Source organism: Mauremys reevesii, linkage group 7, assembly GCF_016161935.1.
Source record: "Mauremys reevesii isolate NIE-2019 linkage group 7, ASM1616193v1, whole genome shotgun sequence".
Taxonomy (NCBI): Eukaryota; Metazoa; Chordata; order Testudines; family Geoemydidae; genus Mauremys; species Mauremys reevesii.
Window position 1 is genome coordinate 75,601,997 of NC_052629.1, and position 143,253 is coordinate 75,745,249.

Here is a 143,253-nt window from a genome sequence, read left to right on the forward strand (position 1 = left end):
CCATCCAATCCCCACTGCTCCCTGTCTCTTGACTGCCCCCGAACCTCCTAGCTTTCTCCAACCCCCTTACCGTGCCACTCAGACCAGCGTGTCTAGTTCCGTGCAGTGCCAGACACGCTGCTGCATACATGCTGCTGTGCTCCCCTGCAGAGCCACAGCTGCCCCCCCCACCCCAGCACCTGCCTTCCAGATTTGAACATCTCAAAATTCAGGAGTGCTCAAGCTCAGTTTGGGCAGCTGTTACTTCATTTCTCCCAAATCAAATATACTGATCCACTGTAACTTGCTGTAGAAAAAGTAGGATAAAATTGAGCAAGAAATGCTTCCCAGTGGTTATTAGGACTGGAATTGCTATTTTCAACAGCCATTGCCTTTTTGTTGTTTGTTTGTTTAAAAGGAAGACAGTGATATTGCATTGGCAAATTCCCCATAGAAAGAAAGAGTAGAACAAAAGAATAATAAAGGAACCTCAACTTTTCCTTATTTATGGAGGACAGTCTTATAATATGCATCCAGATATCCTCCAATCACACAAGCTGAAAATTGTTCCACTTTACTGCAGTTCTGTAACCATATGGGAACCAGTCCTGTCTGTGTTCTGTGCACATCTAAAATTCCTGCTGAATGACCTGCCCTGGGAGCGAGTTAGCAGTGACCCAGGGCTGCGGCGGAAGGAGGGTGCAGGTGGGGACAGGGAAAGCCCAGGGCTGGGGCGGCAGGAGGTGTGTGTTGGGCAATGGTGAGGGGGAAGGGGGGAGCCCAGAGCTGGGCAGGAAGGGGGTGTAGGGGGGGGACAGCCCAGGGCTGGGGCAGCAGGGGGGTGCGGCGAGGAGCCCAGGGCTGGGACAGGGGGCAGCCAAATTTTTTTTTGCTTGGGGTGGCAAAAAACCTAGAGCCGGCCCTAGTGAAAAGTAATCAGAACTCTGGTGGAAGTGGAATGTGTCCCCTTTTAAGACAGTCTCTGAGCTGCTAATAGCTTTGGATCCATTAGCAAGCCAAGAAAGCCTTTGTGTGGATGGAAATTACGTAACTGATGGGGGAAGGAGGAAACTGCCCATAAGTAGCAGCACAAAGAACCTGCAAATAATGAATATATCTGGTCAGCAAACAAGCTACTAGAAGACTCAGATTATGGCCCTCCAGAAAAAGGAGGTGAAAAAACAAGTCAAGCCTGAAAATAAAGGGGACAGGTTAACCCTAAGGGGTGTGTGTGTACAGAGCAGACATCTGAAGTTGTCTCTCAGCTATTAACTGAGAATAAACTTAAAGCTTGGTACAGCACAAAAATTATTGCAAACCTGGTCTGTTGTACAAGAGGGGAATCTGAGGCACACCACCTCATGAATTTAATAAATGACCAGTGAGTGGAGTAATTCACTAGCCTGACTATAGAACAAAATAAGGACAGCCTGGAGGTAATTATTCTGTATTTCCTGCAATTAGCATGGAAATTTGTAAAAGGAATTGGTATTATTATTATTATTATTATTATTATTATTAAACAATAATCTGGTGGGGACCAGGGGGGTGGAAATTGTTTTTTGTTTTTGTTTTTCAGACACTCTACAAGCTGGTGCCAGTGGAAGAATAACCCAGAATACCATGGATCTATGTTTTGTGTTGTTTGTCTGTGATGTTTGTTTTGTTGCTAGCATGATATGGGTGCGGGGTGGCTTCAAAAGGCTGACCGGGGTGTGTGTGTGTGAAGATATGTATGGGAATGCAAAATGCTCAACTACGAGGCCAGCACCTGTGTAATAGCTACCATGGTGCCTGGAAATAGAATGGCAACTAAGGTAGGCCCCACAAGCTCTATGGAAATAATGAGAAAGGGAGGCACTCACTGGGAATCAATGGAGGGGTGTGTAAAATGGTGTAATTCCAGAGAAGATGTTTGGATGTGCCCATCTCCTATGACTATGGAGGAGCAGGATCAATGGCCTATGGCAAGGGGTGGACAATTGGGTGTATTTGTATGAGGTGTTTTGCTGGAAATGTACATATTACTGTGACGAAGTGGGACTGGTCTTACTGGGGGCTGGGTACAGATCCTAAGTATCTAGCAGCAAAAGTCCATGCAGCAAATGCCTGACACTCTGTCTCCTAGCAAGATGGCCCGAGCACCTTTCCTGCAAGGGTGCTGGCTAAAGGTGTTGGAGACAAAGGGGTCAGGTGACCTCTTGGCCCGGGAAAGAAGCTGAGCAGAGAAGAGGGGCCGGAGGGGGTTGGGCAGACTGGAGTTGGCTGGGGAAAAGAGGGGAAGCAGGGAGAGAGGGCTCTGATCCCCGAGGGGGGCTGTGGGGCCCCAAGATGGACCTAACAGGGGGGATCCTGTTATCTGTGCCTGCAAGACCTGTGTTGGACTGTATTCCTGTCGTCTAAATAAACCTTCTGCTTTACTGGCTGGCTGAGAGTCCTGGTGAATCGGCAGGGAGCCTGGGGGTGCAGGGCCTGACTCCCCTACACTCCGTGACAACTGGTGGCAGCGGTGGGATCTACTGCACCCCGTGGATGGCGCTTCCTGCAGTAAGTGACTGGGGCGCAGTAAAACGAAGGGGCGATTAACCCCTGGGAGAGTGTGACCAGAGAGCAGGACTTTACAGTAACAGGGTCCCCCGGGGGATCGCAGCGAGCGGTCCCAGGGGCGGAGGAGTCTGCAGCTCGACCCTGGCAGAGAGGTGGTGACCTCAAGGACTAGCACACTAGGAGTCCCCCTGGAACCTGTGGGGAGCGGCGAGCACCCCGGCCTGCAAGTGGCCAGCAGGAAGATGTATGCCACGCAGCGCAAGTGTGACCTGGTGGGGCTGTGCCAGCGGAGAGGGCTGCACAGTGGGAAGCTCACCAAGGCCCAGCTGATTGCCCAGCTGGAGGACGCAGATCGTGTGAATGAACCGATCCCTGTCTCTGAGGGGAGCAGCCGGGCAGATGCAGCGCAGGCACCAGTGTCTGTCCCCGCTGGGAGTGGTCAGCCGGCCGCTGAGGGCTTCCCGAGACCTCCCACCCCTAGGTCTAGGGGGAGGGGGAGGAGGAGCCCAGCTACCGAGGGCACCGTGACCCCCCCGGCCAGCAGGGGATCGGCCCGGCGAAGCTCACTCCCCAGTCGGGGATCATCCCGGCGACGCTCGGCCTCTGTGGAGCGCAGGTGGCTGGACTTGGAGAGAGAGATAAAACTGAGAGAGCTGGAGGATCGTAAGGAACAGAGGGAACATGAGGAGAGACAAAGCCAGCGTGAGCTGGAGGAGAAGGAGAACCAGCATAAACACGAGGAGAGGGAGAAGGAGAAGCAACGCGAACACGAGGAGAGGGAGAAGGAGAAGCAACGTAAACATGAGCTGGACCTGGCCCAGCTGAACAACAGTAAGGCCCCGGCTACGGTGAGCGAGGGGGGACCCAAGCCTACAAAGAGCTTTGATAAGAGCTTCCTGGCCTGGCGTAAGGAGGGGGAGGACATAGACACCTTCCTGACGGCCTTTGAGAATGCCTGCGAGCTGCACCGGGTTGACCCTGCAGACAGGATCCAGTTTCTCACCCCCTTACTGGACTCCACCGCCGTGGAGGTGTACAGCCGAATGAGAGGGGCGGAGGTGGGGGACTACAACCTGTTCAAAGAGGCCCTGCTCCGCGAGTTTGGGCTGACCCCAGAGATGTACCGGAAGAGGTTCCAGAGTCAACATAAGACCCGGGAGGTCACATACCTCCAACTGGTCAACCGGGCGCAGGGATATGCCTGCAAGTGGACGGCTGGGGCCCAAACTAAAGAGGACCTACTTGACCTATTCATACTGGAGCACCTGTATGAGCAGTGCCCGTCGGACCTGAGGCTGTGGTTGATGGACCAGAAGCCGGAGAACCCGCAGCATGCAGGCCAGCTGGCCGACCAATACATGGACAGTCGGGCAAGGGATAATAGGGAGTCGTCTCGAAGGAGCAGGTCTGCCTCAACGCAGAGAGAGAGTCACCATGGGACCTCCCAGAAGGGGCCGAGGGAGAGCCCCCACCAAAGGGAAACTTCTGGCGCCAGGTCCACCCGTCCCACTCGAGGGGACCCACGAGACATGGGCTGCTATCAATGTGGCCAACAAGGCCACATATGGGCCCAGTGCCCCAAGCTCCGGGACAAACTGAGCAGACCAACCCCACACCAGGTCAACTTGGTAGAGACTCAGCCGGATGAGGGGCAGCGTTCGCAGAAAAGGGGGGCTGGCCGCGTACCACCTGTGAAGGAGGGAGGGGGGCCCCAGGTCGACCCCTCCGAGGGGCTGGATGCTCCCCGCCCTGAGTTTTGGGTTTACAGGGTGGGCACGGGGCTGCCCCTCTGGAGCGAGTGCCTTGTTCCCCTGGAGGTAGACGGGAGGGAGGTCACTGGGTACTGGGACATGGGCGCAGAGGTGACGCTGGCCCGGCCCGAGGTGGTGGACCCAGATCGGATGGTGCCCAACACCTACCTGATCCTGAGGGGTGTGATCGGGACCCCATTCAAGGTGCCTGTGGCGAGGGTACACCTAAAGTGGGGGGCCAAGGAGGGCCCCAAGGACATGGGGGTGCATCCACATTTGCCCACGGAGGTGTTAATGGGGGGGGATCTCGAGGACTGGCCAAGTAACACCCGGGGTGCCCTGGCCGTGAACCATAGTCAGAGTCGATGCAGGGCTCTGTACCCTGACACTGGGGAAGGTACTCTGCCCGAGGCACCGGACCCTGACCCGGTGGGGAGGGAACGCCCAGGGACAGGGCTCAGAGAGGCTGTGGCCTCAGACCCAGCCGGTGAGAGAGAGCAGATCCCCGTCCCTGCCCCAGCGGCTGAGTACCAGGCCGCGGTGCGGGAAGACCCCTCCTTGCGAAGGATAGGGGACCTGGCCAACCTCGGGGGGGGGGGGGGGGACAGACCATGGGACGAGGTGGCCGGAGAAGGTTCCTGTGGGAGAAGGGGTTCCTGTACCGAGAATGGACTCCCCCAGGGAAGATGGAGTCAGGGGGGATCAGGAGGCAGCTGGTGGTACCCCAGGAGTATCGCCACCAGCTGCTGTGCCAGGCCCATGACATTCCCCCCTCAGGGCACCAGGGAGCCTGGCGTACCCAGCAGAAGCTGCTACGGAGCTTTTACTGGCCTGGAGTCTTTGCCCATGTCCGGCAGCACTGCCGCTCCTGTGACTTCTGCCAGAGGGGGAGGAAGGCCCGGGACAGGGGGAAGATGGCTGTAAGACCCTGGCCCCGCCCCGAGGAGCCTGTCCAGAGGGGGGCCAGGGTCAAAAGGGGGGCTCTGAACTGAGAGAGCCCGAATCACAGCCCCCCAGACTGGAACGTGGGGAGAAGGCCCCAGCCCCGTGTGCACCCCAGGGGTACTGGGGTGGGGAAAGGGCACGGGCAGCATAAGGCTTCCCCCTGCAACCTGCAAGTGCCCTCGAGTCCCCCCGACCTACAGGGGGGCAGGAAACTGGAATGACCTGGGGTAACTCTCCCCCCAGAACGGGGGGGACCCTGGGGCCTCTATGGGAATGTAGGTGGGTTCGAACTTCCCCAGGTCACTGGCTGGAGTGACCCCGCTCAGTTCGGTCTCGAAGGGGGGAGAGGTGTGATGAAGTGGGACTGGTCTTACTGGGGGCTGGGTACAGATCCTAAGTATCTAGCAGCAAAAGTCCATGCAGCAAATGCCTGACACTCTGTCTCCTAGCAACTGATGGCCCAAGCACCTTCCCTGCAAAGGTGCTGGCTAAAGGTGTTGGAGACAAAGGGGTCAGGTGACCTCCTGGCCTGGGAAAGAAGCTGAGCAGAGAAGAGGGGCCGGAGGGGGTTGGGCAGACTGGAGTTGGCTGGGGAAAAGAAGGGAAGCAGGGAGAGAGGGCTCTGATCCCCGAGGGGGGCTGTGGGGCCCCAAGATGGACCTAACAGGGGGGATCCTGTTATCTGTGCCTGCAAGACCTGTGTTGGACTGTACTCCTGTCGTCTAAATAAACCTTCTGCTTTACTGGCTGGCTGAGAGTCCTGGTGAATCGGCAGGGAGCCCGGGGGTGCAGGGCCTGACTCCCCTACACTCCGTGACAATTACTAGGGGGCACAATTACACCAGCCCCTAACCAAACTACACACATCTACACACTGCTATCTGGACTTTGGTGCACAAATGGATCTGTAAATCTTATTGCTGTGAATAATCGAACCAGGGCATATTGCCTGATTCCATACAACGTGGTTAAGTTGGTTTGGACAATAACCCATTTCTCTGTGGACATTCAATGGGCTTATGATATGGACAAAAGCACGTAAAACTTGCAAGGGCAGCTTGTTGCAACTGTCAGCAAATGGACACATTAAAATCTCGACCCTGTCAAAGGAGGAGAGGCAGTGTTTTGGTCATGGCTCGGATGTTGGACCATACTGCAGTGGTCAGGACTCGATGTTGCTGTGGATAGTGTATTGTTAACTGTACTTGTGTTACGCTGCATATGGAGATAACCTATAAGTAATGTAGTAAGCCCTCCCCACACCACAGTGTACTAAACAACCCAATCTTCTTGGGCCCACTATAATGGGAAGTCTGGAACACTAATTGGAATAGATGTGGTATACCCGTACGAGAGAAGGTGAAGGGCTCTGTACTACACAAGGGGCAGTGGGACAAATGGAATATCGACACCTTCCACCTTGATGCCTGGCCCTATCAGGAAATGTGTCGCCATATGTCCTATGCTTTTCCAGGGATACCTGGGCAGGAGGATCCCAAACGAAAAAAAACGGGGTGGAGTGTTAGGATATAGATATTCAGGGAAGACTTCGGGTATTGTTGCTCTCTGTTCATGTGAGAAGGACCAGGGAAGTGAGAGGGTGAAGGAATAAGTCCCCTAACAATGCCAAACTCCTGAGGTGGAGTCTGGTCCTCCAGGATGGAGGTGGTCCACGTGAGTGGCAGTGCCAGTGTTATAGCTGATGCTTTGTCATGAAGAGATGGGGGCCGAAGTTCCCCAGGTCACTGGCTAAACTGACCCTGCTCAGTTCAGTCTCAAAGGGGGAAGAGATGTGACAAAGTGGGAGTTTTTTTTCTTAATGTTTTGCATGAATACTGTGTGTGCCACAGTTTCCCCTGTGTTACACCAATACCTAGGCGGTGAGACAAGGATGTGTTATTTTTTTACTGAGACTCTAGTGGGCAGGTGTGGCTGCCACTAGCTGCCTGCACACAGATAATGGTCAGCAGGGCCTGATTAACACAGGGGCTTTAGGGGTTGCAGCCCAGGGCCCTGGCTCAAGGGGGCCCCCAGAAAAATAAATCACAGGTAGCAATCAAAGGGGTGCTCAGGCAGGCTGCCTGCATGCTGTGGCCCCACGCCTCTCCCGGAAACTGCCGGCTGCTGGCACATCTCTGTGGCTTCCAGAGGGGGGGGGGCTCCGCACACTGCCCCCACCCCCAGCACAGTCCCTGCAGCTCCCATTGCACCCCCTGCCCCGCACCCCAATGCCTTGCCCCAGGTCAGAATCCTCTCCTGCACTGAAACTCCCTCCCAGACCCTGCACCCCCTCCTGCACCCCAATCTCCTGCCCCAGCCCCCTCCTGCACCAAACTCCCTCCCAGGAAAAAATACTTGTATACAGGGGCCCCACAAAATCTAATAGCCCCAGGCCCACAGGAGAGTTAATCTGGCCCTGATGGTTAGACACTTTGTAACCTGGGAACTGATGGCCAGGGCCCCTCTACCAGGAGCCAGCTAGCTGCGACAAGTTGGAACAAGGAGTGAGGTGGAGACCAGGTGACCTTTTTGCCCGGAAAAGAGACAAAGGACTAAGGACAAGCTGCTGGAGGCTAGTCAGTCTCCTGGTTTGGGACACAGTGGGACAGCCTCCAAGATGGACTTTGCTGTAACTTCCTGCATTATGTTATAATAATAATAATAATAATTGGAGATATACCAATCTCCTAGAACTGGAAGGGACCTTGAAAGGTCATCTAGTCCAGCCCCCTGCCTTCACTAGCAGGACCAATTTTTGCCCCAGATCCCTAAGTGGCCTCCTCAAGGATTGAACTCACAACCCTGGGTTTAGCAGGCCAATGCTCAAACCACTGAGCTATCCCTCCCCCTACAAGCTCTGCTGTAAGCTGTGTTCTTGTCAACTACTAAACACTTCTATTTCACTATGCTGGCTGAGAGTCACTGCCAACTGTGAAGTGGGATGCAGGGACCCTTTGGGGGCGGGGTGAGGCTTCCCCAGGTGGCCTATCCAGGGGGACTTGCTGGGGGGAGCTCACAGAGGGCTGAATGCTCCAAGGTCAGACACAGGAGACGTTGAAAGTGAGCAGGTTGCCCTGGTGAGAGTGGCCCTGAGCGGAGACATGCCCCAGAGTCTTGCCTGGCTTCAATCAGAGTGGTTCCAGAGCACCCAGCCTGTGACTCCATGACAGCCAGTCTCCTTGAGCCAGGTAGCCAGCTCCTTAGCCAAGAGTCCCCTGTGACTCATCAGGCTATGTCTACACTACAACGGGATCAATGCTCTGAGAAGTGAAGACCTGCCAAATCATCAGCAGATCGCTCTCCAGTGGACCCCTGTACTCTACCCCCAATGAGGGACAGGTCTACACTACTGCGGGGATCGACGCTCTGAGATTGATCTACTGGCAGTTGATTTAGCGGGTCTAATAAAGACTGCAGATCGCTCTCCAGTTGACCCCTATACTCTACCCCTGGTAAGAAGAATAAGGTAAGATTTTCTCCCGTCTACCCCCCGTGGTGTAGACCCCATGGTAATTCGACCAAGGGACATTATTCATGTAGCTGGAATTGCGTAGTGTAGGTCAACTTACTGTGGTAGTTGGATCCAGCAGCTCAGGGCTGCAGGCAACTCTGCTCCCCACCTGTCCCACAATGAACACAGCTATGCTAGGAGGAAAAGCCATTGTCCCACCAAACCTGGCTGAACCCAGACTTGCTCACCAGGTCCCCAGTGCTGCTGGCCATGCCCATTCAGCTCAATCCAGCAGCTGCTGCTAGTTGCTAGTGCCTGTCACCTTCTGGGCTGCCCAGCTCTCCTCAGTGCACTCCAGCCCCACTTTGCTGTGTATTCTTGCTCGATACAGATCAAGTCATGGCACCCTCTGATTTCTATCAAGTCCTTTTATTCTGTTCCCACAGAAATACCTTGTAGGGGCAACGTCTTGGAGGGAGTCACAATACAAGAGGTGGCACACTGAAATACACGTTCTCACAGAGCACAGCAGGACTACACACCATTCACAAGGTCATTGCACTTACAACTGGCAATTTGTTCTTTTGATTGAGCTTTGAACAGCACCCCCTCCCCCCTCCAAAAGCCAATGCAAAGGAAAGCCCCGGGGGATGTGAGCGCGGGAGGGGATGGCAAGAGCAGTCAGCCCAGTGAGCCCACCACAGACGTGCGGCCAGTGTGCTGGGCAGTGAGAGGTGCTCCGTGGCCTCGCTTTGTTTTGTTCTCAGTACCACTGGAAATTCCACATTGTACTACTATTTACATGGCAGGAATGAAGTGGGCTGGTGCAGCCACTTCTGAGCAAACCAGCGGAGCAAAGGAGTCCAGCTAGAGCCCTGGAGAAGCAGCTGCAGACTATGCACTTGTCATTGGGGGAAACATCCTGGCAGGTCCTAGAGCGTTTCTGCTCAGGAACGTCCTACTGCCTGGGGCAAGAACAGCCATGCCTGCCCCCTTCGAAGGCAGGCAGGAGACCAAAAGCGAGGCTCTGTGTTCAGGACTAGCTCACTCTTATACCCAAACCAGTACCCCAAGTGGGCGGGATGTTAAGAGAGTTAGGTCTCTCTGTTCTGCTTCACAAGTGTGGCCAGTGCAAATCAGCAGGCGTAGTGCCCAGCAGCTGTGCTGGGTCCATGACTAGCTGCTTGCCTGCTAACTGCAGTGTGGCCATGTCTGCAGTGACCGCACACTTGTTGGCAGTGCCACGTTGACCAGGCTGACCCTGCCAAGCTCTGACCTGGGGGCTGCTGCTCTGCACTCTCCGACAGCCTGGCCAGGCAAAGGGCTCTGTCACTCCCCCGTCACTCTGTCATACCCAGGCCAGGGGCCTGGTTTTACCTCCTCTCTGAGCTGCAGCACCTAAGCAGGAGGTGGGAGAGGATGTGCTCCTGGCACAGCTGGTGAGGGACTGACTCACAGTCCCCCAGCGACAGTGCCCTGCATGGAAAGAGGAGAACTCAGCCTCCATGGCCACAAAGATGTGGCCTCTGTGATGAGACACCACCCAGGGGCTCAGTCACTGACTATGACGCTGCAATGTAATGGGAGGACAGTGAAACAAACCCTAAGCAGAGTGTGGAGCCCAAGATCCCTGACGAGAGGTGCTTTGGGATCCGAGAAGGAGGGTGTTGGCTGGGCCAATCACTCACCAATCTGGCACAGCCAAGCTGGTGCACACTGCAGGGTGAGTGCTGTGGTGAGCACCCCCGGGTCCTGCCCTGTCCCCACAGGCTCACCATGCCCAAGGGCACAGAGAAGGCTCTGGCCCCATCTCTCACCTGAAAGGGCTTTACAGGCTTCATCTAGCTTGTGCAAAAACAGGGCTCAGCCAGGTGGCTATGGGCAGGGAGGGAAATGTAACTGCAGGGCAGTCTGCTCCGCTTTACTATCACTGGACCATGCTCAGTTCTCTCTCCATGGATTCCTGGGGTAGTTGTTCAGGGCTCTTCAGTCACTGGTAATACTGCACTGGAAGGAGTGGCACTGGGAACTGACACCACTATGAGACCTCTCAGCCTCACAAAGCAGGGCAGCGCAGGGAGGCTTCAGTGCAAAAATTCTAAAACCAATTTCCAGAGCTGCTCCAGCTGCCCTGCCCAGCTGGCTTCTGGTCTCGCCCACCCCACCCCCATTTGCCCGGTTGCCTATTCTGAGATGGACCAGGGCTGGACAAAGGTCTATCTCAGGGAATCCCTGGTGGTGCTGTGTATTGGACCTTGGTAGCCACTGCGGGGCAAGAGGCAGGGAGTTCAGATGCATCAGCTGCAGGATGTTCTGCTTCACATTGGGACTGCACCATCAATAACAAGTGCATAAATCTGCTACTAGCATTCAACATAGAAGATGAACCATGAGAAAAAAATCCTCCAAGCAAAGAACTGCAAGCGTTAAACGTAGATGAGAGCGTGCAGAAAAGTAGCAAGCCATGCTCTACTACAGGACAGTCACAGGCCTTTGGCAAAGTGGCCCTCAATGGGTCAAACATGCCACTAATTGAAATGTTATACACACGGGTGTTTGATATAAAGATCACTATCCAGTATCAATAGCACAGTTGCAATTAAATCCTTATACAGAACATTGAACTTGGTAAATATTAACAGGATATTTTCAATTTTTGTATTTCATTGCATAGAACATTAGACATGAGACTCACTCGCAGTTACCCAAGGTGGATGGAAGCTCCAATAGATCACACCAATGAACTGTTGTTTTGAGCATGCTCAGCATGAACGAGAGACTGGCAGGAAATTGACAACACAAACAAATGAAAACCAGAACATTTGTACACTTGCTGATTTCTTTAAGGTGAAACAAGCTTTCCATTTGGTTTCCTTCTGCTCTCCTGGGTTATGGTCCGAGGAACTTCATCCTGGCAGGTTAAACGTTTTGTTGTGAGTAGCTCCTCCATCTTTCGGAGCATGCCCACCGGCAATGGCTTAAGAAGGACTTGAATTGCACAGTAATAAGAAGGAGAATGGCAGAGGCAGCGCTCTCCTGACCTTGTGCTCTTTATAGCCTTCTGGACTCTATTGCTTCTACAGACAACAGCCTGGGTGCTAACTTAGCACAAAGCAGAAAGGAAAGAGAATTCAGTACAAAGGAAACCAAACCAAAAAGAAACAAGAAACCTCCAGCCCCTGGATGTTGATGAGGTATAGACGTAAATCAAAGTGGAATGATTAAGGCTATTTTGGAAATAAAAATAATACCCAGGCATACATAAAACAACGTGTGATGTTACCAATGGATAGCACTGCCCTTTGAATGCTTTAGAATGGCTTCTGGATGGCTTTGGGGCAGCTGAGAGACATGCCTGGCCAGTATCTACTTTGGGAAAAGTCAGCCAGTTTACGCACTGCCTTTCAGAGTCCTATGGCCTCGTATCTCAGTAAGGAAACAGTGTTAGGTCCTAATTGAAGTTCTCTCAATCCCCGGATTGGGGTGTGGAACACTTTCTGTCGCAGGGATGGTGAGAGTACAGGAACGCTGTGCGTGCAGATGGGCCGATGGGGCAAACTGGAATGTGAAGGATATTGGAGCCTTCAGCTGCCAGCCCTCGACTCGTACATGGCTCAGAGAGAGGGAAAAACCTATGAAGATACTAGAGTTAAGATTCAGTGAGTGAGCAACTCTGTGTATAATCTCAGGAAAGGGCCAGGGTCCCCACATCAGATCCCTGGCCCAAGTTGACTACAGGAAGGAGCAGTCCTGCACAACCTCAGAAGTATCCTCTGAGAGCAGGGCACACCCCACCTCCATGACAGTCACATTGTGGCACGGGCCCATACTTTGTCAATGTTCCTGATGGACACCAAGCCTGCGTGCTGGGCACGTGTTCCCATGGCTTGCTCCAGACAGTGCACAGAGCTGAGAAGAGGTCACTCCCCATGCCCTCCTGCAGTGCTGCCTCAGGCTCTGAAGAAGCTTGCTACAGGTAAAGGCCTGGTTTGCTCAGTGAGACCCAACATCCTGTCTTCGGCCTTCCAGGTCACACTGGGCCCTTCTGGCCTTGCAATTTGTGAAGCAGCCTAGTGGTTTCCATGGTTTCAAAAGCTTGATGGGAGACAGAAAGAGATGGAAAGATCATTGACAACTCTGTGTGTGTGCAGCGCCTGGTGCAATGGGCCCTGGTCCATGACTGAGCTCCAAGCGCTTTCACTATCACTCCTGCCCCCACAGCACGCACAGTCCTCTGGCTTGGGAACAGCTCCCTGCAGGCACAGTGGCCAGCGAGAGGAGTGTGTAGTCTGTTTACAATCAAGGAGATGGCTGACGAACTCCTGACCCAATGAACTGCCCAGCCCCAGGGGACCCTTAGCTTAAATCTGGGCTCAGAGCTGTGCATTTCACCCTCTGCAAATGGGCACTGCAGTCCCTGCCCACACACACCTCCCCAGCAGGCCAGGACAGGCTCCCGCAGCTCTCCTGCCACAACTCTGGTGTTCGGCTACCCATTGCCAGGCAGGGGCTCAGCAGCCCAGCAACACCCAAGCAGTGGGTGATGCTCCAAGCAGGAGGAATGGCCTGGGCAAGCCATGATTCAGCAGCCACAATGTCAACCAGTCCCTCTTGGCAAAGGGCTGGTGGGGAGGGTGCTGGGGCAGCCAAAGAGAGATCAGCTCATCTCTGTGGGCAAACATGGGCCAGCCAGCAAGGAGGCCTTCCCAGTGGGGTCATGACCTCCCTGTGGGTTCGGTACTCCAGTGGCTTGTTGGTCACATGCTCTGGGCAGTCCTGTCTCTCACTCCCAGCTCTCCCAGGCAGGGACTGTTATGTTCCGTGCAGTGCCCACACCACAGGGGCAGACTTCTGCTGTACCCGTGTGAATGGCCACATGGGGCGTGAATGTTGGTGAGAGCAGGGCTGGGGGAGCTGGCCTGGACACTGAGCAGCCTAGGGCAATGGCTGCCATGCTCAGGAGATGGCATGGGGCAGGGTCTGGTTCCCAGGGAAGGGAGTGATAGGCCGAGCCTCTCCCACACTTTATTCTTCCCACTGGGACAAGGGCCTCTCAAATGGCCCATCCACTCCCGGCCTGCGGGGCACTGCCCTGTTCCAGCCACCTTCGCCCTGCCAACCTCATCATATAGCAAACGTACCACACCTCAGGCGTTTTGCTCTCCAACGCACTATGACTGATGGCACATGGAAAATGAGCCTGTCCGTTCTGGTACCAGCAGAAAGCCTGCACACAGCTTTAATGACGGGCACACTTTTTTCAGGAACAGCAGGGGGCTGTGGGTTGGGAGAGGGCACTGGCAGAGCTAGTGGAGTGGGGAGCTGAAATAGCAGAGGGCTGTGGGTTGGGAGAGAGGGGCACCGGCAGAGCTGGGATAGGGGGGATCCCAGGGCTGGGCTAGCAGGGGCTGCGGGTTGAGGTGGGGCTAGCCTGTGGCTGCAAGGCGGGTGTTTGAGAGGCACCGGCAGAGCTGGGGGAGGAAGCTTGCTGTGTGCCTGACCCTGCCCATGGGCATTAATTTCCACATAATCCAATCTGCAAAAGGCAAAAAGCAGCAGTTCCCCTCACAACTGTACCCCGACCCGCACGTGGCTGTACCCAACCCCCATGTGGCTGTATCCTCAGACCCCCATGTGGCTGTATCCCTAGCAGTCCCCCTTGTGGATGTAGCCCACGAGCAGACCCCCTTGCAGCTGTAACCCAACAGACACCCGCTTCACTTTGCAGTGACACTCACTGTTATACCCAGAGTCCAACGTTGCCTGCTGAATTCACTGGTTTCTTCATAGGTTTTTTCCACTGCAAAGACTAGATTGCCACCTGCTTTCCCAGCCTCCTGTTGGGGGAAGAGGGTGGGTTGGGGCAGAGAGGGGGCCGGCAGCTAATGAAAGGCACCCCAGGCAATTCCCGCCTCAGCAGGGTAGTGCAGTCAGCAAATAACAGGTGGGCCACTGGGCAGGAGAGAGGATGGGAGGTCAGTGCGGTCTGCAGGGGCTGGTGAATGGGCACACGGTGAGTGACTGCCGGTGGGGTATGGAGAAAGTGAGTGGCTGGAGGGACAGTGACTTGGGTGAGTGGTGGGGGATAATGGGGGCCAGGGAGTGGGGGAATGGGTCGGTGGCACATGGAGGGGGGCTGGATGGGTTGATTTTCATTTCCCTAGCGTGACATTGCAGACATTGCTTGGGACGCTCTCACCCATTCCCAGCATCCAGCAGACACTATAAAGCCCACACACCTAGTCCGGAGCATCAGGCAAGGCCAATACAGCAGGGCAGTAGTAGGGTAGCGAAGGCTGGGGAATCATGGTGGATTTGTGGAACCGAGGGCTAGTTCGTCGGGGCAGTTGTTGGGTGGTGAGGGCTGGTGCTTCGGGGTGGCCGTGAGGACGTGAAGGCTGGTGCTTCGAGGTAGCTGTGGGAATACGAGGGCTGGTGCGTCAGGGTGTCTTTGGTGAGGCAAGAGCTGGTGGCTCCGAGTGGTTGTGGGGAGGGGATGGTTGGTGCGTGGGGTAAGCAAGGGCTGGAGGGTCAGGGCGGCTGTGGGGAGGTGAGGGATGGAACATCAGGACAGCTGTGGGGAGGCGAGGGCTGGAGCGTCAGGGCGGTTGTGGGGAGGTGAGGGCTGGCACGTAAGGGTGAATGTGGGGGGACGAGGGCTGGAGTGTTGGGGCAGTTGTGGGGAGGTGATGGCTGGCACGTCAGGGAGGCTGCGGGGAGGTGAGGGGGCACGTATCAGGATCGCTGTGAGGAGGCGAGAGGTCGGATGTCAGGACGGCTGTGAGGTGGCAAGGGCTGATGTGCTGGGACTGTTGTGGGAAGGTGAGGGCTGGTGTGTCAGGGCGGTCATAGAGAGATGAGGGCTGGTTGTTCAGAGCAGTTGTGGGGAGTCGAGGGCTGACACATCTGGGCGGCTGTGGGGAGCCGAGGACTGGTGCATTGGGACAGTTGTGGGGAGTCGAGGTTTGGCACATCAGGGAGCCATGGGGTGACTACAGATGGCAAATCAGGGTGTCTGTAGGGTGGCGAGGGCTGATGCTTCTGGGCAGCTGTGAGCAGGAGAGGGCTGGTGCTTTGGGGCGGTTGTCAGGATGCAAGGGCTGGTGCTTCGGGGCGACTATGAAAAAGCCAAGGTTGGAGCTTTGGGGCAGCTGTGGGAAGACGAGGGTTGGTGTGTGAGGGCAGCTGTGGGGAGACGAGAGATGGTGGTTCTGAGTGGTTGTGAGGATAGGATGGCTGGTGTGTCAGGGTGGCTGTGGGGAAGCGACGTGTGACATTATTGACACGAACTGTGACCGTACAGACCATTGTTGCAACCAAGGTCCTTTAGTGGCACCAAATCTTGTACAAAGAAGGTCAAGTAAGGTGTCTATGAGGAGGTTATGATTTACTAGTTATGATTATGCTATCTGTATGCATGTATCATTTTTGTATTTAAAGTTGTAAGTATTGGCTCTATACTGTCTGTATTTCAAACCTGTGCTATGCTTCTGGATGACACTCCAGACAATTTGGCATCAGCACTGCCTAGCCTGCTTGACGGCCAATTAAGGACCATCAGCTATACAACTGACCCATTGAGAGAAGGCAGATACGCCTTGTGACTCAGCAAGGCATGCAGGGACATGCCTATGGACAGAACTCTAAGGTTTTTTCTATGCCAGGTGCTGGATAGCTTATCTTTGGGACAAAGAAAGAAGGGCCACATGGCAAGAGACTATAAAAGGCTGCTGCATCTCCTCCATCTTGTCTTCAATCCTGCGTCTGACCTCTGGAAGAACCTTGCTGCAAACTGAAGCTCTGAACAAAGGGACCGAATGACCCATCCCTGTGGATGTACTCCAGAGATTTGATTTGAACCTGCAGTTTATTCCATCTGTGACGGAGCAGGGCGGATTTGACCTGGGAATGTTGCAGGGAGGTTACATTGGGAATGAGAAGAAATCTACCTGTGCTGTAACCTGAGCCAGGAGAGGGGTTAAGGGAAGCCACACCAGCTGCCTAGGGAGACTGAACAAAGGGAGGAGGGGCAGAGGGGAGGAGGAAGAGAGGGGCTGGAGGGATTTTTAGTTTCAGTTTGGGCTGGGTGATACTAAGCTCCCTGAACCCCCAGAAGGACTTGATTGAGGGGTCCTGGTTGTGCCTAAAAGCTCTGCTGAAGACTGCGTTCCTATTGTCTAATAAACCTTCCATCTTACTGGCTGGCTGAGAGTCACTGTGAATCCCAGGAAGAGGGGTGCAGGGCCCCGACTCCCCCACACTCCGTGACACCATCACTGCTACAAGCCTGAACCAAGAACTTTGCCATTACTGTATGTAATTGATTCCATTTAATCAATTTTAGCTCTCATCTATATTTCTTTCTTTTTCTGAATAAACCTTTAGATTTTAGATTCTAAAGTAGGCCTGCACAACATATGGCCCACGGGCCGCATGTGGCCCGCAGAGCCTCACTGTGCGGCCCGCCGGGGGGATTCTAAATCCCCACCCCACGGCACTCTGCGGGCAGCCCAGAGCCCTTTGAATCCCAGCTGCGGCAGGGAATCAAAGGGCTCTGGGCTGCCTGAAGGAGCAGGGAGCCCAGAGCCTTTTAAATCCCAGCCGCGGCCAGGAATCAGAGGGCTCTGTGCTGCCTGCAGCCACGGGGAGCCCAGAGCCCTTTAAATCCCAGCCGCGGCCGGGAATCAGAGGGCTCTGGGCTGCCTGCAGCCGCGGGGAGCCCAGAGCCCTTTAAATCCCAGCCGCGGCCGGGAATCAGAGGGCTCTGGGCTGCCCGCAGGGGCAGGGAGCCCAGAGCCCTTTAAATCTCAGCCAGGGCCGGGATTCAAAGGGCTCTGTGCTGCCCGCAGCCGCGGGGAGCCCAGAGCCCTTTAAATCCCAGCCGCGGCCAGGAATCAGAGGGCTCTGGGCTGCCCGAAGGGGCAGGGAGCCCAGAGCCCTTTGAATCTCAGCCCCTGGCCGCTGATTGCCCCCTCCCCAGACCTCTGCCCCAACTGCCCCCCAGGACACCCACCCCCTATCTAAGCACCACTGGTCCTTGTCCCCCGATTACCCCCTCCCGAGACCCCTGCCCCTAATTGCCCCTTGGGACCCCAGCCCCTATCTAACCCTCCCTTCTCCTTGTCCCCAACTGCCCCCTCCTGAGACCCCCCCAACTTCCCTCCAGGACCCCACCCCCTACCTGTCCCCTGATAAACCTCCTGGACTCCCATGCCTATCCAATTGCTGCCTGTCCCGACTGCCCCACCGAACCGCTGCCCCATCCAACCCCGCCCCTGCTCCCTGTCCCTTGACTGCCCCCCAGAACCCCCTACCCCTTCTCCAACCCCCAAACCACTTACTGTGCCACTCAGACCAGCGTGTCTGGCTCCGTGCAGCTCCAGACACTTGCTGCCATGCTCCCCCATGGAGCCCACAGCCCTCTCCCACCCCCAGCACCTGCCTTCCAGATTTGAACACCTCAAAATTCAGGAGTGCTCAAGCTCGGTTTGGGCAGCTTTTACTTCATTTATCCCAAATCAAATATACTGATCCACTGTAACTTGCTGTAGAAAAAGCAGGATAAAATTGAGCAAGAAATGCTTATTAGGACTGGAATTGCTATTTTCAACAGCCATTGCCTTTTTGTTTGTTTGAAAGGAAGACAGTGATATTGCATTGGCAAATTCCCCATAGAAAGAAAGAGTGAAACAAAAGAATAATAAAGGCACCTCAACTTTTCCTCATTTATGGAGGACAGTCTTATAATATGCATCCAGATATCCTCCAATCACACAAGCTGAAAATTGTTCCACTTTACTGCAGCTCTGTAACCATATGGGAACCAATCCTGTCTGTGTTCTGTGCACATCCAAAATTCCGGCTGAATGACCCGCCCTGGGAGCGAGTTACCAGTGACCCAGGGCTGGGGCGGCAGGAGGTGGGGGGGGCACTGGTGGGGGGGAGCCAGGGCTGGGGCAGCAGCAGGGTGGAGGGAGGGCACTGGTGGGGAGGAAAGGGGGAAGCCCAGTGCTGGGGTGGCAGGGGGTGTGGGTGGGTGGGGGGAGAGCCCAGGACTGGGGCAGCAGGAGGGTACAGGGGGAGCCCAGGGGGACAGCCAAATTTTTTTTTGCTTGGGGCAGCAAAAAACCTAGAGCCGGCCCTGCCAGGTTCCCCCAGCCGCCAGAGCCCCGGGCCCTTTAATTTGACCCTGAGGGCTCCCAGCCACCTCTTTAGCTGGGAGCCCCTGGTTGATTTAAAATAAAGTATCACCTCCCCACCCCCAACCTTCCTTTTTGGCACACAGCTGTTTTGGGGGGCGGCGCTGGGGAAGGAGGGTTTGTTTCCGCAGGGCTGGGCAGCCCTGGGGCGGGGTGTTTCCTCGGGCTGGGAGGTTTTGGCCCTCAGCTGTTTTCTTTGGAGGAATGTGGCCCTCGCCGCTTTACGAGTTGTGCAGGCCTGTTCTAAAGGATTGTCAACAGCGTGATTTGTGGGTAAGATCTAACTGGTATATTGACCTGGGTCTGGTGCTTGGTCCTTTGGGATCAGGAGAACCCTTTTTCTTTTACTGGGGTATTGGTTTTCATAACCATTCATCCCCATAAGGAATGGTGCTGGTGGTGATACTGGGAAACTGGAGTATCTGAGGGAATTGCTTGTATGACTTCTGGTTAGCCAGTGAGGTAAAACCGAAGTCCTCTCTGTTTGTCTGGTTTGATGTGCCTTAGTAGTGAAGGATCCCCAGCCTTAGGCGGTGACTGCCCTATTCTAAGCAATGTGTCCTGAATTGATACTCTCAGTAGTGTCCTGCCAAAGGCCGCTTTGTTACGCGAGCCGTTGTCGTTCCAGGTACCTGTGGGGAAGAGAGGGCTGGTGCTTCAGGGTGGCTATTAGGTGGTGTGAGCTGGCATACTATGTGTGGTGTTGGCTGGCATGTTGTGTGACCGTGGGCTGGTGCATCAGGGTGGCTGTGTGGAGTCCAGGGCTGGCGAATCAGAAGAGTTATGGCGAGGCAATGGCTGGCGCATCAGGTTGGCTGTGGGGAGGCAAGGACTGGCATGTCAGCAGAGTTATGGGAGGGGAGGGCTGGCATGTTTGGGCAGATTGGGGAAGTGAGGGCTGGCACATTAGGGTGGCTGTGGGGAGAGAAGGGCTAGAGCATCTGTGTGGAAGGGAGGGCTGGTGCGTCAGGGCAGTTACGGGCAGGCAAGGGCTGGTGCATCAAGAGAGCTGTGGGAAATGAGGGCTGGCGCATTGGGATGGTTATGGGGAGGGGATGCTGGTGCTTTGGGGCAGCCATGGGGAGGCGAGGGCTGGCATGTCAGGGCGTCTGTGGGGAGGCGATAGCTGGGTGTCAGGGCAGTTATGGGGAGGCAAGGGCTGGCATGTCAGTGCAGCAGTTGGGAGGCGAGGGCTGGCATGTCAGGGTGGCTGTGGGTATTTGAGGGCTGGTGCATTGGGGCCATTGTGGGGATGTGAAGGCAGGTGTATCAGCGCCAGTGTGCGGAGGGGAGCACTAGTGAATCAGGGTGGCAACGGCGAGGGAAGGGTTCGTGGTTGAGGGCGGTAGTGGGGAGGTGAGGAGTGGTGGTTTGGGGCAGCTGTAGGGAGGAGAGGGCTGGTGCATCAGGGTGTCTGTGGGGAGGTGAGGGCTGGTGCTTTGGGATGACAATGGTGTGGCGAGGGTTGGCACACTGGGGGGTGGTTTTGGCTAGGACATTGGGTGGCTGTAGGATTTATGCATCAGGGCAGTTGTGGGGAGGCGAGGGCTGGCGCATTGAGGTGGCTCTGGGGAGGTGAGGGCTGGTGCATCAGGGTAGCTGTGGGGAGACAAAGGTTCATACATCAGGATGGCCATGGGGTGGGGCATTGGGGCAGTTGAGTGTGACTCACCTTGCGGCATTCGCTCACCAGAATGATGTGAATTTCTTTCCGAACGCCGACACAGCTGTGATGGGCAAAGAAAAGAGGAGGTGAGGCATGCAATGGCACTGTGCAGTATCAGCATTGTCTGGGGTCAGGGCATGGCCTGCAGGGGAGTGACAGGGCAGCTCCCGGTGACCCCATTGCAGCTTTGGGCCCTGACAGCAAAGCTGCTCTCCCTGAATCCAGCCTGTGCTGGCACTAGCTCTTTCTCCTGTAACCAGAGGTGAAAGTAAGCCGGTCTGGTCCAGTATGGCGTACTGGCAAGAGCCAGTATGCCATGCTGGACCGGACCGGCTTCCCCAGCTGTGATTTAAAGGGCCCGGGGCTCCAGCCGCTGCGGGGAGCCCCGGGCCCTTTAAATCACCGCCGGAGCTCTGGCAGCCGGGCTTAGGCGGGGATTTAAAAAGGCCGGAACTCCGGCTGCTGTGGGGAGCCCCGGGCCCTTTAAAGCACCACTGGAGGTCTGGCAGCAGGGCTCCAGTGGCGCTTTAAAGGGCCCGGGGCTCCTTGCAGCGGCTGGAGCTCTGGGCCCTTTAAAACCCCACCCGAGCCCTGCCGCCTCGGAGTAGCAGTGGCAGGACTCCTGCAGTGAGTTAAAGGGCCCAGAGCTCCACAGCAGCCGGAGCCCCAGGCCCTTTAATTCGCCCTTGAACCTCTGCAGCTGGTAGCTCCAGGGTGATTTAAAGGCCCTGGGGCTCCCAGCCACAGCTGGAGCCCCAGGGCCTTTAAATATTGAAAGGCCTCACCTCTTCCAGTTGAGGCCACGCCTCTTCTGGTTGAGGCCACGCCCCCACTCAGGACGCTGGCGTACCAGTAAGTCCTTTAAGTTACTTTCACCCCTGGTTGTAAGCCCTGGCTCCACAGTGACAGCCAGGTTGGCTCTGCAATCACTTGATTGTTTCTAAAACAACAACACCATCTACAACATAAGAACAAAACAGGGAGAAATTCTGAGCCTGCCCTACCTCCCCCTCCTCCCATTACCCCTCCCAGATATATGGGGCAAGGCCCAGGGGACTGGAGATATGCTAATGTTGTGCCACCACCTGGAAAAGGCAAACAGGGTTGGGCAAATGGTTGGGCAAAGCCATTGAATGGCTGACACAAGTAGCAAAGAATAAATGTGCCTGATTAATGCCAGTCACCATAGTTCTCTGTAAAATAGGGCAACCGGAGAGGGTCCCAGAGCCTAGCCGCCAGTCCAAGACCAGATGTCTACACTGCAGTTTTCCAGCCCAGGCTTCGTGAGCATGCATGAGCTGACATAGACCAGCCACAGGACTCATTGCAATGTAGCCACATCCCACACAATGGTTGGCAACCCTAATCTAGGGAGTGAACTTTCTAATTGCACAAAACTGAACACCGCTGCCCTGCCCCTTCCCCAAGGTCCCACCCCTGCCCCTCCCCTTCCCAGAGGCCCCACCCCTGCTCACTCCATCCCCCCTCCCTCCATTGATCGCTCTCCCCCACCCTCACTCACTTTCACTGGGCTGAAGCAGGAGGGTTAGGGCTCTGGCTGGGGGTGCGGGCTCTAGGGCGAGGCCAGGGATGTGGGGTTCGGGTTGCAGAGAGGGCTCCAGGCTGGGACAAGGAGTTGGGGTATGTGGGGGTGAGAGCTATGGCTGGGGGTGTGGGCCCTGGGGTGGGGCTGGGGATGAGGGTTTGAGGTGCAGGAGAGGGCTCTGGTCTTGGACAAGGAGTTGGGGTATGGAGGGGTGAGGGCTCTGGCTGGGGGTATGGGCTCTGGGGTGGGGCCAGGGATGAGAGGTTTTGGGTGCAGAAGCAGGCTTAGGGCTGGGGCAGGGGGTTGGGGTGTGAAGGGGTTGCGGGGTGCAGGCCCTGGGAGGGAGTTTGAGTGTGGGAGGGGGTGCGGGGTCCTGGCGACACTTACAGCTCCTAGATGCAGGTGTGGCCAGTGAAGTTCTGTGCGCTGCCCTCTTGTCTGCAGGCACCACCCCTGCAGCTCCCATTGGTTGCAGTTCCCAGCCAATGGGAGCTGCTTAGCTGGCACTCGGGGCACGGGCAGAGCCTCCCTGGCCACCCATGAGCCTAGGGGCCACTGGAACCCGGAGGCTGCTTCCGGGAGCTGCATGGAGCTAGGGTAGGTAGGGAGCTTGCCTTAGACTTGGATCCCTGCTGTGCCTCTGACCAGACTTTTAACATCCAGGTTGATGGTGCCAACCGGAGCTCCTAGGGTCCCTTTCCAACCGGGCGTTCCAGTCGAAAACCCGATGCCTGGCAACACTACTCTAGAGCCTCATTCACAGGAATTGCACTGGAGTTTATTTATATAGATTCCTGCTTTGAAGGCCAGAAGGGTCCCTGTGATCAGCTCGGTTGAGCCCATTTGGCCCAGGTGAGAAAGCGGCCCCACAACACTTCCTAGAGCAGAGCCAGTCATGAGTTAGAAATTGATAGTGCCAGAGAATCCACCAGGACCCCAGTAAATGGCTCCAATGGTTAATTCTTCCAGCTGTTGCAAATGTACACCTGATTTCCAGACTGACTTTGTTCAGCTTCAATGTCCAGCCATTGGAGGGTGTTAGCGCTTTCTCTGCCAGCCTGATGAGCCGAGGCTGAAATATTTGTTTGCTGTGAAGCTCCTCCTCCAGGTGCAGCCTGGGCAGCTAACTGGCCTGCCTGGACACCTTAACCCCTTCCAGTCCTGTGTGGGGTGAACACCCATCACAGCTTGTCAACAGGAAATTATCAGCCAGTGTGTGTGTGTGTGTGGGGGGGGTTCTTTTGGGTCTTGTGTGGATCTGTTCTCAGCCCACTGCTGTTCCAGATCTTTACCAAAGATTTGGAAGAAAATGTACAGTCCTTGTGGGTAACATGTGCTGGTGACATGCAGCTGGGGGTGTTGGCAGATAAAGGATGGGTTAGTTACTCATTCATAGAATCTTAGGCCTGGTCTACACTGGGGGGGCAGGGGTCGAACTAAGGTACGCAAGTTCAGCTACGCAAATAGCGTAGCTGAACTCGAACTACCTTAGTTCGAAATACTCACCCATCCAGACGCCGTGGGATCGAAGTCCGCGGCTCCCCTGTCGACTCCGCCACCGCCGTTCACGGTGGTGGAGTTCCAGAGTCGACGGGAGCGCGTTCGGAGTTCGATATATCGCGTCTAGATGAGACGCGATATATCGAACTCCGAGAAGTCGAACGCTACCCGCCGACCCGGGCGGGTAGTATAGACGTAGCCATAGAAGATTAGGGTTGGAAGAGACCTCAGAAGGTCATTTAGTCCAACCCTCTGCTCAAAGCTGGACCAACCCCAAATAAACCATCTTAGCCAGGGCTTTGTCAAAACCAGGCCTTAAAAACCTCTATGGATGGAGATTCCACCAGTTCCCTAAGTAACCCATTCCAGCGCTTCACCACTCTCCTAGTGAAATAGTTTTTCCTAATATTCAACCTAGACCTCCCACCACTGCAACTTGAGACCACTGCTCCTTGTTCTGACATCTGCCATGACTTTGAACAGCCTAGCTCCATCCTCTTTAGAACCCCCCTTCAGGTAGTTGAAGGCTGCTATCAAATCCCCCCTCACTCTTCTCTTCTGCAGATGAAATAAGCCCAGTTCCCTCAGCCTCTCCTCATAAATCATGTGCTCCAGCCCCCTAATAATTTTTGTTGCCCTCCACTGGACTCTCTCATAGAATCATAGAATTCAAGATCAGAAGGGACCATTATGATCATCTAGTCTGACCTCCTGCAAGATGCAGGCCACATAAGCCGATCCACCCACTCCTGAACTAATTCTCTCCCTTGACTCTGCTGTTGAATGCTCCAAATCATGATTTAAAGACTTCAAGTAGCAGATAATCCACCAGCAAGCGACCCCTGCCCCATGCTTCAGAGGAAGGTGAAAAACCTCCAGGGCCACTGCCAATCTACCCTGGAGGAAAATTCCTTCCCGACCCCAAATATGGCGATCAGCTGAACCCCGAGCATGTGGGCAAGACTCTCCAGCCAGACCCTCTGGAAAAGGTTAACAATATCCCAACATTGACCCTTTGTACTAATTACCAGTGTGGCACGTTATTGACCTATTGACTAAACCCGTTATCCTATCATACCATCCCCTCCATAAACTTATCCAGCTTAATCTTAAAGTCATGGAGGTCCCTCTCCAATTTGTCCACATCCTTTCTGTTGCAGGTATCCCAAAACTGGATGCAATACTCCAGATGTGGCCTCACCAGTGCTGAATACAGGGGAATAATCACATCCCTCGATCTACTGGCAGTGCTCCTACTAATACAGCCCAATATGCCTTTAGCTTTCTTGGCAACAAGGACACACTGTTGACTCATATCCAACTTCTTGTCCACTGTAATCCTCAGGTACTTTTCTGCAGAACTGCCACTTAGCCAGTCAGGTCCCAGGCTGTAGCAGTGCATGGGATTGTTCCATCCTAAGTGCAAGACTCTGCACTTGTCCTTGTTGAACCTCATCAGATTTCTTTTGGCTCAATCCTCCAATTTCTCTAGGTCACTTTGGACCCTATCCCTACCCTCCAGTGTATTTACCTCTCCTCCCAGCTTAGTGTCATCCACAAACTTGTTGAGGGTGCAATCCATCCCATCACCCAGATCATTAATGAAGATGTGGAACAAAACTGGCCTCAGGACTGACCCCTGGGGCACTCTGCTTGATACCGGCTGCCAACTAGACATCAAGCCATTGATCACTGCCTCTTGAGCCCGATGATCTAGCCAGCTTTCTATCCACCTCGCTCCAGCCCTGAAGGGGTTAAAGTAGCCCTGGAGATGGCTGTGGCTGAGAAGCTAGGCTGATTGGGAAAACAGCCAGAGCTGTAGCCAGTGCAATCAGGTCCCAGTTGGCCCTTATAAGAGGGCAGTGGGCCAAAACTAAACACACAATCTCTCTCTCTGCATCTGAAGAAGCGAGGTTATTTATCCACAAAAGCTTATGCACAAATATGCCCAAATAAATCTTTAAGTTGCCACCAGACTCCTTGTTGTTTTTGTGGATACAGACTAACACGGCTACCTCCTGATACTCTCTCTCTAGCTTCTGAGAGAGAAGGACCTGGCTGCCTGGGAGCTGAGCAGCATACCTAGAGTGGAGCAGTGCACCTAGAGTGGAGCAGTGCTGTGGAAGGGCAGAGGGAGCTGGGGAGCTCCAGCCTGGAAAAATCCCAGGCTGCTGGCCTTGAAAAGGGCCTATAAGAAGGTACTGGGGCTGCAGAGGGGCAGCCCAGAGATAGGCAAAGGCAGCAGGTCCTAAACCCCCTTGCCAATGATGAGTGGCCATGACAGATTGCAGTATGCTCCAGGGAGTGGGGGCTAGATGATGACTGGCAGTAGCCACTGAGGCAAGGTGGGGATAGGGGGCTGGGGGTTCCCCTGGGTGGGGAGACCCAGATTGTGGGTTGCTGCTAGGGGGCAGAACCCTGACACAGAAGAGCACCGGGGTCTGCGAGGGACAAGGGGGCCAGTGGCAGGCAAGACACTGGCCTGCAGAGGGTGCTCCAGAGGCTGGAAGAGCTAATTCCCGAGATGATCAGCAGGCGATGCTGCGCCGGTGAGTCGTAACCCCGCCACACCACCGTATAGTCCATTCATTCAATCCATACTTTTTTAACTTGCTGGCAAGAATACTGTGGGAGACTGTATCAAAAGCTTTGCTAAAGTCAAGATATATCACGTCCATCGCTTTCCCCATATTCACAGAGCCAGTTATCTCATCATAGAAGGCAATTAGGTTAGTCAGGCATGACTTGCCCTTGGTGAATCCATGTTGACTGTTCCTGATTATCTTCCTCTCCTCCAAGTGCTTCAAAATGGATTCCTTGAGGACCTGATCCATGATTTTTCCAGGGACCGAGGTGAGGCTGTTCTCATGGCTCTTCTCAGAACCCTCTCCACTTTATCCACATCCTTTTGGAGTTGTGGACCCTCTCCAATTTATCAACATCCTTCTTGAGAACTGGACACACTATTCTAGAGCGTTCACACCAGTGCCAAATCCAGAGGTAAAATAATCTCTCTACCACTTGAGATTTGTCTCTTTATGCATCCCAGGATTGCATTAGCCCTTTTGGCCACCGGTCACACAAGCAGCTCATTTTCAGCTGAGTATCCACCATCGCCCCAAATCTTTTTCAGAGTCACTGCTTTCCAGGATAGAGTCCCCACTGTGTAAGTATTGCCTGCATTCTGTGTTCCTGGATATGTATATTTACATTTAGCCATATTAAAATGCATATTATTTGCTTGCTTCCCATTTACCAAGCGATCCTTATCACTCTATCAATGATCTGTTCTATTAATTATTTATCAGTCCCCCAATTTTTGGATCATCTGCAAACTTTATCGGTGATGATTACACATTTTCTTCCAGGTCATTAATAAGCATGTTAAATAGCATAGGGCCAAGAACTGATCCCTGTGGGACCCACTGGAAACACACCCACTCAATGATGATTCCCCATTCTCAGTTCCATTTTGAGCCCTATTTGCCAGCCAGCATTTAATCCATTCATCATTTGCCATGTTAATTTTATATCATTCTAGTTTTTTACTCAGTGTCATGCAGTCCCAAGTCAAAGGCCTTGCAGGCGTCTAAGAACCTTACATCAGCACTGTGACCTTTAACAACCAAACTTGTAACCTTGTCAAAAAAGCTATCAAGATACCAAGCAGGGTTCCCCAGGCAGGCAATGGAACTAGCCCTACAGGCATCAGTGCTTTTACAGCCCTGGTCTGGGCTTGCTTTTTACCCAAACACTCACAAAGTAAATCAACTGAAAAGACTGGGGAGAATGTGCAGAGGCTTCAGCCAGCCCAATGAGGAGAAGGCATGTTCTTCCCCTTCCTTTTATACTCTGGCCCAAGCAGCCACAGGACCAGCCAGAACCTGTTAACCTGCTGCAGTGCCTCCACCTTGCAAGGATTGTGGATAGTGCTTATATTTTTAATTTAGGATATTGTGTGGGACTGAGTCAAATGCCTTACAGAAGACTAAGCCAATCTTAACATGTCTTAATGCAGCACAATGCAAAGGCATTCATCTAGGAAAAAGAATGCAGGCCATCCCTGCTGGATAGGTGTGACATTCTATATCTTTGGGGAGCACCCTGTAACCCCCATATTCCTCATTTATATATAATTGTGATATTGCATATAAAGCATGCCATATGAGGTATCATGGGAAAGGTTATGATCTGCTGAAACCTACTGTCCCATCTAAATATGTACATCATTAATGCATATGAAGTTATGAGAATGTGTTTGGGTTTGGGAAGCACCCAGAAACTAGCTCTCCAGAGACAATGACAAGGGAAGAGGTAATCAACACCTGGGTGGGTGCTGAACAGAATCACCAGTCGTTGTCCAGAAGAGGAGTTACAATTCATTGACTCACTCACAGGAGACACACCAGGATATTGCTTCATCTTGTGACTCACCAAGACCACCAGACATGCCTGGACTTGTGTTCTCCAAGCACATGGGATTAAGGGTATAAAACAGAACACAGGGCCTCCATGCTTGGTCTTTCTCCTTCCCCCACCTATGCTTCAAGCAACAAGGACACTCAGAAGACTGAAAACTCTAAGAGAGGAGACTGGCCCAGGTTTAAGGGACAAACCTGTATATTGAAGACTGCAATATCCAGTGGGGTGAGAAAAACTGCTTAATCTAGATGTTGTCCAGTCTAATAGGGTTGAGAATTTAGCCTGCACGCTTATATTTTATTTTATTTTGGTAACTAACTCTGACTTTTTGCCTATCACTTATAATCACTTTATAGTCAATATATTTGTTTAACTCTTTATCTTTACCAGTGAGTTTGCCTGAAGCATTTGGTAAGAATGTTTGCTCAGGTTTACAGGTTTACCACTGATGAAGTGGTGAACCAATTAATAAACTTGCACTGCCTATATCCTGAGGTACAAGGCTGGGAACTGGGGGGATTTGGCTGGTGCTTTTCTCTGTGTGATTCATGAGTGCCTCTGGGAACATTCATGCAATCTAGCTGGGCGTGGGGCTCCACATGTATTTGTGCTGAGTGATCGCGTCTGGAGGGGCTTGTTGCTTGTGTGGCAGAGCTCTGACCTTGCTCATGTGGGTCCTGCACTTCTAGGCGGTTTATGCTTAGCCTCAGTGGCTCACTGTGACCCTCCACATAGCCCTTCTCTCTCTAGGGCCAGGGTTACAGTCTACTGAGCCCTTTTCATCATAGGCTGCAAGGAGGTTGGTGAGAGAACTCCCACAGTCTCTGTTCAGCCTCCTGTCCTGACAGGGACCTGACTTCCCCTTCCAGGAGCTGTTCCTGTAGTTGTGGGTAGGGGGGAACCCAGGCCCGCCCTGTACTCCGGGTTCCAGCCCAGGGACCCTAATGGTAGCAGTTGTTGGCAGCCAACCTTTCACTGCCAGAGTTGCTACATTTCCCTACTTCCCCACAGATCTCCTGCTTCTCCCTTACCTTAGGGCTCCTTTAACGATGTTTTAGGGTGTCTTCAGTAACCAGCCCTTCAGCCGCACTTCCTCTCCTCTGGCTCCTCTGCCTGACTGGAGTGAGCCCTTTTTATAGTAACAGCAGGGCCTTAATTAGAGTCAGGTGGTCACATTAACTGAATGGCCTCACCTGACTCTTTACCGGTTAATTAGAGTCAGGTGTTCTCATTAGCCTGGTCTGGTCAGTCAGGGAACAGAAAACTGGTAATCCAGTGGCCAGTATATCTGCCTTCTGCTATTCTGCTGTACCCAACTGGCCTGAGTCTATCACATATCCCTCCCCCCTGCTCAACACCAAGGGGTTGGGCAGCTTGGGACGCCAGACAGTGTACGCGTGATAAGCCATTGGCATTGCCATGGCGACTCCCTGCTCTGTGCTCTATGCGGAACTGGAAAGGTTGGAGGGATAAGAACCACCTGGTTACCCTTGTGTTCTTTTCCTTGTTCCGTTGCATCCATTGAAGAGGGGCATGGTCAGTCACAAGGACAAATCTGCGCCCCAGCAGGTAGTCACCCAACGTTTCCATGGCCCATTTTACAGCAAGGCACTCTCTCTCTACAACTGCATATTTTTGTTCCTTCGGAAGGAGTTTCCTACTGAGGTAGAGAACTGGGTGTTCCTCCTCCCCAACCATCTGCGACAGGACGGCCCCTAACCCTACCTCGGATACATCTGTCTGTAAGATAAAATCCTTGTTGAAATCTGGGGCTATCAATACGGGGTTACTGCAGAGGGCAGTCCGTAAGTCCGCGAATGCCCTTTCTGCTGCATCGGACCATCTGACTGGATCAGGACCATGGGCCTTCACTAAGTCCGTTAGGGGACTCGCCCTTGTAGCAAAATGGGGGATGAAACGCCGGTAATACCCCACCACCCCTAGAAATGCTCGGACCTGCTTCTTACGACTTGGCCGAGGCCAATTTTGGATGGCCTCTAACTTATTCAGTTGGGGTTTTACCAGACCTTTTCCTACCACGTAGCCAAGATATTTGGCCTCCGTGAACCCTACAGCACATTTAACAGGGTTCGCTGTAAGGCCAGCTCGCCGGAAGGTATCAAGGACCGCCCCCACTTTTTCCAAGTGGGTCTCCCAGTCTGGGGTATGAATCACCACGTCATCCAAGTAGGCCGCAGCATAACTGGTATGGGGGTGTAATAACTTGTCCATGAGGCGCTGAAAGGTAGCTGGAGCCCCATGTAGTCCAAAAGGAAGGACCGTATATTGGAAGAGCCCCTCTGGTGTAGAAAACACCATCTTTTCCTTTGCATCTTCGGCTAGGGGAATCTGCCAGTACCCCTTTGTCAAGTCTAAGGTTGTCAAGTACCGGGCATTCCCCAGACGGTCCACTAGTTCGTCTATGCGGGGTATAGGGTAGGCATCAAACTGGGATATCTCATTTAGTCGATGGAAGTCGTTGCAGAACCTTGTGGTGCCATCAGGTTTGGGCACCAACACTATTGGGCTGGACCACTGACTGTGGGATTCTTCGATGACCCCCATCTCCAGCATTTTCCTGACTTCCGCTTTTATTTCCTCCCTTTTGGCTGCTGGCACCCGGTAGGGCCTCATAGTTACTCTGGCCCCAGGGTTTGTGATGATGTGGTGATATGTCCCGGTTGTGTGACCTGGCTTTGTCGAGAATACATCGTGATATTGGGCAATCATCTCAGTTACCTCTTTCTTCTGTGCTGTCGTTAGATCAGGAGACACCCTCACTTGTTCAGGATTTTTGTTCCCTGGGTGCAGCCCTTCTCGAATCACTGTGCATGCCTCTCGCGCATGCCATGGTTTCAGAAGGTTGGCATGATATATCTGCTCTACTTTTCGACGTCCTGGTTGTCGCACCTTGTAATTTACTTTCCCTACGGGTTCAACTATTTCATAGGGCCCTTGCCACTGGGCCAACAGCTTACTTTCGGCCGTGGGTACCAGTACCATTACTCGGTCACCAGGTTGAAACTGACGAAGCTTGGCTTGGCGGTCGTAGTAGGTTCTCTGGGTCTCTTGGGCCTTCTCTAGGTGTTCCCTCACTATGGGAGTGACCCGAGCTATCCGATCCCTCATCTGTAGTACATGTTCTATTATGTTCTTCCCCTCACTGGGTTCCTCCTCCCAAATTTCCTTGGCTATGTCCAGGATGCCTCGGGGGTTGCGTCCATACAACAGCTCAAAGGGGGAGAATCCAGTGGAAGCTTGGGGGACCTCACGGACGGCGAACATGAGGTACGGTAGTAGGTTGTCCCAATCTTTCCCATCCTTGCTTATCACCTTACTTATCATGGCCTTGAGGGTTCGGTTAAATCTTTCCACCAGACCATCAGTTTGTGGATGGTAAACTGAGGTCCGCAGCGTCTGGACATGGAGCAGGGAACACAAATCCTTCATCAACTTGGACATGAATGGTGTTCCCTGGTCTGTGAGGATTTCTTTTGGTAGCCCTACTCGGGCAAAGATTGCCACTAATTCTTTGGCAATGCTCTTGGAAGCTGTATTTCGTAACGGGACAGCTTCTGGGTACCTGGTTGCATAGTCTAGGATGACAAGCACATACTGGTGGCCTTGGGTCATTTTCTCTAACGGCCCCACAAGATCCATGGCAATCTGCTCGAATGGGACTTTGATGATCGGCAGGGGTACCAGAGGAGCTCTTAGATATGGACGAGGGCTGTGCAGTTGACATTCAGGGCAAGAGGCACAGTACCGCCGGACGTCTTCATGTACCCACGGCCAGAAGAACCTGCGTAAGATTTGCGCCTGGGTTTTTTCCACTCCCAAGTGTCCTCCAAAAAGGTGACTGTGAGCGAGGCTTAATATTGCCTTCTGGTGTTTCCGGGGGACTAGGAGTTGGTGTACCTCTTACTCCTGCATTTGCCACAAAATAAGGCCCTGGCCCCCGGGCCTTTCCCTCTATGGGTACCCCATCTATCTCAGCCACCTCCTTCCTGGGGTTCTCGTACCTTGGGTCTTCCACCTGGTCCCGTCCAAAAGTCTCTCTCTCTGGGTTTAACAGCCTGAACTCTGGGGGATCTGTCTCCGCCCTCTCGGCTGGCTCTGTGAGGTTGGGGTTGGAAGTGGTCTCTGACCCCTCCTCTGTCTCAGGGCCCTCCCCTTCAGTTGCCCGTGTACGTCTGCCTACACAGGTCACCCTCTGTCCTTGTGTCAGGATTCGGGTACCCAAGGCCTTGGCCGCCCTTCTTTCTCTTTTGGTCTTCCTGCCTTTCCCCGGGAGAGGGAATAGCTCCTGGGACATTTCTGCGAAAAATGGGAGGTGACATTCTGCTGCAGAAACCCCCTGAATTTCGGGGAGCTCCTCTCCCTCTAATTCCTCCGGTGGGAGCAAGTTTCCAAACCCAGGGAAATCTCTACCTATGAGCACGGGGTATGGGAGGTTTGGGACTACCCCTGCTTTCACACCGGTGACATTTCCCTGCATTTCAATTTTTACTGGTATGGTGGGGTAGTAGCTAACAGTCCCATGGACACAGGTTACCCCTGTATGCTTGGCCTGCATTAACTGGCTGCGCTTCACTAATTTACCTGAAATCAGGATGATAGCACTCCCCGAGTCTATGAGTGCCATGGTTTCTACCCCATTCAACTTTACCTGCCTTGTATATTTATGTGGGGTGACTGTGACCCCTACAATATTGAGTAGGCTGCATGGGTCTGCCCCGTTCCCCAGGTTACACTGCCTTGGCTCTATGACATTGGGGCACTGGGCAGCTATGTGCCCCAACTCCCCGCACCCATAAGACCTATAATTGCTTTTAGTCATTCCCCTATCACGTGGGTTAGGAGATTTAGTCCCAGGATTCCCCCCACTCAGCCCTTTTCCTTCCTTCTGGGTTCCTGACCAGTTTTTGACCTCCCTCTTCTTCCACCTAGGACTTCCTGGGGGATTGGCCGCTCGACCCTCCATGGTCGGGGTCAAATGTTTGTTTCGTGAGGGGCCTTCCTTGGGTAGTTGGGTTAATACCCTGGCTGTTATCCGTCTTTCCACCAATGTGACCATTTCGTCATAGGTGGATGGATCGTTCTGGCAGACCCATTTTCGGAGATCCGGCGGCAGCCCCCGCATGTAATGGTCCATGACCAAAGTCTCTAATATCTCCTCCGGGCTGCATGCCTCAGGCCGTAACCACTTCCGAGCAAGGTGTATGAGGTCAAATAGTTGGGACCTTGGAGGTTTGTTCTCCCTGTATTTCCACTCCTGGAACCTCTGGGCCTGTACTGCTGCTGTCACCCTGGATCGTGCTAGGATCTCTGCCCTCAGCCGGTAATAGTCAGCAGCATCCTGAGTGGGCAGATCAAAGTAGGCCTTCTGGGCCTCTCCACACAAGAAAGGTGCGAGAATGCTGGTCCACTGCTCCAGGGGCCATGCCTCACGCTGTGCAGTCCTTTCAAATGAGAGGAGATACGCCTCTATGTCATCATCTGCCGTCATCTTTGGCAGACAACCGGTGGCCCTCAGGGTTCGCGTCCCATTGGACCCCTGGGCCTGGGTGATGAGGATCTTCAGCTGGTCCACAACCTTGCGCAGGAGGGCTTGATCTTGGGTCGCCTGGCTCATTAACAATTGGTTGGTTTCCTGCTGTAACCTCATGGACTCCTGTTGTGCCATTGCCTGAGCCCGTGTTGCCTCCTGCTGGGCCGCTGTGGCTTGCACCAGTGCTCTCACCACCTCCTCCATGGTGGTACAAATAACAACAACAAAAAAAACCCCACAGCCAAAAACCCCAGTGCACCCTTTTTTTGTTTGTTTGTTTTCTTTTTGTTTTGTTTTTTTTTGTTTTTGTTTTTGGTTTGTTTTTTTTTAGTAACCACCTCTTTTTGTTCCGCCACGCTGTGAACAATCACTATCCCACTCCTGACACCAGTTGTGGCAGAGCTCTGACCTTGCTCCTGTGGATCCTGCGCTTCTAGGCGGTTTATGCTTAGCCTCAGTGGCTCACTATGACCCTCCACGTAGCCCTTCTCTCTCTAGGGACAGGGTTACAGTCTACTGAGCCCTTTTCATCATAGGCTGCAAGGAGGTTGGTGAGAGAACACCCACAGTCTCTGTTCAGCCTCCTGTCCTGACAGGGACCTGACTTCCCCTTCCAGGAACTGTTCCTGTAGTTGTGGGTTGGGGGGAACCCGGGCCCGCCCTCTACTCCGGGTTCCAGCCCAGGGACCCTAATGGAAGCAGTTGTTGGCAGCCAACCTTTCACTGCCAGAGTTGCTACATTTCCCTGGGCCACTTCCCCACAGCTCTCCTGCTTCTCCCCTCTTCACCCTTACCTTAGGGCTCCTTTAACGATGTTTTAGGGTGTCTTCAGTAACCAGCCCTTCAGCCGCACTTCCTCTCCTCTGGCTCCCTGGCTCCTCTGCCTGACTGGAGTGAGCCCTTTTTATAGTAACAGCAGGGCCTTAATTAGAGTCAGGTGGTCACATTAACTGAATGGCCTCACCTGACTCTTTACAGGTTAATTAGAGTCAGGTGTTCTCATTAGCCTGGAGCAGCCCCTGCTCTGGTCAGTCAGGGAACAGAAAACTGGTAATCCAGTGGCCAGTATATCTGCCTTCTGCTATTCTGCTGTACCCAACTGGCCTGAGTCTATCACACTTGTTACTAGCAAAGCATTTTGATAAACAGCCTAGGCTGGAGAGTTAAGGCACACAGCAGTTCCACAGTCCCAGGCTGCACCCCGGGGATCCAATCAGTGGTGCAGTGAGCAGGGTGAAATACAGAGATTGTTGTACTGAGCAAGATTTGCACTTCATACACTGGTGTAATGATTTTAAATGAGGCTTTAGGTGTGGTGGCTAAGGACAGCTAAGGAGGCTATCAGTTTGTTATTTTCTGTTCGCTTATTTTGGGAAAGGGAAGTAGGGACAGAAAAGCAGGAAAATAAGTGAAAGCAGTGAAGCTATTGCAAAGTTGGAGTTGTGAGAGAGAGCACCATAAAATATTGGAACTGAAAGAACTGGAGATAAAGGAAAGAGAATCATAGAATCATAGACTCTCAGGGTTGGAAGGGACCTCAGGAGGTCATCTAGTCCAACCCCCTGCTCAAAGCAGGACCAAACCCAACTAAATCATCCCAGCCAGGGCTTTGTCAAGCCTGACCTTAAAAACCTCTAAGGAAGGAGATTCCACCACCTCCCTAGGTAACCCATTCCAGTTCTTCACCACCCTACTAGTGAAAAAGTTTTTCCTAATGTCCAACCTAAACCTCCCCCTCTGCAACTTGAGACCATTACTCCTTGTTCTGTCATCAGGTACCACTGAGAACAGTCTCGATCCATCCTCTTTGGAACCCCCTTTCAGGTAGTTGAAAGCAGCTATCAAATCCCCCCTCATTCTTCTCTTCTGCAGACTAAACAATCCCAGTTCCCTCAGCCTCTCCGCATAAGTCATGTGCTCCAGACCCCTAATCATTTTTGTTGCCCTCCGCTGGACTCTCTCCAATTTATCCACATCCTTCTTGTAGTGTGGGGCCCAAAACTGGACACAGTACTCCAAATGAGGCCTCACCAGTGCTGAGTAGAGGGGAATGATCACATCCCTCGATCTGCTGGAAATGCCCCTACTTATACAACCCAAAATGCCATTAGCCTTCTTGGCAACAAGGGCACACTGTTGACTCATATTCAGCTTTTCGTCCACCATAACCCCTAGGTCCTTTTCTGCAGAACTGCTGCCCAGCCATTCGGTCCCTAGTCTGTAACAGTGCATGGGATTCTTCCGTCCTAAGTGCAGGACTCTGCACTTGTCCTTGTTGAACCTCATCAGATTTCTTTTGGCCCAATCCTCTAATTTGTCTAGGTCCCTCTGTATCCTATCCCTACCCTCCAGCGTATCAACCACTCCTCCCAGTTTAGTGTCATCTGCAAACTTGCTAAGGGTGCAGTCCACACCATCCTCCAGATCGTTAATGAAGATATTGAATAAAACCGGCCCCAGCACCGACCCCTGGGGCACTCCACTTGATACCGGCTGCCAACTAGACATTGAACCATTGATCACTACCCGTTGAGCCCGACTGGCTAGCCAGTTTTCTATCCACCTTACCGTCCATTCATCCAGCCCAGACTTCTTTAACTTGCTGGCAAGAATACTGTGGGAGACTGTATCAAAAGCTTTGCTAAAGTCCAGAAACAGCACATCCACTGCTTTCCCCTCATCCACAGAGCCGGTTATCTCATCATAGAAGGCAATTAGGTTAGTCAGGCATGACTTGCCCTTGGTGAATCCATGCTGACTGTTCCTGATCACTTTCCCCTCCTTTAAGTGGTTCAGGATTGATTCCTTGAGGACCTGTTCCATGATTTTTCCAGGGACTGAGGTGAGACTGACTGGCCTGTAGTTCCCTGGATCTTCCTTCTTCCCTTTTTTAAAGATGGGCACTACATTAGCTTTTTTCCAGTCGTCCGGGACCTCTCCCAATCACCATGATTTTTCAAAGATAATGGCCAATGGCTCTGCAATCTCATCGGCCAACTCCTTTAGCACCCTCGGATGCAGCGCATCCGGCCCCATGGACTTGTGCTCGTCCAGCTTTCCTAAATAGTCCCAAACTAATTCTTTCTCCACAGAGAGCTGGTCCCCTCCTCCCCATACCGTGCTGCAGAGTGCAGCTGTCTGGGAGCTGACCTTGTCTGTGAAGACAGAGGCAAAAAAAAGCATTGAGTACACTAGCTTTCTCCACATCCTCCGTCACTAGGTTCCCTCCCTCATTCATCAAGGGGCCCACACTTTCCTTGACTTTCTTCCTGTTGCTAACATACCTAAAGAAATCCTTCTTGTTACTCCTAACATCTCCGGCTAGCTGCAACTCCAAGTGTGATTTGGCCTTCCTAATTTCACACCTGCATGACTGAGCAATACTTTTATATTCCTCCCTGGTTATTTATCCAATCTTCCACTTCTTGTAAGCTGTTTTTTGTGTTTAAGACGAGCAAGGATTTCACTGTTGAGCCAAGCTGGTCGCCTGCCATATTTACTTTTCTTCCTACACATCGGGATGGTTTGCTCCTGCAACCTCAATAAGGTTTCTTTAAAATACAGCCAGCTTTCCTCGACTCCTTTCCCCGTCATGTTATTCTCCCAGGGGACCTTGCCCATCAGTTCCCTGAGGGAGTCAAAGTCTGCTTTTCTGAAGTCCAGGGTCTCTGTTCTACTGCTTTCCTTTTTTCCTTGTGTCAGGATCCTGAACTCGACCATCTCATGGTCACTGCCTCCCAGGTTCCCATCCACTATTGCTTCCTCTACTATTTCTTCCCTGTTTGTGAGCAGCAGGTCAAGAAGAGCTTTTCCCCTAGTTGGTTCCTCCAGCACTTGCACCAGGAAATTGTCCCCTACACTTTCCAGAAACTTCCTGGATTGTCTGTGCACCGCTGTATTGCTCTCCCAGCAGATATCAGGGTGATTAAAGTCACCCATGAGAACCAGGGCCTGTGATCTAGCAACTTCTGTTAGTTGCTGGAAGAAAGCCTCGTCCACCTCATCCCCCTGGTCTGGTGGTCTGTAGCAGACTCCCACCACGACATTACCCTTGTTGTTCATACTTCTAAATTTAATCCAGAGACTCTCAGGTTTTTCTGCAGTTTCATACCGGAGCTCTGAGCAGTCATACTGCTCTCTTACATACAATGAAACTCCCCCACCTTTTCTGCCCTGCCTGTCCTTCCTGAACAGTTTATATCCATCCATGCAGGGGCGGCTCTAGGCACCAGCGGGCCAAGCGCCCGCTTGGGGCGGCATCCTGGGGAGGGCGTCATTTGGCTCCGGTGGAGCTCCCGCCGGCATGCCTGCGGCAGGTCCACCGGAGCCTGGGACGAGCGGACCTGCCGCAGTCATGCCTGCGGCGGGTCCCGTCTTCCCGCGGCTCCGGTTGAGCTCCCGCAGGCATGACCGCGCAGGTCCGCTCGTCCCGGCTCCGTGGACCTGCCGCAGGCATGCCGCGGAGCTCCACCGGAGCCAAATGCCGCCCTCCCCAGGATGCCGGAGCCGCGGGAAGAGGGGACCCGCCGCGGGACTGGGGAAGGGCGGCGCAGCGCTCCGCGCTGCTTGGGGCAGCCTACTTTGTAGAGCCGCCCCTGCATCCATGACAGTACTCCAATCATGTGAGTTATCCCACCAAGTCTCTGTTATTCCAGTTACATCATAATTCCCTGACTGTGCCAGGACTTCTAGTTCTCCCTGCTTGTTCCCCAGGCTTCTTGCATTTGTGTATAGGCACTTAAGATAAGTCACTGATTGTCCCGCTTTCTCAGTCTGAGACAGGAGTCCTCCCCTCTTGCAGTCTCCTGCTTGTGCTTCCTCCCGGAATCCCACTTCCCCACTTACCTCGGGGCTTTGGTCTCCTTCCCCCGGTGAACCTAGTTTAAAGCCCTCCTCACTAGGTTAGCCAGCCTGCTTGCAAAGATGCTCTTCCCTCTCTTCGTGAGGTGGAGCCCGTCTCTGCCTAGCAATCCTTCTTCTTGGAAGACCATCCCATTGTCAAAGAATCCAAACCCTTCTCTCCGACACCATCTGCGTAGCCATTCGTTGATTTCCACGATTCGACGGTCTCTACCCTGGCCTTTTCCTGCCACAGGGAGGATAGACGAGAATACCACTTGTGCCTCAAACTCCTTTATCCTTCTTCCCAGAGCCACGTAGTCTGCAGTGATACGCTCAAGGTCATTCTTGGCAGTATCATTGGTGCCCACGTGGAGAAGCAGGAAGGGGTAGCGATCCGAGGGCTTGATGAGTCTCGGCCATCTCTCCATCACATCGTGAATCCTAGCCCCTGGCAAGCAGCACACCTCTCGGTTTTCCCAGTCAGGGTGGCAGATAGATGACTCAGTCCCCCTGAGGAGAGAGTCCCCGACCACCACCACCCTCCTCCTCCTCCTGGGAGTGGTGGTCGTGGAACCCCCATCCCTAGGACGGCGCATCTCATGCCTTCCAATCAGTGGAGTCTCCTTCTGCTCTGTTCCCTCAGATGTATCATCCACTCCACTCTCTGCACTAGTACCTGCGGAGAGAACACGAAAACGGTTGCTCACCTGTATCTGTGTTTCTGATACATGGACGTTTCTGGTACTCTTTCCTCTTCTGGATGTCACATGTCGCCAGTTATCCTCACTGGCCTTCTGTCCCCGCTGTGTAGCCTGCTCTGAATCTTCAGAACATTGTGCCCACTGAAGCTGATCCTGACGTCTATCCAGGAAATCCTCATTTTCTTTTATGGAACGCAGGGTTGATATCCGTTTCTCCAGACCTTGAATCTTCTCCTCCAATATGGAGATCAGCTTGCACTTTGTACAGACAAAGTCGCTTCTATCCTGTGGAAGGAAGACAAACATGGCGCATCCTGTGCAGGTCACAACGGCAGATCGCTCAGCATCCATGGTCTCTTCCTTCTAAGAGCTCTCTCCAGGCAAACTCCCAGGCAAACTCCTTCTGTTTGCCTCTCCGCTGCTCAGCTGGTTCGCAGCTGACTGCGTTTTTATAACAGTCAGGCCCAGCTGGAACAAAGCACTCCCAAATCAAACTGGACCAAATCAAGCTGGAAAGAGAGTGAAAACACCAACTGGACCTGCTAGAGAAGGAAAAACAGAATCCACTAACTCCAGTGATTCCCATCACTCCAAAAATCCACAATTGGGACCATTTATGTCCTGCATACAATGAGGCAGATGATATTGCTGAGTAACTGACTACCTTTGAAAGGCTGTGTGCAGTGCATGAAATCCCTTATGCAAGAGAATTCCCTACCTGATTGCAAAATTAACTGGTAAAGCTCTAAGTGTATTCAATGAAATGCCCATTGAGGCTGTTTTGCAAAGGTTTCAGATTACCCCTGAAACGTATAGAGTTAAATTTAGGAATCTCAAGAGGGATGGATATTAGTATGAGTCATGGGGAATATGTGAACAAAATGAAAGATATGATGGGAAAATGGGTGAGGGGCAAAGGTGTTACAAGCTTTGAAGGAATGTTTGATCTTATTGCTCAAGAGCATTTCAAATGTAAAAATCTGTAGATAAGATGGCATCTCTAGCTGATGCCTTTGAACAGACCCAGGCATCTATTGAAAGCAAACTACCAAAAGAGGGGTTTAAACATGGTGGGAAGGGAGGATCCTGTTTTATCCCTATCAAGAAAGAGAGTGGCTGGGAGACTGAGACTCACCTCCCCCAAATCATTCCTCTAACCCTCACCCCAAATCTCCTGTAAAAAGAAGAAGATCCCAAAAGGTGCTATTGGTGTAATTCCACCAATCTGAGGAATAAATGCCCTGTGCTAGGAGGAAGCAGGCAACCAATAGCTCATGTTAGTTCTGTTGTCCTCAACACAGAACCCCCCAGAAGATTGAAACCTATCATATTGGTTTTGTGAGGTTAGCATCTGCAGAACCAGATATGGAGCATGTTAAGGTTGTCAGAACTAATGTCAGGGAGTACTTGGGGCAGAAGGATACAGCGAACCAGATCTCTCTGGTTAACCAGAGAGTGGTCCCAAAGGCTAGTATATTACCTGGTGAAATGGCAGAGCTTGTGGGGGTTGGTGAAAGCAGATTCCTCATACACTAGCTAAAATCCATGTGGTGTAGGAAGATTTGGAAAGTGTTTTGACTGTGGGGGTAATGGAACACCTTCTAGTTGACCTGCTTCTTGGTTATGATTTTTCCACGTAGCTCAGGTATTTGCCTGAAGCCGGAGAGAGTGTTACTCTGGGACCCCCAAGGGAAAGGGTAAGGTCTCAGGAACTGCTCGTTCCGCCACTTGTGCAGGGAAAGCCCCTGGTGGGCCGGGCCTGTTTGTTTACTTGCCACGGCCGCAGGTTTGGCCGATCGTGGCTCCCAGGAGCTGCGGTTTGCTGCTCCAGCCAATGGGAGTTGCTGGAAGCGGCGTGGGCTGAGGAACATACTGGCCGCCGCTTCCAGCAGCTCTCTTTGGCCTGGAGCAGTGAACTGTGGCCACTGGGAGCCGCGATTGGCCGATCCTGCGGCTGTGGCAAGTAAACAAATGGGCCCGGTCCACCAGGGGCTTTCCCTGCACAAGCGGCGGAACAAGTTTGGGAACCACTGGTCTAGGTTGTTAGCTGCCAGCAGGTCACAGCTGAACCAGAGACGGATCCCACTCTAAGGAGCAAAGGGAGATGTGTTCCAGAGGGGAGCCCAGAGAAGGGGGAGGGTGTAACATGTCATTCCACATTCTTTATGAAAATATGCTTATAATATGAATATGATATAACTGAGATATACTTTATGCAAGATGGCTCATGTGAGATATTATTGGAAAGATTATGATTTACTGAATGTGATTATCCTATTTGTATGCTTGTATAATTTCTGTATTTGAAGTTAGGAATATTGACTATGTATCTGTATTTCAACTATGCTGCTTTGGGTGACGCCCCCTGTTAACACTTCAGGTACAACAATGGAAAAGCCAGACAGGGTGGATGGTCCAAGAACAAGGACAATGGACTGTAAAAGAGCTTAGTCTTCCTGGGAATGTGTGGGTCAGCCTGTGAAGAATGGCTACAAGGGCCCTACAGAGGCATATAACCATGTCACCTGATACTGGAACCCATCTTGAGTTCTGTACTTTTCCACGAGAAACTGGGGGCGGGGGGGTGGGTGGTTAAATTAGGAAACAAAGGACTCCTGCCTTATGCAAATCCTATGTAAGAGTTGGGAGTGAGGTAATCCGGGTCATCAGTTCTCATCTGCTACCCCACCCAAGATGACTGCTGGAAACAACTAAGACTGAACAGGGGGAAAGAACGGGGCCCAGGCTGGAAGGGCATCTGGCCTGTGAAAAAGATTATTAGAACCATATTTAGGGGGAAAACTCACATGTAACTAGTTTCTTTAGTGTATTAAGCTTAGTTTGCATGCTCTGTTTTATTTTCTTAGTTATCTGCCTTGTTCTTTGTGCTACCTTCTTAACTACTTAAAATGCATGTGTTATAGTTAATAAATGTATTTCTGGTTTATAATACAACCCAGTGTATGTGATTTCTAACCGGCGTGTGTGTGTGTGGTGGGGGCAAGAAATTGTGCATACCCTCTTCCACATGAGGGAAGAGGTGAATTTCACATAATTTTGGGTTTGTACTCCAAGGGGGGGAGTGGACATGTGGGTGCTGTGGCAAGCCCCTTAAGATGAGCCTTCCCGGAGTGGATTGCTCTCTTTCTGTGCACGTTGGTGTGGCCCTGCCTGTGTGCTTGCCTGGAAAAGGTTGGGGAGCCTATCCCAGCTAGACCAGGCGAAAAGGGGGCCTAGGTTGGCAGAGTAGTCTGACTCAGTGATCCACAGCCCCATTTGGCCTGGGTGCCCCATACACTTCATGGGGAGAGTTAGGCACTGAAAATGGGATCCACAGAGCCAGCAAACTGAGTGGAGAGCCGCCTCAGCTAGCTAGCAGAAAATGCCAAGGAGAGGGGTGTGGCCTTGTGATAAATGAAGGGAGGGGGTATTAACCCTGACATGGGGGGAAAGTGTGAGCGGGAGGAAGATTACTGCGTGGAGAGACACTAGAGCACAGGTGTCAGCTATCCACCAATCCCTGGTGGACCCCAAATTCATCACCCAGAGGCCCAAGTGACAGTGCAACCCTTTAAGGCCAACTCTTTTAACTCGCTTACAGCCAAGTTGCCTGTCCAGTACAAGGGCTGGTCAGGAATATGGACTATGACAATTATCCCATTCCCATGCTGCTGGGAGAAGCCAACCAACTGAGGCTAACAAAAAGGGTGGGGATGGTCACCCACAGCCAGGCTAAACAGGCCTCCACACCTAACTCCATTCCTGAGCCTCCTACAAGGACCCAGTCTGTGTCCTCTGATACCATAGGCCCAGGGACCCAGCCAGAGGTGGTGAAACCAGACCAGAGTCTATGGCAGTGGTTGTAGATCCAGTTCCTGGGACCCAACCAGAACCAGCCCAAGGATCGGAACTGGTGGAGCCATCAGCACCAGAGCCTGTGCTTGCAACCCCACCAGAGTCAGGGGCGCCAACGCCAAAGGGTGCCATAGAGACTGCACCTGCAGCAGCTGCTAAACCAGCGGAAGAAGCTCAACTGGAGCCTGAAATACAACCTAGTGCACCAGTGGAAAGCGGCTCACAGTCGATGGAGACACCCTCATCACATGCATCGCTTCCAGTAGCACCAAGCCCAATCCACAACCCAGCGAGGAACTAATGTCTCCAGCATCAAGGGAGCAGTTCTAGGCAGAGCAGGAAGTGGATGAGAGACTCAAGGGACCTTGGACAGTGGCACGGAATGACCCATCACCTCTCAGCTCTTCTAATAGGTCCAGGTTTGTTGTAGAAGGAGGACTCTTATATAAGGAAACCCTTTCTGGTGGGCACAAGGAGGACTGGCATCCTCAGAGACAGTTGGTAGTTCCAATTAAGTATAGGGAAGAGCTCTTGAGCTTAGCCCATGATCACCCTAGTGGCCATGCTGGGGTGAACAGGACCAAGGACCATTTGGGAAAGTCATTCCACTGGGAGGGAATGGGCAAAGATATTTCTACCTATGTCCGGTCTTGAGAGGTGTGCCAGAGGGTGGGAAAGCCCCAAGACCAGGTCAAGGCCCCGCTCCAGCCACTCCCCATAATTGAGATTCCATTTCAGCGTTTAGCTGTGGATATTCTGGGTCCTCTCCCTAAGAAGACACCCAGAGGAAAGCTGTACATACTGACTGTGATGTTGCACTCTGTAGGTTTATGGAAATATGCTTATAAGTATAAATATAATCTACCTGGAATATGCTTTGTGCTAGATATGCCATGTAACATATATTTGCAAAGGTTATGATCTACTGAATATATTCATCCTATTTGTATGCATGTATCATTTGTATATCTGAATTTATGAGCATTGGCTCTATGCTTGTATTTGAAGTGTTTGCTGTAGGAAACTATATTAGCCTTTTTCCAGTCATCCGGGACCTCGCCCGATCGTCATGAGTTTCCCAATTTGCAATGTGTAGGCATCAGATCTGGACAGGTCAGGCTTAACAAAGCTCTGGCTGGGATGATTTAGTTGGGGATTAGATCCTGCTTTGAGCAGGGAGGTGGACTAGATGACTTCCTGAGGTCCCTTCCCACCCTATGATTCTATGAAACACATAAGGGAGGTTTGGCCAATATATTGTGAAGGGGCTATTCAAGTAACTGGGAGTACTTAACTAACAATGGACTTTGGGAGATGCAAATCCACATCTGAGCTTTCCTGGGAACGTTCAAACTAACATGTAAACAATGGCATCAACCTGCAAAAAGCTGAAGCATTCATGGGCATGTGACTTGCCCAGGTGGCTACAAACTCCATCTTGTTGCTGTGATTTTGCACAGAAGAACAAAGGAGTTTCCGCCCACAAGAGAGAGAATACACAAGGCCATGGAAGCCAATCCATTTTTGTCTTCAGCTGGCTCAAGAGATGGACTCTCCACTCCAAAGAGATGCCTGAAAGAAACTGGAACAAAGGACTGTAACTACGGGGATGTGAGTGATTGCTGGACCCAGGCCATAAACTACAATGTTGATCTGAAAAGTATTGTACCTGAGATAACATCTAGTGTGAGAAGTTAGTATTTGTAACTAGATCCTTAGTGTATTAAGTTAGCCTTGTGTGTTTTGCTTTATTTTGCTTTGTAACTTACTTTGTTCTCTGTTTATTACTTGAAACCACTTAATCCTACTTTTTATACTTAATAAAATCACTTTTGTTTATTAATTAACCCAGAGTAAGTAATTAATAACTGGGGGAGCAAACAGCTGTGCATAAGTCTCTATAAGTGTTATAGAGGGCAGACAATTTATGAATTTGCCCTGTATAAGCTTTATACAGAGTAAAACGGATTTATTTGGGATTTAGGCTCTCAGAAAGACTGAATATTGGGTGCTAGGAAAGTCCCTATTAACTGAGAAGCCCCTGGGCTAAGTGAATCTTAGTTTCTGTGAACTGCGGGGGGGCATGGCCCAATCTCTTGGTCTGTGCTGGAGCCGACTGGGTGTGTCTAGCTCAGCAAGATAGGAGTGGAGGGAAGCCTTTTCTGACAGGGGGGTTTGTTCTCAGTGGTATCCTAGCACGTCTAGTAACAGTCTTGAGGGAGTTTCTGTGACCCAAAACGACACAGTGGTGTAGTCAAGCAGGATCTGTGCACAGCTGATTGCTTTGAGACACTAGTAGTGATTTTAAGTGAGTTTTAAGTGTGGTGGCTAGAGAACAGACATAATGGTTAAATAAATGTGTTAGTTTCTAAGGTGCCACAAGTATTCCTCATTCATTTTTTTTATAGTGGTTACTGGTTTGTTATTTTCTGTTTGTTTATTTCGGGTGAGGGAAATAAGCACAAGAAAGCAGGAAAATTACTACCAGTGAGGCAGCTACCAAACTAGAGCTGGCCAGACCAGAAGCAGAAGAGAATGCAAAGGACTGCATGTGATGTTGCGCTCCATATGATTTTATGAAAATATGCTAATGAGTGTGAATATAATATAACTGGAATATGCTTCATGCAAAAGGTCTCTTGAAAGGTATGATTACAAAGCTTATAATCTACTGAGTGTGGTCATCCTATTTGTATAAATGTATCATTCTTATATCTGAAACTAGAAATATGAAATATAACTCTGAGGTCCTATTGTAATTATGCACAGTGTGGGCCATTAATGGGAGTTTGGAATCTTGATGGCTCATGTCAACTAGGACAATAGGTTGTAAATGACTCTGTTTACTTGCAAGCCTTCCTGTGAGTCAGGCCAGGAAGAACGAAGGCTTGGGGTCTCACAGGACATGTGACTATGTCACCTGGTACTGGCATCCATCTTAAACCTTCCATTTAGAAGGAGGGGTGAGGACCTGGAGAGACAAAAGATTCCCGCCTTGTGCCAAAGCTATATAAGAGGGTGGAACAGAACAAGGGAGGCTGCAGTCATGAGAAATCCCCTAGCTACCACCTGAGCTGGAACAAGGACTGTACCAGGGGAAAGGATTGGGCCCAGACTAGAAAGGAATCTAGTCTGTGAAAGAAGCTTATTGGAATATCATTGAGGGTGAGACTTACCTGTATTCAGTTTCTTAAATGTATTAGGCTTAGACTTGTGTATTTTGTTTTATTTTGATTGGTAACTTACTTTGTTCTGTCTGTTATTACTAGGAACCACTTAAATCCTACTTTTTATACTTAATAAAATCACTTTTGCTTATTAATTAACCCAGATTAAGCAATTAATACCTGGGGGAGTAAACAGCTGTGCATATCTCTCTATCACTGTTATAGAGGGCGGACAATTTATGAGTTCACCCTGTATAAGCTTTATACAGAGTAAAATGGATTTATTTGTGGTTTGGATCCCATTGGGAGCTGGGTGTCTGGGTGCTAGAGACAGGAGCACTTGCTAAGCCATTTTCAGTTAAATCTGCGGGTTTGGGGCTGTGGGTCAGACCCAGGGCCTGTGTTGCAGCAGATTAGCTTATCTGGATCAACAAGACAGGGTTCTGGAGTCCCAAGCAGGTAGGGAAAATGGGCTCAGAGTTAGTCACAGCACACCAGGTGACAGTCCCAAGGGGGTCTTTGTGATTGAACCCATCAGACCAAGAGTTTCAAATGAGGCTCAAAGAAGCAGAAGCAGCCAGGTAGGAAGCTTCTCACAAAAGAGCCATTGAGTTAAAAGACAAAGAGCTTGAAGCCCAGCAAGATGCTCAGGAGGAGAAGGAAAGAGAGAGGCAGCTAGCCCTGGAATTAAAAGATAGAGAAATACAGGCCCAGATTGAGATCCAGAAGCATGAACTGGCTGTAATGGAGTGAAAGAGACAAAACACTTCAGCAGCTGGTTCCACTTCCCCAAAAATCCACAAATGGGAGCGGTTATGTCCACAGTATGATGAATCCAGTGATATTGCTGAATATTTCATCAACTTTGAGAGACTGTGCACACTCCATGCGATTCCTGGAGATCAAAAAATGACCACAGTTGCAAAATTGACTGTGAGAGCTCTGGACATATTCAATAAGATGCCTATTGATGATGCTTCAAACTATGATAAATTTAAGGAACTGGTTTTAAAACAGTTTCAGATTTCACCTGAAACCTACAGGGTTAAATTCTGGAGTCTTAAGAGGGGATCTGGATTGACTAATGTGGCTTATATAAATGAAATGAGAGATTTGTTAGCCAAGTGGGTGAGGGGAAAAGGCATTACAAGCCTGGAAGAAATGTGTGATTTAGTTACGCAGGAACAGTTCCTGAATATGTGGAGTGATGATGTAAAACAGTATTTGTGGGACAAAAAGATGAATGCAGTGGGGGAATTAGCTGGGTTCACAGACTCTTACAAGCAGTCACAAGCTGCAATTAAACTCAAACCACTGGCAGAAGGATACAGGGTTGGTGGAAAGCAGAATCACCTTTACCCCTAGGAAAAAGGAGGCTAGGCATTCATCTCCCCATACCCCTGTTACTTGTTCCAAGTCTCCTGTACAAGCAGAAGAGCCCAAAAGGTGGTATCATTGTAAGTCCACTGAGCACCTGAGGAATAAATGTCCTTGGCTGAGTGGAAACAGGCAGCAGGTAACATAGAATCATAGAATATCAGGGTTGGAAGGGACCTCAGGAGGTAATCTAGTTGAACCCTCTGCTCAAAGCAGGACCAATCCCCAACTAAATCATCCCAGCCAGGGCTTTGACGAGCCTCACCGTAAAAACATCTAAGGAAGGAGATTCCACCACCTCCCTAGGTAACCCATTCCAGTGCTTCATCACCCTCCTAGTGAAAACGTTTTTCCTAATATCCAAGCTAAACCTCCCCCACTGCAACTTGAGACCATTACTCCTGTGGAAGCAGGGAAAGAATTAATAAGGATTTGAAGGGGATTTTAATGCATGTCAGTCAGTTAGCAAGAGTTAGCCTAGCTGTAACCCTAATGACGTGAGACTTCTAGAAGCAAGAAAGAACTGTTTAAAAAGTTATTACGACCTTTTAGGAGTGAGACAAATAAGATAGCAGAAAGGCTTATGTATAAACAAAATGTATTTGTTGATTTTTACCGTCTGTATTATTGCTAGAAATTGTCTGTAACAAAGGTATAAAGGCTTGCTGTAATTGTTTACCAGTTGAGAGACCTGTCCAGGACCCTGTGTCCTATGGCACTCTCTCCCTCCATTGTAATTACTGGAGAAATAATAAAGTATTTGATTTTGCTGCACCCAAACAAAAAGCGAGAACTGAGTTTTTCTCCGATACTCCTTGTTCTGTCATCTGGTACCACTGAGAACAGTCTAGATCCATCCTCTTTGGAACCCCCTTTCAGGTAATTGAAAGTAGCTATCAAATAGACTCATAGACTCGTAGACTTTAAGGTCAGAAAGGACCATTATGATCTAGTCTGACCTCCTGCACAATGCAGGCCACAGAATCTCACCCACCCACTCCTGTAACAAACCCCTAACCTATGTCTGAGTTATTGAAGTCCTCAAATTGTGGTTTGAAGACTTCATGCTGCAGAGAATCCTCCAGCAAGTGACCCGCGCCCCACGTTGCAGAGGAAGGCAAAAAACCTCCAGGGCCTCTGCCAATCTGCCCTGGAGGAAAATTCCTTCCCGACACCAAATATGGTGATCAGTTAAACCCTGAGCATGTGGGCAAGACTCACCAGCCAGCACCTCCCTCATTCTTCTCTTCTGCAGACTAAATAAGCCCAGTTCCCTCAGCCTCAACTCATAAGTCATGTGCTCCAGCCCCCTAATAATTTTTGTTGCCCTCTGCTGGACTCTCTCCAATTTGTCCATATCCTTTCTGTAGTGGGGGGCCCCAAACTGGATGCAATACTCCAGATGTGGCCTCATTAGTGCCGAATAGAGAGGAATAATCACTTCACTTGATCTGCTGGCAATGCTCCTACTAATGCAGTTCAATATGCCATTAGCCTTCTTGGCAACAAGGACACACTGTTGACTCATATCCAGCTTCTCATCCACTATAATCCCCAGGTCCTTTTCTGCGGAACTGCTGCCTAGCCACTCGGTCCCTAGTCTATAGGAGTGCCTGGGATTCTTCCGTCCTAAGTGCAGGACTCTGCACTTGCCCTTGTTGAACCTCATCAGATTTCTTTTAGCCCAATCCTCCAATTTCTCTAGGTCCCTCTGTATTCTATCCCCACCTTCCAGTTTATCTACCGCTCCTCCCAGTTTAGTGTCATCTGCAAACTTGCTGAGGGTGTAATCCATGCCATCCTCCAGATCATTAATGAAGATATTGAACAAAACCGGCCCCAGGACCGACCCTTGGGTCACTCCGCTTGATACCAGCTGCCAACTAGACATGGAGCCATTGATCACTGCCCGATGAGCTAGCCAGCTTTCTATCCACCTTATAGTCCAGTCATTCAGCCCATACTTCTTTAACTTGCTGGCAAGAATACTGTGGGAAACCATGTCAAAAGCTTTGTTAAAGTCAAGGAATAACACGTTCACTGCTTTCCTCTCATCTACAGTGCCAGTTATCTCATCATAGAAGGCAATTAGGTTAGTCAGGCATGATTTTCCCTTGGTGAATCCATGCTGTCTGTTCCTGATCACTTTCCTCTCCTCTCAGTGCTTCAAAATTGATTCCTTGAGGACCTGCTCCATGATTTCTTTCAGGGACTGAGGTGAAGATGACTAGCCTGTAATTCCCCAGATTCTTCTTCTTACCTTTTTAAAAGATGGGCTCTACATTAGCCTTTTTCCAGTTATCCAGGACGTCCTCCGATCGCTGTGAGTTTTCAAAGACAATGGCCAATGGCTCTACAATCACATCTGCCAACTCCTTTAGCACCCTCGGATGCAGTGCATCCAGCCCCATGGACTTGTGCTCGTCCAGCTTTTCTAAATAATCCTGAACCACTTCTTTCTCCACAGAGGGCCGGTCACCTCCTCACCATACTGTGCTGCCCAGTGCAGTAGTTTGGGAGCTGACCTTGTTCGTGAAGACAGAGGCAAAAAAAGCATTGAATACATTAGCTTTTTCCACATCCTCTATCACTAGGTTGCTGCTGGGGGAATAGGAGAGTGTCTCTTTAATTCCTCCGTAACAGTGGAGAATGCAGCTTTGGGGCAGGGATGGTCATAACCAGTTCCTGTAGGTCCAGGGCTCAAGGCAAGTCCCTGTGGGAAGAGCTAGATAAAGCCAGTGCCTGTTCTGTGATCATGTCCCTAGGGGAGGGGGATGTTCCACCTTGTAACAGGGAGACCTTCCCAGCCGCTGTCTGCCAGGAAGTTGCAGGTCAGCAGGGGACAGGTCCTGCCTTGGGGTGCACAGAGACATCTATCCCGGAGATGGAAGTTGGGGTCCTGGTGACCACTGCGGCAGAGCTGCCCAGAGGATTCAGGGGGCCTGGGGCAAAGTAATTTTGGGGGCCCCTTCCACAAAAAAATTGCAATACTATAAAATACTATATTCTCGTGGGGTCCCCTCCGGGGCCTGGCGCAAATTGCCCCACTTGCTCCCCCCCTCCCCCCACAGACGGCCCTGGGGAAAATAAACCTTCTGCATCGCGGCACAAATGCAGTTTTGAGAAAACTTCTTTACAAGGTATCACTGGTTCTCAGCATCAGCTAGTGCTAAAAGGCACTAAAGCTCATTAAAAGGGTTGGACAAATATTTTCTGTCAAAACTTTTTCTGGATTGAAAACTAGGGGTTTTTAAAAAGCAGAAAAAATCACGGACAATGTCTGCTTTCCTTCAAAATTTGTTGTGTTTTTTTTTAATTGAAAAGCTGAAATTAGTCTGCCAAAACCTGAATATGGTTTGGGGTTTCAAAAGTGTGTGGCCAAATATTTGCTGCTTGCTGTGTTTGATTGTTTAAAGAAACAATAAAAAAATTCTGCTTAAAAAGATCCAAAACTTTTGAACCACCTCAGCTTGTGACCAAACGCATGAGCCCATCCAGTCAGAGATTTTTCCAGGTTTCTGACACTCTGCTGGCTTCCTTGACTCATATCTGTCTCCATAACTTTGGGTTCATTTAGCTTAGAACATAAGAACGGCCGTAGCAGCTCAGACCAAAGGTCCATCCAGCCCAGTATCCTGTCTACCAACAATGACCAATGCCAAGTGCCCCTGAGGGAATAAACCTAACAGGTAATGATAAAGTGATCTCTCTCCTGCCATCCATCTCCACCCTCTGACAAACAGAGACTAGGGACACCATTCCTTACCCATCTTGGCTAATAGCCATTAATGGACTTAACCACCATGCATTTAATCTGGTTCCTAGATACTGGCTCTATGGGGTCTCTCACAAACTGGAGACGGTTACTGTGGGTTTGTCTTTAGTATAGCTTATGTACATACTCCACGAACTGAGCATTTGAGCTTGTTCCAGAATCTGGGATGAGCCTATGCTGTGAAAACTGAAATGCTCAAAATAGCACATGCATGTGAATGGACACAGGGTGCTAAAATTAAATTAACCCAGGAGTTCTCAAACTGGGGGTCAGGACCCCTCAGGGGGTCACAAGGTTATTACTGGGGGTCACGAGCTGTCAGCCTCCACCTCAAACCCCGCTTTGCCTCCAGCATTTATAATAGTGTTAAATATATAAAAAAGTGTTTTTAATTTATAAGGGGGGGGGGTTGCACTCAGAGGTTTGCTATGTGAAAGGGGTCACCAGTATAGAAGTTTGAGAACCACTGAATTAACCCCTCTGGAGCCTCAGGGAATGCAGGGGAGGGGGGTCTCCCTTGGTAGGGTTGGGAAGGATATTGCTCTTCTCATGTGATCCCTCCTCCAGTGGCTAATTTTAAATGAAGCTACCCTCCCCTGACATGAATCTCCCTATGGCACTGAAATGAAATATAGACTATAATTTGGCATTTGAGAAGTGAAAGGGATGGTAGCCCTAATGGAAAAGCTAACAGCTTGGCTCTTCTGCAAGCCTCAAACTGCTGAATAAGCTTTAGGGTAGGCAAGGCTGTCCCTCCCAAACAGCCTGGCCCTGCCCCCTATCCGATCCCCACCCACTTCCTGCCCGCCCCCCCCCTCAGAATCCCTGAACCATCCTGCTCCTTGTCCCCTCACCGTCCCCCAGAGGACCCCCACCACCACCCCGGGACCCCACCCCTGCTCCCTGTCCCCTGACTGCCCCGACCCCTATCCACCCCCCTGCTGAGTCCTGACAGACCCCTGGAACGCCCACGATCCAACCCCCTGACCGCCCCCCCAACCTCTGTCCCCTCCCTGTCCCCTGGACTCCCTGCCCTTTAGCCAACCCTCCTGACCCCTTACCCCTGGCTCCCCCCTCACCCGGAGCCTCAGCCCAGACCACACGTCTCTGAGTGGGGCGGGGCTCAGGGGGCGGGGCTGGGAGCTCCGGGCTGAGCGGAGGAGCTCAGGGGCCCTGCAGGAGCCACGCTGCAGCTGTCGAGGGATGCTGCTGGATCCGCTGAGGCTCCAGGAGAGGGGTGGGGCCGGGGCCGGGGAGGGAGCCTCAGCCATTCTCGTGGGGACCCCTGCAGAGCACGGGGCCTGGGGCAAATAGCCCCACTTTGCCCCGCCTCTGGGCGGCCCTGCACTGTGGTGGGAACAGACCTCAAGGGTGCTATAGCTGGAAGCAAGCCAAACCTGAGTGAAGGGAGGGGGGTGGGATTTTGCTGGCCAGTGAAGGGTCTGTCATAGCTGGTAACTGTGAGCCCACAGCTGGATCAGGGTCACCTTCCCTTTTTAGGGATGCAGGAGTGTCTGCCTCAGAGGGGAACCCAGAGAGAGAAATCCAGACAGAAGGTGAGGGGGGACAGGAAGGTCTGCCCATCCTTTGTAGGGAGCCTTTACCCCAGGGGGAGGGTGGAGGATCTGCATCTAAAATGCCAGACCCCTCACCTGTGGATCAGATTTTGAGGAAAGACCGGGGGTCAGATTTCCTGGAGGGGAAAGTCCACCCAGCTGACCTGTTGGGAACAGAGAAGGGGATGACCGAGGGGATCTTACCAATCCAAAGCACTCCGTTAAAGAAGTTCCCAGACCCTACCCTAAAATCTAAAGTATGCCATGTTAATTATCAAAAGCCTTTTTATTCGCAAGAAATCAAGGTTCTCCAGTTTACAGCCCAGGAGAGAGAAGATGCTAAGTGGCCTGAACGAGTCTACTACAAAGGGAAAAAAAACGGTGGTGTAGAAGAGGTGAGCCTTTCCACCACCCTTGGGCATAAGCAGTGACAGAAAATCCAGGATCTGTGCACCAGCTTCACGCCAAATCTTTCAGCCCCCCAGGATGGACAGAACAGGGATACCACTCCATTGACACAGGCAATGCTCGCCCAATTAGAGCCCAATTGAGGATGGCTCCTCAAGCCAAAACTGCAATAGAAAGGGAGATCAAGGACATGTTACAGATGGGTGTAATCCATCCCTCTGAGAGTGCATGGGCCTCTCCAATGGCTTTGGTTCCCAAACCAGATGGGGAAATCCACTTTTGCATGGACTACAGTATGCTAAATGCTGTAACTCACCCATAGAACTATCCAATGCCACACATAAATGAGCTGTTGGAGAAACTGGGATGTGCCCAATTCATCTTGACCTTAGACTTAACTAAGGGGTATTGGCAAGTGCCGCTAGATGACCCAGCCAAAGAAAGGTCAGCATTCATCACCCATGTAGGGCTGTATGAGTTTAATGTGCTCCTTTTCAGACTGCGAAATGCACCTGCCACCTTCCAGAGATTGGTAGATAACCTTCTGGCTGGATTTGGGGAATTTGCAGTTGCCTACCTTGACAATGTGGTCATATTCTCAGATTCATGGGCAGAACACCTGGAACCTCTGAGGTTCAACAAGGACAAGTGCAGAGTCCTGCACTTAGGATGGAAGAATCCCATGCACTGCTACAGACTAGGAACCGAATGGCTAGGCAGCAGTTTTGCAGAAAAGTACCCAGGGGTTACAGTGGATGAGACGCTGGATATAAGTCAACAGTGTGCCCTTGTTGCCAAGAAGGCTAATGGCATTTTGGGCTGTATAAGTAGGAGCATTGCCAGCAGATTGAGGGATGTGATCATTCCCCTCTATTCGGCATTGGGAAAGTCTCATCTGGAGTACTGTGTCCAGTTTTGGGCCCCACACTATAAGAAGGATATGGAAAAATTGGAAAGAGTCCAGTGGAGGGCAACAAAAATGATTAGGGGGCTGGAGCACATGACTTATGAGGAGAGGCTGAGAGAAATGGGATTATCTAGTCTGCTGAAGAGAAGAATGAGGGGGGGATTCGATAGCTGCTTTCAACTACTTGAAAGGGGGTTCCAAAGAGGATGGATCTAGACCAGGGGTGGGCAAACTATGGCCCAGGGGCCACATCCGGCCCTTCAAACATTTTAATCCGGCCCTTGAGCTCCTGCCGGAGAGCGGAGTCTGGGGCTTGCCCCGCTCTGGCACTCCAGCCAGGGAGTGGGGTTGGTGGTTTTCCCTGCTCTGTGCATGCCGTGGCTCCGTGTAGCTCCAGGAAGCAGGGGCATGTCCCCCAGCTCCGGCTCCTACGTGTGGGGGGAGCCAGGGGGCTCCGCACACTGTACTTGCCCCAAGCGCTGCCCCTGCAGCTCCCATTGACTGGGACGGCGCCTGCAGACGGGGCAGCCTGCAGAGCCACCTGGCCTCGCCTCCACCTAGGAGCCAGAGAGGGGACATGCTGCTGCTTCCAGGAGCTGCTTGAGGTAAGCGCCACGTGGACCCTGCACCCTGACCCCCTCCCACGCCCCGTCCCAGTCCTGATCCCCCTCCTGCCCTCCGAACCCCTTGGTCTCAGCTCAGAGCATCCTCTTGCACCCCGAACCCCTCATCCCGAGCCCCACCCCAGAGCCTGCACCCCCAGCCAGAGCCCTCATCTGGAGCCCCATCCCACACCTTGAACTCCTCATTTCTGGCCCCAGAGCCTGCACCCCCAGCCAGAGCCTTCACCCCCTCCTGAACCCCAACCCCCAATTTCTTGTGCATTCATGGCCCGCCATACAATTTCCATGCCTACATGTGGCCCTCGGGCCAAAAAGTTTGCCCGCCCTTGATCTAGACTGTTCTCAGTGGTACCAGGGATAGAAAAAGGAGTAATGGTCTCAAGTTGCAGTGGGGGAGGTTTAGGTTGAATATTAGGAAAAACGTTTTCACTAGGAAGGTGGTGAAGCACTGGAATGGGTTACCTAGGGAGGTGGTGGTATCTCCTTCCTTAGAGGTTTTTAAGGTCAGGCTCGACAAAGCCCTGGCTGGGATGATTTAGTTAGGGATTGGTCCTGCTTTGAGCAGGGGGTTGGACTAGATGACCTCCTGAGGTCCCTTCCAACCCTGATATTCGATGATTTTATGAACACCTGCAAGCTGTCTTCCAGCGCATAAGGGAGGCAGGATTAACCATTAGGGCCAAAAATGTCAAATAGGCCTAAACAGGGTAATGTGCCTTGGACACCAGGTGGGTCAAGGAATCATCAACCCCCTACAGGCTAAGGTAAATGCTATCCAAAATTGGCCTGTCCCAAAGTCAAAGAATCCTTCTTGGGGCTGGCCAGGTATTTTAGACAAATTGTACCACATTACAGCCAAATTGCCACTCCACTGACCGACCTAACCAGGAAAAAACAGCCAAATGCAGTTCAGTGGACTGAGAAATGTCAGAAAGCCTTTAACCAGCTTAAGTGGCCCTTACATCTGACCCTGTACTAAGGGCCCCAGACTTCGACCAACCTTTTGTTGTAACCACAGATGCGTCCAAGCGTGGTCTAGGAGCAGTTTTAATGCAGGAAGGACCAGATCAACAATTCCATCCTGTCATGTTTCTCAGCAATAAACTTTCTGAGAGGGAAAGCCACTCGTCAGTCTCAGAAAAAGAATGTTACTCCATTGTGTATGCTCTGGAGAAGCTATGCCCATATATTTGGGGACGGCGTTTCCACCTGCAGACTGACCAGGCTGCACTGAAGTGACCTCACACAGTCAAGGAGACGAACAAAAAAACTTCTTCGGTGGAGTTTAGCTCTTTAAGACTTTGATTTTGAAATACAACACATTTCAGGAGCCTCTAACAAAGTGGCTGATGCACTCCCCGGGGAAGGTTTCCCAGAATCAGCCGGGTAAAAATGTCCCTGTATTCTGTCATTGTAGTCTTTAAAATGTGGAAAATACTATTTAGTTCTTCATGTAATTAGTAGTAAAATTAGAGGTGCATGTATCTTATTAACTCTGTTTTCCTAAACCTCCAGGAAGAAATCCCAGCCATGTGGACCTGACCTGAACTAGGCTGTCCAATGCCATCTGTGATTTGGGCGTAGCATGATAAATGGGTGTGTGTGTGTGATAAATGAAGTGGTGGGGTAGCTCTCTTTTATGGACACCCAGCCATCCAGTAGCTATAAAACCCCTCTTAGTAGCTGTTCTCTAATTGCTCTACCTGTAAAGGGTTAAAAAGTCTCACTGCGATGCATAGGTAAAAGGAAGGTACCTGGCCAAAAGAGCCTAACGGAAGGCTAGAACTTTTTAAAATTGAAAAAAGACTCCCCTTTTGCCTGTCTGTTGTTGCTCTTCCAGGGAAAGGCGGACAGTGCATAGCTATGCTATAAGAAACTTGGGCCAGATATGAAAAATCATCAGTATCATACCTAGAAACTACTCATTTAAAACCCCAGATATGTGAGTAGATCAAGAAATGTCTAGGAAGATGTGATTAGGTTTATCACTTTTATTTTGTTATGGCTTGTGGATTCCTCTGTGCTAATACCAGGTGCTTTTGTTTTGCTTGTAACATTTAAGCTGGAGCTCAAGAAAGCTATTCTTGGTGCTTAATTCTTGTAGTTGCTCTTTTAAACTCTAGCAATAGCCCAAGTTCCCAGATGCATTTTCTTTCTTTTTTGTTATTAATAAAATTTACCTTTTTTAAGAACAGAATTGGATTTTTGTGTCTGAAGAGGTTTGTGCGCGTTGTTTAATTAGCTGGTGCCAACAGCTGATTTCCTTTTTTTTCTTCTTCTTTCTCAGCTCTTCCCCAGAGGGGGGTGAAAGGACTTGAGGGTACCCCACAGGAAGGAATTCCCAAGTGCACCTTCCTGGGCTCTCAAAGGGATTCTGCACTTGGGTGGTGGCAGCATCTGCCAATCCAAGGTCAGAGAAAAGCTGTAACCTTGGGAGTTTAATACAAGCCTGGAGTGGCCAGTATTAATTTTTAGAATTCTTGTGGGCCCCACTTCTGCACTCAAAGTGCCAGAGTGGGGAATTAGCCTTGAGAAGCCTAAACCCTGCTCTTTAAAGGGACTTAGGGAGGCACAATCCCAGCTGAGGGCCTTCTGCTGCACTCAGGCATCAGTGGTCAGCACAGCCTTTCCTGGAACAAATGCAGCAGGAGAAACTGGGTATCCATTGCTGAGTGCTGAGCTCTGGCCTGGTCTGTCCGGCAGGGCGGGGCCTGCTGTCCCACTGGCTGGTGGGGGGCTCTGCAGGGAGAATGCAGTCAGATTGGGCACAAGTCCCCAAAGTGCCACCTACCTGTTTCTCAGCATGAGCAGGGACTTAATTTGCAATCCCCTGGCAGATCCTTTGATCAGATTCTCACTAAGTAGCTTTCCCTGTGGCTCTGGTCTCCTCCACGCCCCCTCACTCGAGTCAGGTTCAATCCTGCCCCATTTTCCTGATCTTGTCCTTCCCATCTAATTTACTCCCGGTCGCCCGACACTCAGCACAGTGAGAGCCAGCAGTGTCCTCTTGTGACAGTCTGTCCCCCTATGTTCACCCTTTTTAAAGATTATGATAAATGTTGTAAAAAGTATGCTGTGTGAGGTATCCTTTGAAAACTCATAATTTGCTGATCATTATTATCCTGGAAAAATGTGTGACAACATTGTATGTAAATTATAAGATTCTACTGTATGATGTTTTTGAGATGTTCCAAGTCTAGAAAAAACAGCCATGAATTGGTTCCTCAGAGACAAATGGCAAACTGATGCCTCAGCCAGCTGTCAACAGGATCAAATGTACTGGCTAAGTGGCCATTCTATGGCAGGAAAGAGGATGTGGGTAAAATTTTACATTTTGACAAAGGAACAGCTTGAGATTCCTGTCCAAACAGACTTTCTGTCAGCTGAACCTCAGCTGGAGGTGGTTTTCAAAAAAAGAAAGCTATAAGAAAGGGGAATGGACACCTCAAAATACTCCTTCCTTTCTCTCTGCTCATGGCATCAGCAACAATTGAAAGACATGGAAAGTAACACTGAACTGGAGGAGGGATCCTCTGAGGTCCTATTGTAATTTTTGTGCAAAAACCACGCTTCATTGGAAATCCACATTTTGCGCTGAAACTCAGCAGTTTCAGCACAAAAATAAAACCACTCCAACGAGAGTCTTTTTGCTTTTTGCCCTGATTCTGTTGCGCTGATGTGCCAGTGAAGACCCTTGATTGCTTTTACTGGTCTAATTGCCCTCCAGAGCTGTCCCACAATGCAGAGCGGGAGTGGCTGATCTTTGAAACTCAGCAGTCCTGCCTGCACGTATGCGCCCCTCCCCTTTAGCTCTGTTCTAACAGCTGGTGCTGTCACTGCTCTGGACCACAAAACAAATCATGATTGTGAAATGCTCCTGCTGCCTCCCACAATGCAAACAGAGGCAGACAGACAGAATGTGCTGTGCAGAGTCAGGAAGGGAGGCGGGGGCTGGAGTTGGGGTCTCCCCCTCCCCCTGCATTAGGACTGGTTGCTTCTGGCAACTGTCACACACACACATCCACCCTTGCCACAATAATGATTTGCTTTGTATCCCGGAGCAGTGCATAGTGGGCTAGCTACCACAGTGCACTCCTCTCATCTGCAATGCAAGTGCTGCATATGTAAACACGCTCTGATGCCTGTGGAAAACAATGTGAACACAAACCAGCGCTTTTCTATCACTGACAAAACTGTCTGCAAAAAAACTCTGCAAGTGTAGACATAGCCTTACCTTCTGTCAGTTTGCCTGCTTGTTCTGCAGCTCCTCCTGGCAGGATTTTGGAGAACACGCTCTCTCCATCCACCCCGGGCTGTCCAGCTGCTGCCCCAGTGGGTGGGGGAGCCCCTGATGGCTTCTGACCCACTTTAATACCTGCCAGGGAATATATAGAGCTATAGTAAGGAGGAGAACCCAGCCACAGCCCCTCCCCAGCACGGGCAGCGCCTATGTGACTTATTAGAGCTGGGGCCAGAGCTCAGGTGCTTTCAGCTGCCAGGAGTCTGTGGCATGATTGGTACAGATTAGGGCAGGCTGCTTTTGGGCACCTTCTGCACATCTGCTTCCCTGACTGGGGGATGCCAACCCACCCTGGGTCAGTGCTGACCCCTCTCCTGCCCTGAGAACCATGACCACCCAGTGCTAGGCTGGGGATCTGGCCCCTGGTCTCGGGCATGCTGCTTGGATGTCCTCCTGGGCTGTTCATCACTTGGGTGGCGGGAAGAGGCTGAGTGCCTGCCATACTCTCCATGGTGCCGGTGGTCTTTGGAAGAAGAGTGACGTGCCTGAGAATAGTCATCGTGCTGCCACAGATCTTCATCTGGAGGCTCATCGTAATCATGATGATTACGCAGGACGCATTTGTTTCCAGGCCCCGAGTGATCTCAGCCTCTGAATGCTGTGATGTGCTAGGGAGGGATAAAAGTGGATCTTCTCTTTGGAGAGATCAGGCAGCCATGGCCCTAGTGAACACAGCTGGTGCCTGGCTACTCTTTCAGTGCCAAGGGCACTGCCAGCCAGCATGGGCGCAAGAGGCCTGGCAAGATCCAATGTGTCGATCTGTCTCACTGACCTGCTGCAGTCGTTCCCAGTGGCTGTGCTTGGGGCACTCTCCTGTGTGGTGGTGGCACTTTTGTGGTGGGTTTGGGCATATCCACCTGATCCACTTTTGGCTGTAACATGAAATGCATATTTCAGAATTCCCCTGGTCTCTCTGTGCATGGGTGGTCAGGTGAGTAGGGCATGGGGCCGGCAGAACAGGAGTCCCAGGGGCATAGGGGCACATCAGTAAGCGCCGGCAGAAAATCCAGCCCTCGCACCAGGCCAAAGACTATATCAACCCAGGATCACACATGTCACCTCCTGGGAAACCCAGCCAGACACCCTTCAGCTCCCAGCCACACACATGCACATCACCTCCCAGACACAAAGGCCTGCCTTGCAAGCCAGCCCGGCTCCCCAAGGCAATCGCCCAGCCTCTATCATACCTCACAATCCACAGCCAACTCCACCCAGTTAGCTGCTCCCTCCTCTGCACTTCCTCAGAGGGCAGGTGCTGGGCCTGACTCAGGAGGTAGCTGGTCATGGGGAGGCCTATGCACCGGTCTGGGGGCATGGATTGTCTGCCCAGATCCCCAATCCCATCTCCTCCCCTCTCCCCCTACCCCAATCCTTGCTTCCTTCACATGGCCCCTCCCATCTGTTCTCTGTCCTGATCCCCACATTCCCCACTCCCTCCTCCTTGGCTCCCCCCCCAGCCCTCCGATCTTCCCCAGTCTCATCTTTCCCTTATGCCCTCCATGCTCAGCTGGCTGTGCTGGAGAATGGAAATAGCTGGCAGACCTGAGCAGTGCCATTGGCTCATTGTGCTGTAAGGCTTGTCCTGGCCAAGTGGGGGGAGGAGGGGTGGTAGCTCTGGGTGTGTTTGACTGGACAACTGGAGCCTGAAGTCAGGCAATAAAGGGTGAAATGGAGGGATTTTATTCCTGCTCTTAGTGCTGATCTTGGCACAGTCTCAGCTCTGCCACTCCCCTGAGATCTCCATAATTTAACTCCTTTCCTGCTGTGGCACATCCTAGTTAAGTCTCCTGTGTGACAGAACACATCAGCTACCTAGCAGCCAGGGCCCGCCTCACTGCATGATGTACTCCTCAGTGCTGCTTGGACTGGGGGAGCTCATGACAGTGCACGGCCTGTGCCTTGGGATGCACCAGGGGCTCCCGGCCTCTGCCTCCTTCCTGTGCAACCAGATCCTCCCAGGGTGCCATCCCCAGTGCTGCAGGACAAACCATCAGCCAGGCACCTGCTGTGTAAATGATGAACCAATGGCCAAAGAGCATGTGCACTTACTAGTCCTACTTGGTGACTGCCTGGCTGTGCAGGCAGGGTTGACTGGGGCTTCCCGACATGCTGGGATTGGATGGGTTGTTGTTGTGGTGGCCGAGAAGAGGGTAGTCCTTGAGCCCCCGGCTGCTGCTGCAGCCTAGCTTGCTGCTGCTGCTGCTCCTTCTGTGGCTGAGGAGGTTGCTGCAAAGGGCCTGCCTGCTGTTGTGGAGACTGCCTGGCTGATGGCTGCTGCTGCCTGGATGGCAGCTGCTGCTGCCCGGGTTGCTGCTGTCTTGTTTGTGGCTGCTGCTGAGAATGGTGCAGCAAGGGCTCTCCTTTCGGCTGTTGGGGCAGTGGCCCATGCTCCACCTGCCGTTGGGATTTCTGGGACTCTGAGGTATGGTGGTAGCTGGACGGCTGCTCAGACTGCTGTGAGTACTCTGCTGAGCTGGAGGGGAAAGCTGTCTGGGCTCTCATGTCTGACTGCTGGGCCTTCTTCTGGGCAGATGGCTGCATGTGTGTGCGGGCTTCATGACGGCCCTGGTCTCGGGCATGCTGCTTGGATGTCCTCCTGGGCTGTTCATCACTTGGGTGGCGGGAAGAGGCTGAGTGCCTGCCATACTCTCCATGGTGCCGGTGGTCTTTGGAAGAAGAGTGACGTGCCTGAGAATAGTCATCGTGCTGCCACAGATCTTCATCTGGAGGCTCATCGTAATCATGAAAGGTGTGTTTGATGGGAGGTTTCTTCTGGGAGGAGAAGTGGCCAGTGTAGTGCCTTACCCGCTCTGAGCGAGCTTCCCTGGGCTTATCAAACCAGTCTGTCTCCTCCTGACCCAAATGATAGGCTTCAGAAACCAAATACAGAGCACAGTCAGTCTCTCGGTCCCAAGGTGGGAGCATACCCCACACTGAAGCCATGCAATGAGATAAAAGAATGCAAGCAGCTTATTACATACATCTGGGACACATCATAGACCCCCTCCCCAACAAATACAACACAAAGTTACATGCAGCAGGCACTGAACACTGATATGCTACCACCAGACACCCGGAACGTGCAGTGGAACAAGGGAGAAAGGCACATGGTACGCAAACGCAGGCTGTGAGACTGTCTTTGCAAAGGACCCATAGGAGCATGCTCTGGGGTATGTCACCACAGGTAACTGTTACCTTCACTGTCTGAAACAACACAATGTGAATCATCCATGATGTAACCTTCTTCATGCTTGTAAGAGTGGTTCCTTGGCACATCTTTGATATGTTCTTGCACATCAGGCAATGAGTGGCTGGAGCAGAACTGGGAACAGCTGTCCCCAGAGGACTGAGGGAGAGGTCCTCCTGAGGAGCGGGACACACCCACAGACTTTCCTAAAGGGCTGATGGGACTTTCCTCTTCTGAGGTCTGTGTACGAATCGGAGGCCGCCCACGACTCTGACTCATACTAAGGGAAGATGGTTTGGAACTTCCTTTCTGAGGCTTCTCCATGCACTCTCTCTCATAGGACTTGCTTCTGCTGCTGGCATCACGGCTTGATGTTTTTTCTGTCCCATAACCAGACGATCTAGATCTGCTTCCAGTGCTGTATGCTCGATCGTCCTCTTCCGTCATATCCCTGCTGGACATGCCATAGTATTTCTGCTGCTCATACACATTCTTCTTGAGGCCATAGGTGATCTCGTCCTGAAGCTTCTTTGCCCTGGATGCCACATTGCTGCTGCTGCTGATAGACGTAGTCACTGTGTAGGAGGCCAGGTCTGACTCCACATCTTTGGCTTCCTCTATGGGGGAGAATTTGGAGATCTTTTGCTCCATGCCTTGTTTCCTGTGTTTACTGCGCTTGGACGAGATGACAGCAGGAGCCAGGTTTTTGGAGGAATGCTTCTGCATCCCTAGTCCAGAGCCATGCTTGTCTGAGCGTGTGGAGTGCCGATAATCGTCCCCGTAATAGGAGCAGGGGCCGCTGGAGCTGCTTGACATCCTGCCATTGCTCTCCATGCCCCTATGGTAGCTGTTCTTCCCCCGATGGTCGGCACCATGCTGATCATACATATCCTCCTCTGACTCCTCCTCTGCTTTGGAGTAGCAGCAAGTTCTGCTGGAGCCTTCCATCTCCACCAGCTCACTCTTCTCTTTGATTTGGTGGCCAGTGCTGCTCTGCACCTGCATCTCCCCCTTGTGGCTGTCTGCCGCAGTGATCTCTTTGGTTAGCTCACTGATGTCCTCGATCATCACATAGTTGCGGGGAATGTTCTGCTCCAGGTTTGCGTACAGAGAATCTGAAGAGTAACTGGCTGAAGGGCTTTGCACAGCATTGCTCTGGTCAGCTGGCCTGGCCTCTGGGGCCTTGTGCTGGGCATAGCTGCTAGTCACTGTCGTGGGGCTGTATGTAACTTCTGGGACTGCTGAGGAGATCACCACGGTGGGATTTCCAATCACTTCATAATTAGTGGGAATCTTTTGCTCCAAGTCTTCTAGTGATGTCTGCCGTGGCTTCTGGTGCATGGCGTGCACATCTGGCTGTGTTTGGAAGAGGGCACTCTGTGCCGGCTGTGAGGGCGGCTGGTTGGGATATGTGGTCTGAGCTTGGTAGTGATGAGGTGGCCGAAAGCCTTGATGGCTCTGCAAGCCCAGCTGGGGCCGGTAACTGGTGCTGGGAGGGAAGCTGTGTGTCTGATATGTACCTTGGGAGGGGAAGGCGGGGAGCTGACCAGCCTGGAAGCCATTCTGAGATGTGCCACTGCTGACCGCAGGGTAATGGGGGTGCTGGAGCCGTGTTTGCTGGAAGGCAGCAGGGCCTGGTGGGGCTGCTGGGTATGGGTAGGGGGCGTAGGAGGAGGCTGATGTGTACTGCGTGCTGGAGAAGTCAGCGTAATGGTTAGTGGGGGCAGTGCTAGGTCTGCTGAGCAGACTGCTGCCCTCATAGCTGGAGAGGCGTAAATTGTTCAGCTCACTATCAGACATGTAGTCCCGGTTCTCACCTAGGCACCTCAGGTAAGTGTAATTCTGCCCTCCCCTCTCCTTCAGAAGAGACTCCTTCCTCTGAGTAATGCCCAGCTCCAAGTACTTCAGCTTGGCATCGATCTCCTTCTCTTCCTCATCCAGCTCCGCTTGCTTCTTCCGCAGCTTCGTGGACTCATGCTCCACCAGCTTCAGGTCACGGTCGATGTCTCTGAGAAGGCTGGCTTTGGTTACCTGAGTGGCCTGCTCTCCTACTCCCTTCTGCATGAAGCTGGGCAAGTACAGCTGGGAGTGGGCTTGGCTGGCCAGGGGCAGGTGAGCTTCCTCCGGAGGGGGGCTGGGTAGTGTCCGCTTCACCTTCCGCATCAGAGTGTTTGACTGCAAAGCAGAGATCTAGAAAACAATTGAAACTGGCATTAATCCTAGACACTGGGAGTGCTGCAACTCCCTCGGGATAACGGTGAGGTGAGAACTCTGTCCTGCTGCAGTGTCTTTCAGCAGAGCTTATCAAAGTGCTTAAACATTCATTTCTTAAGCCTCAGCATATCCCTATGTTATCACTGCAGTCAGTGGAGAAATGGGAAACTGAGATACAGGGACAGTCCACGACTTGCCCAATATCACAGAGTGAGAGTGAGCACTGGAAATAGAGTCCAAGAGGCCTAACTCCTCATCCCCTGCTTCCCTCGGTGGGAAACGAACAGCTGCCCAGTGCTCATGGCTGTGTGGTGGAGTGGGCAAGGCACTTAACTACAATCCTGAAGGTTGGGGGAGCTGAGTCTCACTTGATCGCACACTAAAACGCCATATCCAAGTCACCCAGTGGCAGTCAGAGGTGATCAGACGTGATACTGGCCACATCAATGCCTTGTGCACTGTTAGCTGTGAAACTGGCACACCTTAACCAGGTGAGCCTGCGGAGCCATTGGCTCAGAGGAACTCTGGTGTTGGTCCTTGCTGCCTTTTGATTAGCATGTACGTCGGCTGTACTGTGAAGTATGTATCTGCTGCACTATCACTGTGCACATGGAAATGACCACACCAGCAATGAGAAAAAATAAGAGCCAACTTTACTCTTTTCCCCAAACTGAACCAGAACAGAAACAATCCAAACTGGTTCTGAGGTTTCAAAGAATTAAGTAAAAAATGCCTCGTAAGGGGACAATTGTAACTTGTGGGATAGAAGAGGAACATCCTTTCCTGTGGAACTAGTGGAGCTCTGCAACAGACAACTGCCCACAGGCCTTGGGGGGAGTTGTTGGGGTGGCAAACTTTTCTAGGGTCCAATAAGAAGGCCCCTGGGAAGGCTTTGGCAGTTAAACTACAATACAGAGCTGTATGTTAAACCCTCCCTAGGATTGAAAGGAAGCCACTCAACACACGGCTGTGCAAATGCCCAGGATGGGAGCAGAGACACCATCTAAAAGGCACTTTTCTGTGGCTCTGAAACATCTTATGAGCTGACTTGAGAATTTTAGGTGATCTATTTTCACTGCAAAATAACCTGGATGGTTGGGTGAAAAACTACACAAGATGTGGTCCAATGGAAGGCAATCTCCCCTGAGCTTCTGACCCTCAAATCTTATCTCAGCCTTTAAGAGTGATGGAATCCAACAAGCCACAGCTTATATTGGCTGAACAACGAAGGCAAAGGCCAAGTCTTCTAGGCAGAAGCCCACTGAGAATACCAACCACCTCTAATGTCTTCTGTGGAGATTTATGGAGAGTGGCTGAGGAGTAGGTCCCAGGCAGAAGGGACAGCATGGGATTTGGGGGATCCAGAAGGGCAGCACTGGAACCTGGGATGGGGCTGGGGGGGCAAGTGGGGCAATTTGCCCCAGGCCCAGGGCCCTGCAGGAGCCCCCACGAGAGTTTTTTGGGGCCCCTGGAGTGGTGTCCTTCACTCGCTCTGGGGGCCCCGGAAAACTCTCGTGGGGCCCAGGCCCCCAGAACTTCCTCCGCTCCAGGTCTTCAGCGGCAATTTGGCAGCGGGGGGGGGGGGGTGTCCTTCTGCTCCAGGACCCGCTGCCGAAGTGCCACGAAGACCCTGCGACGGGGGGAGTCCTTCCACCCCGGGACCGGGGGAAGGAGACCAAAGCCCTGAGGTAAGTGGGGAAATGGGATACCGGGAGGAAGCACAAGCAGGAGACTGCAAGAGGGGAGGACTCCTGTCTAAGACCGAGAAAGCGGGACAATCAGCGAGTTATCTTAAGTGCCTATACACAAATGCAAGAAGCATGGGAAACAAGCAGGGAGAACTGGAAGTCCTGGCACAGTCAAGGAACTATGTTGTGATTGGAATAACAGAGACTTGGTGGGATAACTCACATGACTGGAGTACTGTAGTGGATGGATATAAACTGTTCAGGAAGGACAGGCAGGGCAGAAAAGGTGGGGGAGTTTCACTGTATGTAAGAGAGCAGTATGACTGCTCAGAGCTCCGGTATGAAACTGCAGAAAAACCTGAGAGTCTCTGGATTAAGTTTAGAATTATGAGCAACAAGGGTGATGTCATGGTGGGAGTCTGCTATAGACCACCAGACCAGGGGGATGAGGTGGACGAGGCTTTCTTCTGGCAACTAGCAGAAGTTACTAGATCGCAGGCCCTGGTTCTCATGGGAGACTTTAATCACCCTGATATGTGCTGGGAGAGCAATACAGCGGTGCACAGACAATCCAGGAAGTTTTTGGAAAGTGTAGGGGACAATTTCCTGGTGCAAGTGCTAGAGGAACCAACTAGGGGCAGAGCTCTTCTTGACCTGCTGCTCACAAACAGAGAAGAGTTAGTAGGGGAAGCAAAAGTGGATGGGAACCTGGGAGGCAGTGACCATGAGATGGTCGAGTTCAGGATCCTGACACAAGGAAGAAAGGAGAGCAGCAGAATACAGACCCTGGATATCAGAAAAGCAGACTTTGACTCCCTCAGGGAGCTGATGGGTAGGATCCCCTGGGAAAATAACATGAGGGGGAAAGGAGTCCAGGAGAGCTGGCTGTATTCTAAAGAATCCTTATTGAGATTGCAGGAAAAAAAACATCCCGATGTGTAGTAAGAATAGTAAATATGGCAGGCGACCAGCTTGGCTTAACAGTGTAATCCTTGCTGATCTTAAACACAGAAAAGAAGTTTACAAGAAGTGGAAGCTTGGACAAATGACCAGGGAGGAGTATAAAAATATTACTCAGGCATGCAGGACTGAAATCAGGCAGGCCAAATCACACTTGGAGTTGCAGCTAGCAAGAGATGTTAAGAGTAACAAGAAGGGTTTCTTCAGGTATGTTAGCAACAAGAAGAAAGTCAAGGAAAGTGTGGGTCCCTTACTGAATGAGGGAGGCAACCTAGTGACAGAGGATATGGAAAAAGCTAATGTACTCAATGCTTTTTTTGCCTCTGTCTTCACAACCAAGGTCAGCTCCCAGACTGCTGTACTGGGCAGCACATCATGGGGAGAAGGTGACCAGCCCTCTGTGGTTCAGGACTATTTAGAAAAACTGGACGAGCACAAGTCCATGGGGCCGGATGCGCTGCATCTGAGGGTGGTAAAGGAGTTGGTGGATGTGACTGCAGCAGGGGCGGATCTAACCATTTCGCTGCCCCAAGCACGGTGCCGGTCGCCGGTCCCGCGGTTCCAGTGGACCTCCCGCAGACGTGGCTGCGGAGGGTCCACTGGTCCCGTGGCTCCGGTGGACCTCCCGCAGACGTGCCTGTGGAGGGTCCGCTGGTCCCGCGGCTCCGGTGGACCTCTGAAGCCAAGGGACCAGCAGACCCTCCGCAGGCATGCCTGTGGGAGGCCCACCGGAGCCGCCTGCCGCCCTCCCGGCAACCGGCAGAACGCCCCCCGCGGCATGCCGCCCCAAGCACGCGCTTGGCGTGCTGGGGCCTGGAGCCGCCCCTGAATTGCAGAGCCATTGGCCATTATCTTTGAAAACTCATGGCGAACAGGGGAGATCCCGGATGACTGGAAAAAGGCTAATGTAGTGCCCATCTTTAAAAAAGGGAAGAAGGAGGATCCAGGGAACTACAGGCCAATCAGCCTCACCTCAGTCCCTGGAAAAATCATGCAGCAGGTCCTCAAGGAATTAATTCTGAAGCACTTAGAGGAGAGGAAAGTGATCAGGAACAGTCAGCATGGATTCACCAAGGGCAAGTCATGCCTGACTAACCTAATTGCCTTCTATGAGGAGATAACTGGCTCTGTGGATGAGGGGAAAGCAGTGGATGTGTTATTCCTTGACTTTAACAAAGCTTTTGACACGGTCTCCCACAGTATTCTTTCCAGTAAGTTAAAGAAGTATGGGCTGGATGATTGGACTATAAGGTGGATAGAAAGCTGGCTAGATCGTCAGGCTCAATGGGTAGTGATCAATGGCTCCATGTCTAGTTGGCAGCCGGTTTCAAGTGGAGTGCCCCAAGGGTCGGTCCTGGGGCCGTTTTTGTTCAATATCTTCATTAATTATCTGGAGGATGGCGTGGACTGCACTCTCAGCAAGTTTGCAGATGACACTAAACTGGGAGGAGTGGTAGATACGCTGGAGGATAGGGATAGGATACAGAGGGACCTAGACAAATTAGAGGACTGGGCCAAAAGAAATCTGATGAGGTTCAACAAGGACAAGTGCAGAGTCCTGCACTTAGGACGGAAGAATCCCATGCACTGTTACAGACTAGGGATCGAATGGCTAGGAAGCAGTTCTGCAGAAAAGGACCTAGGGGTTACAGTGGACGAGAAGCTGGATATCAGTCAACAGTGTGCCCTTGTTGCCAAGAAGGCTAACAGCATTTTAGGCTGTATAAGTAGGGGCATTGCCAGTAGATCGAGGGATGTGATCATTCCCTTCTATTCGACATTGGTGAGGCCTCATTTGGAGTACTGTGTCCAGTTTTGGGCCCCACACTACAAGAAGGATGTGGAAAAACTTGGAAAGAGTCCAGCGGAGGGCAACAAAATTGATTAGGGGGCTGGAGCACATGACTTATGAGGAGAGGCTGAGGGAACTGGAATGTTTAGTCTGCAGAAGAGAAGAATGAGGGGGGATTTGATAGCTGCTTTCAACTACCTGAAAGGGGGTTCCAAAGAGGATGGATCTAGACTGTTCTCAGTGGTACCCGATGACAGAACAAGGAGTAATGGTCTCAAGTTGCAGTGGAGGAGGTTTAGGTTGGATATTAGGAAAAACTTTTTCACTAGTAGGGTGGTGAAGCACTGGAATGGGTTACCTAGGGAGGTGGTGGTATCTCCTTCCTTAGAGGTTTTTAAGGTCAGGCTTGACAAAGCCCTGGCTGGGATGATTTAGTTGGGAATTGGTCCTGCTGTGAGCAGGGGGTTGGACTAGATGACCTCCTGAGGTCCCTTCCAACCCTGATATTCTATGATTCTATGACCCGCTGCTGAAGTGCCGGGTCTTCGGTGGCAATTCGGCAGCGGGAAGCCCCCGCCGCCGAAGACCCCAGGCCCCCTGAATCCTCTGGGTGGCCCTGGGATAGGGAAAGCAGTCTCCTACTCCAGTTCTGTGTGGGCTTGCCCACACAAGGACACTCAGGACAGTTATTCCGAATTAACTAAAAGTGTGAATTCAAAGTGGATTAATTAACAGGATTAAACCGCTGTGTGGATGCTCTTATTCAGCATTTAAGTGGACTTAATCTAATTTCGCTTAATGCACTTTGGAAGTGGGTGGGTTTCTATAGGAGGAGCAGGCAGAACTCCTTGCTGGCACAATGTCATCATTTTGACCTGAAAAGATGCCATGAGCAGACATAAAAGGGTGGCCTGGGGAATGTGTGACTCTCCATGAGATTCTGCAGAGATTCTGAATCCTGATAAGGTGACAACAATCCACAAAGCTCCGTGCATGACGTGCATGATGGGAGCAAAGCCTGTTCAAAAGACTCTGTCTTTTGTGTTCCCAGACGACCCTCCTGAGTGCTGAGATGAGATTGGATGGCCGCTAGCTGAAATCCACCCGGGGAGGGAGGCTGACAGTGCTCCCTCTATGTGTGTTGCTGGCTCTGGCCCCATTCAGCCCCATGATGAGTGTGCTGATGTGCAGGGCCGGCTCTAGTTTTTTTGCCACCCCAAGCAAAAAAATTTTTGGCTACCCTCCACCCCAACCCTGGGCTCTCCTCTTCCCCCCACCCCACCCGCACCCCCTGCCGCCCCAGCCCTGGGCTCCCCCACACCAGTGCTGACTCCGGCCGCTCCCCCCTCACCTCCAGCCGGTCCGGCACTGGCAGGGTCGGAGTAAGCAGTGGGGCTCCTGTGCCACGCCTGAGCCCAGGGTCCCTCCAGCCAGGGCTCCTGCCTCCAGGACTGGCCGAGACCTGGGAGGGCAGAGCTGGGGGACCGCCCCGGCAGGGGACTGAGGAGCTGGGGCAGGGTAGCCCCAGAGGGAGCAGAGCCCCGGAGAGTGGGATGCAGGCCCCGCATGGCAGCGCCCTGCCCTCTATAGCCCCGCTGCTGCTGCAGCTTCTGGCTGCCCTGCCGCAGTCCATGGGTGGCTCAGGCCGCTTCACTCAGCCCCGGCTGTGGCACTGGGGGGCGGCCGCCCTGCGGCACCTGCAGGCGGCTCCGTGTGCCCCACGAAGTGGCCCCCAGCCCGAGTGTCCCCGTTCGGAGCCTGCCTGGTCCAGCCACAAGGTGCGGGTGCTACTCCACCCACGGCACGAACTGCACTGGCCCCAGGGCACCCCCCCGCGCACGATGCACTGCTGCTGCCAGGGCTGGCTCTAGGCTTTTGCCGCCTGAAGCCAAAAGAAAAAAAAGGATGGCCGGTATGCCACCCCTGAAAATGTGCTGCTCCAAGCACGTGCTTGGTTTGCTGGTGCCTAGAGCTGGCCCCGGACACAGTCGGGGAGACTTGGGTCTGGGAGGGCTCCTGAGGTCACCCTGCAAGAAGTACTAGGCTGGTCGGAGCCGGGGTGAGAGGCTGTGGTGATGGGCAGGTTACTGGTGTCAGGGCTCTGCACTAAAGCTGCACAGCATAAAGGCACCCATGGTTCCAAGGCAGTTGGTGCCAGAACCCCTCACTGGTCTGGGTGATCCCCAAAACACCCCAGCAACACCTCCTCCACTTCTGCCCTTTGCAGCAATACAACTCCAGGGCCATCGCAGGATATTTGTCCTTGTGGCTGGGAAACGCTGTCTGCTTTAACTCCACCCCATTTAATGTGCCCTGGATAATTCCGTGTAACAAGAACAGCTTCCTCTAATCAGAGAGAATGATAGGCCAGAGGGGTCAGAACTGATGCAAGGGCTGGGGCTGATCAGAGGATGAGTGGTGCTGCCTGCTTCCCAATTAGAACAGTAAATGAATGCAAAGTCATTATGAGGTTGCTTGCCTCAGGACCTATCTGCTAATCACAGCAGTATGGGGCTGGGAAACCTATGCACAGCAAGTCAGAGAAAGCATTCTTCCACTTGGCATGACTCATTTATATCATATTGTGTTCCTCCATGCAGGGAGGGGGCTCACAGACATCTTCAGCTTGGCTTGACAAACTGGGAAGACACCCAGCTTCCAGTCCTTAGCTTCGTGTCTCTGTCGAGCACTAACAGTAGAACAACAGCTTGGCTGAGAAAGAAAGATATGTCCCTGCAGTCCTAGATGAGATCTCTCTCAAAGCCACACTCTTGTTAGCTGCACACAGCCACGTCCGAGGTGCCAACACTGTTAACCCTCTGGAAGCATCCTATTTCTGATATACTCCAAAGTCCCTTTGCCTGCCACTGAATGCAGAGCAGGTCTGCAGAAAATAGGTTGTTATTAGAAGAGCTCCCCACAATGAGGTTCATTGCTACTGAAGGCTGGTGTGTTTATAGAATATCCCTGATTGGTTCACTCCCTTGGGAAGTATTTGGTTTGCTTCACAAAACAGAAACACTATAACAAAAATCCATGTGCACAATGTCTTAGTTCTCTCGGAAATTACAATTTCTGCACACACTGGAGGAAAGCTAACGCTGTGCACCTTGTTCTGACCTTGCCTAGCACAGGAGTTAGCCTGAACCCTGCCCAGGGATCTCCTGTGCCAATTTACTAGATTAAATACAAGAAACAAGGTCACCTAAAGCAAATGGGTTCATGGAGGGAGCACGGCTTGAGCGGAGCGGCACACAGATGGGGTGTGTTCTGCTCAGCAGTACCTGAGCATTAAAAACTGCATTATGTGATGTCTCCTGTATGCAGAGGCTGATTAGGCTTTTGTGGGGCCCTGGGCCAGAGCAAGTGGGGGCCCCTCTTCACCCCTTCTGCCTGCAGTCCCCCAACCCCCTCCATGCTCCTGATGGGAAAATGGGGTCAGAGCATGAGGGCTTGCCCTGCTCTGCTCCCCTGCCCAGTGCTCCTGCTGGGGAGTGGGGTCAGGATAGGGAACTTCCCCTGCTTCCCGGCAGGAGCATCACATGGGTGGAGCAGGTTGGGGTGCGGGGCCCCCTAGTAGGCCAGGGCCTCTGGGCATGCACACCGACTCCCTCTTTGTTCCTCATGCCTTTCTGATGCCCAGCAGAAGACATTCTCATTTCAGCTACCTCTGCCCCCAAAAAACATGACAATGGTGCTCTGCCACATTCAGCCTCAGAGAACGAGATGAGCTTTAGAAGGCTGGATAGTGAAAAGTTACAATGTGATAACCAGCTATGTTCATGGCTTGAAGCAGATGACGTGGGCCGTTGGTAAAACACTGCAGCCACTCAGGTGTCAGCTGTCTCCTTTTGAAGGGATGAGCTCTGCACTCAGGAGCATGGGAGACAACCACTGCTTGGGTGGAGCTAGCTAACAAGAACAATTATCCCAAGGCTCCAGTGGACGGCAGTGAACATCCTGTAGGTGGAGAGGCGAAGGCCCAGATTGTGTCTCTCTCCTCCTCACTGGACAGGGGCTCTAACTAAAGTGCTGCCAGAGGCACTGGGAACAGAGAAGCTACCGGCTAGGCCATGTGTGTCTGGCCTCCTCCCTGTGCAGAACAGTGTCCTGGTGCACAAAGCGGGCGCCGGAAAGAGTCTCTCCCGCAGATGCCTCCCTTCCCTGCTTCTGCCCCTTTGTAAAAAGCCAACCAGCCTTCAGAATGCTAGGGGGACACTTCCTCCTCCCTGCTTGCTCTTTGCCAGGCATTCGCACACACACACTAGCTCTCCTCAGTTCCCTGTAGGCCCTGTTACACAAAAGACCCTGGGCCCAGTTCAAAGAAAGCAACAGGATAAGGGGCAGTTTGCTCCAGGCAGCCCTCAATTAAACACACTATCAGGCTCTAGATATCCCCACAAGCACCTCCAACTCCAGCCCAGCCACCTGCGAGGAAGACCCTTTGATCAGTGCTGCCCTTACCTGCTCTCAGCCTCCCTCAGTCTGTAGAGTGGAGCAGCACTGGCTCTCCCTGGGCCTGTGCCTAGCCCCTCCTGGTCCTCCAAGTGCATGCGGTTGATACAGAGCATGGAAGGGGACAGCTTTCCACAGTGGGCACCTGGCATCAGCCTATGCTCTCTGGCTTAGAATGAGTTCAGGTGGCCACAGGTATATATTCACCATTCCAAACTGATGTGTCCCAGTCTCAGATCTGCATGCTGAGAGCACAGAGGTGGCTCTCAAGGAAGTGGAGACAAGATCCAGTAGGTGGCTGAAAATTCTCCTCAGGGGAGGTGGGCGACACCATGCCCAGCACACTGGGGCACCTCGCAAGGTGGCGCCTGCTTGGAGATCTGGCTTTTGTATGTCCCTCTGTCATGCTGCCTGAGCGCTCTCTGGACAGTTAGCATATGCCTAGCTCTGCCACAGTCGGTCATCTCTTGATGATCTCTAGATGGCAGGACACAGTTTGTGCCTATGCTCCTGGCATGATTCTCTTCAGGGGTTCCAGCATGCACCAGAGACATGATCAGGGAGAGGATCTCCTCACTCACTTTCAGAGCTTCATTATGAAGCAATGTTTAATACAGAGGGGAAAATGAGAATAAGCCTGCTGAGAGTCTGTCTACAAGAGAAGAGACCTTCTGCCAGGCTCTGCCTAAGGATTGCTGAGCCCAGAAAGGAAGGCAGCAAATGCCCCAGTGCAGTGGTACAGGCAGTGTGAGGGGAGCAGCTGAGTTTTTAGGGCCTCGCTCTGGCATGCAGGGCACAGCTAGGTGGTGCTGCTAGGGTTTTCCTGGCTTGTTGGCAATCCTGTGTCTCTCAGTGGAGGGTCTCCTCTCCTGCAGGTGCAGTAACTGGCTTAGGAGCCTCCCCTGCTGCCGAGGTGCTAGGTGTGCCAGGCCTCTCTGGTCTCAACTACCAGCAGCTCAATTAACAAGCCCTCGGGGTTGTTTCCTCTGCCGCTGAGCTGGGGATGGCCTGTGACATTTCATTCCATATTCTTTATGAAAATATGCTTATGATATGGATCTGACATAACTAAGATATACTTTATGCAAGATGGCTCATGTGAGGTATCATTAGAAAAGTTATGATTTACTGAATGTGATTATCTAATTGGCATACCTGTATCATTTCTGTATCTGAAGTTAAGAATATTAACTATGTACCTGCATTTCAATGGTGCTACTTTGGGTGTCACCCCCTGAGATGTTCCCCTGGTGTTATCTGGACTGGTGATCTGCTAGGTCACTCCAATCCTCGACTCTGGGAGCCAGCCTTACCCTGCTTTGCTGTGAGAACTCCCACTCTTGGGCTGTTCACTTCTAGTCTCTAGCGTGTAAGCTGCTCCCAGCTGCTGCTTGGATTGTGCAACCTGAATGACACTAGCCAATATCTCCAGTCCCAGACAACACCAGGGGGAACGTCACAGTGGCGCAGTGAGCAGGGTGTATGTGCAGCTTGTTACTCCAAGTGGAGTCCACACTTTAAGCACTGATATTTGTGATTTTATGTGAGTATTAAGTGCAGTGGCTAAGAACAGTCAGAAGGAGGTCACAGTTTTGTTATGTTCTGTTTGTTTCTGTTCATTTTGGGTGAGGAAAATAAGCACAAGAAAGCAGAAAAATTACTACCAGTGAGGCAACTACAAAACTAGAGCTGGCCAGACTGGAAGCGGCAAAGAAGGCAAAGGACCATGAGTTTCAAATGTGGCAGGCAAATGAGTCTCAAAGAAGCAGCTGCGACCAGGGAAACTATGGAGGTGGAGGCAGCCAGAGAGGAGGCTGCACACAGAAGGGCTATAGAAGAAAAAAAGAGAGAGGAGAAAGAGAAAGAGAGAGGAAACACCAGCTGGACCTGCTAGAGAAACAGAAGCAGAACCCCGTGACCCCAGTGACTTGCATCACTGCAAAAATCCACAAATGGGAACATTTATGTCCTGCATACAGTGAGGAGGATGATATTGCTGAATATCTGACTAGCTTTGAAAGGCTGTGTGTAATATATGAAATCCCTAATGATAAGAGAGTTCCTACCCTGATTGCAAAATTAACTGGTAAAGCTCAAAATGTATTCAATGGAATGCCTATTGGAGATGCTTTAGACTATTGTAAATTTAAATATAAGATACTGTTTAGCAAAGTTTTCAGATTACCCCTGAAACATATAGAATTACATTTCGGAATCTTAAAAGGGATATTGGGATGAGTAATGGGGAATATATAAACAAAATGAAAGATTTGTTGGGAAAATGGGTGAGGAGTAAAGAGGTCTTGTTGCTCAAGAGCATTTACTGAGCATACGTAAGGCCAAAGTAAAGCAGTGTCTATGGGATGAAAATGTAAAGACTGTGGATGAGATGGCTGTTTTAGCTGATGTCTTTGAACAAACTCAGGCATCTATTGAGGGCAGGCCACAGAAAGGTGGGAAGGGAGGATCCCATTTTGTCACAGGAAGAAAGAAGGGGGTTGGGAGCCTAAACATTCTCTTATCCAAAAATATCCCTCTACTGGTAACTCCTATCCCAAACCTTCCAGCAAAACAGAGGAACCCAGAAGGTGCTACAACTGTAATTCCATGTAATTCCACAGAACACCTGAAGAACAGATGCCCCAAGGTGAAGGAAAGTAAGCCCCCACCAGCCCCTGTTATGTGGTTGTCCTCAATACAGAGGCCCCAGAGGAGAACCAAGCAGAAACTCCCAAAACTTACCTAGCAAGTTTTGTGGGGACTGGCCCCAGTGAACCAGATATAGGGCTCATTAAAGCTGTCAAAATTAATGGCAGGGAATACTGGGGTGGGGGGGGGGAAGGATACAGGGACCCAGATCTCTCTGATTAAGCAGAGTGTGGTCCCAAAGGCTAGTATATTACCTGGTCAAATGGCAGAAATTGTGGGGGGTGGGTGAAACCAGGTTCCCTCTACTGCTAGCTAAAATACATGTGACGTGGGAAGGTTTGGAAAGCAATCTGGTTGTGGGGGTAATGGACGGCATCCTGGCTGACATGTTAGTGAGTAATGATTTCTTCCACAAGACTAAGACCATTAGTGTGGTGACTCGTAGCAAGAAGGAATACTGTATTGGGTCCCTGGGGGGATGGTTGAAGCCCCAGAAACTGTTATGGAGAAAGTCTCCTTGATTCCCCTGCAGCAGAAAGCAACATTCTGCTTTCAGATAGTGGAAGGGCTGGGATGTGCTCCTCCATGCCCAAGGAGGACAGCATGCCCTCAGGGCCAAGAGTGGGGGAAAAGTTGTCTGTGACTGAGGACGTTGTCCCAGTTGCTAGCTGCCAGGATTTTGCAGTTGAGCAAAGACTGACCCCACTCTAGAAAGCATAAGGAAGTATGTTCTAGAAGGAATCACAGAGAGGGAGAATGGGGAGAAGTTTTTTGAAGATGGCGGGAATTTATATAGAGGGGCTCCTGTGCGAAAAAACAAAAGCCCTGGGCAGCCCTTTAAACAGTTGGCTGTACCCAGCCAATGCCATGGGGACTTAATGCAGCTAGCACATGATGGTCCCTTTGCTGGTCATTTGGGGGTGCAAAGAACCTATGACAGGCTGAAGAAGAATTTCTACTGGTCAGGAATACAAAATGACGTAAAGGATTATTGCAGGTCTTATGTATTGTGCCAGGACAGGAAAAGGCCTGTAGGACCCCAGAAAGTTCCTCTATGTCCCTTGCCTGTGATATAGGAGGCATTCCTAAGAGTAGCGATGGACATCATGCAGCGTTTCACTCAGAGAGGGAACAGGTATATCTTAGTCATAGTGGATTTTGCCACCAGGTGTCCTGAGGCAGTTGCTCTGTCTAATACTGAAGCCGAGACTGTGGTGAAGGCCCTTCTCACTATATTCAGCAGAGTGGGTTTCCCTAAAGAAATTTTATCTGATCGAGGGTCAAATTTCATGTCACAAACTTTCGACGAACTGTGGAAGTTGTGTGGGACAAAATAATTTAAAATTGCCCCATACCACCCACAGGCCAATGGTTTAGTGGGAAGGTTCAGTGGGACTCTAGAATCCATGCTAGGGATATACACTTAGAAGAGGGGCCAAAATTGGGATGAGTTATTACCATTTCTATTTTATGCTTACAGAGAGGTACCCCAAGAATCCACAGGTTTCCCCCATTTTATCTTTCGTACAGAAGAAAAGTGAGGGGACCCCTCGATTTCATTAAAGATTCCTGGGAGGGAAACACTGAGATAAAAGAAGAACTGGTAACTGAATATATTCAGAAGTTTAGAAAAGAGTTAAAAGATATGATGGAAATTGTTCAAACCTATCTCCAAGACAGTCAATCCAGACAAAAGGCATGGTATGATAAAAATACTTGTAAGCACACTTTTGAAATAGGGGATTTGATAATGGTATTAAGCCCTGCAAAAAAAGTATAAAAAGCAAAACTCTTGGGAGGGACCCTTCGAGGTAATAGAAGTGGCAAATGAGGACACATATCAAGTTAAAAAGCCCCTTGATGATGCTGTCCCACAACTTGTGCATGTGAACAGGCTGAAAGCCTATCATAACAGAGAGGCCATAGTAAACATGATCTGTTGTGTGGAAGTGGAAACTGATACACACCGCCCCATGGCCTTAATGGCTGGATGCCAAGAGAATTATAACACAAACTGACATTGAGATAGTCAGTGACTAACCCTCTTGAAGTAAACTAAGGGGGCAGATGTGACACTCCGTATCTTGGGTGAACACCCTGCACCCCCATGTTTATCCTTATAATATGATTGTGTGGTATCCAATGCAAAGTTTGCCGTGTCGGGTATCTTCAGAAGGCTCATGATGCACTGATCATTGTTGTTATAGTAATGTTATAGGTTGTAATTTCATGTATATAGTTATGAGGCTGCAAATGTGTCCTCATGGCTTAAAACAAGCCCATGCAAAACTCTCCAGGAACAGAGTTCACACCTCATCAGGGCATGTATGGGACAAACCCAGGCCAGCCTCACAAGAACAAAGGACACTGGCCTCAGCAGTAACAAAGGATCTGTTGGACTCTTGAGTGAGTCATCCCCCTTCCCTTGGTCAGTTTGGAACTATGATGAGGTAATACTCACCTGACCCTCCAGACAGCCTACGAGTAATGGCTGCTACAGCCCTGCAGAGACATGGGTCTGAGTCACCTGGTACTGGACCCACCCCTTGGAATGCCAGTGTTCTTCCACTGGGAGACAAAGGGTTCCCCCCTTACACAAGAGCTCCACTGAGTGACATCATTGTGGTTCTCGTCTGCCCCCCCGCAGACACTGGGAAACACCTGGAAGCAAGAACTGAACTGGGGTGAGAAGGGTTGAGCCCAAGCTGGAAGGGTATCTAACTTGTGAGTAATAATACCTGAGGTCTCAAGCTGGAGACCAGTGCAGCTGCCTTTCCAGACTTTCTGTAATCTGCCTGCAACAATATCTAGGGTGAGAAATTACTATTTGTAACCAATTTCTTTAGTGAAACAAGCTTAGTTTGTGTGTTTGGTTTTATTTCTTTAGTAATCGGCTTTGTTCTGTTTGCTATCTCTTTAACCACTTAAAACCCACCTTTTGTAGTTAACTAACTTATTTCTCATTTATAATATACCCCAGTTTATGAAATTCATAATGCGGGGGGGGGGGAGAGAGTGGGGATAAGAGGCTGTGCATACCTTCCTCCACATTGAGAGAGAAGGTGGATTTCATAATATACCTTTGGATCTGCACTCCAAGGGAGGTGGACACCTGAGTGCTGGGGCAAGTCCCTTAAACGGAGCCTTCCCAGAACTAATCTCAGTGTCTGTTTTGTTCTGCAGCTGGGTGTGGCCCTGCCTGGGAGTTTGCTGGAGGAGGCTTAATAGCCTGGCTCAGCGAGACAGGTAAAAAGGGTGCCCAGGTTGGCATAACTGGCAGGCTCAGTGGTATCTCAGCACTTCAGGTGGCATCCTAAGGGGTCCAACCTGTCACAGTGGCATAGTCAAGCAGGATAGTGTGCACAACTTATTGCCCTGAAACACTGGTGGTGATTTTGAGTGAGTTTTAAGTGTGGTGGCTAGAGAACAGACAAAGTAGGTACTGGTTTGTTATTTTTTGTTTGCTTATTTCGGGAAAGAGAAGTAGGGACAGGAAAAACAAAAAAATGAGTGAAAGTGAAGCTACCAAAAAGATGGAGCTCTGCAGGCTCCAGGCAGATGAGAGAGAGAAAACATAAGAGACAGATGGAATTTAAATAGATGGAAATTGAGGCAGAAGCAGCCAGACAGAAAGCTGACCACGAGAGAGCCATGGAGATCCAGAAGCAAGCCACGGAGTTGAAAGACAAAGAAATTGAGGCCCAGAAGCAAGCCATAGAACTGAGAGACAAAGAAATGAAGCATGAACTGGCTGTAATGGAGAGGAGGAGACAGAACCCCCCACTAGGGGGCTCCACCTCTCCAAAAATCCACAAGTGGGAGCAGTTGTGTCCAGCATACAAGGAGTCTGGTGACACTGCTGAATATTTCATCACCTTTGAGAGACTGTGTATGTTCCATGTGATTCCTGAGGATCAGAAGATGACCACTTTGGTTGCAAAATTGACTCGGAGAGCTCTGGATATGTTCAATCCGATGCCAATGCCAACTATAGTAAATTTAAGGACTTGGTTTTGAAACAGTTTCAGATTACACCTGAAATTTATAGAGTAAAATGTAGAAGCCTTAAGAGAGGGGCTGGATTAAGTAATGTGGCTCATGTGAACCAAATGAGAGATCTACTGGATAAGTGGGTGAGGGGAAAAGGTATTACTAGCCTTGAAGGAATGTGTGATTTTGGTTGCTCAGGAATAGTTCCTGAATATGTCTAGTGATCATGTAAAACACTGTTTATGGGATAAAAAGGTAGAGACGGTCAATGAACTTGCAGTTTTTGCAGATAAATTTGAGCACTCCCAAGAACCTAGTAGGAATAAATCACAGGCAGAGGGGTTAAAGTTTGATGAGAAGCAAGGTCTCTGTTTCCACCCTGTGAGAAAGAGGGTGGATGGAAGGCTTGACATTCACCTCCCCAAGCTCACTCCTCCAGTCCTCATCCCAAATCTTCTGTAAAAGCAGAAGAGCCCAGGAGGTGCTATCATTGTAATTCCACTGAGCACCTGAGGAATAAATGCCCTGTACTGAGTGGGAACAGGCAGCAGGAAACTCATGGAAATGCTGCTACCCAGAGCAGTCGGACACCTCAGGCAGTTGCCACTTATCATACAGGATTTGTAAAGGTTGCCACTGCACAGCCAGGCAGAAAGCACCTAAAGGCTGTCAAAGTAAATGGCAGAGAATTCCCTGCAAGGAGAGAGATGGGTGCAGAAATTTCTGTGGTCAGGAGAGACCTGGTTCAGGAGAAAGACATACTGCCAGGACAGATGGCAGAGCTTTAATTAGTAGGTGGTCACAAAATCCTTGTGCCTTTGGTTAAAGTGCACATGGAAACTGAGGATTTGCAAGCCGAATCAACTGTTGCTGAGGTCTCTTAGAATCCTACACAAATTCTTCTTGGAAATGACTTTTTCAATGTGACTAGGGCTTGTCTGGGGTCTGTCAGTGGCAAGCAGGAATCTTGTGCTGAAGCCCCAGAGGGAAAAAGTGAAGTCACAAACTGCTGGGGAAATGGGAGAGTATCTCTTTAATTCCTCTACAGCAGTGGAACACTTTCTGCTGACAAGGGTGAGTGTTGTTGAGGACAAATCTTACCCAGAGGCTGCAGACAGGCTTTTCTCTAGGGGGTATCGGAGTGTTTTGCTTGATGGTAGGGAGTCTGTCCAGGTTGCTGGCTGCCAGGAAGTGGCAGTTAAACAAGGAACCAAACTCACTATAGAATGCATAGGAAAGTGTGTTCTAGAAGAAATCCCAGAGAAAGGGGGTGGAATCCTGGGAACCACTCCGGTGGCTAAGGATTCCATGGGCTCTGTAACTGGTGGCAAACCCAAGTCAAAGAGGGAGGAGGGTACAATATTTACCAGTGAAAGATCTGTTCTAGCTGTTAACTGTGAGCCCACAGCTGAACAGGGGACAGATTCCACTCTAGAGAGTGGGGCCCAGAGAAGGGACTACAGGAGTGTCTTCCCCCTTATTACAGGGAAGAGTTTGCCCAGGAGAAATTTGCTGGCTCTGCATCTGCACTCCCAGGCACCTCACCTGTGGCTCAGGTTTTAAGAGGGAACTGTGTGACTGACCTCCCTGAGGGAAGCAGCCATACAGCTGACCTCTGGGGAACGGAGAGAGGGTGACCAAGAGTACCCCAATCCAGGTCCCACTGTTGCAAAATGTTTTTCCTGTTGTATTTGTGAAAACAAACTCTGTTCCTTAAAGGGAGGGGGTGTATTCCAAGCATTTGGGTGAGACAGCTTCAGCCCTGCTCTTTCCCTTCCCTCCCCTCCCCACTGCCTCCAAGCCCTCACCATGGGGCAGTGAGGGTGGGAATGGAGGCCCTCTGGGCTCCCTGCTATTGCTCTGCCACAGGCCTCTCCCTGGCTTGTGCAGCCCCAGCAGGAAGCAGCAGGCAACTGCCTCCATGTATCTGCAGGAGATGGCTGCGTGGGGGAGCACACTGGGTCAGTAGCTGCTAATGAGGCAGTTTTGTTCCCTGCTTCAGACAGGTGTAATAATGTTCCCCAGGGCAGGTGCGAAGGCCCAGCAGAAGCTCCCTCAGGCTCCCAAAGAACAACTCCCCAAAGGGGAACAACTAGACCATGTGGGCATGCATGCTGAACAGAGGGCAGGGCTTCAGCACCCAGGACCTGGGCCCATCTGTTGGATACAACCACCCCAAGGCTAACCCTGGGGGGAATGCTGCCTCGTTTCTAACACACCCATACTTGCTAGTGGGGCCAGATCGCATTGAGTACAAGGGTACAGCTAGACAGTCTCACTCATGACTCATCTGAGCGGTGGAAAAGCAGTCTGCTCTCAGAGCTGTAGGTCTGCTCTTCCTATCTGCTGCAGCTCTCCACCACACTGACACTGCAGTGAGACAGCTGTAGGTGCTGGATGAAATATTACTGGGAACAGGACTGCCCGGGGGGGGGGGACGGGACAAGTGGGGCAATTTGCCCCAGGCCCTGCAGGGGCCCCCATGAGGGTTTTTTGGGGCCTCTGGAGCAGGGTCCTTCACTCGCTCTGGGGGCCCCAAAAAACTCTCGTGGGGGCCCCTGCGGGGCCCGGGCAAATTGCCCCACTTGCCCCCCCCCGGGCGGCCCTGCCCCAGAGCTTCCTCCGCTCTGGGTCTTCAGCGGCAATTTGGCGGCAGGGGCTCCGGGACCCGCCGCCGAAGTGCCTTGAAGGACGCCCCCCGCCGCAGGGTCTTCCACCCCGGGACCCGCCACTGAAGTGCTGGGTCTTCGGTGGCAATTCACTGGCGGGGGCCCCCTGCCACTGAAGACCCCAGGCCCCCTGAATCCTCTGGGCGGCCCTGACTGGGAATGCACAGCAGCACGTGCAGCTCCAGCTCACAAGTCACGCATGCATCTCTCTTACCTGGCTGCTTTGGAGTAAAGGGTGCTGGTATATGGAGAACCTGTCCTTCCCAGACTCCTCTGAGGTTGGGCTGGTGGGCTTGGGGTCAGAGAAGGATCTCTGCATGGTTTTGATGGGACGAGGCAGGGTCTGCTGGCGCTGGATAGATTCAGCTGTGAAGTGCTTCTGTGGTGTCACGTGGGCCTTGTTAAGTCTTTCATTGGTAGTGAAGGAGGACTCCAACAGCCGATGGGGGGAAAGAGGAGAGACAGGGGAGTAGAGTACCTGGGGGGATTTGGGGGGTTGGCAGGTCACTAGCTGAGAAAGGGACTCTGTGGGCAAATGGGACTGATACCCAATTTCCAGAGGATCGGGCTTCTTCTTCTCAAACTTGCCAAGGGCCTGCTGCTGGATGGCACGTGGGTCCAAGGGGCCTGTGCTTACCAGCTGGAGGTTGGAGGAGTAGGGCATTATGGTTGTAGGCACAGTGAGCTGGGGGACCACAACACCTGGCTGCGGTTGTGCTTCCAGCTCAGTCTGGCAGGCCAGGCTCTCCCCTCGCTGGGTCTTCTCTGGCGCAGAGATATACTTCACGATCTCCACCTTGGGGTCAGGGGTGGTAATGTGGATGGAGGGTGACACGCGGGGCAGCTGGTCGGGCTCAGTCTGTACAGAGCAGTCACTGCTGGTCTGGATGCCTATGCTGGCCATGCCTTTGGAGGAGGAGTCTTGCTTGCTCTCAGCGCTGGAGTCTGAGTGCCGGGAGAAACGGGATCGCCGACGACGCACCGGCTGCTCCCACTCAGCATTGTCCTCCTCGTCAGTCTGCACGCTGCAGTCGGTGCTGCGCCGGGAGCGCCGGCGCCGGGACAGGAAGTAGTGCTCCTCACTGTCCTCCTCATCAGTCTGCATGCTGCTGTCCGTGATCTTCTTCACCACGTAGGGCTCGTGGGGGGTCTCTTTGTCATAGGCGTCCCGCAGGCGCGGCATAGAGTTCCTCTTCTTTATCCCCCGGCTAACTTCCCACTGCTCCTCGGGCTGCAGGGACATTTCAGAGGCAGAGTTGGTGAGTGGGCGCTGGAGCCCGGGGTAGCGGGACAGTGCTGGCCCTTCCTGCCCTGGTGCTGCAGGAGCCATGAAGGGCTGGTTCAGGGGGGGCCAGTACTGTCCATTTTGGGCCAGGGTCCTTTGCATTTCCATGGTTATCTCGGACACGGCCTGGGGAGGGATCCTTCCTGTAGGGTCACACACAGGGGGGAAGGTGCTTTTCTGCCTCTTCTGCTCCTCTAGCTGCTGTTGCAGCTGTTGCTGCAGCTGCTGAATCTGCTCCAGCTGCATGCGTTGCTGGGCCAGCTGCTCCCTCTGCAGGGCAAACTGGGCCTGGCGCTCTTCTTGCTGCTGCTGCAGGACCTGGTGCTTTATGGACTGCAGCTCCTGGATCTCCCTGTGCACCAGCATCTGCTCCTTCTCTCTGTGCCGCTGAAGCTCCACACGCTCCCTCTCCAGCTCCTCATGAAGCCTCAGCTGCCTCAGTTTCTCCAGCTCCACCCTCTCCCTCTCCATCTGGAGGATGTGCTCCTGTTGCTTTCTCTGGCGCTCCTCTTCCTTCTCCTTCTCCTCTCGCTCTGTGCTGCCTTTGCTGGGGATGCTGGCCTGGGATACCTCAGCCTGCTGGGTTTGGACTGGGGGTGGTGGCTGCTGAGGCTGACTAGTCTCTTTCGAGGTACTCTGCATGCCAGCAGCTGCCACGGGCACCTCCTCTCGAGCACCAGCTCCTGTCTGCTCAGGTCTTTGCAGGTTCACTGCAGTAGGAGCTGCTGCTTTAGTAGCAGACACTGGGCCAACATTGCTTGCAGCAGTGCTGGCTGCAGTGGTGCTAACAGGCTTCCCCAAGTACATGGGCATTTCCATCACTGATGTTGTAGAAACAGACGGGAACCTGCTAGGAGCTGAATAACGATACAGCCCTTGGGCGGCAAGGGGAACCCTCGGGGTAACTAGAGGCACTCTGGTCAGGCTGGCCAGAGGGACCGCTGTGATATTGCCTGGGGCGTAGGGTCGACATAAGCCTCGGAGCATTGGCCGCAGCACAGAAGCTGGCTGGGTGGTGATAGGAAGGGTGGATGCTATGGGAGTATTTATTGTGGAATAAATCATGCCATCTGCTGCTCGCACCGTGGCTGTGGAAGGGAAGATCTGCCTGACAGCTCCCAGCCGGGCACCGGAGAGACTGTACTGTGTGAGGTTCCCAAAGCCCTGGTGTGTCTCTGGGAAGTTGGGATTGTACATCATGTTTGGTTTGATGGCGGAAATGCCCTGTGGTGCTGAGACGCCACTGCCCCCTGTTGGCCCATACTGCAGGAGGTCAGGGCTGTTTGAGTGCCTAGCCCCATACTGGTCCATGGAATTGAGTGCTGCACACATGCGGCTGATTTCCCGAGCTGTGGTGGCACTGTACTGGGCCAGACTGGATTCCTGGAAATTTGCCAGGTCTCCTCTAGGTGAGTACTTGTAATCGGAGTAGATATTGGAGGCTGAGCTGTACCGTCTCATTGGGAGCGGGTGGCTTAACAAGTCTGTGGGCTGCCGGAGGTCAGAGAACGAGCCATACTGCATTCCCTGACCCAGGTAGCCCCCCTCAGTGAAGTTAATGCTGTAGGAATGTTTCATTGTGGTCAAATCCACAGCAGAGTCTTCTGCAGGGGAGTGGAAGGGCTGCTCCCCCTTTGGGGGGTAATAGTTCAGGCCAATTTCCGACAGATTTGTATCTGACATGGATGAATACAGCCTCCCAAACAGGCCTTGTGGGTAGAACCGGTGCTCCTCGTACAGGCTGGGAGCTGGGCCCATTTGCTCTCTGTAGGGATACGTCTCCGGCAGGTCTGGCTCTCTGTTTCCATAGTACTGGATGCTCGGTTTGCCAGTTTGAGCAGCGTCCCCAACGTTCTTCTCTGGGATCTTGGGGGAGGGGTTGAAGGTACCTGTGCAGCTGCTGCTGAAAGGGAATTTGTACACTACATCACAGCATGCCACCTGGCTTTCAGGCTTTATTCCAGTGAGATCCAATGCACTGGCAGGTGGTGGTTCTTTGATCAGCTTTGTTACTGGGCCTGCTACTATCTCATTCATCTGCACCATCATGGCTTGGGACTTTTTGCCTCCCAAGTTGATTGGAGGACTCTGGGTTTTCAGTCCCACTGGCACCCCTCTATATAGGTCTGTGCTTTGGTCCTGAAGAACTGGCCTCAGACTGGTGCTGATACTAACAGCACTCTGGACACTGCTAGTCTGAGTGATTAGCACATCTTTCTTCATCAAGGACATCATCTGGTTAGGCAAATTATATCTTGCAAATTTGGTTTGCTGAGGACTAGCCACTTCTGGCTTTGTGCTTGGTGCAGAAATGTCAATGCTGCTCATGCTCCCTCGGAAGGTGCCAGTCTGAACTGCTTGCTCTACCTGCTTAACATGAGTCAGACAGACTGGACTTCCTGCCCCTTGCCCAAAGTCCATCCTGTTTTGGAAAGGATCTCCATAGACCACAGGCTGCTTGGGTTGTGACATGAGCATGGAAGAGGCAACAGTTATGCTGACTGTAGTGGTTGTGCCTATAATAGCATGGGGTTGCTCTTGAGCATTGAGGTTAATGATTAAGGGTTGGACGGTTGTGGATTGCCTACTTGGGGTCTGTTCCAGAGTGAGGCAATATTTTCTGCTCTCCGTAGCTAGGGAAGTGAGATCCATGCCTTGGTCTGTTATGATGATTGGGGCTGACTTTATAGCAGTCCGTAAGTCCACAGCATTAGTGGTCAGTGGCTTGAGTCCAGGTTCTACCCTGGACGTGCCAGGGATTGATGATATTCTACACAAGGAGATGTTTTCTGCAGGCAGGGGCCCCCAGCTGTACACACCAGCAGTGCTGTCAGCAGCAGAAGTGGCATGCCCTTTCTGAAGCATGGCACTGGCAGCAGAGGCTCTTTCTATCATTGACTGTGTTTTGGCATAAGTGGACTGCAGCTGCTCCTGCTGAAGCTGTGCTGTGCTGACTGCTGTCTGATTGTAGCTATGCATTGTCTGCTGGCGGCTCAGTCGGGTGGGAGAGGAGGCTGGGGAGGTGGTGGAGCACACACTTGTTAGCTTGGTTTGGCTAGATGCATCTGATCCTAATGTGATGACCATAAATGGAGCTTCTTGTGATGACTGCTGCCTAGCAAGGCGAGGAGAGCTCGCATGATGGGGTGTCTGGGTCTCTTGAGCAATCATTGGAGAGGACGTTGATGTACTAGTGGTAGTGGGGATATCATAGGAGAAAACTGTGCTTTGCGTTTGGGTGGAAAACTCTGCAGTTGCCTTACTGGATGGCTGCCCTGCTTTTGGAGCAGAATGAGCGGAACTTTGAGTAGGAGACATTGGGGAAAGCGGGGGGCTGGAGCTTTGGAAGTAGGAATACATTTTAGATGACATAGGGACATTGGTCTTGATCTCATTCTTACTTTGGAGCTTCTCTCTTGATGATGCTCCACTGAGCTCAGCAGCACTCTGGCTCCTGGAGCCGTTCTCTGTCTGAGAGCTATAATTCATGGTGCCCTTCATCTGACTGTAGCTTCTGCTAGGGGCTGATACAGGTGTTACATCTGAGCCACTCAGAGATGGAGAACTGTAAATTCGTGGAGCCCTTGCTGGGCTGGAAACAACAGTTGTGACTGTGCTGGAACCTCTGCTGTAAGTATAGGGAGCTGTCATAACCTTGGGAGCTGAGCTGGGTGCTGTCGGTGAGCTGTGGAGCTTTGGGTGATCATGCCTCTCTTTTGCAAAATGCTGAGTGACTCGAACATCAGGAATTACCCTGCTTGTGCTGCCTTCAGAGGAGGAAAATGAGACAGGAGCAGATAACTGGGTGGGGCTTGTTCCTGGTGTGAGTGGACCGCTGTTTTGCTTCATCATATCAGCATAAGCACTCTCAGCATTCAGAAACTGCTTTTCCTGATATGTTTCTTCTCTCCCTTTCTTCTTTTTCTCCTCTTCTAGGGCCATATCAAATGAGGAGGACTGGTGCATCCTGGAAATGCTCTGTGATGTCTGCAAGATTTCCTCATACACTGCTCCTGGCTCTGAAAGTTCATGCTGGAAGTCAGATGGACAGGAGTCCATACGCCCATTATCGTAGTTGTATTCATCTATGTACTGGTATTCAAAACTGCTCTGGCCTTCGGCACTGTGGTACCCTACCTGTTGGTAGGCATTGCTGTAGACGCTTTGCTGGGACTGTTGGACTTGTTGCTTTTGGAACAGTTCAGCCTTCCTCATCATCTCTTCATAGGCTTCTTCTGCACTTTTCAGGGGCTTACTGGAGTGGTAATGGGAGCTGCTGTTTGTTTTTTCTGTTGGGGAGTAAAGGGACATGAATGTTGGCAGGTTGTACTCACTGCCAGACTTGTAGAGCTTGGAGGCTATGACGTCAAAGCCCTCTGCCTCTGAATCGATAGAGGGCGAGTACTCTGAACAGGAGGACCGGTGCAGCTCTTCCATCTCTGCTGCCTGGCGCAACTCCTCGGTGGGCGAAGCATCTTCAATGGGAGACAGGTTACTGGGTGGAGTTTTGGATCTCTCTCTCCTCCTCTGTGCCCTCAGCTCTTCTTTGTCCCGTTTAGTTTTACGTGCAGTGCTTCGGATGCGCTGCTGCTCCACCTCTCGCATCTTCTCCTGCTCCCGCAAGAGCTCCTCTTCCTCACGCAGTTCGTCCTCCTCTGATGAATCCTCTATGGTTGGCAGCAAAGGACCATGGGAGCGATGCCGAGCTTTGCGCTGCTGCTTTACCTCTTCCAGTCGCTGCCTCCGGCTAGGACTGCTGTCGCTGTCCTCCTCCAGAGACGAGAGGGATGTAGGGGAGGTGCCCGATGTGTAGCTGGGTGTAGTTGCTGGCAAGGTGGAGGAATATTCCCCCCTTGACCGTTCCTCTGGGGAGCCCGTCAGACTTTCCATCTCCAGCTCCGGCTCTCTGTCCAGGCTAATGTCTGCATCCTGGCTAAGCTCCATGTCCCTGCTGTAGCTGCTTGTGCTATTTAACTCAATGGTCTTGAAGCGCCGCAGTCCCCCCTGGGTTGTGGTCACATCCTCCCCCTTGATAGCTTCCAGCTCTTTCCTCTCCTCCTCGTACACACCGGTGGAGACATGAGGCAGGCGCCTCTTGGATGAGGTTGGCTCTTTGCTTTTCTCCAGATCAGGCTTGTGCCTGCTTTTTGTTCCACTGTATTTCACGTGACTGTACTCTTCTTCCTCCTCCTCCAGATTGTCCTCTTCTGCACTCATCTCCAGGATCTGCCTCCTCATGAACTCCTCATCTGTCATCTCTGTCTCCCTGCCTTTTGGCTTGCTGGGCAGTGGGGAGACCCCTGTTTCGCTGCTGTCCTCCACATAGTCATGGCGCAGCTTGCTGCCAAAGTCGTCAGACGATTCCACACTCTCTCTTTGATCCCTCTGGTTCTCCCATTCCAGAGAGTCTTCATCTTCTTCCATGATGTCTTCCAGTTCCTCATCAGAATCAAAGGCTTCAGGGGTGATAGAAAGGGACCGAGGCCTCTGCCTCTGTCGCTGCTCTTCCCGTAACTCATGATACATTTTCCCTCTGTTGCTCTGCTCTTGGGAAATGCCCTTTGACTCCAGCAAGGGGCGCACACTGCTCTCCAGTTTGGTAAGTTCAGAAGGACTGGCAGGGCTTTGGTCTTCCAGGCCAGTGCCATTCAGCTGCTCTTCTTCCTGCTGCACCAAGCCAGTGATCTCACTCTGGGAGCTGGAGATGCCATCTGATGAGTAGCCAGTGTCACTCAAGCTTTGGGGGCTGCGGGACAGGTCATGGGGATAAGGCTTGCTTGTCTCCTGCAAGGAAGAGAAAAGAGATATTATAAATTAGACCACGGACCCAAGGTGGGGAAATGCTGTCACCTCCTGGTAGCCTGGCAGTGAAATGGGCAGGAATGTGGAGTCATGCTGGTGTCAGAATTCACAGCAGGGAAGCTGGAAACAATCCCTGGAGCAGGTGGCAGTGCCCTCAAAGCCCCCTGGCAGGATTCAGGGAGGTCCTGAGTTCTAGTCCCTCTCCCCTCACCTAAGGCCAGGCTCCTGAACACAGGGACAGCCCCTTCAGATGAACTGAGTAAGACAATAGACTCCTGCCAGATGCCAGACCTCAAGGCATGCAGAACTAAACACAAGCAACAGCCCTCTCTTGCAGACCCAGCATGGCTTATGTATATTGTGACAGTGCATCCCATATTCATCATAGTGATATGATTATGGCATAATTATGATGCATTTTGTCCAAGATGGGTCATGTGAGGTGTCATTGGAAAAGTTATGAATTGCTGAATACGATTATCCTATTTGTGTGCATGCATCATTTTTGTATCTGAAGTTAAAATTGACTATGTATTTGTATTTCAAATGTGCTTACTGTGGGTGACACCCACAACTAGCATTTCAGGTACAACAATGAAGAAGCTAGACAGTGCTAATGGCTCATCAACAAAGACAATGGACCATGGAAGAGCTTAGCCTTCCTGTGAACATTTCAGCCAGCCGATAGATAATGGCTGCTATGACTCAGCAAGACATGCAAAGGCATGTGACCAGACCACATGACACTGAACTCCATTTTGATACCTGTATTTTTCCCACAAACTGGGCTGGGAATTTAGCTTGAAACAAAGAGTTCCTGCCATTTTGAAAACTATATAAGGCGGGGAGTGACATCATCTTGGGGCCTCACTCCCCACACAAGAGAACTCCTAGAACACCCGAGAAACAAAGACTGAACTGGGGGAAGTGCTGGTCCCAGGCTAAAGGGATTTCTAGAGTGTGTATGGAAACTTGGTGGACTGTTTGTATCATCAGTCAGGGAGAGAAATAGATAAGATTTGAATTAACAATCTAGTATGTTTACGCTTAGTTTGTTTTTGTTTATTTGCTATGTAATCTGTTTTGATCTGTTTGCTATCACTTAGAATCACTTAATCTATCTTTCTGTAGTTAATAAACTTGTTTTATGGTTTATTTTAACCAGTGTGTTTTGAGTGAAGTGTCTGGGGAAAATCTCAGCTCTGTGAACAAAGGCTGTTCCCACATTGAGGGGGAAGCAAATATATAAATGAGCTTACATTATACAGATCTCTGTGCAGTGCAAGATGGTATAATTCTGGGTTTATGCGCCAGCAAGGGGGCAAGGCTGGGGAGCTGGGAAATTGGCTGTTGTATCCTGTCTGTCCTTGAGTGGCTTAGTTAAAGCACTCAGGTGGCTCAGTTGGGTGTGTGGTGCCACCTGCTGTTGTGTTGGGTGAAAAGGGCCTGGAGAAGTTGGCTGAATCACCAGCAAAGCAGTGTGAGAGAGGCCTGCCCAGCTGGGGGGTTAGGGGGCACAGTGGTTCCCACAGCTCCCAGACTGCACCCTGGGGGTGACAACCCATCACATACGTTTCTACTCCTGCTGCTCCCCGGGGTGACAGAGCACAGAGGTCCATGCCCTTGACAGAAAATTGTAATTCATGTTAAGAGCTCCTAGGTCTTGCTCAGTATTTCCCCTCCATCTTCTCCTGGTTGGCCACAAGGTCAGACACCACAAGGCCATCCTTCCAGGGGATGCTCAGCTGATCTGTCTCCCGTCATCCTAACTATAGCCCTGCTCACTGAGCTTGCTGGGGTATACTGACTGAAAAAATACCATTAGCTAGCCTCACATCAATGGGAAAGGAAGAGACCATCTTACGGTTCCATTTGTGGATGACATTTGGATACTGCGGTGATAGGGGACGGTAGATGTTGGCTGGATACACAGATGGATGGATAGGTAAGCACCTGAAGTTATTTATTATTTTAATTAGATCATTACAATTACCTCATTCTAGAGCTAGGGAAAGAGGCTCAGAGGGCCTCAGAGAGCCTTGCCCAAGGGACGTCGCAAGTTAGTGATCATGAACCTTTCTCACTTTCCCCAGCTGTAAACTGGGGCCAATTATATTTACTGTAGTTAATAGCCCTGAATAGCCCTGAATAGCGGCCAGGATTTCAGGTCTTTGCAGCCACCGCTCTGGTAGGTAAGAGCATGCCACTATCCCTGATGACAGGTTTGGTAATGGAGGCTGTGACACTGGCAGACAAATTGCCAGCTCTTGCCAGGCTTTAGGCCTGAGTTGAGAACAGACAATTTTATTGCTGGAAACCAGGCCAGCTCACCCGTGTGCTAAAATGGAAAAGAGTGGGACTGGACCTAAAACAATGTGTTTAGACTTTATTAAATGTATGTAAGTTGCAACATGTATTAATCCTACTTATAACATCAGTATCCTGTGCTATAATGTAACACTTTAATGTTTGCTGGATAGCTGTAAAATGTTTGTTCTGATCTATTAAACTCACCAAACAAGGAAAAACTTTACCTAGTGCAAGAGGCTGAATCCCTATGAAAGCTATTACTTCTTGCCCATCAGGAAGGCCTATCAAAACTAAACAGGCCATTGTGGGACATCACAATAAAAAGGTTTTGCTAGTTACTCCTGCACACCTCTGAAGAGGCTATGTGCAAAAGGGATCATCCCATTAGCTTGAATTCTGGAAGAAGGAAATAAAGATAGCTGACAAGAAAATTGTTCCTCTCTTTGGCTGTTTAGACTCTCGCAGGGCTGGAGCTACAAAACAGAAGCAGAGTTCCCCAGGGTCAACCTGGGTTAGCCCTAACAGATATTCAGTGCTGACAGATTGCTACAATTCTGTCATCTTTTGGAACTATGGGCTGTAACTCATTTGTGTAACATTGCTTTAACATGGATATAACTCTCTCATTTCTTTTTCCTAAGTTAATACATTCTTAGTTCGTTTACTATAGGATTGGCTACGGCACTGTCTTTGGTGTGAGATCTGAGATCATGTGGTCCAGCTTGCCTGGGTGGCAAGAGAGACTAGAATGCCCAAGGGGACTGTCTGTGACTCCATGGTAAGACTGTTTTATGCTTCAGGAGTACATATTTATTACTGGGTTGGTGCTATCTAATTTTAGACCATACCTTCAGTTTGGAGTGTCTGCCCTGCTTTCTGCAGTCTGCCCGGAGGTTGGCACTTCCAGTCGTGAGCCGCTCCAGGCAGTGTGACAGAGGCTCAGAAGGGTGAAGTAATCTGCCCAGTAAGTGCTGTGATCCAGAGGCTGGGCAGGAGACACTGGCTTGCTGTGTCACTGTGGGGATAGGCTACTGGCCTATTTCCTGACTGTGAAGACTTATAAGTGACACATTCTTAAGGCCATTCAGGGCTCATCTACATGACCAGTTAGTTCATGGCAAGCTGGGATGTGAATCTTCCCTGCACTAGCCTTCTGCAGTCTACACTATGTGTGTGGACCCTGCTGATGTACTCTAATGGTTCGTTTAATGTGCTTTGATCTAGCCCTCTTTGAAACAGGACTAGATCAAAGTACGTTAATGAATTGTCAGTGCACATCAGCAGGGCCACAGAACAGTCAGTGCACAGTGGGCTACTGTGCAGCAGCTTTATACCCAGCTTGCTACAAACTGTCCATGCAGACGAGCCCCGAGTGGCAAGAAGAGCACATGGCTCAGCCTTCTGGCTCCCACCAATGAGGCCAATCACCTCCTCCTCTGACAGCTGTAACCAGTTGACAAAGGTGACTTTGGGCTTATCCACCAACCCAGAGCTAGTGGGGAATGGCGGGGGCGGGGGGGACGACATTTCATCAGGAAGTTTGTAAATGTCATTAAATTGCTTCAAAGGGCAAAAATTTTGCAAACTTATAAACAGGCATATTGAGACTGAAAAGACGCTTCAGTAGAAGGATTTCTCCTGGCTTTGCCTCAGAACAGACTCAGTGGATCATTCCCATTGTACATTACTTTTCGCATTTCTAATGCATCCACTTCACTTTTTGTGTATTTTTATCAATGGGCAGCCTGCACCTAACCCTTCCCCGAGATGAGTCCTACAGAAATGTTCTTGCTGAGATCAGAGTGCAGAGCAGGGGAAATCCAAGGCGCTACCCCTGCAAGTTTGGAAGGCTGCGTTCTGCATTTCCAACCCCAGAGCTTACACACCACTTCCCCAATTTAAAGGATGCCATCTGGCTTGCCCAAGGCTGCTCTTGGGGCAGGGGAGGCTCTAGGCACCAGCAAAGCAAGCACGTGCTTGTGGCAGGGATCCAGCATGGGAGCTGAGAACCAACAGGAGGCCCTGGGAGCTGTAGTTCCTTGGTTAGCTTCCTGCCTATAGAGCCAGCCCTGGATCAGGGAAATAACTACATTTCCCAGCATTCCCTTGGCCACTACCAACAGGAAAGGAAGGGGGAGGAAGTGAGGTAGCTGAGACCTCATGCTGCAGCTTGCTGTGAATGGAGAGCTGCACTGTGAAGGGTAGGGATACCATATTTTAACATTCAAAAAATAGGACACTCCACAGGGAGGGGGGGTAGCCCCACCCTGCCACCATCCACTCCCTCCGACTGCCCCCTCCTCAGAAACCCTAACCCATCCAACCCCCCCTGCTCCCTGATCACCCCCTCCCGGGACCCCTTCCCCTAATTGCCCCCCAGGACCCTACCGCCTATTTAAGCGCTGCTGGTTCTTGTCCCCTGATTGCCCCCTCCCGGGACCCCTGCCCCTATCTAAGCCTGCCTTCTCCTTGTCCCCAACTGCCCGCTCCTGAGACCCCCCCAACTTCCCCCCTAGGACCCCACCCCCTACCTGTCCCCTGACAAACCCCTGGGACTCCCATGCCTATCCACCTGCTGCCTGTCCTCTGACTGCCCCCCCTGAACCCCTGACCCATCTAACCCCCACTTCTCCCTGCCCCTGACTGCCCTCCTGAACCATCCAACCCCCCCTGCTCCCTGTCCCTTGATTGCCCCCGGAATCCCTACCCCTTCTCCAACCCCCTCCAGTCCCCTTACCGTGCCACTCAGACCGGCGTGTCTAGCTCCGCACAGTGCCAGATACGCTGCTGCATACATGCTGCCGTGCTCCCCCGCGGAGCCACAGGCCCCCTCCCCAGCACCTGCCTTCCAGATTTGAACATCTCAAAATTCAGGAGTGCTCAAGCTCAGTTTGGGCAGCTGTTACTTCATTTCTCCCAAATCAAATATACTGATCCACTGTAACTTGCTATAGAAAAAGTAGGATAAAATTGAGCAAGAAATGCTTCCCAGTGGTTATTAGGACTGGAATTGCTATTTTCAACAGCCATTGCCTTTTTGTTGTTTGTTTGTTTAAAAGGAAGACAGTGATATTGCATTGGCAAATTCCCCATAGAAAGAAAGAGTGGAATAAAAGGCACCTCAACTTTTCCTCATTTATGGAGGACAGTCTTATAATATGCATCCAGATATCCTCCAATCACACAAGCTGAAAACTCACTTTACTGCAGTTCTGTAACCATATGGGAACCAATCCTGTCTGTGTTCTGTGCACATCTAAAATTCCTGCTGAATGACCTGCCCTGGGTGTGAGTTACCAGTGACCCAGGGCTGTGGCGGAAGGAGGGTGCAGGTGGGGGCGGAGAGAGGCCAGGGCTGGGGCAGCAGGAGGTGTGTGTGGGGGGCAATGGTGGGTGTGGGGGGAGAGCCCAGGGCTGGGGAGCAGGGGGGTGCAGCGAGGAGCCCAGGGCTGGGACAGAGGGCAGCCAACATTTTTTTTGCTTGGGGCAGCAAAAAACCTAGAGCTGGCCCTGTCTTGGGGCTCCTCAAGCTTGACATGTAGTACAAACAAGGCTTCTGGCTTTGTAACCAGAAGCCCTTTAAAGCCAATCTGTGTCATCTTCACTGTGTTCCTCTCCCAGGCAGCCTGGAGAACCAACTCCACTGGGAATTTGGTTTGGTTATTGCCCAGAGCTGATAAACAGGCCTGGTACCGACATGCATTTAAATAACACTCTCCTATGTTAACTTACCAACATTTGGCCAGTACTGAGGAAGGAACAACTCATGAAGTTAGCAGTATGCATTCATGCACACACTTGTACACCAAGACACCAGATGTGTTTGCATGAATACCTGGCCAGTTAAGTGCCTCACTGTCCGTGGGCATGTATCAATATCTGATCTGTGTGTATGCATCTGGAACTGGCACACTCAAATATTTACGTGTGCTTAACTCTGCCCCGGGATAGTCACTAGCTGCTCTCCAGGCTCTATGAATAGGTTATAAGCAATTTATAAGAACATTAGTAAAAATACTTCCCAGATTAAGCTAAAATCAGCTTTTGTAAAAGCAAACATTCTCTGGTGTGTAAGAACAGTTAACACACAGTCCATCCAATATCAATATATTATAAAGTGCTACATTAACAAAAGGGGGGGATGGGTTACTCAGCTGAAGTGTAAATACATTTCAGAAACTGAGATCTGTTAATTAGTTTCTGTATGTAAAAAAATACAATACTAGGAAACTTTCTAGCCACAATGCAGTTTTTGTCTTTACATTCCCTGCCTGGAGATCATTAATCTCTTGGGATGTCAAATTAGTTAGTTAGTTAGTACCCATTACGCCTCTGGCGTTTCGGGCAGCAACGAAGCTCCTCCACTCCTGTCTGGTTCTGGCAAGTCTTTCAATGGTTCCCCAGCTGTGCCCCAGATTTTTCAGCTCAACTTCCACAGATCTTCGCCATGTTGTTTTCGGGAGGCCTCGTTTTCGCTTGCCTTCAGGTGTCCATCTTATTACTACTCTGGTGATGGAATCAGTTTCTATCTGAAGCACATGGCCAATCCATCTCCAACACCTCCTGGTAATGATGGTGCTCATATCTTCTTGGCTGCACTATGTGAATAGGTCTGACGCAGATTGTATGGAATTAAGAGTTTGGACACGTCATACTTGATGTCAAGGCTAAGGATCAAATCTGAGACCACTTTGTACATTTCAGGATATTTATGTTCCCAGTGACAGGGCCTGGCCATCAGCTCCGAGGAGGAGTTCCAGGTCAACTGTCTGACACCCAGACTCCAAATGGTCTACACACATGGCAAACAATCACAACTTGAGGGGACAGGGAGCACGCTGGGTTAATGTGTTAGCGTTCTCCAGACAGAAAGCTGGATACAAACCCTGTCTCAGGTCACATGTATGGGGATTACAGTCCTCGGTAAGTGTTTATGCACATCATAAAACTCCCACATAATTTAGCAAGATCAGGCATCTCTCTTCCAAGCAGGCCTCTAACTGGAGGAGCACAGGGTGTCAGAGCCTAGAGCTGGGAATGGGGAGGGCAGCAGGCTAGGATGACAGGGCATCAGCAAGGCTTCCTTGTGAGGGGAAAGACTGACCTGACTGCTGATGTCAGGCCTGGCTATGGACCAAGTGCTATTGGCTTGATGCTTTTATGAGGATTAATATCGGAGCCATTCAAAACTGGAAGCATTTCCTCCCCTCTGAAATAAATCACCTCTTCATGTCCAATTATTTCTAATAGCTCCAGGAGTTCCTTGAGGGCAGCTGCTGTAACCCTGATTTTGGGCCCCATAGAATATTAGGGTTAGAAGGGACCTCAAGAGATCATCTAGTCTAACCACCTGCTCAAAGCAGGACCAATCCCCAAATGGCCCCCTCAAGGATTGAGCTCACAACTCTGGGTTTAGCAGGCCAATGCTCAAACCACTGAGCTATCCCTCCTCAGGGCTAGCTGTAGCACCCCCAAAGCCTGTCTGACCTAGATATTATCTCTCTCTCTAGAGGGCTGCCTATGTTCAAGGTGGCGTTAGGGCCTCTCCTGCACTGGGGACTCAGCAATCATTAAACAACAGCTCCCTATAGCTGACAGAGGAGCAGGACAATCCTGACCCCTGGGCCAGCCATGTCATTACTTACAGTTTCTGGCACTGTTGGGGCTAGTCCCACCTGCAGTCCTCCCCTGCCAATGCCTGATGATGGACATTTTCTTTGCCTGTAATACAAACCCTGCCTCCCTTCTTCACTCCAAACTCCCTAGAGCTGCAAATGGGCCAAAAGGCCATTTGATAAATTCAACTGCTGCTCAACTGAGTGCTGTGTTTTGATCTGTAAAGTCTGCGGTAGCTGCAAGCCCAGCCTCAGCACTGAGCTTTTTAATCTTCAAATAGAAGTTGGGGAACCTATAATTAGATCTGAGTTCAGGAAGGGACTAGTCCTGCTGCCCTGCAAAGTGAGAGGTTGAAGATCTCTGTTCTTGTGCCTTGGACACTTGCACAGCCGGATAAAAAAGCAGTGAAAACAAGGTTCATTAGCAGCATCCTCTGGGGACAGAGGCCATTGAATGCCTGTTAATTTAAGTGACTGAGAGTTCTGCAAAGCACTCTGATAAATCAAGGCGATCCCAGGAAAACAATGCAGGATCCTCGTCAGCCACTGTCAGAAATAAACCCAGTTTCATTGACACCACAATTAGGCACGATGGAAGGACTCTGGAAAGACATGAAAGGACTCTGAAGCTGGGATCCCAAACAGGTGTGGAACATGGACAACCAGGACCCAACCTGTAACTTGTGAAAAGAGGTGACCCCCCAGTCACTACAGAGTGACCCCAATCTGTTTGCAGACAGAAGTTATTCAACTAGAGACGTCTCAACAGCCATCTGTGCAAGGAGCCCTTTGTGAAGTCAGTTTCCTTAGTGTTTGCCCAGGAGATGGCTCTGGAATGCTGCCTGGGGAAGCAGCAGGCACATGTAACAGCGCACCAGCTCATGCAGCTTTCCGTGCTGCTCAGCATGCAGCTGTCAGCAGTACGTTCATGCCTGACCTGACCCTGACTCTGCCATTAGGAAGTGCATCAGGTCCCAGTCCCGAGCTCTCACCTCCAGCTATTGTTTCATGCTGGGGCACCTCTGTGGGGAGGACACCTAGCGCCACACCTCCTCTGACCCATTCTTTGCCCCGCTTCATCTCCTGCCAGCACTAGCACAACTTTCCAGTGAGTGCTTCCAGGGGCTCCACTGTTCCAGTTTTACACCATGTAAGTGCTCTGACCCCATTGGCGTTACTCCTGATTCACAGCAGGGCTAGCACCATCAGCCTCAGGCCCAAAGACTGTATTGCTCCTTCCAGGTAATAAGTTCAGTGACAAGGATATCTCTGTCATTCTCCTTAGCCCAGCCCTTAACTCACACCCAGGCCTAGGGTAACCAGATGTCCCGATTTTATAGGGACAGTCCCGATTTTTGGGTCTTTTTCTTATATAGGCTCCTATTACCCCCCACCCCATCACGATTTTTCACATTTGCTGTCTGGTCACCCTACCCAGGCCAGAAATCCTGGCGTCCCCGGATCTTCCTATTGGTAAGTCACAGCTGTCTAGGATCCTCCTGGAGTTTACCCCTCCCTGAGCAGGCTCAGCTGACACCCTTAGTCGCCCCCCTCTGTGCTGGTATCATTTCCCACTTCTATGACTGCAATTCCCTTCCTGTGTTCTTCCAAAATCCCTGCTCCAGGAGGTGGCTGCAGCCAGACTAGTCTCCTGCTCTCAGAAATGAGAGCTTAGCCCTTCAGCCCATTTGGCACCACACAGACCATCTGCCCTTCCCAGACAGCTCTGCAGCCAATTCCACATGGCTCTTGGGGGTTCAATGCTCCCAGGGACTTATTCCCGCCTTCGGTCTTCAGTACCCTCCTGGTCTGGTACTGACCTGCCCTCTGGCCCATCATTCAGCTCCCTATACAGCAGTTGCTAGTGACTCTTTCATTTGTATAACTTCACTTACCTGGAATTCTTTCACTGTTGAGACATTGGGCCCAATTCCCCAACCCCTGCTAAGGTCAGTGGAGTTACACTGGGGGAACCATCTAAGTGAGATGGGAAGCAGCCTGTAAAGTCACTCTAAGGGCTGGTCCACACTAAGAAGCGGGGTCGAACTAGGGTACGCAAATTCAGCTATGTGAATAGCGTAGCTGAATTCGAAGTACCCTAGTTCGAACTACTCACCCGTCCAGACGCCGCGGAATCGAAGTCCGCGGCTCCAAGGTCGACTCCGCCACCGCCGTTTGCAGTGGTGGAGTACCGGAGTCGACCGCGGCACTTCCGGAGTTCGAACTATCACGTCCACATTAGACGCGATAGTTCGAACTCCGAGAAGTCGAACTCACCGTGTCGACCCGGCTGGTAAGTGTAGACTAGCCCTAAGACATTTCCCTTCTCTGCAGCCTGTTGCTGACTCTCCCGGCTGTTTAGGCTCGGTGTCTGAAGGACACTGCCTGCTAGAATGGATTGTGCAGTGATTCCCAAAGAGCTGACAGAGAAATCAGGATTGGAATCAAAACATTAGACAGAAATGTACATGACACATTTCTGACAGGCTGTGGGACATCGCTTCCCCAGTGCAGTCATTTATACATGCTTTCTCCAGCTCTCTACTGGGTCAGACCTGAAGGTCAAGCCCCTGTTTTTCTGAGGCTACCATGTTCTTTCTGTTCCCCTTCCCCTGCCCCTGCAGACTACTAGCTAATGCCGCCATCCCAGACCTTTCCCTAAGGTTAGAGGGGGCGCTGCCTGCTCTGAGTACAAGGCAATGTTATACCATGGCAGGAACAAGCCAGCCCAGTGGGAGGTAGGGGTGAGGTGGAAGGAGTGCTTACCTCCTGCTCTCTCACTTGCTGAGCCTCAGTGACTGCCTTGCTTGCTTTGCTCTCTGCTTCTGCCTTCATAGCCATGCTTTTCCCCTTTGGCAATGCACTTTCAGGAACTTTTGGAGCCTCACCAGGAAGTTTTGTCAGTGGCTTTTCTTCTGAGGGGGCAGGGGGCTTGCTCTCTTGCACCATGGCCTGTAGCTTGCTCTGCTCTGAAGTCCTGAGATGTTTTCCTTGGACGAGCTGCCTGTCCTGGGGAGTGGACGTTTCTGACTTTTGAGCTGTTACAGGCTGAGGGCCTCCTCTATGCGGACCTGCTCCCCCTGGTTGGTGTCGGGGGGATCCTGTTGGCTGCTGCTTTGGAGTAGGTAGTGGCATTGGAGCAGGGTCTCCTAGGCTTCCTTCTAGCAGCCTCTGAGTTTGGCAGTTCAAACACAGCCATTCATTTTTCTGCAAAACAGTGAAAGAAAATACCATCCCTAAGTTAGTGAGCTTTGCACTGCTGGTCTCTGTGGTGTGTGTAGTTCTGCCAGGGTTCAGAGGGGCAGAGAATTCAGGTTGCAGCTGAACCAGAGGCAAAACCAGCTCTAGGGAGCAGAGAGAAATGTGTCCCAGAGAGCCCAGAGAAGGGGCAGGGAATCTCAGAAACCACTGAGGTGGGTGAGGATTCCTGTGACTCTGTTACACAGGGAAGCAGGGTGCTTCCAAGTATGGGAGGGGCTGAGACTAGCTCCTTTCCAGCAGAAAGCAACATGCCCTCAGGCACAGAAACAGGAGAGGTGTTGTCAGTGATGAAGGAAACTGTCTCACTTGTTAGCTGCAGTGAACAAGAGACAGAACCCTTCCTAGGGAGCACAGAGAAAATGTGTCTTAGGTGGGGGCGCAGAGGAGAAAACTATGGAAGGAATAGTGGGGTACAGGAATGTCTCATCACTGGTCACTTGGGGCAGGATACCCAGGACACTAGGAGGACGGCTGGGGCAGCATCTGTGCACCCAGGCACTCAGCCTGTGACCCAGGTTTTGAGAAGGAACTGTGTACCTGATGTCCTGGAGGGGAGCAGTCACACAGCTGATTTCTCAGGGACAGACAAAGGGGTGGTGGAAGGTACTCCAATCCAGGTCCCAATTTTTCAGGATGCTATTTCTGATAAGTTTTTGGAAAGTAACTGTGTCTCTTTAAATCAAGATGCAGCTCCAATGCCTGTGATAACAGAGGAGTTGAGTCCAGGAAATTGCCAGGTGGTAGTTTGCCAGAATACAAATGATCCAACTGACAGAGAAGGAGGTGTTTTCCTCCAGGCTGGTGAGACACAGAGAGCAGTTATGGGAAAGTTTCTGGGAAAAGGTGCATCTGATCAAAGGGTGCCCAGAGAGCACAGATCACAGTCCTCTTGGGGGTTAGGGAAGGAGTCAGTGCTGGGATGGGGAAACAGAGGGTAACCCCAAAATGGGAGCTGGATTTTCTGCATATGTACAGTCCTGGGGTGGGGAGACCACTCCCCAAAGGGCCAGCCAATGTGCAGGATCCCCCTGAACACCGATCTTGCCAGACCCTGAGGCACCAAAATGCCAAAAGCATGATTAAATTAAGAGCCCACACAAAGGGAAACATAGGAGGGAAAGAAAAGCCAGTGACTAATTACATGGGAGAGAGTCAAAGGACACCATGGGTAATGAACAAACTAACCTCAAACTATACTATCTAAACAGAGGCCATGGTATCATAAAGATGCTTGTAAACACCCAGCTGTGATAAAAAATTGGTATTAATGTTACGCTTTGAGGATTTCTATTTATATTTTATACTGCTCAGTAGACCCCTGGACCGTATAATCTCATAGACAGTCTGCCATTCCAACACTTGGAATGATTATGTACCAGCATTTGTTATCTCAAGTAGAGGTTTCCCAAACACTTCAATCAAAATGAAGCAATAAATTAAGTTTATTAACTAGAAGAAGATAGATTTTAAGTGACTATTAAGGATATTTAATAATCATTATTAAATATTGAATACTTTTCAATTGGTATTCTATTGTTTAACAGTGCAATTAAAATGTGATTAATTACGATTCATTTTTTAAATTGTGATTAATTTTTTGAGATAATCATGTGAGTTAACTGCAATTAATCAACAGCCCTAAAAGTGATACATTAAACAGTAAGAAGTCACCAGGATCAGATGGTATTCACCCAAGAGTTCTCAAGGAACTCAAATATGAAATTACAGAACTACTAACTGTGGTTGTAACCTATGGCTTAGATCAGCTTCTGAAACCAGATGACCGGAGGACAGCTAATGTAACTTCTATTTTTAAGAAAAGCTCCAGAGGTGATCCTGACAATTAGAGGCTGGTAAGCCTAATTTCAGTACCAGGCAAATTGGTTGAAACTATAGTAAAGCAGGTTTAAAACAAATAAAAGGAAGTATTTCTTCACACAATGCACTGTCATCCCACGGAACTCTTTTGTCAGAGGATGTTGTGAAGGCCAAGACTATAACAGGGTTCAAAAAAGAACTAGATAAATTCATGGAGGATAGGTCCATCAGTGGCTATTAGCCGGATAGGTGTCCCTAGCCTCAGTTGCCAGAAACTGGGAATGGGCGACGGGATGGATCACTTAATGATTACCTGTTCTGTTCATTCCCTCTGGGGCACTTGGCATTGGCCACTGTTAGAAGACAGGATATTGGGCTAGATGGACCTTTTGTCTTACCCAGTATAGCTGTTCTTGTGTTCTTAAAGAACAGAATTATCAGACACATAGATGGCCATGATTTGTTGGGGAAGAGTCAGCTTGGATTTTGTAAAGGGAAATCATGGCTCACCAATCCATTAGAATTCTTTGAGGTGTGAACAAGCATGTGGACAATGGTGATCCAGTGGATATAGAGTGCTTGGACTTTCAGAAAGCCTTTGACAAAGTCCCTCACCGAAGTCTCTTAAGCAAAGTAAGCAGTCATGGGATAAGAGGGAGGGTTCCTTCATGGATCAGTAACTGGTTAAAAATAGGAAACAAAGGGTATAACAAAATGCTCAGTTTCACAATGGAGAGGGTAAATAGTGGGATCCCCCAAGGATCTGTATGGGAGAGGGGGGACAAAATTTGCAGACAAAACAAAATTACTAGGGCTGTCAAGCGATTAAAAAATTAATCTTGATTAATCGTGTGATTAATCATGCTGTTAAACAATAATAGAATGACATTTAAAAAATATTTGTGGCTGTTTTCTACATTTTCAAATATATTGGTTTCAGTTACAACACAGAATACAAAGTGTACAGTGATCACTTTATATTTATTTTTATTACAAATATTTGCATTATAAAAAACAAAAGAAATAGTATTTTTCAGTTCACCTAATACAAGTGCTGTAGTGCAATCTCTTTATCATGAAAGTTGAACTTTCAAATGTAGAATTATGTACAAAAAATACCTACATTCAAAAATAAAACAATGTACAACTTTAAAGCCTATAAGTCCACTCAGTCCTACTTCAGCCAATCGCCCAGACAAACACGTTTGGTTACAATTTGCAGAAGATAATGCTGCCCACTTCTTGTTTACAATGTCACCTGAAAGTGAGAACAGGTGCATGGCACTGTTGTAACCGGCATTGCAAGATATTTATGTGCCAGATGTGCTGAAGATTCATATGTCTCTTCATGCTTCAACCACCATTCCAGAGGACATGCATCCATCCTGATGATGGATTCTGATAACGATCCAAAGCAGAGAAGACTGACACATGTTCATTTTCATCAGAAGGTTGATTTTATTTTTGGTGGTTCAGGTTCTGTAGTTCTGCATCTGAGTGTTGCTCTTTTAAGACTTCTGAAAGCAAGCTCCACACCTCATCCCACTCAGATTTTGGATGGCACTTCAGATTCTTAAAACTTGGGTCAGGTGCTGTAGCTATTTTTAGAAATCTCACATTGGTACCTTCTTTGCGTTTTTTCAAGTCTGCAGTGAAAGTATTCTTAAAACGAACATGTGCTGGGTTATCATCCAAGACTGCTATAACATGAAATATATGGCAGAATGCAGGAAAAACAGAACAGGAGACATACCATTCTCCCCCAAAGAGTTCAGTAACAAATTTAATTAACACACTGTTTTTTTAATGAGCATCAGCTGCATAGAAGCATGTTCTCTGGAATGGTGGCCGAAGCATGAAGGGGCATATGAATGTTTAGCATATCTGGCACGTAAATACATTGCAACGCTGGCTACAAAAGTGCCATGTGAACACCTGTTCTCACTTTCAGGTGACATTGTAAATAAGAAGCAGGCAGCAGTATCTCCCATAAATGTAAACAAACTTCAGAGTAGCAGCCGTGTTAGTCTGTATCCGCAAAAAAAACAACAAAAAAAACAGGAGTACTTGTTCACCTTAAAGACTAACAAATTTATTTAAGCATGAGCTTTCGTGAGCTACAGCTCACTTCTTCGGATGCATAGAATGGAACACACATTGTTCCATTCTATGCATCTGAAGAAGTGAGCTGTAGCTCACGAAAGCTCATGCTTAAATAAATTTGTTAGTCTTTAAGGTGCCATAAGTACTCCTGTTTTTTTTTTTTTGTAAACAAACTTGTTTGTCTTAGCAATTGGCTGAACAAGAAGTAGGACTGAGTGGACTTGTAGTCTTTAAAGTTTTACGTTGTTTTGTTTTTGAGTGAAGTTATGTAAGAAAAAAAAATCTAAATTTGTAAGTTACACTTTCATGATAATTGTAATTATTATTTCACAATAATTGTTTCCCACGGTATTCTTGTCAGCAAGTTAAAAAAGTATGGATTCGATGAATGGACTATAAGGTGGATCGAAAGCTGACTAGACTGTTGGGCTCAACAGGTAGTGATCAATGGCTCCATGTCTAGTTGGCAGCCGGTATCAAGTGGAGTGCCCCAGGGGTCGGTCCTGGGGCCGGTTTTGTTCAATATCTTCATTAATGATCTGGAGGATGGCGTGGATTACACCCTCAGCAAGTTTGCAGATGACACTAAACCGGGATGAGTGGTAGATACACTGGAAGGTAGGGATAGGATACAGAGGGAGCTAGAGAAATTGGAGGATTGGGACAAAATAAATCTGATGAGGTTCAACAAGGACAAGTGCAGAGTCCTGCACTTACGATAGAAGAATCCCAGGCACTCCTACAGACTAGGGACCGAGTGGCTAGGCAGCAGTTCTGCAGAAAAGGACCTGGGGATTATAGTGGATGAGAAGCTGGATATGAGTCAACAGTGTGTCCTTGTTGCCAAGAAGGCTAATGGCATATTGAACTGCATTAGTAGGAGCATTGCCAGCAGATCAAGTGAAGTGATTATTCCCCTCTATTCGGCACTGATGAGGCCACATCTGGAGTATTGCGTCCAGTTTTGGGCCCCCAACTACAGAAAGGATGTGGACAAATTGGAGAGAGTCCAGCAGAGGGCAACAAAAATGATCAGGGGGCTGGGGCACATGACTTATGAGGAGAGGCTGAGGGAACTGGGCTTGTTTAGTCTGCAGAAGAGAAGAGTGAGGGGGGATTTGATAGCAGGCTTCAACTACCTGAAGGGAGGTTCCAAAGAGGATGAGCTAGGCTGTTCTCAGTGGTGGCAGATGACAGAACAAGAAGCAATGGTCTCAAATTGCAGTGTGGGAGGTCTAGGTTGGAAATTAGGAAACACTATTTCACTAGGAGGGTGGTGGTGAAGCCCTGGAATAGGTTACCTATGGAGGTGGTGGAATCGCCATCCTTAGAGGTTTTTAAGGTCCAACTTGACAAAGCCCTGGCTGGGATGATTTAGTTGGTGTTGGTCCTGCTTTGAGCAGGGGGTTGGACTAGATGACCTCCTGGTATCTTCCAACCCTAATCTTCTATGATTCTATGATAAAGAGATTGCACTACAGTACTTGTATGAGGTTCAATTGAAAAATACTATTTCTTTTGTCTATCATTTTACAGTGCAAATATTTGTAATCAAATATAATAATATAAAGTGAGCACTGTACACTTTGTATTGTGCTCTGGGTGTCACTAAACCTCCAACTGCTAGAAACTGAGACTGGATGATGGGATGAATCGTTCAACACTGTCCTGTTCTGTTCATTCCCTCTGGCTACTGTCAGCGACTGGATACTGGCTAGAGGAACCACTGAGCTGACCAAGTACTGCTGTTCTTATATCTGCAGGGCACAGATAAGGTTGTTTGAAGGCCTTAGCAGTACATTTTCATACTTTCAAATGCTGTGTTTTCTTTGCGTTTTAACTAGGGCTGTCATATGATTTAAAAATTAATCACGATTACTCATGAAATAAAAAAAACACCATGATTATTCATAACTGTAATTGCACTGTTAAAGAATAACAGAATCCCATTTATTTAAATATTTTTGGACGTTTTCTACATTTTCAAATATATTGATTTCAATTACAACACAGAATACGAAGTGTACAGTACTCACTGTATTTTTTTTATTTCAAATATTTGCACTATAAAAATGATAAACTCAAGAAATAGTATTTTTCAGTTCACCTCAGACAAGTACTGAAGTGCAATCGCTTTATTGTGAAAGTGCAATTTACAGATTACAAAAATTTACAATTTACCAGTCTGCTTGTGCAGCTCAGGGGCAGCTTTTGGAAAATAACCAGCATTTGCTGGTTTGTCTGATTCAGACCCTGCTGTTGCATCTGGGGAACAAGTCACTTATTTAAAGGAATTTTGCCTTAATGAGAGACCACTCTTCTGAGAGGCTCTTGCACTGAATGCTGGATGTGTCTGCAGACCTAGAGATGGAGATGAGGTGTCACAACTTATTCTCTCTCTGGTTCCTTTCCCAGCACAAATGCCTGGCCTGGATGGGCTAGGAGAGGTGCTTGCAGACACACCTTGTCAAATACATCAATTGGTCAATAGCTCCCTTCATACCTGGAGCTAATCCTAACCATTTATTAATTCCAGATGCTTCATTTTGGCTTCCAAGTGTGTCACAGCTCTCTGGTACTTGCTTTCTTGAAATCACACTGCTCTCGGCCACAGCCAGGACAATCACTATCCAGGGCACAGTCATGTGTCTGCTGAAAGCCGTGCACTCATGGGAAAGCCAAGAGGTGTCCATTTACAGAGTATTAAGCAAGAGAGGCCAGCTATCTCACAGGGAGCCTGTGTAATGACACTGAAAGCCTAGGGTCTGTAGTGATGCTAGCAGGAGGGCCAGGTTAGGATTTAGGGACACTAGGCACCCAGGCAGTGTTAGTCAGGGAGCTGGGCAGCCAGAGGGAGCCATAGGGTCTGTCTGCTTCCAGCAGCCTCGAAAAAGAATCTTTATAAAGATTAGAGCTGAATCCTGTCTGCTCTCTGCTACGCACAGAGGCTGCAGGATCCTGTGGCATGCATCACACGTGTCACATCTGAAAACCAGCTACATTTCCTCCCCTGACATGTACCCTCCTCATGGGTGGTGGGTGAAACCCAGCTTTGGGGAGACTAGCCCACCAGCCCCACCCCTTCTGCCCAAGGCCCCACCCCCCTGCATGCCAGAGCCCTGAACCTCTCCACCCCCGTAAAAAGAGAAGCTCTGATTGGCCCCCATGACTGGAAGAGCTCCAGCCCACTTGCCCACCCCCGCCACATTGGGCTGACCCTCCTTCGCTGGCCCCCTTGACCCTTCCCCCCATGAGCACCAGGCCAAGCCTCTAGCCTCCCCGAGTGCCGGGCCGGCCCCAGCGTCGGGTCGAACCCCCAACCCCCCCCCCCGCCCCCAAGCACCAGGCCTGCCCTGGGCGCCAGCCCCTCCCGGCTCTGAAGTCCCTCTCCTGGCCGAGCCACTGCCCCCCACCAGTGCCGGGCTGAGCCGCCGGCTCCCCCAGTGCTAGCTCCTCCTGCCCCTGAAGGCACCCTCCAAGCCGCTGGCCCCAGAGCGCATTGGAGGAGGTGGTGGGGATCTCAGGGAAGGGTGGCTTCAGGTGTGGAGTGGCTAAGCCTTCCCTGGCCTATTATATCCGCTTCCCATGACCCTCCTCCAGCGGGGGGCCACCCTCCCTCATTCTGAATAAGCAGGTAGATCTGCTTGTCATGTTCTCTGACACACACATTTGCAAATTTGCACGCTTGATAGAAATTTCTTCCCATTTTGCTCATCCCAATGGTAGGAAGCACAAAGCATGATGCCAAGTGACTTTCCCATCTGTTTCTCTTCTCATTTGTGCTGAGAGGTGCTCCTGCTTTTCTGAAGCATGGGGTGGCATATCCTCTGGAAGATCCTTCCCCTGCCTGAGTACTGAGCCCAATTGCTATGGTCTGGGAGGTAATGAGACTTAGGCTATGTCTACACTGCACTTTTGTCGGTAAAACTTTTATCGGTCAGGGGAGTGAAAAAAACCACTCCCCTGACTGACACAAGTTTTACCAATGAAAAGTGATGGGGTAGACAGCGCTTTGTCAGTGGGAGAGGCTCTCCTTCCATCAGAGCTACTGCCCCTCATTGGAAGTGGTTTTATTTTGCTTTCAGGAGAGCTCTCTCCTGCCAGCAAAGAGTGGCTACATTGGAGACCTTACAGGGGCACCTCTGTAGCAGCACAGCGGTGCCACTGTAAGGAATGCAGTGTAGACATAGCCTTTGGAAATTCACCCCCTGCTGCAGAATTCAGCTTGTGTCCTGGGAATACACGGATGTCTGTTTCCCTGCTCATGCAAGGGTGTTGCCGCCAGATAGAGCAGAGACAACCTGCTGATGCGTGTTCTGCTGTGCTGGGCTCAGCCACAGATCACATGGCACAGATCCTAGGAACTCTGCCCCACTTTCCTGAGCCACGCAGCTGAGCTTACTTCCCTGACTGAGAAGCACAGTGAGGATTGCAGCTGAGGAAGTGGACCTGGCAGGAAATAACAAGGAGCCAGGGGAATCTGTTCCCAATGGGAATGGCACAGGGTGGAAGGGGTGACTGTGCTGTCCCGACACACTGGAGGATGCCACCTCAGACTCCGTATCCAAAGGGGATGAGATGGCAGACGGCTGGTGTTTGTGCATCGCACTTTGCAGTAAGCAGCTGAGAATGATCATGCTTTGCTGAAGAATCTCTCCTTGAGCGTTTAAGCTCTGAGTTTGAGCTGCCAAGACTTTGGGAGAAATGAACAAACCCAGGATTCTCACACAGCCAGAGCTGCTCATGGCAGGGCTGTGTCAGGGACCAGTGGGGGGTCCGAGGAACTGCCCCTCTAAAGTTGCAGTGGGGTGTGACACTCTGTACCCCAAAGAAATACCCTGGCATTCCCATATTCACCATATGAATGAATGGGTGGTGTTATTCTAAAAGTCTTGATCTGTTGAACATTAATATCTGTTGGATTGTATGTGCTATCATTGTATGTGGAGTTATGAAGTTTTGTTATGTGCATGTTACTGGAATATGTTGTGAGGTTGGAAACACCCACAACCAGCCTTTCAAGTACAACAATGTAGAGGCCAGACAGTGTTGATTGCCCATTAAGGGGAATCCACACACTCACAAGGACTGTCCCAGGAACTGTGTACAATGGAGACCTCAGAGATAGCATGTACACAATGGACACTGCTTGATGCACGTCATAGCAAACGATGTTTCCAGCAAGCTGGAAGAAGCTATAAAAGGGGGAAGTGATATCATTGCTTGGCCTCTCTTCCCCCACAACTCAACACCTGTACACACATCTGGAGAACAAAGACTGAACTGGGGAGGTGGTCCCAGGCTGGAAAGGAGTTCCAACCTGTGTATTAAGGATCTATATTTCATCTATCTGGGTGAGACACTGCTTGATTCAAATCCTGTCTAGTTTATAGAACTCAGATTGTGAATTTGTTTTATTTCCTAGGTAACCAACTTAGATCTGTATGCTATTACTTATAATCACTTAAAATCTATCTTTCTGTAGTTAATAAATCTGTTTTATATTTTTTAATTAAAACAGTATGTCGCTGAAGTGCAAAGGGAAATATGGTCAGGAACAGGAGCCGGTGCATGTCCTCTCCACCTTGAGGGAGCGGCAGACCGGATAATAAACTTGCACTGGTCAGGCTTCTGACCCGGGCAAGACAGTACAGTTCTGGGGTGCAAGGCTGGGGAGTTGGGGGGAATTAGATGGAACCTCTCTGTTGTTGGATCATGAGTGGCTGGTGAAAGCATTCATGTAACTCAGCTGAGTGTGTCTCTGTCTGTGGATGGCTGTGTGAGTGCACGATCTGGAGAGGTTTGCAGCTTGTCACAGCATCACAGTGTGAGAAGGAGCTCAGGTTGGGTCACAGGGGGGTGCCTAGCAGCAACAGTCCAAGCTGTCGTCCTTGTCTCTGGTGGTGGTAGGGCCCCAAAACAATTGTCCAAAAAGGGGCTGCTCGCTTCAGCGGCCACGTTGTCTTGCGGTGAGAATCCAATGAGGCCACCCCTCGTGGCGGCACTGCTGCCCAGTGGTAAGAGTCCATGGGGCCGCTCCTCATGGTGGCAGTGCTGCCCAGTGGTAAGAGTCCATTGGGCTGCCCCTTGTGGCGGCAGTGCTGCTCAGCAGTAAGAGTCCATGGGGCCACCCCTCGTGGCGAAACTGCTGCCCAGTGATAAGAATCCATGGGGCCGCCCCTCATGGCAGCAGTGCTGCCCAGCGGTAAGAGTCCATAGGGCCGCCCCTTGTGGCAGCAGTGCTGCTTAGCAGTAAGAGTCCATGGGCTGGTGGTATTGCCCAGCGACAAGCATGGGAAGGGGAGGGGAACCCAGTACCACCCTACCCCACTGGGTTCCAAGCTAGGGCTCTTCAAGGCTAGTCGCCCAATCACAGGGCTCAGGACTCCATATCTCCAAGGGTGTCCCCTGAGTCGCTCCCTACCCTCTGTGCTTCCCCGGGGGCAGGGATATGGGCCGGGGGTTGCTCTTGGGCCTCCCACCCAGGGCAGGTGGAGGGTCTAGGGTTTCCTACAGCAGCCTGGGCTCCCTGGGCAGCTCTTACATGGCCTGGCTCTGGATTCTGGGCTGGCCAGGGGGTGGGGCCATGGGGAAAAAGGACGAGCAGGGAGTGGCAGGGCTAAGGCTCACCTCAGCCCCTGCACTGGGAAGAGGCTGGTGCCACAGGCTGTGCTTTGCAGCATGGGAGCTGATCATCTTGTCAGCTCCCCGCCACAAAATGCACCCCTGCCTGCACTGCTCCACGCCTGCCCAAGGCTTGCAATATGGGGGGGGCAAAGTGGCCCCCTGCCCCCAAACTACACCCATCTTAAAAAGTGGATGGGCTTTGCGGGTCCAAAACAGCTGATTATCCAGTGAGGGGGTTGATATACCCCTTCACAGGCTGGCATCTCTGTCTGTACCACCCTCCTTAATCGAAGTCTATGTCAAACAAATCCACAGACAGACCCAAGCTCTGTCCCTAAGCCCTGGGCTCCCTCAGCCTGGATGTGAGTGACAGAAGGGGTGCTCAGAGCTGGCTGGCTTCACTCATAGGGCGATCAATGAGCTGTTAATCCACAGTGTAACTGCACTGCAGTTCTAACAGCCAACTCACTGAGAAGCTGCCCCCTCAGTCAGCTCTTCTGCCACTTTATGGCTGATGCATTTAGCTGTGGCTGAGGAGCTGGGGATTGTCTGGATCTTTAAGGGGATCTTGTCAAAGCAGGAAGAGAGTGGGGAGAAGAGACCCCCAGATTTACTCGGTCTGGGGCTGGGAGCACTCTGATGGGCACGTGCTCTTAGGCCTGATGGAAGGAGGAGGGAACAACTCACATCACTAGCAGCGTCCTCCAACACACTACTGAGGAAGGGTGCTCCACGAAAATCTCACCCAGCCTTCATAGGGTGTGTCTACACTGCACCTGGGAGCGAGCCTCCCTGCCAGGGCACACAGATTTGTGTTGGGGTCTCCTACTACAGCGCTAGAAATAACTGGGTAGACAGTGCTGACACTGGGACTTGGTTGGAGCTTGGGCTCTCTAGCCTGAGGGGCAGCTATGTGGGGCAGGGGGAGCACAGCACCCTAGCCCCACAGGCATAAGTCTCTGGGCCTGGACTGGGATGCTCACTCTCAGATGCATTATAGACATAGCATCCTCGGCTGGAGATTGGTGGATGCAGAGTGGGACTCTGTGCTTGGGAAGAGAAGTGGGAAGTAGCAGAGGGTCCCCTGGGGCTTTGGGTAAGAAAATGTTCTTCTCTCTTCTGACCAGTGCAGGGTGCCATGGTTCCTACAATGACTCCTTTGCAAACAGACTCCAGCAAGTTATCTCCTGATCAGAGCAAGGAGGCCAGGCATTTCTCTTTCCAGGAGCTCATATCAGGTTACCCATCCAGGCTGCACAACCTGCCTGCTATTATTTACCCATTGGGAAATGGGGGTGGAGGGGAGTAACTGGGACCCACTCCTGAGAAAGACCTGGAACCACCCATGCCTCAGACTAGGATGACCAGACATCCCGATAGTAGGAGCTTTGTCTAGAACCCTAGTACCCCTCCTCCCTCATCCCAATTTTTCACACTTGCTATTTGGTCACCCTATTTCAAACTGAAGCCAGAACTGGTGTTGGCGAAACACCTAAAAGGGAGCATCCTGCACTTATTAGGTCCAGGGAAAAACTGCTTCTGGGCTTAGAGACCCATAGCTTTTTAAGAGCAGAAGGGACCATCATGCTCATCTAGTTTGACCTCCTGCATCACACAGATCATGTATTTCCCCTTGTGATTCCTGCATTCAGCCCGTCAACCTGTGGTTGAACTATGGTCTCTCTCTCTCTCTTAGAAAGACACCCAGTCGTGACTCAAAGAAATGGAGAACCCATCACATCCCTGGGGAGCTGCTCCTGGTCAGTTGTCCTCACTCTTAAAAACCTGTATCTTATTTCCAATTTGAATTTTTCTGTCTTCAACATCCATAACTTCTTAGTGTGCCTTCTGCCTATTAGATTAACGACTCCTGTGTAGTTACCTATGGCTCACAGGGTATGTCTCTGATGCAGCTGGGATGTGATGGCAGTGCATGGAGACGGACCTGTGCCAGCTGAACTCTAGCTAGCTAGCTAACAGTAGCAGAGAGAATGCCATGATGGACACAGGCTTTAGCAGACGCTGCACAAACCCACCTGATTCCCCTGGTACATGCTTGTGCAGCCAATGCTGAAGCCATACCACTGCATCCTCCTCACATATATGTTTAACCAACTAGCTAGAGAACAGCTAGCACAGTTTCATCCACATGAGCTGAAAATTACATTCCCAGCTGCCATGTAGAGGTACCTATAACCAAGTTGTCTTTCAATTGTCTCTTTGATAGGACTGACTGAGCTCCTTTGGTCTCTCACTGGAAGGCGTATTTTTCAGCTCTCAAAAAACGGTTATGCTTTTTCTCTGGACCCTCTCCAATTTTGCAATAGCTTTTTAAAAGTGTGGCTAACAGAGCTGTACCCAGTAACCACGAATGGTCTCACCAGTGCTGTGTGCAGAGGAAATATCACACCCTACTCCTTAACATTCCCTGCCTTATACATCTACAGTCATGTTAGCCCTCTTAGCCACAGCACTGTGCTGGGAGCTCATCTTCACTTGGTTACCACCATGACCTCAATGTCCTTTTCAGTCACTGATTTCCAGGATGCAGCCCCCATCTGACGTAAGTATGGCCTACACTCTTTGCTCCTAAATGCATGACCTTGCTTTGGCTTGTATAAAGCTGCATGCTATGTGATGGCACCCTTTTTACCAGGTAATCTATCATATCATTCTGTATCAGTGACTACCATCATTATTTACAGCCCCTCACCAATCTTTGTGTTATCTACAAACCTTTTCAGCAATGATTTTATATTTTCTTGTAGACTTTAACCCCTGCCTTGTCTACACTAGACTTAGAATGTGTTTGTTAGACTATAGCAGCTAACACTTTCTAACAACACACCTTTTGATCCTAATCAAGACAAAGCCACAGTGCCTGTGCAGTGAATGACACTGATTTCCTTACTGATACTCTAGGCACAATTCAAACTGCACTTGGTTAAAGTGCTCACACCCCTCCATTTCCCCTAATGGTTCCTAACATTCTGTTCGCTTTTTTTGACTACCGCTGCACATTGAGTGGATGTTTTCAGAGAACTATCCACAGTGACTCCCAGATCTCTTTCTTGAGTGGAAACAGCTAATTTAGACTCCATCATGTTGTATGTATAGTTGGGATTATGTTTTCCAGTGTGCATTACTTTGCATTTACTTTCTTATATCACTTTTGGAACCTTAATAAAAGAAATAATAACTTTATCCAGTAATAAAATTCATGCAGAATATTTTGCTCCATATCATTGTCCTTTCAATGTCACATCAATCACCCTCAAACACCTACATACAGTACTTTTTAACTTTCATTTATATTACCTTCTGAAAAATTAGATGCAAGCAAACATATGCACTCTTAATTTTGTATATCTCATTTCTCATTAAAAAGTTATGAAGTCTAAAGTAGTTGAGTTTCCCCTCAAACATTCTTCTAAAACATGGAGTAACTAACAAATTAGAGAAGAAATTAGTTTTGGCACTAGCTTAATAAAAAGGAAAGACAAAAAAAATTTAAAGTGATAATTGGAAAGAAAATATTACAGTAGATTTGCCAACATAAGTTTCCACAACTAAGGGCTTCCGGTTCCACTGTTGAGAGTGCAGAGCAGTGGTTCATTTACTGGTTGCACTGTGCTATAGTATGAAACTCAGGGGGATGCTCCCCAAATGGTGCCTCTGCTCACTGGGGCACTTGCCAGGGAGGCTGGGGGAGCCTAGGTCCTGAGGTGTCAGAAGGACAAAGAGCTCTGGTCTCTACCCCAGGGTCCCGTTGGGACCTGTCTCCCCCAGACTCACCAGGCAGGAGAAGATGAAGCCCAGCGCTCAGTGAGAGACTAAAGCGGGGAGGGAAGAAAGAAAGGGCATGCAGCCCTGTGTCTGGCACACACACAGAGCACCAGGGCTGTAGGGAAGGGAGGCCAACTCAACACAACTTCACGCCAAGGGCCCTGGAGGAGCAGCTGTCACCCCTCACCGCACTGCCCTGCTCCAGCCATGCACAGCCCCTGGGTGAAGTGGCCAGGCCAGTCCACAGAGGGAGAACCACGCACACTTGCCTCTGGCACCAGGGCTCCTCACTCCAGACCTGGTGTGCTCCTGCAATGACTTATGGGGCTGCTGGAGCGCCCAGCCAGGGCAGGTTGTAGCCTCCAGCTCTGCTCCTGATGCCCCCCTTACTCACCAGGCCTCAGCGCTGCCCAGGCCCCAAGACACACCAGGCCCTGGCCCTGCTTGCCACACGCCCCCTCCAACCACAGTGCCCTGAGTGGTCGCCCACTCCTCTGGCCGGTTCTGATATCAACACCATGGCAACTGATGTCAACCCAGTTGGTTTGTTTATTTATTTGTTAGTGTTCAGGAATAATTGAATGAATCCAGTGATGTAAAATGCAAGTACAAAAAAAACTTTACATTTTAAATATTACTATTCAGTGTCAAGGAAATCTCAGGGACTGGCAAGGAGGCTGCCAGGGACCCGCGTCGGTCCACAGACCGGTTGTGGAGAAACACTGCTCTAGCATACAATGGTATTTTATCTTTTCTCTCTGCTCTGCCTACAGGGAGGAGGAAATGGAAGCAGCATTGTGTTCTTAGTCACACAAATACATTTTGTTTCTTAAATGCATGTTACTTCCATTTACAAGCCTGTATTCCTTCCTAGGAGCAGCATGGAGAGTGGAAGGGGGAGCTGGTGACTCAGGCGGGGATGTGACCAGTAAGTGGAGGACACAAGTATTGGGGCTGGATGTCCTTGTGGTGTGTTTGTGTGTGTGGAGGGAGGATTGGTAAATTAAGGGAGAGTCTTATGCAGGGAGCATCACAATGTGATGCTTATCACAATGTGGGGTGCTGTAGTGAGTTGGTGTGGCTCCCCTCCTGCCCAGCAGAGGGCGCTCCCTCCCAGAAGCCCAGCTGGGCTGGGCCACCACTTCCTGTCCCCGCCCCCCGGAAGTCAAGGGGCGGGACAGGAAGTAGAAAAGGAGAACGCCAGAGCTCAGTCAGGAGCCAGCCACCGCCGCGAGCAGACGTGCCGGCGGGAGCTCCAGACTGGGAACCCTCCAGGACCCAAGGCGGCGATCCGGACTGGCCCCCACTGCCCCGCGCCCGGTACGATGAGGAACCCGCGGAACCTCCCCGGGATTGGAACCCAGAGCAGCCGCTAGGACTTCCTCCCGCCCGGTACGAGGAGGAGCCGCCGCTTCCGCCCTGCCGTTATCCGGAGGAGCCATCGGAGGCAGCCGGGCCGGACTTCCCGCAGGAGTTGCCGGACCTGCCCCAAGCCCTGGTCCTGCAGATCCCATGCCGATGGACTGGTCCGAACTCCCGGCGACCGAGGAGCAGGTACCCATAGAGGGGGAAATGGACTGTAGCCCGGGGATAGCCGACCCCTGTCAGGCTATAGGCACCGAGGTGCCCATGTCGGTGTGTTTCGGTCAGGACCCCACTGATCAGCGGCCGTGCTAGCCGCTAATAGGGCCCTGGGCTGGGACACAGTGGAGTGGGTGGGCCTGTGTCCCCCCTGCCACCCCACTCACGGGTGGAAGTCTCCCCCTCACCCCAACGCAGACAGACGCCTGCACTAACCTGAGTGGCTGTCGTTGCTCAGCTCCTGACGTCAGGACCTGAGCCCTAAACTGAACTGCTGTAGAAAACTGTTGGTACCCCGCCCCCTGATCCAGAGGGCCTGGGTTTTATATTGAACTGGTGTTGCCCAGCCCCTGCTGTAAGGATCTGGGCGTAGAACTGCTATTGTGCTGCCCCACCCTAATTGAGGGCCTGGGCTTACACTGATAGACTGTGTGCCTTGTGTTCATCCCCTGCCTGAGGGTCTGAACCTGGACCTTATTGAGACTGATTGCTGTTATCCAGCCCCTGCTCCAGAGGGCCTGGGCTTATTGGGACTGATTGCTGTGACCCAAGCCCCTGCTCCAGAGGGCCTGGGCTTATTGGGACTGATTGCTGTTGCCCAGCCCCCTGCTCCAGAGGGCCTGGGCTTACTGGGACTGATTGCTGTGACCCAAGCCCCTGCTCCAGAGGGCCTGGGCTTATATTGAACTATTGTTATCCAGCCCCCCCGCTCCAGAGGGCCTGAGAACGTGAGACGGTGCTAACCCTGGTTTCGTGCCGTCCCACCAGTTAGAGGGGACAAGAAGCGAGTCGGTGTGGCTCCCCTCCCGCCAGCCGGAGAGTTGAGCCCCGACCAACAGCTTACAGGTGCTCAAAGGGGAGGCCAAAAGTCTCCAAGGGGAGTGGGATGTCTCCACTGAAAGAAGCCCACGGCATGAGCACAAAGTGGCCATACCTCTCACAATGAAGATACGGTGGAGACATGTGTGGGAATGACAGCTGGGTGAGGGACCTCTTTGTGTGAATGTGGCTAGGTGTAGCTGGCCACAAGTGGCATCCTCTCCATTCTCCTAGAGGCAGGAGGAGAGCTCTTCTCCAAAGGTTTCAGCCTCAGTGGTTCTTGCCTTTAATGACAGCTCTAAACTGGGAGGACGACTTCCACACCCTATGACCCCACAAACTCTCTGCTAGCCAAGATGTGGCATGATGATGCCATTTAACTAGATTTCTCTGTGATGGTTCATTGCCTCCAGACCTGTTACGCTACAGATGTCTACATTAAATGGCATTTCCCTTTGTCAGTTTAAGATTTCAAAGCTCTCTGGGCTGCCAACCCGCAGTGTACTCACTACCACTGCTACAACAGCGTGTGTGTGAGAGAGACCTTACAGCCAGCAAAGCAGTAGAGGATGCTGGGGGTAGGATGGGATTTGCTTGTACCATCCCACTTGCAAGAGTAAGCCTGAGTCTGGCTGCCCTATTTCTTGGGTCAGTTCTTTCTGTCCTCAAATGTTCTTGGAAAGGAGGCACTAGGCTGCACACAAGCCCTGACCTTTTCCATATACTGGAGTCCAATTCACTGGCTACTTACATTTGCTCCCAGCTCCAGAAATGCACCACGATAAACCCACAGGACTCCCAGAGCTGAGGCCTGAGGCCTGAGACCACCAAATTAAAAAATCTTCCAGGGCTGAGCACTAAATCCTGCTGGATTCCTATGGTGCATCTTGCCAGAACCCTCAGCAAGATTCCCTTTGGAGCCCAAGGTCAGCAGCACCCTTTGCTCTGCTGCAGAAGGCACTGGGCAGCATGATGAACTCCCTCTCTGCATGGCACCCCATAAGGAAGACACTGCAGCTCTTGTTTGGATTTCGTTTCTAACTGGCCCCAGTTGCTGATAATCTGGTTAACGTCAGAGAATGGGGCAATTAATGCTGCTGAGGAGTTGGCTTTTCAAGAAGCTCCATTAGTTCACATGATTATAGCCTGCTGCCCCTAAGAAGGAGTAAGCTGTGACCCCAGGAGACTGTTGGTGCAGCAGGAATTGGGAGTAAAAATAACCCTCTGAAATGGAGAAGGTTACCATGGTGATGGGAGTGATAGAAATGGACAAACAGATGCACAAAAGGTTGTGTATTTGGTTGTTGTGGTAATAGAATCTTGTTGTTGTTATGGCAACTGAGTTAGATTATTAGGGGATAGCCCAGCCAGTTTTGGCTGGTTTTTGGTTAGTTCAGTGTGTGGCAATAAATTGCTGCTTTTAAGGTTTACAGCTCTCTGTGTCTCCAGTGATTTCTTCCTAAAACTGTTGCCCCCAAGGATATAACAACGTGGTGACGAGGGTGGGATATCTGTGCTGCCCCAGCAACAGAAGGAAGTAGAAGTTAAGGTACAAAAAAAACCTTTTTGCTGCTGACTGTGCAAACTGAAACTAAAATCATGGCTACACTTACAGGGCCACTGGAACCTTTTGAGGAGACTATAGTGCAGTGGCATGTATATACTGAGCATTGCTGAAAGATATAGGTTCCACAAAAAAGACCAGAAAGAAGATGAAACAGTTGTACAATTTGTAGCAACTTTGAGAGCTAGCAGAACACTGTGAATTTAAGGAGATACTAAATGATGCCCTACGTGACAGGTTAGTGTGTGGCCTGCACAGTGAAGCTATATGGAAGCGCCTATTGACAGAGGCTCAGCTTACCTTACAGAAGGCTGTTGACATTGAGGTCTCTATGGAACTGGCAACAAAGGAGGTGCAATCCATCAGTGCATCCCCTAAGGTGCATAAGGTGTCACAAGAACCTACCCACAGAAGTGTGGGAAGTCAGGAATGTTACCACTGAGGTAAGCCAGGTCACCATGCATCAGAATGCTGGTGTAAGGACCTGGTGTGTTGACACTGTGGCAAAAAGGGACACACTGAGTGTGCCTGTAAACAAAAGAAAAAGAGGCCTGTGGTCTGGCCGACCAAAAAGGGAAATCTGCATACCCTAGAGCAGACCCAGGATGACCAAGGAGATACCTCATCACAAGAAGAAGACCCACTCCACATTTTGTCTTTGGCAGTGGGCTCACATGAATACTGGGTAACCCTGTTGTTGGATGGCAAACCCATATGCATGGAACTGGACACCGGTGCAGCCATCTCGCAGGTCTCTGAGACTGTGTATAAAGAAAAGCTACAGCATCTTCTGCTTAAGGCAACACAAACAGTTCTGAAGATATATACAGGAGAAGCTGTGCCCATGTTGGGCACTACTGATGTTAAGATGGAGCTCAATGGACAGGCTGCTAAATTGCCAGTTTGTGTTGAGAGGTAATTACCCAGCCTTAACGGGTAGGTCTTGGCTTAGGAAGATCCAGCTGAATGGAGCAGAAGTGCACTGAATGACTAAAGAAGAAACCAGTCTGCCCGCTATACCAAGGAAACATGCTGCTGTTTTTGGAGAGGATCTGGGAAGTATGAAGGGAATCACTGTGACATTGAACATTAAACCTGACAGTCAAGCAAAATATCTGAAAGCCAGAACTGTGCCATATGCCATCAGGCCAACGGTTGAAGTGGACCTGGAGTGCTTGGTCACAAATGGAGTCCTAATACCAGTTACCCATAGCCCATGGGCAACTCCTATTGTTCCAGTAGTGAAGAAAATATATGGAGATATATCTATCTTATAGAACTGGAAGGGACCCTGAAAGGTCATTGAGTCCAGCCCCCTGCCTTCACTAGCAGGGCCAAGAACTGATTTTGCCCCAGATGCCTAAGTGGCCCCCTCAAGGATTAAACTCACAACCCTGGGTTTAGTAGGTCAATGCTCAAACCATTGAGCTATCCTTCCTCCACTAAAGAAAGATGGCTCACTCTGGATTTGTGGTGATTTTAAAGTCACTGTCAACCCAGTGTTGTGTGCAGAGCAATACCCACTTCCCCGCATTGATGACCTCTTCGCAGGCCTGGCTGGGGGACAGAAGTTCAGTAAGATTGATCTGAGTCAAGTGTATTGATGAAAAGTCCCAAGAGCTGTTGACTATTGTGAGGCATAAGAGACTTTATCGATACTGTTGCCTACCCTTCGGAATAACATCTGTTCCCGCCCTGTTCCAGAGGGCTATGGACCAGATCTTGTGTGGCTTGCCAGGAGTCCAGTGCTATCTGGACGACATCCTAGTCACTGGAAGGAATGAGGAGGATCATCTAAAGAATTTAGAGGCTACCCTCCAAAGACTGGAAGAGTATGACCTATGAGTCCGCAAAGACAAGTGTGAATTCTTCCAGCCCTCTGTTGAATATTTGGGACACATCATTGATGCTACAGGTCTTCATAAGGCCCCTGCAAAAGTTAAGGCTATTGTCGAGGCACCCCCTCCTCAAAATGTTAGCCAGCTTCGCTCATTTCTAGGACTATTGAACTATTATGGAAAGTTCATCTCACAGTTAGCTACACTGCTAAAACCACTTCACGAAATCCTTGGGCAGAATAAGGCCTGGAAGTGGACTGAAGCCTGTGATGTTGCATTTAACAAAGCTAAGGATGAATTGCTAAATTCTGAAGTTCTGATGCAATTTGATCCATCCTTACCCCTACAGTTGGCCTGCGATGCATCCCCTTAAGGCGTGGGAGCAGTCGTGTCACACATTATGCCTTCAGGAGAAGAGAGACCTATTGCTTTTGCTTCACGAACTCTAAGCAAAGCAGAAACTAACTATGCCCAAATCGAACGTGAGGCATTGGGAATCATTTTCGGAATTCGGAAGTTTCATCAGTACCTGTTCGGACAGAAGTTTACTCTCCTCACAGACCATCGACCCCTGACTTCAATTTTTGGACCCCACACAGGCATTCCCCTACTAGCTGCTAGTCATATGCAACGTTGGGCACTGTTGCTTTCCGTGCACACGTATGAAATCAAAGATCGGAAATCCACTCTGCACGGCAATGTGGATGGTCTCTCAAGGCTGTCTTTGCCAGTCAAACGTCAAGATATTGCCCAGAAGGAAATCTTTTACTTTGAACAGGTAGAGAATACACCCATCACCGCTACTCAGGTAAAGAAGGCAACTCGAGTTGACCCAGTATTATCCCAAGTTATGGACCTAGTGATGCATGGAACATCTCGAGGAACCTCTCTGGTCTCACCCAACCTTGTTACCTACATGTCCAGGAGGACGGAGTTATCAATCCAATCTGGCTGGCTGTTGTGGGAGAGACGGGTCATTATCCCACCACCACTGAGATCACAGATATTAGAACAGCTACATTCTGGTCACCGTGGAATCGTATGCATGAAGGAAATTGCATGAAGCTATTTTTGGTGGCCTGGATTGAACAGTGCTATTGAAGAGAAGGCAAGAGCTTGTATGTCATGTCAGGGTATGAGGAATGCACCCCAGTGGGCACCCCTACACCTACGGGACTGGCCTGAAAACCCGTGGCAACGTATTCACGTTGACTTCGCTGGCCCCCTTGAAGGAAGCATGTTCTTGGTGGTGCTGGATGCCCATTCTAAATGGCCAGAAGTCTCTATAATGCAGTCCACTACTGCAGAGAGTACTATCCAAAAATTACAAGGACTCTTTAGTCATTTCGGTCTGCCAGAACAACGTGTGAGTGACAATGGACCGCAATTCATCTCTCAGGAGTTTCAAAATTTTATGAAGGCAAATGGGATACACCGCATCACTTCAGCACCATATCATCCATCCACCAATGGGTTAGCTGAAAGATTTGTGCAGACAATGAAACAAGCTTTGAAATCGGCAAGGGGACAATTATCAATTCAAAAACATCTGGACACCTTCTTACTATCCTACAGAAACACACCTCATGCTATGACCAAGGCATCCCCGGCCTTTCTAATGATGGGACGACAGCTGCACATTTGCTTTGATCTGCTGAAACCTGACAAATTGTGCAATGTCAGCAGCAAGATCAAGTCATCAGGTGTGCACCCAGAGCAAAAGACTGAACCTTTAGCCTGGAACAGCTGGTTTTGGCTCAGAATTATACTTCTGGAGCTAAATGGGTCCCTGCCACTGTCATCGCTCAAACGGGACCTGTTTCCTACACAGTCCGGACTGCAGAGGATCTCACCTGGCGGCAGCATGTAGATCAGCTGCTGCCAGGTCATACCAGTCCTCAGGACACATCTTCAGTTGAGTTGCCTGACTTCACCACTTCTGGCGAGACACTGAATCAAGAGTCACCTGTCCCTGACTTTTCCCCTCCATTACTGCCAGCAGCAGAGATATCCCTCTGCCCAGCACGAGCTGATACCCCATCCTCACCCATTCGCCCTACGAACCCTGAGCCCATTGTCAGGCCTGCGCCCAAGACACTTTCAGGTGCACCGACACCAGAAAGTCCGCCGTAATCCACCTAGAGACAGACGGCCTCCTCAATGGCTGGATCTTTAGCTAGGGCGAACCCACGGTTATGGGGCAAAATAATCCCCGGGGTTTAGCCAGGAACAGAGGCAGTCTACCCTTCTTCTCTAGTTTAGTGTTTGTTTTATTTAGGCCCCCACTTGAGTGTCCACACTGTAATGGAAACTCAGGCCTCACAACCATGCTGGTGCATCCCTACTGCACTATGAAGACCTGAGCCAGAACTTTAAGCAAGCTGTCCCCAGGCCAGCAGAGTGCTGCAGCTCAGCAGCCAATTTGCTGGGGACAGGAGGAGGAAGCACCCCAGAAGACTAGCTCTGCCCAACTCAGGCTCCCCCAAACCCAAGCTCAGCAAAGAAGTGAGAGTCTGATGAAGGCTGTGTAATTCTCCACTGCTCAGTCACATCCAAGAGTCCTTTGGCCCATCTTCTGTTGGCAATACAACGTGTACTGAGGGAGAGAGCTTCCTTCTCCAAGTGCCTCGGGTGAGTTTTCCTAACAAATACTATTCAAGCATCAAAGAATCCTGTGGCACCTTATAGACTAACAGACGTTTTGCAGCATGAGCTTTCGTGGGTGAATACCCACTTCTTTGGATGCAAGTAGTGGAAATTTCCAGGGGCAGGTTTATATATGCAAGCAAGAAGCAAGCTAGAGATAACGAGGTTAGTTCAATCAGGGAGGATGAGGCCCTGTTCTAGCAGTTGAGTGAAAACCAAGGGAGGAGAAACTGGTTCTGTAGTTGGCAAGCCATTCACAGTCTTTGTTTAATCCTGAGCTGATGGTGTCAAATTTGCAGATGAACTGGAGCTCAGCAGTTTCTCTTTGAAGTCTGGTCCTGAAGTTTTTTTGCTGCAGGATGGCCACCTTAAGATCTGCTATTGTGTGGCCAGGGAGGTTGAAGTGTTCTCCTACAGGTTTTTGTATATTGCCATTCCTAATATCTGATTTGTGTCCATTTATCCTTTTCCTTAGAGACTGTCCAGTTTGGCCGATGTACATAGCAGAGGGGCATTGCTGGCATATGATGGCATATATTACATTGGTGGACGTGCAGGTGAATGAACTGGTGATGGTGTGGCTGATCTGGTTAGGTCCTGTGATGGTGTCGCTGGTGTAGATATGTGGGCAGAGTTGGCATCGAGGTTTGTTGCATGGATTGGTTCCTGAGTTAGAGTTACTATGGTGCGGTGTGCAGTTACTGGTGAATTGCTGCTTCTACAGAAACAGACTAACACGGCTACCCCTCTGATACTAAATACTATTCAGTTAATCCATGGTGGCAACATTTTGCAGCATGAAAATGATAGTGAGAGGCACAGTTGGAACTACGCAATCCTATGCTTCACATGGGCTTTAGAAAGCTATTGCAGGATGTCTTGACTAAGGAGAGGTCTCGAATAGCAATTTCACAGGAGAGACAGAGAGTTGAGGAGAAATTACCATCTTACTTTGCTCTTCAGCAGAATTTAATGAAACAGTGTTTTTGACAATCACCTCTTCACCACCACCACATGCCACCCATCCAGCGCTAGGACGATGGGCATGATGAGGAACAACAGCTCCTTCCAAGCAGCCAACACAGACTTACACTGTGCAAAAGGCTCTAGCCACATAGACAAGGTTTCTCCAGAAGGCCCTTTGCCCTCCCTGCCGGCCTCTCTGCTCCTGCTCTCTGGCAGTAGAAATGAAACATGCTCCAAATTAACAGCATCCAAGAGGGGGACCAGAAGGATATGTGATGCTAAAATGTACTTACCAGGTGTTGTTCCAGCTGGAGTTCTCTTGCTTCATCCAACAGAAAGAAGATGTAACAATGAGCATTACAGAACCACCCAGGAGGCAGTAAAGAGGCAACTGGAGACTGCCAATCACAGGGGCTATAAATAGTTTTGCCCACCCACTTCCTGCTCAGTTCAATTCAAAGGCAGGAAAAATCACATCTCAGATCCAGCCACAAGAGCAAATAACTGGGATGGAAGGGAAGGAAGTAGGCTACAGGAAGAGGATTCTGACAAAACTCATTACTGGTAAATAATTTCTCTTTACCATGCTGCCTCTCTTTCCACTGCCTAGGACAGTCTTCCTTAACAGGACAGCCTGCCTCAGGATCTGCTGGATGTGGTCTGCAGCACATAAGGCAGACGGTGGGTGATCTTCGAACTGGAGCACTTACCAGTCAAAATCCAGCCTAGACATAGAAAATAGGCCTATAGTATAAGTGTAATGAACTAGTGAGGATTACACCACAGATTGCTGGCTGATTCCTTTGCCTTTCTGTCTCAGGAGATGGCAACAAGTCTGGCTGAATGTCCTTTGATGGTGAGGGTGAAGCTTGCCCTCCTGCCCTGAGGTTTCATTCATGTTTTTGCGCCCCTGCAGGCAGCTTGACAAATGGGCTGCCCAATCTCTGATCTCAGGAGCCAGTCCCTGAACATGAAGTCCCAGTTGCTCAACTGATTGCCCTGGATGTTCTTCCTCCTCCCACCTACAGTGGGACAGGCCGCAGGTGGGTCTATGCCAAGGGAACAAAGTTCATGGATTTCGAGGATAACCGGGGGGCCCTGAGGCCACCTTGCACCCACGTGCTAGTTTGCAGTGGGTAAGGATGTGAGGGCTGGACACGGAGGACTCCCAATCTGAGTTCCAGATGGACAGTCTGCAACTCCAAGTGGCTGACCGTGCAAAGACACTCCATTGGGGACCACAACACCTGAATATACTGATCCCCTCAGTGAGCCCAGGAACTGTGACCTCTCTAGGAGATGGGCTCCTGGAGGCCCATTGCAGGGAACTGAGGGCTCGGGGTGCAGGCGCCTGCGCTTGTTTTCCTGAGAGAGGAGCAACAAGCCCATTTGCTCAGGAAGAAGGATGTCCAAGGCCTTATCTGCAGCTGCACTCAAGGCACTAAAGCAGCCACAATATAAGACATGAATGGTCCAGCTAGCCCCAGTGAGGCGTGAAGAGAGCTTGTTGCAGAGCACAGGGACCCTCCCAGTCCAGGTGCCTGCAGTCCCTAAGCTCCAGAGGTGGCAGGAATGCGTTAGGTGGGTCTTCTCAGATCCAATAGGAACCACGTTCCAGTAGGACAGAGAGTTACTTTGATAACCTGTGATGCACCAGCTTTAGCTTGCAGGTGGGAGCACCCTGAATCCCAGGGTGCTGATGTGGGGGCTCGCTCCAAGAGAACACTCATCCCCCAGCCTCCATATCATGCACTGGGGTGGCTACAGAATTAAGACTCTCTTGTGCATAGAGTTTCCTCACTGCTCCAAACACAAGGACTAATCATTCCCATCACCTCCTTGCTGGACACAGAACATCTCCCCCAGAAGCCACTGTTGTCCAACCTCCCAAGTGCAGACAACACCAAGGTGAGAGACATCTCTGCATATCCAGCTGGTGATGGGGTCCCGGGACAGCCCTGTGTTCCACACAATCCCCAGCACATGCACTATAAAGTGCTCGCTGAATCAGACCAGCACCATCCCATCCCCAGCCGTGGCCAGGATATGCCGCTTCAGAGAAAAAGAAAACCTGTGATGGGTGCACAGGACTTTCAGCCCGCTTGAGATGGTCCTGCAGCCACGAGTATTCTGTGTCAATAGTGCTGCTAGGAGAGGCTGAGTCAGACTGTGGGATGCAGCTGGGCCTGGGAGCGCCACAGACAGAAGAGCCAGCCTGTCTCTGTTGTTCTGGGGTGTAAGGATTTCAGTCACATGTGGGAAATGTGTCTGAATGGGGTAATTTTAGCTACTCAAAACCCCAGTACAATATGCCTAGAGTCACAGACAGGGTCTATTTCATTTGCACAAACCAGGCCTTCTGTGAGCTCTTCGGCTGCTCTGATGCTTGTCCTGCTGGCCCCCATAATGAACGACCCAACTGTGCAACTAGGTGCACAGGTGGGGAATTCATCCTGAAAATCCTGGTGGGCACTGAATCACAAGCTGATTAGCCTTCTCTAGCTTGTATGGCTATACAATGTCATCACTCAGCCTGAGTATTTAACTCCGTGACCTCCTGCTGCAGTGAATTCCACGAGGCTGCCTGCCAGCTAGGAGAAGAAACATTTGTTCTAAATTTACCAGGCATTGATTTCCTTGAACGACCTCTTGTTCCTTTGTTGTCTCATAAAGGAAGGAACGATCAGATTTCACTTTTACCCATTGCAGCTGCATTCCAACCAGCTTGCCTCCCAACTGGACTAAATACTCCATCTGTTGCTGTCCTTCATCAGATGAGAAACTAGCTTTGACTCCCCACATCATCCACTTTGCTCAGCCCAATCCAAATCACTGACTTCCCTCTTCCTGTCTCTAGCCCTCATTTCCAGACCATTTTCCACACCAGTCAGACAGAACTCCACCCTCTCCTTCTTCAAGTCTCTTAAAACTTACTTCATCCAGGAGCCCGTTGACGTAGCTGTGTTTTTTTCTTTACCTGCAAACCCAATGCATAGCTGTGGCAATACATAAATAGAATAACAGTATCCAGGTTATTGAGAGACAAGCTGGGTGAGGAAATATATTTTATTGGACCAACTTCTGTCAGTAAGAGAGAGAGAGAGACAAACTTTTGAGTTACACAGAGCTCTTCCTCAAGTCTGAGGAAGAAGTTGGTCCAATAAAAGATATTCCTTCACCCACCTTGTCTCTATAATATCCTGGGACCAACATGGCTACAACACTAGTATCCAGGTATATCAAACCCAGAGCTGATTAACGTTCTATTGCATAAAAGAAATTACCGGTATGTTTAAAGTACGGTGAAGGATGATGCTCTGAGTACCCTAATAAGCACAATAGGTATCTTATATAACGTATATTTTTAGTGTTCTGGAGAGCAGTAAAATTCACTGCTTCCACCTAGGGCTGTCCAGCCTTGGCATTTCTCTGCAGTGTTGCTGTTTATGCTGGAACTAACCTGAACACACACAAGCAGACAAGCTCTCCAGCAAAAGAGTATAGCTCTAGGCAGTAGTTCTCAAACTTCTTTGATCGTGCCCCCCTTCTTTGTGTCTGTAGTAGCTTATGCCCCCACCTGCCACACAACTAAATATAGTGATGACAAAACAAAAAGATGTAACTCTCACTAAATATTAAAAACAGTAAGCCACTGATTCAAAGAGTGCCATTTAAGTATATAGTCATGTAAATTTTAAGTGTGATACTGCTTAGTGCCTTTATGTTGTTACTAGTATGTTGGGTGTGCCTGTTTTTTGGAGTACAGCAATTTCATCCTGGGTTGGATGCTTGAGACAGCTATCCAGAGACCCCCTTCTGCCTGAAGACATCTCGAGATCGTTGTCTGTTCTTGATGTAAACTAGGGCAGAAAAGGCTGTTTTGCATACGTAGGTAGATGCATAAAAAATAAAGATATTCATTGCAGCTTCGGATAACACTGGATACTCCACTCTTTGGCCACTCAGCTCTGAAGGCAGCACCGCCACCAGCAGCAGCAGAGAAGTAAGACTAGCAATACCATACCACGCTTACTTCTCCACTGCTTCTAGCAGCAGCACTGCCTTCAAAGCTAGGTGGCAGGAGAGCGGTGGCTGCTGGCTGGGCATCCAGCTCTGAAGGCAGCACTTCCACCAGCTGGAGCGCAGAAATGAGGGTGTCCTGATTTTGTTTAAAGCCTAAACTCTATTGGCTTTGGAGAAGAGCCACCCACCTCATGAGCCCCTGACCCAGAGACCCTGCTGAGTCCTTCTAGCTAATAACTGTAGATTGCAGTGGGGATTAAAAAAGCAGGAGCAGATAAGGCAGATCAGATGAGGGGGGGGGCGGAAGAGATGAAAACCAACCCAGTTTACTGCTGGCAAAGACTGCTTGAACACTGGCACTGAGGCCCTCTCTGCTTCCATGGCACAGAGCCTTCAATCAGCCACTTGGAGAAACTCAACATGGGAAAGACCCATGTCTTTGTTATTATTGTCACAGCAGCCAATGGTAAGCAGGGCACTATATGGTACAGACAGAAAAGCTCTTGGACGCTACCGTGATGAGGCCACATCCAACCCCCCTATTGGAAGTCACCACAGCAGAGACCCTCACCCCTCCCTACCTAGGGGTTTTTGTGGCAGAGAACCCCCTTTTCCCTCCTCTCGTGGTGCCATTTCCACAGAGGTCCTCATCCCATCTCCTAGCCATTATCAGATTGCTCCTCCAAACAGTATTGCTCTCCTTGGCAAAACAGGGTTCACAAAGCAAAAGAGCAGCAGAAGCCGCAGGGCCTTTCCTATCTCCATTGCCCACCGAGGATTAAATAGCATGCTCAGAACCCCACAGCCTGTTATGCCACTCTGCCCACCCTGAAAACTCAGAAGAAGCCTCAAGACAAATGGCTGAAAGGTTGGCTCCCCCAGTGTGAGGAACTCCTGGAGGAAGTAGCTTTTGAGGGAGTCCCAGGAAGCAGCCTCCTCCAGCAGCCATGTTTTCAAGGGGCTGCAGGGAGCCTGGCTGTGTCTGGCTCAAGTCTGACTTTTATTAAAAATACTCCTGTGAAATCTCTCTCACACTGCATCAAAAAGATCAGCTCACACAACACCAAGTCTCTGTGGAGCTGCAAAGCACTCAGTCCTGCGAGAGCAAAATGAACAGCTTCATATGATTAAAGGTGGCAGAAGGGCACCAATCTCTTAAATGCACTACTGAGTAGCAAGACTCAAACCAAACTGATGTCCTTGTTCACAGAGAAGATAGATCACCTGAGTGGAAGACAGAGTGGACTAAATAGGGCAAGAGATTTTCACATGGTGACTGTGACACTGCATCCCACATTCTTCATAGTTATATTATTATGAAATGATTATGGCATAATTATGATGCATTTTGCACAAGATGGGTCATATGAGGTGTCATTGGAAAAGTTTTAATTTGCTGAATATGATTATCCTATTTGAATGCATGTATCATTTTTGTATCTGAAATTATAAATATTGACTATGTATCTGTATTTCAAATGTAGTTACAACGTGGGTGACGCCCATTAGGCAAGATGCTTTCAGTCTAGATAGCTGGTTGGGAAGGGCCTATTCAGGGTAATGAGCCATTAGGGAAAACAACAGGCTTGAGGAGAAGCTTATCCCCCACCTGGTGAGCCTTCCTGAGAATGCTCCAGACAGCCTGTAAGTAATGGCTGTTATGATTCAGCAAGGTTTGCAAGGACATGTGATGAGACCACATGACTCTGGACTCCATCTTGGGATGTCAGTGTTTTTCCACAAACTGAGGTTTGGGACAAAGGGTTCCGACCATATGCAAAAGCAATATAAGGCAGGGAGTGACATCACTGGCAGTTCTTCACTCCCCACACAAGAAGACTCCTGGAAACACCCCAGGAAAAAAAGACTCAACTGGGGGAAGTGCTGGACCCAGGCTAAAGGGATATTTAGCCTGTGAATGAAACAACTGGGGATTCCAAGCTGTAAAGCAAGTGCAGCTTGTCCTTTAAGAATCTTCAGCCTGCTTGTATCATCAGCCAGGATGATAATTTACTAATTCATATCCTATCTTTCTAGTATCTTAGACTTAGTTTATGTTTTTGTTTAATTGCTAGGTAATCTGCTTTGATCTCTTTGCTATCACTTATAATCACTCAAAATCTATCTTTTGTAGTTAATAAACTTGTTTTTGCTCTATCTAAACCAAGTGAGTTGGTGTGAAATGCATGGGAAATCACAACTCAAAGGGCAAAGGCTGTTGCATATTCCTCTTCACATTGGGGTGGGGGGGAATGCTATGATCTTACACTGTACAGTTCCCTGTGCAGTGCAAGATGGTATAATTTTGGGTTTATCCTCCAGAGGGGGTGTATGCCTGGGGAGCTGAGAGTTAACTCGGCTTTAGCCTTTCTACTGTTAGTTTGTGCATTGGCTAGTCAGAGACTCGGCATGTAACTGCAGCTTGGTGTGTCCCTACCTGTGTGCATGCTGATGGAAGTGTAGGACGGGGAGTGGGTCTGCAGCTTGTCACAGCAGCACAGTGAGAGAGGGAGCCCAGGCTGGAAGATCAGAGGGCTCAGTCATACCCCAGTTCCCAGGAGGAGGAACCTGTCACAGTGACTTTACAAGAGTCAGCAGAAAATAGGATACACTCAGAGAGCTGTCCAACTGAATAACCTAGGGGGTGGCCTGTGTTTGTACAGTGCCTGGCACAATGGAGACCTGGTCCATGATGGGCACCCCTAGGTACTACCGTAATGATAAGAACAACAAATACTATCAGAGAGGACTGGAGGTGTGGAGTGCTCTCAAGCCATCCCACACTGGGAGCATATGATATGTAGGTCAAAATGTTCAAAAGTGCCCACTGAACTGGGATAGCTCATTTTTTAAGAGAACAAATGGAGACACCTGGGACCTGAGCACCACCAACTCCAGCTGGAGCATGAGGGACACTTAAGCCCTGCTCCTGCGCTCATTGAAATGAGGGTAGAACTTCTACAGGGGTTTCAAAATTCAGAAGTGTTGAAAGGAAAACCTAAATATACAGTCCCATACAACAAAGCAAAACAGAAGCAACTGGCATCCCCAACTCCAACTCTTCAGGGAGACACCAGGCATGGCCAATTGCAATCCGAAAGGTGAATGTTTCCCATGGTTATGAGCTGCTGAAAACAGCCATTAGAATGTAAATTACTATGCAATTAAAAACTCTAACACCTACTACAATACTGCCATTCAGACCTTAAAAGTGCAATTACTTTGTTGATAGAGAGACTATAGTTAGGACACATTTATTGTTAAGCTCATCCCATAACACCTCAGCATCTCCAGATTCATCTGATTTCTAATATTGTTTATGGCTCACCTATAAATGCAGATTATAAACATAGTTCAGCCCTTCTTTGGCCTACAACAGCCTCACCTTTATTCTGGTTTGGTTTCCTGGGTATAATGAATGTTTGGTTATACCCCAACTGCAGACTTCAGGATTTTTCTCTGGCTTATCAGAAAGGAAGAACTCCCCACCCACACCAATGACATTCCCCCAAAGAGCACACTAAGCAGAAAAGAACAAGACAATCTTGTCTTGTGAAATCCACAGCAGGAGCTGTCATTTCAAGCCTGGCCTACTGAGAAAGAGCAGCTTGCTGCTGGGGAGGGAAGTGGCAGAAAGCCTGCAGTGGTAAGGAAGGAGCTCTGCATTAATAGATCAGAAGCATTTGCTCCCTTCAAGTCATGAAAGGGCTATTTTTACCGCCACAGCTGTGTCCAGGAATTGGGGGCTTGACATTTTCTTCCTGTTTGATGTTTTGTCATTTTAAACCTTTCCCCTGTTCTGCTAACAGCACAGTAGTGAAAGCTATTCTTCTGGCATTCCTCTTTTGTAAATCTATTAGTGTAGAGAGTGTGGAGTGTGCCAGCCACAGGAGAAATGGCCTGGCTCAGACCAAACATGCCCAAAGCAGCTTTTACTACTGTTTGAAAGGCACTCTTCAGTTCGACCAGTCCTGAAATCGGGTGTTTGCTGTGGTTTCTGAAGCCAGCTCAGTTATAAGAGAGCTGTCCTCATTATACCCCAGCAGGAGTTACTCTGCAACTTTCACCCATCAGACACAGGGCCAGTGCTGGTGTCAATGCCATCTGCCCATACTTCAAGCTGCTGGCTGGAGAATGGGAGTCAGAGTAGCACCTCGCACTCAGAGCTTATCCTGTCTTCACAAATGTTCCAATCTGCTATTCCAGAGCTCGGAACTTGCCCCATGGCAGAGCTGCGGCGGAACCCACAATGCCTGGCCCCGGTATTCTAACCGAGAGACCATGCTATTACAAGAGGGACCAAAACATCACAGAAAAGATGGCTGGTGCCATGGCTTTTCTCACCCTGTTGAATGGTGTGGACTCATAGACTCATAGGCTTTAAGGTCAGAAGGGACCATTATGATCATCTAGTCTGACCTCCTGCACAACGCAGGCCACAGAATCTCATCTACCCATTCCTGTAACAAACCTCTAACCTATGTCTGAGTTACTGAAGTCCTCAAATTGTGGTTTGAAGACCTCAAGATGCAGAGAATCTTCCAGCAAGTGACCCGTGCCCCATGCTGCAGAGGAAGGCGAAAAACCTCCATCTGTGGAGGGTCACTAGAGACCTAATGAGCCCTGTTCATTCCAGACACAGGGTATCTCTACACAGAGATAAAAACCCTGTGGCTGGCCCGGGTCAGCTGATTCAGGTTCATGGGGCTCAGGCTCCCTGGCTGCAAAAATCGTGGTGTACGTGTTTGGGCTTGGACTGCAGCTTCCACTCTTCCTGGCTGCCAGAACATGGGCTCCAACCTGAGCCCAAATGTCTATATAGCAATTTTTAGCCTTGCGAGCCTGGGTCAGCTGCAGCCATGCCATAGGTCTTTTATACTTGTGACTACCTGCTGTTGCAAGGCAAGGCCATGCTGCTGTAAGGAGACCGCTGTCCAATGTGCTGACCTGAGTCATTGCCAGCTCTTAGTATTTACAGATGTTGGTCTACACAGGATCCAGTGAATCCTGTTTTAGGGGAATGGTGTAATGAGACAGCTCTCAACCAATAGAGGAATGTCTCCTCACATCCTTGTGGGTAAAGAAGTGAATGGACCTGTAAAACACCTGAACGAGAACATCACTGCTTCAGGAGCACAGAACAACCACATGCAGTAGCAGGACTGACAACTGCCTTTAAAGGAGAATGCTCCCAAGGCACTCAGGTGTTGAGGGGAGGGATAAGCCCTATCTGGAAGGCATCCTGCAGATGTGGGCCAAATTCAGAGAGGAAGTAACTAGGTGCAACACCATGCCTGGACCTGCACCCCACTGCACCACAAGGAGGAAGGAAACAGCCCAAGAGAGGACACCAAAGGGAAAGTGGGCAGTGTCTCCTTTCTGTCCTCCTGCTCTGGACACAGGGGTCACATGATGTCAGGTGAGTGAGCTCTATGGACTGTAAGCACATAGGTACCTCTTCTCCCCAGCTCCCCATGAAACATTGCTGTAAGACTGAGTTCACATAGCTTGCTTGTCACATGAACATCTTAAGAATACATTGCAGGTTCGGCTGGTTGTAAAAACCCCTTTCAGCACAACAATATTTAATTACTGCTTATTCAAAAGGAAAGTCTACTGAAAAGGCAAGTGCAGCCCTTTGTCACTTAATGATTGCATTTGTCTCTTTTATTGCAGAATTCACCTTAATCAGTTTGCTTCTGAATCAAATTTTCCCCTCCCCACAGACTGCTATGTAATTATTTCAGACTGGAAATGGAAATTTAATTGCTTGTCATAAACTGAATCCATCTCTGATGGAAATGTGTGATATTTTGGTTGTTTTCAGGAATGGCCTGGCCAATCCTTTCTTTGCCAGTGTTCCCTATCTGATGCTTATGAGCTGGTCTCGTGGCTCAGGAGCTGGGCTTGGACTTGGGAGACATGCACTCTTTCCTGGCTGTCTTTCTGTGCCACTGGGCAAGTCACTTCATCTCTCTTTGCCTCTGTTTCCAATTCTGGCCTGTGGTGTTCAGGTCAGACTAGTTAATTACAATGATCCCTTCTGGCCTTAAAATCTACAGGTGAGCCACTAGGTACAATTCAGAGCTGGGAGTAAGGACGGTCTTAGGAAATTCATAAGGAGCCATCAAAGGCCACTCTCTTCTGCCGACTGTATTCTAGTCAGACAATCTCCTCAGAGGAAGCTTGGTACAGAATGGCCAGGGCTACACGGAACACTCTAGGATTGGTTACTATGTCCACGATCCGAACAAGCTCAGACAGGAAATACAGATAATAAGGAGGGGAGATAAAGTCTCCCCTTGCACCTCTATAAGCAGAGAGAGGAGGCCCTGATGGAGCCCTGTGTGTGGGCAGCACAGCTTCTGTAGCATCATTCCCCTTTATCTTCTCTGCAAGGCTGGGGAGGTGCCAGGAGAGTGGGCAGGGGCCCTCTTCCTAAATTAATACAGATTGAGTATTAACATAAGTTAATTAAAATAATTGGGCAGTGGCCAGTGGAGAGGCCCTGGCAGCACAGGCCAGCACGGAGCACGGCTAGCTCCTAGTCTAGGACAGGTGCCCTGAGATGTGTATGGGTCTGAACACATGTCCCAGCGGAGGCAAAACCCATTTCTAGAGGGACTGATGTGATTAGCAAGCTTGTCATTTCCTGTTCTCCCCTACCAGGGACAATGCTATTATTTATTTGTAACTGAAACTGAAAGGCTATGGATCTATTACCCAGACTATTTCTAGATCCACTTCAGAGAATCAGCTAACAAAATCCACAAGGGAATAGGGGCAAAAAATGCATCTCCAGAGATCACTGCCACACCAAGCGCTGGCTGTCCAAACAACTTTATATCTAAAATTTTGCCATCTTGTTAGGTGTCACTCCCACTGCTGTCAAAGGGAACCTTGCTCATGTCAGCAGTGAGCCACTGTGACGGGTTCCGCAGGGTTCCCCAGGGTGCAAGCTGGAAGTGGGATACTGTTGAACCTCTGGCTTACCAACTTGGGTTCTTTCTCACACTGTGATGCTGTGACAAACTGCAAACCTCTCCAGGTCCTGCACTCACGCAGCCATCCACAGGCAGGGACGCATCCAGCTTTGTTACATGAATGCTTTTGCCAGCCACTCATGAACCAACAATAGAGAGACTCCAGATAATTTCCCACAGTTCCCCAGCCTAGGACCCCAGAGCTTGTGACCACCTCCCCAGTTCAGTCTTTGTCCTCCAGACGTGTTTCCAGGTGTTGAGTTGTGGGGGGAGAGAGGCCAAGTGATGGTGTCACTTCCCCCTTTTATAGCTTCCTCCAGCTTCCTGGAAGCATTGTTTGCTATGACCTATCTACATGCTATCTCTGAGAGGTCTCCCTTTTATACAGTTCCTGGGGTAGTCCTTGTGAGTGTGGATTCCCCTTAATGGGCCATCAACACATCTGGATCCTCCATTGTTGTGCCTGAAAGGTTGGTTGTGGGTGTTTCCAACCTTACAACATCTTTCAGTGACACACACATAGCAAAACTGTATACCTTTCTATACAACGATAGCACATACACTCCAACAGGATATTAATGTTCAACAGCTTAAGACTTTTAAAAAGACACCTCACAAGGCATACTTTGTACAAAACATATCATAAACATATCACCCTGATAAATATGGGGGTGCCAGTGTGTTGCTTTTGCGTACAGAGTGTAACACCAAGCCATCAAGATCTGGGGCATTACAGCACAATTCACTAAGGCAGCACTAAGACCAACAGAAAAATGACTGGTAGACAGCAAAGTCTGGGAGGCTGGGAAGGCCCCACCCTGACACTAGACAGCAATTTCCTGGCTTGTGGGAAGCCAGGCTATGTTGGGTAGTGGAATGTCAGCTGCTTTTTTGGTGCAGCCTTCAGAATCAGTGCAATCCTTTTCCCTAGACATGCCCATAAGTCCAAAGTATAGACATGATGCACGCGCTGTCCTGCAAGAGCAAACAAAAACTTTAGGGGAAATCGTGGCCCCACTGAAATCAATAGGAGTTTTGCCATTGATTTGCCATTGATTTCAATTGGGCCAGGATTTTACACTAAGGTTAGGGCACAGTTGTGCCAGACAGGCTTGGGCCTGGACAAGGCCGCCCAGAGGATTCAGGGGGACTGGGGCAAAGCAATTTCGGGGGCCCCTTCCATAAAAAAATTGCAATACTATAAAATACTATATTCTCATGAGGTCCCCTGTGGGGCCCGGCACAAATTGCCCCACTTGCTTCCCCCCTCCCCCCACAGACAGCCCTGGGAAAAATAAACCTTCTGCATCGTGGCACAAATACAGTTTTGAGAAAACTTCTTTACAAGGTATCACTGGTTCTCAGTATCAGCTAGTGCTAAAAGGCACTAAAGCTCATTAAAAGGGTTGGACAAATATTTTCTGTCAAAACTTTTTCTGGATTGAAAACTAGGGGTTTTTATAAAGCAGAAAAAAATCATGCACAATGTCTGCTTTCCTTCAAAATTTGTTGTGGTTTTTTTAATTGAAAAGCTGAAATTAGTCTGCCAAAACCTGAATATGGTTTGGGGTTTCAGAAGTGTGTGGCCAAATATTTGCTGCTTGCTGTGTTTGATTGTTTAAAGAAACAATAAAAAAATTCTGCTTAAAAAGATCCAAAACGTTTGAACCACCTCAGCTTGTGACCAAACACATGAGCCCATCCAGTCAGAGATTTTTCCAGGTTTCTGATACTTTGCTGGCTTCCTTGACTCATATCTGTCTCCATAACTTTGGGTTCATTTAGCTTAGAACATAAGAACGGCCGTACCAGGTCAGACCAAAGGTCCATCCAGCCCAGTATCCTGTCTACCAACAATGACCAATGCCAAGTGCCCTAGAAGGAGTAAACCTACTAGGTAATGATCAAGTGATCTCTCTCCTGCCATCCATCTCCACCCTCTGACATACAGAGGCTAGGGACACCATTCCTTACCCATCCTGGCTAATAACCATTAATGGACTTCACCACCATGCATTTATCTGTTTCCTAGAGACTGGCTCCATGGGGTCCCTCACAAACTGGAGACGGTTAGTGTGGGTTTGTCTTTAGTATAGCTTATGTACATACTCCACGAACTGAGCATTTGAGCTTGTTCCAGAATCTGGGATGAGCCTATGCTGTGAAAACTGAAATGCTCAAAATAGCACATGCATGTGAATGGACACAGGGTGCTAAAATTAAATTAACCCAGGAGTTCTCAAACTGGGGGTCAGGACCCCTCAGGGGGTCACGAGGTTATTACTGAGCTGTCAGCCTCCACCTCAAACCCCACTTTGCCTCCAGCATTTATAATAGTGTTACATATATAAAAAAGTGTTTTTAATTTATAAGGGGGGGGGTGTCGCACTCAGAGGTTTGCTATGTGAAAGGGGTCACCAGTATAAAAGTTTGAGAACCACTGAATTAACCCCTCTGGAGCCTCAGGGAATGCAGGGGAGGGGGGTCTCCCTTGGTAGGGTTGGGAAGAATATTGCTCTTCTCATGTGATCCCTCCCCCAGTGGCTAATTTTAAATGAAGCTACCCTCCCCTGACATGAATCTCCCTATGGCACTGAAATGAAATATAGACTATAATTTGGCATTTGAGAAGTGAAAGGGATGGTAGCCCTAATGGAAAAGCTAACAGCTTGGCTCTTCTGCAAGCCTCAAACTGCTGAATAAGCTTTAGGGTAGGGAAGGCTGTGCCTCCCAAACAGCCTGGCCCTGCTCCCTATCCGACCCCACCCACTTCCTGCCCCTCGACTGCCCGCCCCCCCCGAATCCCCGACCCATCCTGCTCCTTGTCCCCTCACCATCCCCCAGAGACCCCCACCACCACCACCCCAGGACCCCACCCTGCTCCCTGTCCCCTGACTGCCCCGACCTCTATCCACCCCCGCTGAGTCCTGACAGACCCCTGGAATGCCCACGATCCAACTCCCCCATTCCCTGTCCCCTGACCGCCCCCCCAACCTCTGTCCCCTCCCTGTCCCCTGGACTCCCTGCCCCTTAGCCAACCCCCCCTCCCGATCCCTTATCCCCAGCTCCCCCATCACCCGGAGCCTCAGCCCATCCAGCAGCGTCCCTCAACAGCTGCAGCGTGGCTCCAGCGGGGCCCCTGAGCCCCGCTCCGCTCAGAGCCGTGTGGTCAGGGGGCGGGGCTGCAAGATCCCAGCCCCACCCCCTGACCACGCATCTCTGAGTGGGGCGGGGCTCAGGGGCCCCGCTGGAGCCATGCTGCAGTCGTTCAGGGACACCGCTGGATGTGCTGAGGCTCCGGGAGAGGGGCGGGAGCCTCAGCTATTATCGTGGGGGCGCCTGCAGAGCCCAGGGCCTGGGGCAAATTGCCCCACCTGCTCCCCCCACCCCCGGGCGGCCCTGGGCCTGGATCAGGACAAGTGTAGAGCAGCTCTACCCCAGGGGACCTCCTGGAGGTATGGTAGGTCATGGAATCATAGAAGATTAGGGTTGGAAGGGACCTCAGAAGGTCATCTAGTCCAACCCCCTGCTCAAAGCGAGACCAATCCCCAGACAGATTTTTACCCCAGTTCCTAAATGGCCCCCTCAAGGATTGAATTCACAACCCTGGGTTTAGCAGGCCAATGCTCAAACCACTGAGCTATCCCTGAGTCACTCCCAGAGCTCCTAGGTCTACTCAGTCCTTCAGGATGCTCCCCTCTCTTTGCAGGGCACAGTTTCTCTTCTCTACTCCCTTTGTGAGCATGAGAAGGTGCTGCAATTGTGACTAGTACTTGCTCAGTGGGATGGGAAGCTGAGATGCAGAGGGGCAAATCCCTCCTCCAAAACTGTAGATTTGGGGACACACCCCAATGGAATTAAAGAGGGGGCTGAAGTTCCCCATTTCTTGTTGACAACTTCCATCCCTGCAGCCCCGTTGAATTTACTGGGGTTACACAGGGTATTTTATCACTCACAGGCCAACATAAGTTAAGCCATGCATTGATGCAGTGTCTAATGGCCCAGGGACTAACTGTGGTTACTACAATTACAGTACTGTAAAGCAGTGACAGCTGTATCATAAATTGCAATAAACTTTCTGTTTAGAGCTGAATTTTGCATCCTGAACAGAGGGCAGGATTCATACGACCTGGGGAGAGCTAGTGTCCAGCACTTGGAGCAAGCTCAACAGCTTAATTAATACAAAGTTATTAAACTGTGATTTAGGTCTCTGGCATGTCGAACTGGTCTGCTGTGATCCATGCATGCAACACCTGCACTGTGTGCAAATCCCTACTGCTCAATCCTGACCATAATAGTCTCTTCTCTTCCAGTTCTGGGACCCTCCTGACAATAACCCCTCAATTCTAATGCTAATGCAGCTCTTTCCTGGCCAGCAGCACAAGCTTTGCCTCAGCATTTCTTGTTCCAGGCCTCTCTTGAGCAGTAATTGCCAGTTGCAGTGCATGGTGTGCTGCTTTTATGATAAGCCCAGCATTTTACTGAACAGGCTTCTAACCTAGATCTCCAGAGGTGAAATGTTAGTGCATCATCCCACCTAGTCTTCCCTTGCTAGAGCACAGCTATTCATGACCAATGTAAGAAGACATTACAAAATGTTCAAAGTAACAGCACATACCCTAAAAACTAAGTACATAACTGAAAATGCTACTGGAAGTTTATGCAGTTGCAGAACCACACAGGGTAGAAGACCGACACTAATGACAGCACACTTCAAAAGATCAGGCAAACATGTCTTTAAAGACACAAGGGAGTGAGGGACTGATCTTTGCAGTGGTCCCTGTGTAGATTCTGCTTGGCCTGCACAGCTTTCTGAATATGTATTCCAATCTGGGCCTGTTCAGCCACTGCAGGAAAATGACAGCTTCAAACTCTTTTGGCTAATGATTGAGCAATCACACAGAGAGACTCTGCTGTCAGACTGGTAAGAAATTTAACATTCAGCTATTAAATCTAAGTATCTTTCATCTGAGTGTCAAAGTGGGCTGCTAAGTGGCTTCCAGTCTCCCACACTCAGGATATAATGACATCACTGTTCAGTTAGATGACTGCTTCCAAAGCTAGGCTCAGAAATGTCAATTCTAATAACAAGCATACCTTAAACCAGCCAAGCTTCTTTTGGGCAGGCAGGCTGCCGGGCAGAGAGAAAAGGGCATGGCGGTCAATTAACCTGGTAAAGAGGATGGCCACAGCTCATTCTCCACAGGGCTGGTGCAACCATTTAGGTGACCTAGGCGGTCGCCTAGGGCACTAGGATTTGAGGGGCGGCATTTTTTTTGGCAGCGACCGTGGCGGCCGGATCTTCAGCCGCCCTGGTCGCCGCCGGCATTTAGGCGGAGGGAGCTGGGGCAGGGGAGTGCGGGGAGGGCCGCCTGCAGCAAGTAGGGGTGGAAGGTGGCACGCAGGGGAACTCCCCGCCCCAGCTCACCCCTGCCCCACCTCCTCCCTGAGCATGCCGTTGCTGCCTAACTTCTCCCGCCTCCCAGGCTTGTGGCGCCTAAGCTGATTGGCGCTGCAAGCCTGGGAGGCGGGAGAAGTGAAGCAGCGACGGCGTGCTTGGGGTGGAGGTGGAGCAGGGGTGAGCTGGGGCTGGGGCTGTGTGCCTCAGGGCGGAGGGTGAGGGGTGGGGAGCTGCCGCAGGGGGGGCACCTCAGGGCGGAGGGGGGGAGCTGCCGCGGGGGGGGAGCCTCAGGGCGAGGGCTCGGGGACGGGGGAGGGCGCAAGGTGGAAGTTTCACCTAAGATGCGAAACATCCTTGCACCAGCCCTGATTCTCCAATGGGACCATGATGCAGCTCCAGCAGGGAAGGAACCCAGAGGCTCTCTCCAAACAAGGAGCTTATCTATAATGGAGATCTGATCAGTGAATGTTACAGCCAACCAGATTAGGCTGCTCCTGGCATAAAGGCAAATTGTACTAGTTAGCATATTTGCTAACAGCTTTGAAATCCACTTAAAGATTAACAAAATCTGATTAATATAATAATAATTAGCCCTTATTTAGTGCTTTATATTTTCAACTGGCAGAACACACATTAACTGATTGTCTTCTCAGTACCCTGGGAGGAAAGTGGCCAGAAGCTCAGAGATAGACTGGCAATGGTATTGAAACACTTAGCAATGCAGACAGGCACTGAGCGGGTGTTCAAAATACTGCCCTTATGAGCAAATTGGTAAATTGAAGCCTTTGCAATCCCTAATCCCACAGCAGCATCTAGAAGCTCTGAAATTCCAACAGAAAGTTATTTTTAACGCTGGTCCCAGCAATGCTGGGATCCCACCCACAGCAGCACTTGCTGGAGAAGAAGTCAGACTAGCTAGTATGCTAGAGAAATAAAGGGAAGACCCAGCTCTGGCAAGATACCCCACCAGGTGCAGAGGACTTTAGCAATGTATCTAAGATCACTGCCAAGCTTCAGGAGCCAGGGCTGGGCACTGCTAGCAGTGATGGACAAAGCATACCAGGAACTGCATGGCTATGTATTCTGTGCTGTAGTGTTTTATGTATTAAATCTGAACTTTAACCACAACCACATTTTATGAATTTGCATGGTGAGGGAAGTTGTGAAGTGTATGATGAGGCAACAGTTATTGGCAAGTGCTGCTGTGAAGGGTTGGGATTATCATTCTGATTGGTTGATGCATTCACTTGTCTCATGGTTTATTAATTACTTGTATTAGCTCTGATGAGGGAGTCTATGGAGGAGGGAATTGTTGTTGCATTGATATTAAAGAATGTGTTAATCACAGAGATATTTTTTCCCCGGAATCTATACATATGCAAATAAACATGCAGGCCAGTTGCGCTGTCTACCCAGGGTGGCGTATTTATAAATGCAAGAGCTCTAGGGACAGTATTTTGTCATCATAAAGTGCATCTCACTGGGGTTTCAATTTTCCTTACCACAGCCATGGGAAGTGGGGCCTTGCCTGAGAAATGGATGTGAAGAAGCCAAAGTGAAGGGGGCAGTCGAATAAGGAACACTGGCAGGTGAGACAGTTACAGATGCAGGGCACAGAGCTGGGCCAGCTGTGCTGATCTCCTCTGGAGCCCTGACTATATGTTCATTGAAAGTGTATGTTCTGAATTCTCATTCTCCTCTCCATCCAAGAGCAGATCATCAGCCCCCTGGCCTGCTACCTGCCTGAACCTATCCCGTCTGTGAAGAGTGGCCCTCACTTTCTCTCCCGCAGGCTGTAGTGTGCATTTAAAAGAAAAATAATAAACTGAGTTAATAACCATGGAGCCCAAAAGCCCTCCTGCCCAGTTGACACACAGCAGCCCACCGCAGGGACCTGGCCCAATTACAGCACCTGAGAGTCCAGGAAGAACACGAACATCAGGGACTGAGGTGGAGCTGTGGATCAGGGAGACCAAAGCAGCTGAGACAAATGAGTAGAAAGCCCAACAAAGGCACATGGAACAAATGGCAGTAGCCAAAGCCAAAGAAGAAGCTGAGGAACTGTCATAAACATACAGCTAAGGGTAGCATAAAATCCCTTCTTACCAGTAAAGGGTTAAGAAACTCAGATAACCTGGCTGGCACCTGACCAG

At 50.4% G+C, this 143,253-nt stretch overlaps 1 protein-coding gene across 4 annotated transcripts; it reads right to left on the reverse strand.

Moving 5' to 3' along the window:
- Positions 1 to 11,662: 11,662 nt before the first annotated feature.
- BSN (bassoon presynaptic cytomatrix protein) lies at positions 11,663 to 101,571 on the reverse strand. Of its 4 annotated transcripts, none has more exons than XM_039546968.1 (10): positions 101,483 to 101,571; positions 100,451 to 100,891; positions 82,887 to 89,741; positions 64,073 to 64,445; positions 61,118 to 62,001; positions 59,841 to 59,940; positions 59,003 to 59,143; positions 20,563 to 20,599; positions 14,412 to 14,510; positions 11,663 to 12,768 (listed from the first exon to the last, which is right to left on the reverse strand). In XM_039546968.1, the coding sequence occupies exons 2-9, from the start codon at positions 100,817 to 100,819 to the stop codon at positions 14,483 to 14,485; spliced, it is 8,787 nt and encodes a 2,928-aa protein (XP_039402902.1). In that variant the 5' UTR covers positions 100,820 to 100,891; positions 101,483 to 101,571; the 3' UTR covers positions 11,663 to 12,768; positions 14,412 to 14,482. The 4 variants fall into 4 exon arrangements, with proteins under 4 accessions (XP_039402902.1, XP_039402901.1, XP_039402900.1 ...); XM_039546967.1 differs by having other exon boundaries at positions 63,776 to 64,445; XM_039546966.1 differs by having other exon boundaries at positions 61,118 to 61,938; positions 62,264 to 64,445.
- Positions 101,572 to 143,253: the final 41,682 nt, after the last annotated feature.

Coding starts and splice junctions, on each gene's coding strand:
- BSN (XM_039546965.1), bottom strand. CDS start 100,918: ATGGTATTTTCTTTCACTGTTTTGCAGAAAAATGAATGGCTGTGTTTG. Junction 89,742..100,450: donor AGCAAGTGAGAGAGCAGGAG/GTAAGCACTCCT, acceptor TCTTCCTTGCAG/GAGACAAGCAAGCCTTATCC. Junction 59,941..61,117: donor GCAGTCACCAAGTAGGACTA/GTAAGTGCACAT, acceptor TTCATGTTACAG/CCAAAAGTGGATCAGGTGGA.